Source organism: Centropristis striata, chromosome 3 (assembly GCF_030273125.1).
Source record: "Centropristis striata isolate RG_2023a ecotype Rhode Island chromosome 3, C.striata_1.0, whole genome shotgun sequence".
In the NCBI taxonomy this organism is placed as follows: domain Eukaryota; kingdom Metazoa; phylum Chordata; class Actinopteri; order Perciformes; family Serranidae; genus Centropristis; species Centropristis striata.
The window spans coordinates 43,540,095-43,684,273 of record NC_081519.1 but is presented as its reverse complement, the minus strand read 5'-3'; the positions used below and the strand labels follow the sequence as shown (position 1 = coordinate 43,684,273).

The 144,179-nt window shown below is 38.1% G+C and overlaps 8 protein-coding genes across 8 annotated transcripts; all 8 read right to left on the bottom strand.

Annotated features, from left to right (window-relative positions):
* Positions 1 to 2,987: 2,987 nt before the first annotated feature.
* On the bottom strand, positions 2,988 to 11,420 carry LOC131968435 (class I histocompatibility antigen, F10 alpha chain-like). The gene is made up of 6 exons (XM_059329312.1): positions 11,215 to 11,420; positions 8,087 to 8,353; positions 6,500 to 6,778; positions 5,688 to 5,990; positions 4,815 to 4,935; positions 2,988 to 4,420 (listed from the first exon to the last, which is right to left on the bottom strand). The coding sequence occupies exons 1-5, from the start codon at positions 11,270 to 11,272 to the stop codon at positions 4,820 to 4,822; spliced, it is 1,023 nt and encodes a 340-aa protein (XP_059185295.1). The 5' UTR covers positions 11,273 to 11,420; the 3' UTR covers positions 2,988 to 4,420; positions 4,815 to 4,819.
* A 9,009-nt stretch (positions 11,421 to 20,429) lies between these two features.
* Positions 20,430 to 36,599, bottom strand: LOC131968326 (class I histocompatibility antigen, F10 alpha chain-like). The gene is made up of 6 exons (XM_059329148.1): positions 36,452 to 36,599; positions 25,456 to 25,722; positions 23,877 to 24,155; positions 23,061 to 23,363; positions 22,100 to 22,220; positions 20,430 to 21,705 (listed from the first exon to the last, which is right to left on the bottom strand). Exons 1-5 carry the CDS (start codon positions 36,507 to 36,509, stop codon positions 22,105 to 22,107), a joined length of 1,023 nt encoding a protein of 340 aa, XP_059185131.1. The 5' UTR covers positions 36,510 to 36,599; the 3' UTR covers positions 20,430 to 21,705; positions 22,100 to 22,104.
* A 5,293-nt stretch (positions 36,600 to 41,892) lies between these two features.
* Positions 41,893 to 52,311, bottom strand: LOC131968317 (H-2 class I histocompatibility antigen, Q9 alpha chain-like). The gene is made up of 5 exons (XM_059329140.1): positions 52,062 to 52,311; positions 50,166 to 50,432; positions 46,733 to 47,008; positions 45,925 to 46,227; positions 41,893 to 43,718 (listed from the first exon to the last, which is right to left on the bottom strand). Exons 1-5 carry the CDS (start codon positions 52,117 to 52,119, stop codon positions 43,591 to 43,593), a joined length of 1,032 nt encoding a protein of 343 aa, XP_059185123.1. The 5' UTR covers positions 52,120 to 52,311; the 3' UTR covers positions 41,893 to 43,590.
* A 4,683-nt stretch (positions 52,312 to 56,994) lies between these two features.
* On the bottom strand, positions 56,995 to 65,304 carry LOC131968321 (class I histocompatibility antigen, F10 alpha chain-like). The gene is made up of 6 exons (XM_059329144.1): positions 65,099 to 65,304; positions 61,958 to 62,224; positions 60,363 to 60,641; positions 59,547 to 59,849; positions 58,674 to 58,794; positions 56,995 to 58,279 (listed from the first exon to the last, which is right to left on the bottom strand). Exons 1-5 carry the CDS (start codon positions 65,154 to 65,156, stop codon positions 58,679 to 58,681), a joined length of 1,023 nt encoding a protein of 340 aa, XP_059185127.1. The 5' UTR covers positions 65,157 to 65,304; the 3' UTR covers positions 56,995 to 58,279; positions 58,674 to 58,678.
* A 12,568-nt stretch (positions 65,305 to 77,872) lies between these two features.
* LOC131968320 (class I histocompatibility antigen, F10 alpha chain-like) lies at positions 77,873 to 94,228 on the bottom strand. Its single transcript, XM_059329143.1, has 6 exons — positions 94,081 to 94,228; positions 83,053 to 83,319; positions 81,474 to 81,752; positions 80,658 to 80,960; positions 79,697 to 79,817; positions 77,873 to 79,300 (listed from the first exon to the last, which is right to left on the bottom strand). The coding sequence occupies exons 1-5, from the start codon at positions 94,136 to 94,138 to the stop codon at positions 79,702 to 79,704; spliced, it is 1,023 nt and encodes a 340-aa protein (XP_059185126.1). The 5' UTR covers positions 94,139 to 94,228; the 3' UTR covers positions 77,873 to 79,300; positions 79,697 to 79,701.
* Positions 94,229 to 99,508: 5,280 nt separating this feature from the next.
* Positions 99,509 to 108,571, bottom strand: LOC131968318 (H-2 class I histocompatibility antigen, Q9 alpha chain-like). The gene is made up of 5 exons (XM_059329141.1): positions 108,296 to 108,571; positions 105,234 to 105,500; positions 103,161 to 103,439; positions 102,345 to 102,647; positions 99,509 to 101,511 (listed from the first exon to the last, which is right to left on the bottom strand). Exons 1-5 carry the CDS (start codon positions 108,351 to 108,353, stop codon positions 101,390 to 101,392), a joined length of 1,029 nt encoding a protein of 342 aa, XP_059185124.1. The 5' UTR covers positions 108,354 to 108,571; the 3' UTR covers positions 99,509 to 101,389.
* Positions 108,572 to 114,133: 5,562 nt separating this feature from the next.
* Positions 114,134 to 123,250, bottom strand: LOC131968319 (H-2 class I histocompatibility antigen, Q9 alpha chain-like). The gene is made up of 6 exons (XM_059329142.1): positions 122,774 to 123,250; positions 119,570 to 119,836; positions 117,586 to 117,864; positions 116,770 to 117,072; positions 115,814 to 115,934; positions 114,134 to 115,419 (listed from the first exon to the last, which is right to left on the bottom strand). The coding sequence occupies exons 1-5, from the start codon at positions 122,829 to 122,831 to the stop codon at positions 115,819 to 115,821; spliced, it is 1,023 nt and encodes a 340-aa protein (XP_059185125.1). The 5' UTR covers positions 122,832 to 123,250; the 3' UTR covers positions 114,134 to 115,419; positions 115,814 to 115,818.
* A 5,519-nt stretch (positions 123,251 to 128,769) lies between these two features.
* On the bottom strand, positions 128,770 to 140,054 carry LOC131968314 (H-2 class I histocompatibility antigen, Q9 alpha chain-like). Its single transcript, XM_059329136.1, has 6 exons — positions 139,017 to 140,054; positions 138,830 to 138,932; positions 136,953 to 137,219; positions 133,628 to 133,903; positions 132,812 to 133,114; positions 128,770 to 130,584 (listed from the first exon to the last, which is right to left on the bottom strand). Exons 1-6 carry the CDS (start codon positions 139,020 to 139,022, stop codon positions 130,457 to 130,459), a joined length of 1,083 nt encoding a protein of 360 aa, XP_059185119.1. The 5' UTR covers positions 139,023 to 140,054; the 3' UTR covers positions 128,770 to 130,456.
* Positions 140,055 to 144,179: the final 4,125 nt, after the last annotated feature.

Genomic DNA, 144,179 nt, shown 5'->3' with positions numbered 1-144,179 from the left:
TCAACAGAGACAGGTACCAAGCGAGACGGCTCACTGACATCTCAGTCCCTGTACCTGTCAGGTGAGTTCAGTTACTGCCACGCCCCTTTAGGAGACGAGCTGCAGGTCCAATGGGAGGAATAAAAGTGAGTGCAGATTATGATGTATAACAGGATTTTAAGTTTAATTTTGGAGTGAGAGATATGGAGGGAAAGCAAGTTAGAGAGAGTTTAGATAACCTGATATTCATGAACTTGACTAAAGACTCAAAAGGAAGTTGTAGTTGGAAAGACTGAGGAATGTTTCTCTGGCAGATTGTTTCACTGCAGTGACTTCTCTCACAGCTGACCCTGAATATTTATGGGGAGGCAGGAATTTTTGAAGGGTGGCAACATATGGCAGACATATATATACTGAATTTAATCAGTTATCACTGTTTGATGACAAATAGTATGTACACACTACAAAAGGGCACGGGCTGCCATTTACAAACTCATACAGAAAAACTTAATCTCATGCAATCAATGTCTTGCATTTGAGGTTTCATGTGAAACAGTTCATATTAGGAATACGTGACCATACAATGTGATCTCACTTAATAGGAGATAGAAGTATGGTAACACTACTGTAGGTGGGGCATTATCACAGGAAAGGCATTAAGGTAAGACACAGGTGTTGAGTGGCAGATATGTGAGAGGGGAAGCAAACAGTTTTTGACAAGAAGAAACTATCAAAAGAAAAACTTACCCATGAAGACCATTGAACTGAGCTGTACTAAGGTGAGCATCAATACACTGGAAATAAATGGGTCAAGGCACTCAAACACGGTTCTGAACAACGCTGTTATTGTTCACTCAGAACACACATTCTCCCAGTTTGTCACTCAGTCATTCAATTTGGGGCGGCTGTGGCTCCGTTGGTAGAGCTTACGTCCAGTAACCGGATGGTTGGTGGTTCGATCCCCGACCATGGCAGCCTAGATGTCGAAGTATCCCTGAGCAAGATACTGAACCCCACATTGCTCCTGATGCTGCGTTCATCGATGTGTGAATGAATTCCCAATGGTCGCAGGTGGCACCAGTGTGCCCTGGTAGCCTCGGCCACCAGTATGAATGTGTGTGAATGGGTTAATGAGTGTAGTGTGTAGTGTAAATAAATAAAAGCACAATATAAGTGCACCCCATTTCAGATCTGGTATGAGAACAGAAACCACTGTCTTTCATTGTAGCCTTTTTCCAGTTACGATAACCCTTGAATGAGGTGAAAACAGTCCTTGGAGCATCGGGGAGTGAAAAATGCCTACAAGCTAAACAGTAAGTCACATCTTTTGAGTGAGAGTATTCTAACCAGGGGTGAGATTTGTACCAGTCGCTGCTGAAGCTTCTCCTGGCTCCTCCCTGGAGGGTCTTAGGGAAACTCTCTCACACTGGCACCTCACACCTGGACTTGGATACGTCTAGAAGATGGAGAGGAGGAGAAATTTAAACTGCATTACATCTGAACTAATTATACAATATAATGAGTAGTAAAACATAATCAATTTGGAACTGTCATTGATAAGTTATAACCATCAGACTGTGTTCAACAGAGAGTATTTTTAGGTTAATTTGTTTAATTTTGGAATTTAATCTGAGCAATAGATCTAAAATACACTTCACAAAATATTAAAACTCTGTCCCCATCTCATCACACTTTCACACTGACAAGTTTCCACAATTACTCATATATAAGCAAACATGAATATTTATATTTATTTGAAGAAGTCTAAGCAATGTCTCTTAAATACAGCTTATAGCAAAACGTCCCTGGTCGCCTTGGCCTTGTATTCTTTCTCTGTCACTTTTCTGTTGCCCTTCTCTCTCTCCTTCCACCTCATCTTCATCTTCTCTCTCTCCTTCCACCTCATCTTTTCTCTCTCCTTCCACCTCATCTTCATCTTCTCTCTCCTTCCACCTCATCTTCATCTTTTCTCTCTCCTTCCACCTCATCTTCATCTTTTCTCTCCTTCCACCTCATCTTCATCTTCTCTCTCCTTCCACCTCATCTTCATCTTCTCTCTCCTTCCACCTCATCTTCTCCGTCTACCTTGCTCAGTTGTTCATTTTCTATTTCTTTCATCTTTCTCTTTGGTGAGAAAAAACTATGTATGCTACCTTTCCTCTTCATTTCTGTAAAATTCAAAGTAACTTTTAATCAATATTAGCGTTTGTAGCCTACTTTACACATAACTAACGTCAGACCTAGCTAACATTACATGTATAGTTAACGAAATAACTTTCTCCAACCAGATTTTTATCATCACAAAACCAGAATCACAACTATGCTAGCACTGTGCTTTCATTATAATTTAATTTCTTGATAGATAGTTAATCAGTTTTTACCTCTTTCCCGCCGTCTCTTCTCTCCTCGCGACTCCTGGCTCCCTCGCTTCGCGCCACTCAGTTTTCAAAGCAAATCAGTCTCAAGCCGGCCGCTCTGACGTTAACTCGTGCTGCATTCACTGCAGTCGGACATTGGAAACTCGCGCTGGTAAATGTCGAATCGGACGTAACTTTTCTTTTAATTCGTTGCTGCCAGCTGGGGTTGCAGCAGGGGGGGGCAAGGCTTTCTTTTATGCCTCCCTCTTACCTCAGAAAAATGAACAGCGACTCATTGGAGTGTCAGCGATTGAGACCATAGTGTTGTCCTGAAAAAAAATTCTGTAAAACTTTGAACCCCCAACAAACAAATAATGACTCTTAAATGTTGTCTTTTTCAGAAGTACAATACTCATTATATAAACCCTGATCATTACAAGTTGTAGTTAAATGGAGGCTGTTACACTCTAAACAGAAATGTTCTCAACAACACAAACACTATTTTTTGTCAATTTTTCAGCTTTATTTAATATCTTGATATTATATTGACACATGATAAAAGCTGACAATTAAAAATGAGCCATAAAAAGAAGTTTTGAGAGCACGAAGAAAAGTTATTTGATGGAAATTAAAACAAAACATTCTAGAAATCAGATGAAACATTTATTTTACAGCTTTATATATTATACACACCATATCTTTACATGATGATTTACACACTGGTGTACTTTTTAAGTGAAGAACAGAATCCAGTTCACCAAATAAAACTAAAGAAAAAGAGCTTCTTCTCCATAAAACCTTGTGAAACAGATCAGAGATCTTCTCCACAACATGACAGAGTTTAGAAGTGTTGTACGGGACATGACAGGACACACAGAGACACCAGCATCACACAACAACTTACACATGTTGTCCAGTGTTGTCACAGGGTTTCTGGATTTAACATGTTTAAGTGGAACATTATAAATATTAAAACCCTTGAGAAGCTCACCTTCCACTTCAGGCTTGTGTCTAATATTTATGCTCACCACCAGTTTGTGTTAAACCACATCTGCTGAATCTGTTAACCAGGAAAATGTCACTCATTTAAAAAGAGTTTGGACATTTGGGCTTTTCTTTGCATTATATTTTCGATTGCAAAAGAAGGATTTCTGAGAATTCAAAGCAAATGAAATGATTGTTCACTTCAGAATGAAACACAATGTCGTCCATGGTTCTCATATGTGAGAAATTCTGCAGAGGTCAAATCAAAAATGTTTCATAAATCTCATCAGGGAATCAGACATTTCACATAAACTTCATTTATATAACTTAACTTAAATAATGGAAGTGTGTTTACCCCCCCACCCATCCTTTGTAAATATTACACAGATTTTTGCACAATATTTTTTAATAATATTTATGACCACTGTTTTATAAACCATATCTGCTAAATGTCCCATAGTGCACTACAGACACAGTGCAAAATGTGTCCATAAACCTAAAGAGGAAATAGAAAATATACATATAAAAATCTGAATTATTTACCATAGAGGTTTGGAGAGTAAAATTCCACAAAGCCTCATATTTACAGCTTCATTTAGACCTCAAATATCCATGATTCATTAACTAGTGTGAACATTTTGTAAGCATTTAGCTAATATGCTTTTTAAACAAATTATTTCTTTTCATTTTTTTTTCAACACTGTTTCAGTGATTTGGTGTCACTGTTTTTCTTAAGGTTCATATTTGACTTTTTAATATTACACTTTATCTGATCTGCTGATGTGAAGGTTTCTGAAAGAATCTGTCTTTCTCTTCACACTTTTATTAAAATCTCAACTCTGTTATGGAAAATCTGTATAAAGTCAAATATTTTCTTCAAAGCTAGATTGTGTCACAAAAGCTGAATAAGAAACAATGACAGAAGGTTGTTTTACACAAAGTTGAAGGCGTCTTTGTTTAACAGCAGGTGTGAAAAGTTCATGTCTCCTGAAGCAGCCCACTTTGTGCAGGGTTGTATGTTTGGCCTTCAGGGTTGTCTTTTCCATAATTCAGTTTCTCAGAGAACTCAATGTTGTTTTCAGAAGATGACTTACAGTTGGCTGAAAAACAAAACACACACATGGTTTTAGTCGTCACAACTGCCAAATGCCAGAGTATCTTCTAACACCTTCTTCTCTGTGGACATGATCCCCTCTTCTATTCACTCACACTGACAAATTAATCTCTTCTACTTTCCTTTTTTTAACCAACTTAACTTCTCTAATAATCATTTCTTTCTCACGTCATCATACTAAAAATCATTTTAGGATCCAAAACCAGTTCCAGAGTGTAAACCTTCATGTTGACTCTTTTCCTCAGCACACAGCTCACTCTGACTCCTCTTGCAAAAAGGGTTTTATTAATCCTCTGTCCCTTGAACAAACAATAAACTAAAATACTCTCCACAACACAGTGGAAAAACATTGTGACTCCACTCTACCTGTGAGCTCCTACCTGCCTTAAAGCATCCCATTGCACCTTCTGTAAACTAAGAATCCAATCACAGCGAGGAGGAGGAGGACGAGAGGAAGAACGACTGCAGCAATGTTGATGCCGTTCTTGTCAGTGGGTTTCTCTGTTGAGCAGAAAACAACAAGAAATAGTCACAACCTGAACAGGTGAAGCAGGTCAGAAGAGAAGAACGTCAGTTTATCAGTTTTTTTTATTATTATCCTCGTCTATAACTTTGTTGTCTTTGTTTAGCTGCATGTCTGTGTTGGTTTCTGTCCCATATGTGGGTTTTTGACACAAACTCTGTTTTGAATGTTAACATCCTCGGCCAATAAACTTGGTTCTGACTAATTTACTGATAGATACGTTCTTTCATATATTTATTAAATTATTCCATTATTCAGCCTCTAAAACTGGCCAGTAGTTCAGTCAATACAGTGATTATTATATAGTATTCTCTCTGAACTGTGGATACAAATTAAAAGGTTGAAAAAATGTGTAGATTATATATATTTTTAATGTGATATGAAAACTAAAATTTTCAAAAAGTGATAAAAACCAAAAAAATAAAATAAATTGATGATAAATTATTTTTGTATTATTATTATTTTTTTTTTTATTTCAACTTAAGCTCAAGCAAACATTGGACAGGCAACACAAAACAAACTGTGGTAATAATTCCGGGTGCAGAAGTGGATAAATGTATTGGTTTAATACTTAAAGCAGAAGAGAGATTCAAGATTAACTTTAGTGTCATTCAAACTATTCACAGGACAAGTGAACAGCAGAACGATTTCTGATCTAAGTCTTAAAATTATATATAAAAAACTAGATAGAAGAAACTGTAAACAAAACAAAGACAGATAGAAGTCTCACCTCTGTTGGTCCTGATCTTTTCTTCTTCCAGTCTGGTGAAGATGTGCTCCTTCACACCAACCAGCTGAAACACACAGTCGTACCTGGTCCAGTCTTCAGGTTTGACTGATGAGAGGTCCAGGTCAACACTCATCTGGAAGGATCCATCGTGGTTGGGGAGGATCTCTCCGAGGTCCACGTCCTCATGAAGCTCCTCTCCATCTTTCCTCCAGAACATCATGGCTACGTCAGGGTAGAAACCTGTAGCGTGGCAGCTGACTGGAGAGGAGGGAGTCTTCTGGAGGAGAGACACTGAGGGAAGGTCTGCAGAGAGAAGAGAAACACAGTTTATAGGTTCTTTATTACTATCACTACCTTAATACACTATACAGTATGTATACAATGCAAATACATCTCATTAACTGATAAAAGAAAGCCCCTTTCATAGTGCCGTCCCACAAATGTCCCGCTATATTGCTGGAAAGATCTTTGCCTGCTTTTTGCCTTACGGCGTTCATATTGAGCCCGCGAAGGCAAAGTGATATTCTGCCCTTTCATAGTCTCTAACAGAGACAGAAGGGAAGAAACAGATGAAGAGAGGTGAGACAGATTAAAGAGTGCAGTGGACAGTGAGTGTGAGACAGACGAGTGGGGATAAATGTGTTGAGTCAGAGAAATAAAGAGACGAGAGAGAAAAAGAAATGTGTTTAAACTGAGACAGATTCAGCCTCTGTATGCTTTATATTTATTGTAATGTTACTTATGGTTGGAAACACAGAAGGCATATTAACATTGTCGTGGTCATTAAACTACATCAGGTCATGTGACTCTACCTTTTCTCAGCAGAGAGCTCCTCCCGAACTTCACAGACTTCTTCAGCCACTCAGGACAAATCTGGGTGTAGTAGTGCTTTAACTGAGCCATCATAGCTTTATTATTATCCCACTTGTGTTTGGTGATGACAGCCTGTTGTTGTGGAGCGACCCATGTCTCCGTCTTCAGGTCATATGATAAGAAGTCTTCTCCATCATAAGCATGCTGATTATAACCTTTGACCTCATCAGTCTCATCATCCCATTCACAGCCAATCATCCACTGGTAAATGTGGACACCTGAGAGACAGAGAGACAGAGACACTGCAGTAAACCAGAGTGAGATCACAGCCCAGTCATCTATCACCAGCTGATATCACATCTTTACCACAGAGACACACTGATCCACAGACACTCAGACACAGAATCTACACCTCCTGCTGTTATTGTCTCCATGACAACCACTTACAGCCAGCCATCATCTGGACAGTGTGGACGTCTTAGAGAGAGACAGAGAGGCAGAGACTGCTGGGAAACAGAGGGACATCCTAACACACTTCATATCCTCTTTTCTTTAACCACAGAGACACACTGTCTCCACTGAGACTATCACGACTATTATTCAATTAATCATTAATTGTTTACAATGTAAAATGTCAGAAAATTATGAAAAAGGACACTCAGAAGTCCTCAGAGCAAAAGGAGAAATCTTCTAATTGCTCTTTTATCAAACCAACACTGAACAGTATTGAACATAAAATGATATAAAACAGAGAAAAGTAGATCATGCTCATATTTGAGGAACTGGAACGAGAAACTTTTTGACATTTTTGCTGAAAAAAACACTTAAATGATTATTTGATTATCAAAATGTGTGAGTTCTGTTGATCATCAAAACAATTTATAGACTAATTGTTTCAGCACTATATACATATATTATGGCCTACACACACAGTGGTGAAGTGAAATAAACAAATATAATCTGTCCTTCTACAACATATAAAGGTATATTATGGGATGGACACACTGTGTATTAGTAGGTAGAGTGGAGCTGTTAAACTCTTTAAACCTCTGATCTGAATGAGACGTTCACTATGTCGTCCTGTCAGCAGCTTTATTAAAACAAACCGCTCCTCCTCTCATATGAGGACCCATCAGAAGCAGCCTGTGTCCCCTTTACAGTCCCGGCTCCACACTTTGAGAAACCAGGCAGTAATGTTCCTCTATCAGCTGTGTGTTGTTAAACTGTTGAGATCAACAGGTTCCTGCAGTAGAGTTATTATGGAGCGACTCTCTGTGGGCAGTTCAGTAGAGTTACTCTGATCTAATCTAGTGGAGATAAAGTGTTAATAATCTCTGCTGGTTATTATGGGATGGACACAAACACTGTATCCATGTAGTATAGCAGCATTCACTAGTCTCAGTGTCTGACTGGGTTTCAGTCAAGAAAAGCTGTCAAACACTTTCATCTGACAATGGGGTGTGTGTGTGTGTGTGTGTGTGTGTGTGTGTTCACAACATCTGTGTACTAAAATACAGGATGAAAATATAAAAAACAACACCACAATAAACAACATTTTATCAGTAGAAAGTGAAACAACAACAAACCTCCGGTTTGGTTGAAGCGCTGCTTGAAAACTTCCATGTTGACTTTGAAGGTCTGCTGGATACCAAATCGATTTTCAGTCAACCTCTGCCAGTACTGAGGATCATCTTCTGTGGCTCTGATCATCCACTCCGGTTTGGGTTCATATTTCCTGCTGTTACTATCATAATGCGCTACCTCAATCTCATCGATCAAACTAACAGTCACAAACTCTGGGAAGTTTGGGACTTGAGACGATCCAGTGTAGAAATTAATCATAGAGTGAGTCACTGTAAGAAAAAACAAGTCATTTCAGTTTTTATATCACAGTTTTAAAAAGAATGACAATGCATTTGAGACAACCCAATAATCTGTTTTACACTCTAATAAATACAAATTAATGTAAAATATATCATGTTACAGTCTAAGTTATTCTGTTTACACACATTAGTGAACAATATCAAATATTGTACCAACAAAGCAGGAAGTTGTTTGGCTTCAGCAGGAAAACAACGATACCAACTGACTTTTCAGATAAAAAATAAAAAATAAAAAACCTATGATTTTTTTTCACTGCATATGTGCACATATAATTTTATATTCAGCTTGTTCTTAGTTCATTAAGATACCAAACACTTAATTATTCTCCTTGTAGGTCTTTGGATACATTGGACTCCTGTTTTTCCCTGAATTATAATGGACTCTAGTGCAAAAACAGCAGCCCATGTAGTCTACCAAAAGATATATAGTGATAAGAAAAACTAACTGTTCAGCAAAACGGTTTGACCCAACATGACTTCACATTTGTGTTCAGGGAGAAGACTCCAACAGGAAAATAAACATTTCAGTCGCGGACACAGACGGAATTATAGCGACACACTTTATATAAGAAACGACCGTAAAACACTAATATCTTGTATAAGGAGCATTAAATATAGTTATGGACAAGAACCTTTAAGTTCAAAAGTCATGTTATGTTGTTTTTAAAATGTATTATTCTAAATGTGGCCTGGACTGTTGCGCGCGTGAAGCCCCCGACTGCAGGGTGCAATTCGGGGCGGAGCTCTACGGACGTTGAGGTGGGTGGAGTCAAACGGTGAGGTGGGCGGAGTCATTTGAGGTTCAGGGGTACTTGAGTTTTTTATCTCCGGTGCTCTCATCTTTTTCACTGCAAACATTTTGAAAGTAGTAGTTTGGAAGTAAGTAAGACGATAAATTAAAATGAACAACTAGCTAAATTACTGGACCACCCATGTGACCAATCATAAGCAAACACCAGTGATTACTGTAGCGGCCAATTGGAGTTCAATCAAGCGGCGCTGTCAGTAATCCCAACTGATTTAAAATTACTTACACATAGTAACGTTATTATATACAAATGTCAGCTTAGATGGTGAATGCTTATGTATCCATTTTTAAGTATCATGTCATTTATGTCTGCTTATTTTCTTTGACATATAGAGACACATCAGTGTTTTATTGGAGGGCGACCCAGTGGCCTCGGCCCCTCAACCAAACCCAGTGGCCCTGGACCAGGACCCTCAACCCCATCTAGTGGCCCTGGAGCAGGACCCTCAACCAAACCCAGTGGCCCTGGAGCAGGACCCTCAACCCCATCTAGTGGCCCTGGAGCAGGACCCTCAACCAAACCCAGTGGCCCTGGAGCAGGACCCTCAACCCCATCTAGTGGCCCCGACCCCGGCACCAGCCTGTCACCTGCACCCGGTGGCCCCAGCCCCGGACACTCAATCACACCCAGTGGTGGTTGGATGATGGATGAAGAGGAATTGTGGAACCCTTCCTGTTTTCATTTCAGTTGAAGACTGATTATGAGGCTTTCTGTGTGGAGGCAAATAATAGAAGAAACCTCAAGGTCTTTGCCTCTTTTGAGGAGCAGCAGTGAAGCCTTGTTGATCAGCTGGGATTTTTTTTACTGGTGTGTTATTTTGTGGAGTGAAGATTTTTTTTTGCTGTGATTTTTGGAATTTTTATGTTGTTTAATAGAGCTTTTTATTTGCTGTGATTTTTGAATTTATTGGTGTGTCATGTTGTTAAATAGAGGGGTTTTTGGCTGTGATTTTTAATTCAGTTATTTATGTTATTTTGTAAATACGTTAGCTTTGATTTTAATTGTGTTCAGTCCAATAAAGATGATGTTAAAGTCACCTCAGTCTTTGATCTCTTTAGTGGTATAACCTGATGTTCAAAGCACATTCACCTTGTCAGTGTGTCTGACAGAATTTTGTAGTTTGTAGTTTTGAAGCAAAATGTTATAAATGATACAGTATAATAGCATTATAAATCAGGATAGATAAAGTTATAACATTTATCAAAATAAATAACGACCCATATTTTACTAGAATTCACTAAAGGTAAAAAAATTTGAAATCAAAATTAGACGCAAACTAATTGGAAGCAAACTAATGAAAACGGGATTTAAAAAAAAAAGTTTTAATGCCGCTTTATACTTCCTTATTTGTCATTTCACATTTTTATTGACATCTTGTTATTGCACTATCCCTCTCTGCTGCTGTAAATCCAAATAATTCCCTGCTGTGGTATCCCTGTTATTACATTATCTAATAGTTTATTTAATCTTTGAGATTGATTGATTTTACTGACATTGAGTAAATCTAACAGACTCCATCACCACCTCAACGTTTGACTCCACCCTCCTCAAAGTTTGACTCCACCCACCTCAACGGACGTTAAGCTCCGCCCAGAATCGCACCCTGCAGTCAGGTGTAGTTGTTGCGCTGCAACGTCATGGTGCCATTTTAGCATTAACATGATCAGACCGTATCGGTCTTAATGGTCCTGATAATATAAAATAATGACACAAATAAAAGATATAAAAGTTGATGAAAACACACTTGTGCCCTTTTCAGGATTAGAGTATTGACTATCCCTCTTTACAAAAGTTCAACTAAAGTTTATAGGGATCATTCAATGAGGTGAACAGACAGGATTTACTGACGTCAACTTTAAGATGATGGGTTGTTACTTTTTAATATTTCTATAATATACACAGAAGTCTAGGAAATAAACATCAAAGACAATCTTAAAATGCTGAAACTCATAAATACAGTATAGAAAGACATGAAGCATTTTGTTTCTTTCACAATAAACCAACAAAACAATGTGAACTCACTTGGTGCAGCGCCATGCAGGGCTGTTCCCAGGAGAACCAGAGCAGCAAAGATCTGCATTGTGACCGTCTGAAGATTTACCAGAGTGAAGCTTTGTGTGTTTGTCTGAAGAGAGAAACAGAGATCATCCTTCCTGCTCCACAATCAGAGTTGAAATGAGGAGAAAACAAGAGGTGACGCTGAACAAACCTTCATCTGAGCCAATGGGAATTTATTCTGAGCATGACGTCACTTGTATCTAGGTAAAACAGGCTCACACGTGTTGTGAACAAAAGTGAAAGTATATGATGTTACTTCAGCCTGTGTAAGAGGACGGGGAGACACTCAACTTTGTTCACATATGAAAGGAGTTTTATTCTTTCTGCTGCTCACATCTTGTCAAAATGTTTTGCAGACTAATGAAATGTGCAGAAATGTTGTGTCAGGTCAGAGGTTACTGTCAGCTACAGACCAGACACTGAGCAGTTTGTGGGGATTCAGTAGTGTCTTATTGTTCTTTTGTTCTGTATGGCTGCCCTGGGATTTAAAACAGTCCTGATCAAAAATATCAACAACAAACAACAAATCCAAGTTTGGTTTCCTGGATGTTATAGTGAGTAAATGAGGTGAGGTGCTGCCCCCAGTGGTTCAAAGCTGCAGTTGATCTACAGACTGGCTTTATCTCTTATTTTAAACAGATATGTGAGCAGTCAAACCATCTGCTTATTAAATGAGATGGAGGGGAACATATTTATGGAAGCGCATTGCATTCACTGGATAAAAAAAAAATAGACACCTTTTCTCGTAATTACGAGATCCTCGTAAGATAAAGAAAAAGGAAACGTCTGTAAATCCTCTCTCAGTGGCAATGATGGCGCTATCGCAGTTAATCTGCTACTACTACCTTCTCGGTTTGAGGCACTGGGAAATACTGATGTTTCTTAAAAATGAGGATGGTATTAATATTAGTATGTCAACACTGCATGGCAACAGGCATCTCAAGTCGTTAGGACTGTTCAGACGTGAAGCCCAGTCTGACGTGCTGGATGTCGCTCTCTTTCTGCAGGAGCAGTTGAACCAACACGGGATGCTTCATGGATACAAATTCATGCATTTGAAATGCATCCAATCTGGTTTGGTAGTGACTCAGAGAACTGTACGGCACCTGTTAAAAATCCTAGATGCTCAAGGAGTACAGCTGAGGAAACGGAACCGTCTAAGAAGACGCCTGTACACAAATCCAGGCCCCAACTTATTATGGCATGTCGATTTGTACGACAAACTGAAACCTTATGGAATATGTATTAACGGTGCCGTTGATGGATTTTCGTGTGTGGTCATGTGGCTGCATGCTTACACAACAAATAGCAATCCCAGAGTTATCTCTGGTTACTTCAACCAGATTGGATGCATTTCAAATGCATGAATTTGTATCCATGAAGCATCCCGTGTTGGTTCAACTGCTCCTGCAGAAAGAGAGCGACATCCAGCACGTCAGACTGGGCTTATTAATTAATTAATAATTAATATTAATACCATCCTCATTTTTAAGAAACATCAGTATCTCCCAGTGTCTCAAACCGAGAAGGTAGAAGTAGCAGATTAACTGCGATAGCGCCATCATTGCCACTGAGAGAGGATTTACAGACGTTTCCTTTTTCTTTATCTTATGAGGATCTCGTAATTATGAGATCAGGATCTCTTTTTATCCAGTGAATGCAATGCGCTTCCGTACATATTAAATCCCCTCTGAAGTTCTTGTGAGTCTAATGAGCTGTTCTATGAAATATGTCAGTATGTTAAAGTGTTTAGTTTAGCTCCACTACAGGCCTGCACACTGGTGTTGGCACACATCAGGTCAACTATCAGGACAAACAATAGAAGAAAACACAAGGTGGTCTCCATGAAACAATATTTCACCTCATTGTTGGAGTTTGAAATGAAAATAAATAAAAGTGAAGCAGAAAGCGAGTCAGAGAGCTTCTTAAACACAAGCATCAGATCAGCTCAGCTCTGTCCTACAGAATAAATGCTCGGGAGCTGATTTGAAGCTGTGGATGCTGAAAACTGCTCAAACAACAGAAACTGAACACCTCTGTTGATGTTTGAACACATGATCCTGCTTTTCATTTTGCTTTGGTGCTTCATATAGCTTCTCTGTTTCCACCCTCTCTTACTGCTGTTGAAGCACTTTATAAAAAGTTATAGAATTTAATAAGGTTTAATAAGAAACTTAGATCTTTTGTTCTCACTATTCCAACTGAGACAATAATATTCATGATTATTACACAAACAAATCAATCTGTGTCACATCTTTTATCCAGACATTGTAGTATTTATATTATTTGTTACTTTGAGGCTTGAGCTCTGGTTGACCAAACCTCTTTCTGCTGATCAATACCTGAGTTTATCACCAGAACATCCAGTTACAAAAATCTTCAAGGAGTGTTTAACTGTCAGAAAAACAAGATTTTACAATCAGTAGAAACATTGTGAATATGTTGCATTCAGTGTTATTCAGTTACAAACAAATAGTCACATCAAGGCCAAGTAGAAGTTAAAATAAATAAATATAAAGACGTGTTTTAGCTGCGCAGGAACAAAATCAGAGCTGACTGGAAAAGTGAAGCAAAGATTAAAAAGGTGATGGTACCTGGAGATGCCACATGAGGAACTTCTTTATCTCTCAATAAAGGTGTGTCAACAGAGACAGGTACCAAGCGAGACGGCTCACTGACCTCTCAGTCCCTGTACCTGTCAGGTGAGTTCAGTTACTGCCACGCCCCTTTAGGAGACGAGCTGCAGGTCCAATGGGAGAAATAAAAGTGAGTGCAGATTATGATGTATAACAGGATTTTAAGTTTAATGTTGGAGTGAGGGATACGGAGGGAAAAGCAAGTTAGAGAGAGAGTTTAGATAAACTGATATTCATGAACCTGACTCTAAAGACTCAAAAGGAAGTTGTAGTTGGAAAGACTGAGGAATGTTTCTCTGGCAGATTGTTTCACTGCAGTGACTTCTCTCACAGCTGACGCTGAATATTTATGGGGAGGCAGGAATTTTTGAAGGGTGGCAACATATAGCAGACATATATATACTGAATTTAATCAGTTATCACTGTTTGATGACAAATAGTATGTACACACTACAAAAGGGCACGGGCTGCCATTTACAAACTCATACAGACAAACTTAATCTCATGCAATCAATGTCATGCATTTGAGGTTTCATGTGAAACAGTTCATATTAGGAATACGTGACCATACAATGTGATCTCACTTAATAGGAGATAGAAGTATGGTAACACTACTGTAGGTGGGGCATTATCACAGGAAAGGCATTAAGGTAAGACACAGGTGTTGAGTGGCAGATATGTGAGAGGGGAAGCAAACAGTTTTTGACAAGAAGAAACTATCAAAAGAAAAACTTACCCATGAAGACCACTGAACTGAGCTGTACTAAGGTGAGCATCAATACACTGGAAATAAATGGGTCAAGGCACTCAAACACGGTTCTGAACAACGCTGTTATTGTTCACTCAGAACACACATTCTCCCAGTTTGTCTCTCAGTCTTTTTACATGACCTTCAGATCTGGTATGAGAACAGAAACCACTGTCTTTCATTGTAGCCTTTTTCCAGTTACGATAACCCTTGAATGAGGTGAAAACAGTCCTTGGAGCATCGGGGAGTGAAAAATGCCGACAAGCAAAACAATAAGTTGCATCTTTTGAGTGAGAGTATTCTAACCAGGGGTGAGATTTGTACCAGTCGCTGCTGAAGCTTCTCCTGGCTCCTCCCTGGAGGGTCTTAGGGAAACTCTCTCACACTGGCACCTCACACCTGGACTTGGATACGTCTAGAAGATGGAGAGGAGGAGAAATTTAAACTGCATTACATCTGAACTAATTATACAATATAATGACTAGTAAAACATAATCAATTTGGAACTGTCATTGATAAGCTATAACCATCAGACTGTGTTCAACACACACTAACATTTTAGCCTGGGAGAGTATTTTTAGGTTATTTTTTTAATTTTGGAATTTAATCTGAGCAATAGATCTAAAATACACTTCACAAAATATTAAAACTCTGTCCCCATCTCACCACACTTTCACACTGACAAGTTTCCCCAATTACTCATATATAAGCAAACATGAATATTTATATTTATTTGAAGAAGTCTAAGCAATGTCTCTTAAATACAGCTTATAGCAAAACGTCCCTGGTCGCCTTGGCCTTGTATTCTTTCTCTGTCACTTTTCTGTTGCCCTTCTCTCTCTCCTTCCACCTCATCTTCGTCTTTTCTCTCTCCTTCCACCTCATCTTCATCTTTTCTCTCCTTCCACCTCATCTTCATCTTCTCTCTCTCCTTCCACCTCATCTTCTCCGTCTATCTTGCTGTTATTCATTTTCCATTTCTTTCATCTTTCTCTTTGGTGAGAAAAAACAACGTATGCTACCTTTCCTCTTCATTTCTGTAAGATTCAAAGTAACTTTTAATCAATATTAGCGTTTGTAGCCTACTTTACACAGGACTAAAGTCAGACCTAGCTAACATTACATGTATAGTTAATGAAATAACTTTCTCCAACCAGATTTTAATCATCACAAAACCAGAATCACAACTATGCTAGCACTGTGCTTTCATTATAATTTAATTTCTTGATAGATAGTTAATCAGTTTTTACCTTTTTCCCGCCGTCTCTTCTCTCCTCGCGACTCCTGGCTCCCTCGCTTCCCGCCACTCAGTTTTCAAAGCAAATTAGTCTCTTGCCGGCCGCTCTGACGTTAACTCGTGCTGCATTCACTGCAGTCGGACATTGGAAACTCGCGCTGGTAAATGTCGAATCGGACGTAACTTTTCTTTTAATTCGTTGCTGCCAGCTGGGGTTGCAGCAGGGGGGGGCAAGGCTTTCTTTTATGCCTCCCTCTTACCTCAGAAAAATGAACAGCGACTCATTGGAGTGTCTGTTAGTCCAACCAAACGCTGAACAAGACATTTTTAATTAACAAAATGTTCAAATAAACTGTCATTAAGTGAAAATACAGTTAAAGGGTCAAAGTTATGAGACCAAACTGTTAAATATAACTTTATTGCCACGTTGCCATGGATACGCAATTTTCTGCTTCTCTCTGATGACGGCTCGTCTTGTTAGTGACCTGTCAATCAAAGGTAGCCCCGCCCCAAATCACACGATTCTTTATCTTCTATTTTCTTCTAAATGGGGCCATTATTTACACTTTTAACATTGTTTTCGGATTTTCTAAATTCAGCCCTCCGAAAAGGCTTGACAGGAAGCACTCTGAAGCAATAACTCCTGTTATCCTTGGTCTTCCTTTATTTTATCACAAAATGACCACAGGTCATCAACCTGAAATGATTAAACCACATATAACAGGTTACATATAATAATATTAATGAAATTGTAACTTAAATAGCTATTTTTACTTTTTACAATAAACAAAACATTGACTCTGTTAAACTTTAGTCAACAAATCTCTTCTTATGAATAAAGTAATGAATTGCAGTAAACACAGCGGACCAAAAGCTTAAACACAGCTAACATTAGCAGCTAACATTAATAGCTAAATGCTAGCAAGACCTAGCTAAGCGCTACCCGGAATGCCAATGGAGTTAGCCCAGCATGCTAACGGGAGCTAGCGGCGCTAACCGTGAGCGCTAAATAACACTCTCATTTCATATCACATTCTCCAAACTGCCTAACAGTGTGGTAAACGGGTCAATGACGTGACGCCCAAATTTTTTGTCCGACTGTATTTTTTACAGTTAAAAAAAGGTTTACACTCGTAAAAAGAAACCACAGGTATACAGTACATCTCCCACATATAAACCTACTTTAACCTTTCAAAAACAGTTAGTTGTTGGCAATTTTTGTGCTCTTTAAAGTGTCAAAATATCATGTGGTGCGACTGTCCGGCCTTAATTTTTTTTTCGAAAACGTCTATAAAATTACCCTAAATCTGTTCAAATATATTTTCTTTCCCATTTGGCATGATTTTCAAAGTGTTTTTTCGTCCTGTACAAATTTTCAAGGCATTTGTAGTTATAGTTCCATTATAACATACAAGCAAACTTTGTCCGAGGATGTCCATTTTATGAAATATCATGTGGTGCGACCATCAAGAAATTACCACTTTGGGACGTTAACTTTGAAATCCAGACCAAGACAGGAAGTTGCATCATCCAACAGTTTGCCAAGAACCCTTGGAGACAGCAAGCAGGTTTGTTAATCTTTCTCAAATTTGATAAAACATATCGCTTTTAACGGTTGGTATGTAGTTGCCATATCTGGATGTCATGTGGTATGACCTCAAAAAAATTATGAATATTAAACTATTTCTACAAATATATATTTTGATTAGAAAATTTAAACTTGCCTTTTGTGTAAAGCTAGCTTGTTTTGTTAAGGATGCTAATTATTTGCCTGTAAATGTTGACTGAACATGAAAATATCATTTGGTGCGACCAGGTATCATGTGGTGCGACCATTATAGAGTGTTTTTGATAATAGATATATGTCCTAGATAGGCAGTTATTGTGCTTTTATATTTAATTTAAGACTAACATACAAAAAATACTTCATGTTAACATTTTTTGGAATAGTTTTTTGTACAATTTGAGTATTGTTTTCTCAGTATTTCAGAAATGAAATTTAACATTTAGTTTTTTGTACAATATCATGAGAAAAATGTAAAAAAGGATGGAGCATGCAATTTCACTGTGGTAATTATGTATGCATTAGTAATTTGTCATTTATTTACTGTTTTAATCTATTTTACCAGATGCCACTGTCAAGCAAAACAAAAACCGCTCGCCATAGGTAGCGTGTTAATGCTGACCCAGTGGCAAGAGAGGAGTACCTTGCTAGAAGAAAAGAAAGCTATCAGAGAAGAAAACAACAGGGAAAGATTCTATAAAGTCAGATGATCTGCCACAGAGAGAGAGAAAACTAAACAAAGAGAGAAATGGAGGGCTGCATCTTGTGCTTACAGAGAAAGGAATGAATGTCTGGGCTAAAAACTGCCTGCAGTTAACAATATACCCCCACTTTGACATATGCATTAAAATACCCAGAAGTAATGTTATGATTTTCAAGTTTGATGAAATCATTATGCATCATCACAAACTGTTTTAATAGAAGCACACATTTGTGGCTTTGTGAATGATTACATGATTTACTATAATACAAGGTTCTGATGAAAATAGTATGATAAACATAATTGACTCATTCTTTTGTCAAGTTACTGCAGTTACTGTATGTTTGATGGATTTATAAAAAAAATTAAAATGGTTATGAAGTCTTTGTTTAAAACACATCCAATTTTTGTGCACTTGTGTTTGAGATTGTTTTACTTTTAAAAATGTTATTAAAAAAACATTTCAGGACACCAAGGCAGTGTGGTGCACATTCAGATCTTTATTGTAAAATATGAAATGTTTGTTCAAAACACAGTGCGTTTATGTTTGAGATTTTTCATGTTTCTGAAAATGTAATTAAATTGTTTTATTTGTATTGTTATTATTGTAATTTCATTATTATCGGATGTAATTCTATGTTTTGTATTAAAAGTATTGTTTATTGACCTGTTTATTGACCTATATTTATTATATAATATCTTCATGTCATTTGGTGCGACCACTCATCATGTGGTGCGACCAATAAAAGCAGTAACTGTATTGAATTCAAAATTTAATATCTAGTTTCTGTAGCTGGAATATTAATCACTGATACAGTATACTTAGGTGACTGGTAGATTTTATTTTTTTAAATCAGTGTAATGAAATTTAGAAGAAATATAGTTGTGTCAGCACAATGAAGAACGGGATTGTAACATTATGGAACAAAAATATGAAATCATTATTGACAAAATATCAAAAGAAATTTAAATACTTGTTTCTTAACACTTTAAATTACTGAGAACTTGTAAAAAAAAAGTTAAGCACATTATGGAAAATAACTAATTTTAAGATAAATCACGGTCGCACCACATGACGTTTTTTAAGGCCATGGCCGATTCATATAGGTGAAAAAAACACTAAAAACGCTTCATTTCATTTTTTATTTTAATTTCTGTGTGCACAACATTCAGAATGTTTGAACAATTGCAATAGATATGCTATTTTTTTGTGTTTTAAATTTGGCCTGTTGAAAATCCTTATACGTCATTGACCCAAACATCAACAACACATCATATTTACCAGCTACACATTATTAGCAGGCTATTTCCCAGTTAGCTGCAGCTTCTGTCAAAACCTGGATGCAACTGCTGTGATCAATAACACTGGAAGCCACACGGACATTTCAAAATAAAACCAAGAGGTACAAAACCCTTAAATAAAGTATTCAGAGCTACAAATAGATACTGATGAAATAATAAAAGTCTTGACAAACATCAAATTGTTGAATTGTTGAAGCTTTTTTTTTACCAGTGATTGAGACCATAGTGTTGTCCTGAAAAAGAATTCTGTAAAACTTTGAACCCCAACAAACAACAAATAATAACTCTTAACTGTCTTTTTCAGAAGAACAATACTCATTATATAAACCCTGATCATTACAAGTTGTAGTTAAATGGAGGCTGTTACACTCTAAACAGAAATGTTCTCAACAACACAAACACACAAACACTATTTTTTGTCCATTTTTCAGCTTTATTTAATAGTGGGAGAGATACAGAGTGAAAGGGGGAGACTTGCAGGAAAAGACTCTGAGCCAGATTCAGACAAATAAATAAGAGTCATAAAAAGAAGCTTTGAAAGAAAATCAAACAAACAGTTTCCCACTTTAGGTTTCACAACTTTCAGTGTTCTATTTTACTAACGTGATAAAAACTGACTAATTAAAACGTGTGATAAACACAAGCTAAATTTAAGAAAAAAGGTTATCTGAAAGAAACTGAAATAAAGTTTACAAATCAACATTACACAATTAATTTTATCTTGATATTATATTGACACATGATAAAAGCTGACAATTAAAAATTAACCATAAAAAGAAGTTTTGAGAGCAATGAACGAAGAAAAGTTATTTGAACAAAATTAAAACAAAACATTCTAGAAATCAGATGAAACGTTTATTTTATAGCTTTATATATTATACACACCATATCTTTACATGATGATTTACACACTGGTGTACTTTTTTAAGTGAAGAACAGAATCCAGTTCACCAAATAAAACTAAAGAAAAAGAGCTTCTTCTCCATAAAACCTTGTGAAACAGATCAGAGATCTTCTCCACAACATGACAGAGTTTAGAAGTGTTGTACGGGACATGACAGGACACACAGAGACACCAGCATCACACAACAACTTACACATGTTGTCCAGTGTTGTCACAGGGTTTCTGGATTTAACATGTTTAAGTGGAACATTATAAATATTAAAACCCTTGAGAAGCTCACCTTCCACTTCAGGCTTGTGTCTAATATTTATGCTCACCACCAGTTTGTGTTAAACCACATCTGCTGAATCTGTTAACCAGGAAAATGTCACTCATTTAAAAAAAGTTTGGACATTTGGCCTTTTCTTTGCATTATATTTTCGATTGCAAAAGAAGGATTTCTGAGAATTCAAAGCAAATGAAATGATTGTTCACTTCAGAATGAAACAAAGTCGTCCATGGTTCTCATATGTGAGAAATTCTGCAGAGGTCAAATCAAAAATGTTTCATAAATCTCATCAGGGAATCAGACATTTCACATAAACTTCATTTATATAACTTAACTTAAATAATGGAAGTGTGTTTACCCCCCACCCATCCTTTGTTAATATTACACAGGTTTTTGCACAGTAGTTTTTTATAATATTTATGACCACTGTTTTATTAACCATATCTGCTAAATGTCCCATAGTGCACTACAGACACAGTGCAAAATGTGTCTATAAACCTAAAGAGGAAATAGAAAATATATATATATATAAATCTGAATTATTTACCATAGAGGTTTGGAGAGTAAAATTCCACAAAGCCTCATATTTACAGCTTCATTTAGACCTCAAATATCCATGATTCATTAACTAGTGTGAACATTTTGTAAGCATTTAGTTAATATGCTTTTTAAACAAATTATTTATTTGTAATCCTTTTCAACACTGTTTCAGTGATTTGGTGTCACTGTTTTTCTTAAGGTTCATATTTGACTTTTTAATATTACACTTTATCTGACCTGCCGATGTGAAGGTTTCTGAAAGAATCTGTGCCTTTCTCTTCACACTTTTATTAATATCTCAACTTTGTTATGGAAAATCTGTATAAAGTCAAATATGTTCTTCTTGTGTCACAAAAGCTGAATTAGAAACAATGACAGAAGGTTGTTTTACACAAAGTTGAAGGCGTCTTTGTTTAACAGCAGGTGTGAAAAGTTCATGTCTCCTGAAGCAGCCCACTTTGTGCAGGGTTGTGTGTTTGGCCTTCAGGGTTGTCTTTTCCAGAATTCAGTTTCTCAGAGAACTCAATGTTGTTTTCAGAAGATGACTTACAGTTGGCTGAAAAACAAAACACACACATGGTTTTAGTCGTCACAACTGCCAAATGCCAGAGTATCTTCTAACACCTTCTTCTCTGTGGACATGATCCCCTCTTCTATTCACTCACACTGACAAATTAATCTATTCTACCTTCCTTTTTTTAACCAACTTAACTTCTTTAATAATCACTTCTTTCTTAAGTCATCATACTAAAAATCATTTTAGGATCCAAAACCAGTTCCAGAGTGTAAACCTTTATGTTGACTCTTTTCCTCAGCACACAGCTCACTCTGACTCCTCTTGCAAAAAGGGTTTTATTAATCCTCTGAGCCTTGAACAAACAATAAACTAAAATACTCTCCACAACACAGTGGAAAAACATTGTGACTCCACTCTACCTGTGAGCTCCTACCTGCCTTAAAGCATCCCATTGCACCTTCTGTAAACGATGAATCCAATCACAGCGAGGAGGAGGAGGACGAGAGGAAGAACGACTGCAGCAATGATGATGACGTTCTTGTCAGTGGGTTTCTCTGTTGAGCAGAAAACAACAAGAAATAGTCACAACCTGAACAGGTGAAGCAGGTCAGAAGAGAAGAACGTCAGTTTGTCCACCAGAACACAATCCTGAATACATTGTTTGTTCTGCTATTGTTATTATTTATCCCTTCTTATCTGTATATAATTACTGTATCTATTTGTTGTTTGTTTATCCTCGTCTATAACTTTGTTGTCTTTGTTTAGCTGCATGTCTGTGTTGGTTTCTGTCCCATATGTGGGTTTTTGACACAAACTCGGTTTTGAATGTTAACACCCTCGACCAATAAACTTGGTTCTGACTAATTTACTGATAGATACGTTCTTTCATATATTTATTAAATTATTCCATTATTCAGCCTCTAAAACTGGCCAGTAGTTCAGTCAATACAGTGATTATTATATAGTATTCTCTCTGAACTGTGGATACAAATTAAAAGGTTAAAACAATGTGTAGATTATATATATTTTTAATGTGATTTGAAAACTTTAATTGACTTTCAAAAAGTGATATAAACCTAAAAAAAAAAAAAAAATTGATGATAAATTATTTTTGTATTATTATTCATATATTTTTTATTTCAACTTAAGTTTAAGCAAACATTGGACAGGCAACACAAAACAAACTGTGGTAATAATTCTGGGTGCAGAAGTGGGTAAATGTATTGGTTTAATACTTAAAGCAGAAGAGAGATTCAAGATTAACTTTAGTGTCATTCAAACTATTCACAGGACAAGTGAACAGCAGAACGATTTCTGATCTAAGTCTTAAAATTATATATAAAAAACTAGATAGAAGAAACTGTAAACAAAACAAAGACAGATAGAAGTCTCACCTCTGTTGGTCCTGATCTTTTCTTCTTCCAGTCTGGTGAAGATGTGCTCCTTCACACCAACCAGCTGAAACACACAGTCGTACCTGGTCCAGTCTTCAGGTTTGACTGATGAGAGGTCCAGGTCAACACTCATCTGGAAGGATCCATCGTGGTTGGGGAGGATCTCTCCGAGGTCCACGTCCTCATGAAGCTCCTCTCCATCTTTCCTCCAGAACATCATGGCTCCGTCAGGGTAGAAACCTGTAGCGTGGCAGCTGACTGGAGAGGAGGGAGTCTTCTGGAGGAGAGACACTGAGGGAAGGTCTGCAGAGAGAAGAGAAACACAGTTTATAGGTTCTTTATTACTATCACTACCTTAATACACTATATATACAGTATGTATACAATGCAAATACATCTCATTAATTGATAAAAGAAAGCCCCTTTCATTGTGCCGTCCCGCAAATGTCCCACTATATTGCTGGAAAGATCTTTGCCTGCTTTTCACCTTAAGGCATTCATATTGAACCCGCTAAGGAAAACTGATATTCTGCCCTTTCATAGTCTCTAACAGAGACTGAAGGGAAGAAACAGATGAAGAGAGGTGAGACAGATTAAAGAGTGCAGTGGACAGTGAGTGTGAGACAGACGAGTGGGGATAAATGTGTTGAGTCAGAGAAATAAAGAGACGAGAGAGAAAAAGAAATGTGTTTAAACTGAGATAGATTCAGCCTCTGTATGCTTTATATTTATTGTAATGTTACTTATGGTTGGAAACACAGAAGGCATATTAACATTGTCGTGGTCATTAAACTACATCAGGTCATGTGACTCTACCTTTTCTCAGCAGAGAGCTCCTCCCGAACTTCACAAACTTCTTCAGCCACTCAGGACAAATCTGGGTGTAGAAGTATTTGTACTCAGCCATCAGAGCTTTATTATTATCCAACTTGTGTTTGGTGAAGACAGCCTGTTGTTGTGGAGCGACCCATGTCTCTGTCGCCAGGTCCAATGATAAGAAGTCTTCTCCATCATAAGCATATTGACTATAACCTTTGACCTCATCAGTCTCATCATCCCATTCACAGCCAACCATCCACTGGACAATGTGGACACCTGAGAGACAGAGAGACAGAGACACTGCAGTAAACCAGAGTGAGATCACAGCCCAGTCATCTATCACCAGCTGATATCACATCTTTACCACAGAGACACACTGATCCACAGACACTCAGACACAGAATCTACACCTCCTGCTGTTATCGTCTCCATGACAACCACTTACAGCCAGCCATCATCTGGACAGTGTGGACGTCTTAGAGAGAGACAGAGAGGCAGAGACTGCTGGGAAACAGAGGGACATCCTAACACACTTCATATCCTCTTTTCTTTAACCACAGAGACACACTGTCTCCACTGAGACCACCACGACTATTATTCAATTAATCATTAATTGTTTTCACTGTAAAATGTCAGAAAATTATGGAAAAAGGACACTCAGAAGTCCTCAGAGCAAAAGGAGAAATCTTTTAATTGCTCTTTCATCAAACCAACACTGAACAGTATTTAACATAAAATGATATAAAACAGAGAAAAGTAGATCATGCTCATATTTTAGGAACTGGAACTAGAAACTTTTTGACATTTTTGCTGAAAAAAAGACTTAAATGATTATTTAATTATCAAAATGTGTGAGTTCTGTCGATCATCCAAACAGTTTATAGACTAATTGTTTCAGCACTATATACATATATTATGACCTACACACACTGTGGTGAAGTGAAATAAACAAATATAATCTGTCCTTCTACAACATATAAAGGTATATTATGGGATGGACACACTGTGTATTAGTAGGTAGAGTGGAGCTGTTAAACTCTTTAAACCTCTGATCTGAATGAGACGTTCACTATGTCGTCCTGTCAGCAGCTTTATTAAAACAAACCGCTCCTCCTCTCATATGAGGACCCATCAGAAGCAGCCTGTGTCCCCTTTACAGTCCCGGCTCCACACTTTGAGAAACCAGGCAGTAATGTTCCTCTATCAGCTGTGTGTTGTTAAACTGTTGAGATCAACAGGTTCCTGCAGTAGAGTTATTATGGAGCGACTCTCTGTGGGCAGTTCAGTAGAGTTACTCTGATCTAATCTAGTGGAGATAAAGTGTTAATAATCTCTGCTGGTTATTATGGGATGGACACAAACACTGTATCCATGTAGTATAGCAGCATTCACTAGTCTCAGTGTCTGACTGGGTTTCAGTCAAGAAAAGCTGCCTAACACTTTCATCTGACAATGGTGTGTGTGTGTGTGTGTGTGTGTGTGTGTTAACATCTGTGTACTAAAATACAGGATGAAAATATAAAAATATACAACACAATAAACAACATTTTATCAGTAGAAAGTGAAACAAACAAACCTCCAGTTTGGTTGAAGCGCTGCTTTGCAATTTCAATGTTGGCTTTGAAGGTCTGCTGCATATTAAATCTATTCTCAGTCCCCCTCTGCCAGATCTGAGGATCATCTTCTGTGGCTCTGATCATCCACTCCTGTTTGGGTTCTAATTTCCTGCTGTTACTATCATAGTGCTCTACCTCAACCTCATTAACCAAACCAACAGCCACAAACTCTGGGAAGTTTGGGAGTTGAGACGATGCAGTGTAGAAATTAATCATAGAGTGAGTCACTGTAAGAAAAAACAAGTCATCTCTTCAGTTTTTATATCACAGTTTTATAAATCACTTAACAATCTTATTTTCCTGCTCACAGATATTAATTAATTAATAGTTAATGTAAATATATCAGGCTACAGTCTAGGTTAATCTGTTTACACACATTACTGAACAATATCAAATATTGTAACAACTGAGCAGAAAGTTGTTTGGCTTCAGCAGGAAAACAACGATATCAACTGACTTTTCAGATAAAAAAATAAAAATAAAAAACCTATGATCTTTTTTTCACTGCATATGTGTGCATATACTTTTATATTCAGCTTGTTCTGAGTTCATAAAGATACCAAACACTTAATTATGGTCCTTGTAGCTCTTTGGACACACGGGACTCCTGTTTTTCCCTGAATTATAATGGACTCTAGTGCAAAAACAGCAGTCCCATGTAGTCGACCAAAAAGATATATAGTGATAAGAAAAACTAACTGTTCAGCAAAACGGTTTGACCCAACATGACTTCACATTTGTGTTCATGGAGAAGACTCCAACAGGAAAATAAACATTTCAGCGACACACTTTACATAACAAACGACCATGAAACACTTATATCTTGAAAAAGAGCACTAAATATAATTATGGACAATAACTGTTTAGTTTAAAAGTCATTTTATGTTGTTTTTTATTGATTTTTTTAAAATAAACATTTCAGTCGCGGCCACAGACGGGATAAAAGCGACACACTTTATATAAGAAACAACCGTAAAACACTAATATCTTGTATAAGGAGCATTAAATATAGTTATGGACAAGAACCTTTCAGTTCAAAAGTCATATTATGTTGTTTTTAAAATGTATTATTCTAAATGTGGCCTGGACTGTTGCGCGCGTGAAGACCCCGACTGCAGGGTGCAATTCGGGGCGGAGCTCTACGGGCGCTGAGGTGGGTGGAGTCAAACGTTGAGGTGGGTGGAGTCATTTGAGGTTCAGGGGTACTTGAGTTGTTTATCTCCGGTGCTCTCATCTTTTTCACGGCAAACATTTTGAAAGTAGTAGTTTGGAAGTAAGTAAGACGTTAAATTAAAATGAACAACTAGCTAAATTACTGGACCACCCATGTGACCAATCGTTAGCAAAACACCAGTGATTACTGTAGCGGCCAATTGGAGTTCAATCAAGCAGCGCTGTCTGTAATTCCAATTGATTTAAAATTAATTACACATAGTAACGTTATTATATACAAATGTCAGCTTAGATGGTGAATGCTTATGTATCCATTTTTAAGTATCATGTCATTTATGTCTGCTTATTTTCTTTGACATATAGAGACACATCAGTTGTAGTGGCAATTTTGTCCGAAAAAATAACAAAATTAAACTTAAAACAAACTTAATCAAAATACCACTGATGCACCATGAGCGTGTGGTGTACGCAGGCAAAGAAGGTGATGTCCATGCATGATTGATAGTTCCAAAGGTTTATTTTGTTCATTGCGAGCAAGCAAACAAAAGAACAAAGAAACATGGCTCCTGCTGCCTATCTTCGCGCTGGTAAAAAACCATAGGCCCACCCAGGTGCATGACGGCCCTCTGCCTACCTACCTACCTATATAACCTCAGGTGCCCACGGTGCCAACCCAAATTCCATAAAACCCACAATATAATATGTAAACTAAATATGCTAAACAATAATGATGATTAAACTAAACAATTAACTAGCAAAACAAAATATTATCAAAATAAACAAACATCTAAAATAATCAAACAATACTCATTGTTAATAATAAACTAAACAGACAACTAAATACTAACAAGAACTAAATAGCTCCAACACTCCGGCCCCTAATTGTGCATTATATCACAATTATAATTATCTTCAGAAAAGAAGAAAGAAAGGAGCTATTTCTGCAACATGAACTAATAATCAGAAATATTCCTTGTCATGCATTAACTTTGAATAAATTGTCTAAATTCTTGATGTATCTGCAACAAAAGGTTAGACAGAGAGAAAGAGAGAAATGTAGAGTTAGAGAAAGAGAGAGTCAGTCCATGATGTTGACTGCTGCTTCCAGAAGCAGACAGAGCTTTGTCACAGGCCTCTCCAGAATGCTGGTCCTGGTTTGAAGACGCACAGAGCGTACCAGTCCCTTTGCATCTGGTCTGACATCCAAAACTTTCCCCATCACCCACGATCCTCTTGGAGCTGTGGCGTCGGCAACAAGGACAATATCTCCAGGACTGAGGCTTCTTCTTGGCCGTGTCCATTTTTGTCTCTCTTGCATCATAGGCAGATACTCTGAAATCCACCTCTTCCAGAATAGTTCAGCCATGTATTGTATTTGCTTCCACCTTTTCCTGACATACAGATCACTGTGGTCAAACAATCCTGGTGGCATAATTGGCTTGCCCTTCAACATTAAAATGTGATTTGGTGTGAGGGCTTCAAGGTCACCTGCATCATCTGACACTTTTGTGATGGGTCGGTCATTCAATATTGCCTCCACCTCACAGAAAAGAGTCTGGAGCCCTTCATCATCCAGAGTTTGCTGCTTCACAACTGATGTGAGAACACTTTTAACTGAACGAATCAGTCGCTACCAGATACCACCATGATGAGAAGCTGCTGGTGTGTTGAAGTTCCATTTTATGCCATCCTGAACCAAAGCCCTTTGAATTTTGTCATGATTCAAAACAGTCAGATTTCTTTTTAGCTCTCGGCTGGCTCCAACGAAATTTGTGCCATTGTCAGACCTGATAGCTGAGACTGGACCACGTCTACAGATGAACCTCCGAACTGCATTTATACAAGAGTCTGTATCCAATGTATGTGCCACTTCTAAGTGCACAGCACGGCTGGTGAAACATGTGAACAGCACTCCGTATCTCTTGAGAAGACTTCTGCCTCTTTTAACATCAATGGGGCCAAAATAGTCAACTCCAACATTTGTAAAAGGAGCTTTGTCAGGCAGCACTCTCTCTTCAGGCAAGTCTGCCATCTTCTGTTCGACAAGCTTTCCTCTGTTGCGTCTGCAAACAACACAGTCCGATATGACCTTCCTGGCAGCAGAGTTTGCATTAATGATCCAGTACTTCTGCCGTAACCTGGACAGCATGTGATTTCTTCCTGCATGTCCTAGTTGATGGTGGATATGACGTAAGATTAATGTAGATACATGCATGTCTTTGGTCAAAATGACTGGATGTTTGGATTCTGATGGCAGTGCTGCTTTACTCAGTCGACCACCCACTCTGAGGATTTCATCATCCATTACTGGGTCCAGTTTGTACAATGGACTGTCTTTGGGAAGGTTTTTAAAGCTACCTTTGAGTGAGGCAATTTCAGCTTTGAACTTGTGTTTTTGAACATACAGAATGATTGACTGCTCTGCTTTAACCAGATCTTCAGGAGTCAGACTTTGACCTTTGAGCACGACTTTAAAGCTCTGAACTCTTCTTTCCACTTCATGTACTTGAATCTTCAGATGGTCCTTTTTCAGGCCTGCAGAAGCAAGAAACTTCTTTCTCCTCTGAACCAACATTATGAGAACGTCCCTGATCTTCAGAAACCAAGCCACAGATGTTTTCAACTTAGTCCAAGAAGAAAAGTAGCAGATAAGGTGACTGGTGGGATTTTCCACATCCTTGACAATAGTGTTCACCATCAAGTCCCTTTTGATCTCTGGGTCATCTACAGAAATCACATCAAGATCCACATTCATTTCAGGCCAATCCTCCTTTGTCTTGGAGAGAAACTCAGGTCCATTTATCCATCTTCTGCCTTTCAGAAAATCCTGAGTTTTCATTCCTCTTGAGGCCTCATCTGCGGGATTCTCCTTGGAACACACATATCTCCACTGATCAATATCTACTGCTTCTCTGATGACAGAAACTCTGTTGGCAACAAAAGTGTGAAATCTCTTAGTTTCATTAGAGATATATTTAAGGACTGTTGTGCTGTCCGTCCAGAAAACTGACTTCTCCAGCTTAAGCTGCAACTCCTTGTGCAGCACTTTATCCACTCGAACAGCCAGAACTGCTGCTGTGAGTTCCAGTCGTGGGATTGTAGTCTGCTTGAGGGGTGCAACTCTGGCCTTTCCAAAGAGAAAGGCAACATTAACTCTATGGTCTTTTTCCAGTCTTAAGTAAGACACAGTTCCATATCCAACTTGACTGGCATCTGAAAAATGGTGAAGCTGTGCTGTAACAGGGTCTCCAAAGTCTCTGGGCCTAATACAGCGTTCCACTTTGAACTCTGCCACCTTTTGGAGGTCCTCCAGCCAATTAGACCACTGTTTAGAGAAGGAAGGGGAGATGGCTTCATCCCACCCCAAGTTTCTTCTACAAAGCTCCTGTAACAACAGCTTGGCTGGCATAGTGAATGGGGCTAGAAATCCCAATGGGTCATAAAGTGAGCTGACCACTGACAGGATGCCTCTTCTGGTCTGTGGCTGTTCTCGCACTGAGGTCCTGAAGTTGAACTTATCAGCTTTAGTGCACCACTGAAGTCCTAATGCACGCTCCATTGGAAGTTGGTCTGTGTCCAAATCCAGCTCCTGCATTTCCTTTGCTCTCTTTTCCTCAGCAGTAAACTGCAACACTTTGCTGCTGTTGCTGGTCCACTTTGAAAGATGAAATCCTCCCTTGTGACAAAGAGCCGTCAAATCCTTGATCATTTGTATAGCTTCCTCCTCTGAAGCCATGGATTTCAGGCAATCATCCACATAAAAATGTTGTTTCACTGTATTCACCACTTCGAGAGGGAAATGCTGGGCATTATCTTCTGCTGTTCTCCTCAAAGCATAATTTGCACAACTTGGTGATGATACAGCTCCAAACAAGTGAACTTTCATGCGACATTCCATTGGAGACTGTGTAGTGTCGCCATCAGGCCACCAGAGGAAGCGAAGAAAGTCTGTGTGTCTTTTTGCAACATGGACTTGATGAAACATGGCTTTGATGTCGGCCATTACAGCAACAGGCTCCTGCCTAAATCGAATGAGGACTCCAATAAGAGAGTTGGTGAGATCGGGTCCCTGCAAGAGATGGCAGTTCAACGATGTCCCTTTATATGTTGATCCACAATCAAAAACAACTCTCAGCTTGCCTTTTCTTGGATGGTAAACTCCATGATGGGGGATATACCACACCTTTCCATCACTTTGTTTTAGTTGGTCAGCAGGCACCATCTCAGCATATCCTTGAGTTAACATGTCATTTACAGATGAAACATATTCCTCCTTAAATTGACTATTCTTGTCAAATTTTCTTTTCAAGCTCTGGAGGCGCTGTTCTGCAACACAGCGGTTGTTTGGCAAGATGGGATTGCTCTGTCTGAAAGGTAAGTCAATACAGTAATGGTCTCCGATTAATTCTGTTGAGCTACTCACAACATTCATGAACTTGATGTCTTCTCTGGACATTTCAATCTTCTCCTCTGATGATCTTTCGTTAAAGTCTTGGTTATACTGTTTAACCAGCATCTCTTGAAGGTGTTCAACAGAGATTCGGTTAGCTGTTACAGCAGGACAGCCACTCTTACTCCTACTGCTTCCGCCACGAAGTGGACCATTAATGACCCAACCGACCCTGGTTCTTGCTGCATAAGGTCCTTCATCCTGGCTGTTTATCAGCTCCCAAGGCTCCATTACTTTTGGGGCATCAGTTCCAATGAGAAGATCGACACCTGAATCAATGTTGTGGAGCTTTACATCCTTCAGATAAGACCACTGAACAAGATCCTCTTGTTGTGGGACGTTGAGTGAAGAGACAGGCATGGTTCTTTGAGTCAAAACATCAGGCAACTGAATGAAATCATCTGCATTCACACCAGACACTTCAAGACCTGACAGAATATGAGCAGTTACAGTCTTCTTTTGACCCATTGTTTTTAACAGAATACTTGTCCTTTCACCTCTCAGGTTCAATTTTCTTGCCAGGTACTCAGTACAGAATGTTCCTGAACTCCCTGGATCCAAAAAGGCATATGTCTGCACAGTTTTATTACTCCTCTTGTTCTTGACTTTAACTGCCACAATTGGAAAGATGGAATCATCTTCACAACCGGCCCCAATATGGCCGCAAGTTTGAGATGTTACACAGGAAACACTTGGAGAGCTCACAGTGGGTTGGGAGTGTTCGGAGGATGTGCCTCTATCCTGCCGCTCTATGTGGAGGACTCCCGGATGCTTTTGGTGACACACATTGCAATCCAAACGACTCCTGCAGTCTTTGCTTATGTGGCCTATTTTCAGGCAACCAAAACAAACTCCTTTTTCCTTGATGAAATTAATCTTATCTCGATGTAACTTCATTTTGAACTGAGAGCATTTATCCAACAAGTGACTTCTTTGTGAACAAAACAGACAGCTTGGAGTAGAAGAGGGCTTGATCTTATTTCCTCCATACTGAGATATGACTCCTTCCTCTACTGCAGTGACATTAGTAGCAAAACTGCTTTCCTTTTTCCTTTGCTTTAAATGACTTGTGGTGGATGCCTTGTAGTTGGTGGGTTGTGGGTCCTGAATGTTGCCAAAAAGGGGATCTGAGGCAATTTTGACTTGCTTTTCAATGAAAACAACCACATCATTAAACAATGCTCTCCGACCATTTCGCTCTTGCAGATCACAAGCAACAGTTCTCCATCTTTCCCTTAATTTGTAGGGGAGTTTCAAGATGATGCTCCTCATGTTAGAAGGTAAGTCCAATTCCTTCATGTGCAGCATTTGCTCTGTTAGATTTGAGCATCCACGAAGAAATAGGGAGAATGATTGTAATGCTTTAGTATCCTCACTTTTAACAGGCGTCCAGTTGAGAATCTTTTCCATGTATGCAGAAGCAATTTTGTATTCATTTCCAAAGTGCTCTGCTAGAAGACTTTTGGCTCTGTGGTATCCCAGGTCTGAAGGCAGATGTTGACAGCTGTGCACCAGATCTCTTGGCTGCCCCCTGGTGTACTGTTCAAGGAAGTGCAAACAGTCACTCCAATTATCTGTCTTCTCCTCCACTCCATTCTCAAAAGCTCTGATGAAAGACCTATATTGAAGTGGGTCTCCATCGAACACAGGGATATTTCTTGATGGAAGGACAGAGCTCAGATTTTGCTGGACCAACAGAGAAGCAATGTCATTTTGTCTTTGCATGATGTTCACAATGTCATTCTGATAGTTTTCAGTCACAGAGTGGGATTGAGGGTGCACCAGTCCTGCTTGATTTTCAATAACAGTTTGTTTTACTTGAACTGGAGCATCAGACTTCAACAGAATTCCACCCACGTGTTTGGGCCGAACAACTTGTGGTTGTGACATTGCATCAGGCACAGCATTAATATTAACCTTTTCCTCCATTGTGACAGGTACAAAGGCGTCAGCGTCAGGATTTAATGCATTTGCTCTTTGGCAGTTATTCCTTTCAAAATAAGAGTTCATGCCATCAGAACGTTTTGAGCCACACTGCGATGAATTTATTTCCAAGACATGAAGCTTTGCATTTGTTACAGCCAGCTCGGTTTCGAGTTCCAGTTGTTCCTTTTTTCTCCTCAATTTTTCCTCTTGAGCCTCTATTAAATGTTTCCTTTTTAATGCTGCTACACGTTCAATCAGAGCTGCTTTGTCGGCCTTGGCTTGAATGTGTGCAGAAGATGCAGAGGAGGTCCGAGATAGCTGGGAGCTTGTCCTTACAGAGCTCACTTTTACACTGGACACATTAGAAGCACTGTCTTCGGGGTTAATTTCATCTGCGACGCTTTGGTCATCGGGAGTGTCTTTATTTGGCTGCGCGTATGGATAGTCTCTCTCAGACAGCCAGGCTTTCACCCTCTCAGTGTAATCACAAAACTTCATCATTTTTTCCTTAAAGTGCGTACTTTGTCTTGTCGCTTCATCTTGTGGCAAAGGTAGACTCATAAAAGTTTCATGCGTTTCATTGGCGTCTTCATAACAATGGATAAACTTGGCGAGCTCAGAATTCACTGAAATCACATTTTCATTTGACTCCATCAGCGCACATATCTTTTCCACACATCGTTTAGCTTGTTTGCATTTTGCATTCCTTTTTTCTTGACACGTTTTCATATAGAAGCACAAGCCTTTAGAAGTGAGTTTAACGCTTCTTTTTGCTGACGGCGTTCCGACATCATTGGCCGTAACATCGGACATTTCCTCTTTTCTTCTAAACTGCTTGTTACACAGCAATCAAAATCCACAATCAAACAAATCGGCAGGTTAAAGGGACAAACAAGACTTGATGAGTGACGTTGCAGTCGGGGTTTCCTCTTCTTTAATGAATGAAGTCTCCGACAGTGGTGCGTAATGGTACTGCGCAATGTTTGCATGCGGCGATTCAGCGCCGTCCAACTTCTTAAACTTCATAAACTTGATTGTGAAACACTGATTTCCAAACTCCAGTCGTTTGGCTGTTTTCCAATACAGCAGTCGTATCACGTACCAGTTTCATGTGAGAAGGCTGAGTCTTTGTTGATCCGGCTGGAAGCCGCTTTCCCGCTGATGCTTATTCCAAAAGGCGATGAATAAAACAATCCATACAGTTCATCAATCCAATATCCAAGAAGATCCAACTTATCCAGTGACGAGGGATCCTTCCTTTGAGTCCAAGGGCTGGTTTTTTACTTTATGTAGTGGCAATTTTGTCCAAAAAAATAACAAAATTAAACTTAAAACAAACTTAATCAAAATACCACTGATGCACCATGAGCGTGTGGTGTACGCAGGCAAAGAAGGTGATGTCCATGCATGATTGATAGTTCCAAAGGTTTATTTTGTCCATTGCGAGCAAGCAAACAAAAGAACAAAGAAACATGGCTCCTGCTGCCTATCTTCGCGCTGGTAAAAAACCATAGGCCCACCCAGGTGCATGACGGCCCTCTGCCTACCTACCTACCTATATAACCTCAGGTGCCCACGGTGCCAACCCAAATTCCATAAAACCCACAATATAATATGTAAACTAAATATGCTAAACAATAATGATGATTAAACTAAACAATTAACTAGCAAAACAAAATATTATCAAAATAAACAAACATCTAAAATAATCAAACAATACTCATTGTTAATAATAAACTAAACAGACAACTAAATACTAACAAGAACTAAATAGCTCCAACATCAGTGTTTTATTGGAGGGCGACCCAGTGGCCTCGGCCCCTCAACCAAACCCAGTGGCCCTGGAGCAGGACCCTCAACCAAACCCAGTGGCCCTGGAGCAGGACCCTCAACCCCATCTAGTGGCCCCGACCCCGGCACCAGCCTGTCACCTGCACCCGGTGCCCCCAGCCCCGGACCCTCAATCACACCCAGTGGCGGTTGGATGATGGATGAAGAGGAGTTATGGAACCCTTCCTGTTTTCATTTCAGTTGAAGACTGATTATGAGGCTTTCTGTGTGGAGGCAAATAATAAATAATGAGGTTTCTTATAATAATAATAAGAAACCTCAAGGTCTTTGCCTCTTTTGAGGAGCAGCAGTGAAGCCTTGTTGATCAGCTGGGATTTTTTTTACTGGTGTGTTATTTTGTGGAGTGAAGATTTTTTTTTGCTGTGATTTTTGGAATTTTTATGTTGTTTAATAGAGCTTTTTATTTGCTGTGATTTTTGAATTTATTGGTGTGTCATGTTGGTGTGTCCAATAAAGATGATGTTAAAGTCACCTCAGTCTTTGATCTCTTTAGTGGTTTAACCTGATGTTCAAAGCACATTCACCTTGTCAGTGTGTCTGACAGAATTTTGTAGTTTGTAGTTTTGAAGCAAAATGTTATAAATGATACAGTATAATAGCATTATAAATCAGGATAGATAAAGTTATAACATTTATCAAAATAAATAACGACCCATATTTTACTAGAATTCACTAAAGGTAAAAAAAATTTGAAATCAAAATTAGACGCAAACTAATTGGAAGCAAACTAATGAAAACGGGATTTAAAAAAAAAAGTTTTAATGCTGCTTTATACTTCCTTATTTGTCATTTCACATTTTTACTGACATCTTGTTATTGCACTATCCCTCTCTGCTGCTGTAAATCCAAATAATTCCCTGCTGTGGTATCCCTGTTATTACATTATCTAATAGTTTATTTAATCTTGTTTTACATGTATTTCTGTTTAATTCTGATAACACGTAAATATGCTCCTTATTTGTTTATATGCAGCCAATAATAATAAAAGCAGAAATGTGCTTCACGGCTGTCATCAATAAGTGGTGCCATTGAGTAAATCTAACAGACTCCATCACCACCTCAACGTTTGACTCCACCCTCCTCAAAGTTTGACTCCACCCACCTCAACGGACGTTAAGCTCCGCCCAGAATTGCACCCTGCAGTCAGGTGTAGTTGTTGCGCTGCAACGTCATGGTGCCATTTTAGCATTAACATGATCAGACCGTATCGGTCTTAATGGTCCTGATAATATAAAATAATGACACAAATAAAAGATATAAAAGTTGATGAAAACACACTTGTGCCCTTTTCAGGATTAGAGTATTGACTATCCCTCTTTACAAAAGTTCAACTAAAGTTTATAGGGATCATTCAATGAGGTGAACAGACAGGATTTACTAACGTCAACTTTAAGATGATGGGTTGTTACTTTTTAATATTTCTATAATATACACAGAAGTCTAGGAAATAAACATCAAAGACAATCTTAAAATGCTGAAACTCATAAATACAGTATAGAAAAACATGAAGCATTTTGTTTCTTTCACAATAAACCAACAAAACAATGTGAACTCACTTGGTGCAGCGCCATGCAGGGCTGTTCCCAGGAGAACCAGAGCAGCAAAGATCTGCATTGTGACCGTCTGAAGATTTACCAGAGTGAAGCTTTGTGTGTTTGTCTGAAGAGAGAAACAGAGATCATCCTTCCTGCTCCACAATCAGAGTTGAAATGAGGATAAAACAAGAGGTGACGCTGAACAAACCTTCATCTGAGCCAATGGGAATTTATTCTGAGCATGACGTCACTTGTATCTAGGTAAAACAGGCTCACACGTGTTATGAACGAAAGTGAAAGTATATGATGTTACTTCAGCCTGTGTAAGAGGACGGGGAGACACTCAACTTTGTTCACATATTAAAGGAGTTTTATTCTTTCTGCTGCTCACATCTTGTCAAAATGTTTTGCAGACTAATGAAATGTGCAGAAATGTTGTGTCAGGTCAGAGGTTACTGTCAGCTACAGACCAGACACTGAGCAGTTTGTGGGGATTCAGTAGTGTCTTATTGTTCTTTAGTTCTGTAGGGCTGCCCTGGGATTTAAAACAGTCCTGATCAAAAATATCAACAACAAACAACAAATCCAAGTTTGGTTTCCTGGATGTTATAGTGAGTAAATGAGGTGAGGTGCTGCCCCCAGTGGTTCAAAGCTGCAGTTGATCTACAGACTGGCTTTATCTCTTATTTTAAACAGATATGTGAGCAGTTAAACCATCTGCTTATTAAATGAGATGGAGGGGAACATATTAAATCCCCTCTGAAGTTCTTATCTAATGAGCTGCTCTATGAAATATGTCAGTATGTTAAAGTGTTTAGTTTAGCTCCACTACAGGCCTGCACACTGGTGTTGGCACACATCAGGTCAACTATCAGGACAAACAATATGATAAAACACAAGGTGGTCTCCATGAAACAATATTTCACCTCATTGTTGGAGTTTGAAATGAAAAGAAATAAAAGTGAAGCAGAAAGCGAGTCAGAGAGCTTCTTAAACACAAGCATCAGATCAGCTCAGCTCTGTCCTACAGAATAAATGCTCCGGAGCTGATTTGAAGCTGTGGACGCTGAAAACTGCTCAAACAACAGAAACTGAACACCTCTGTTGATGTTTGAACACATGATCCTGCTTTTCATTTTGCTTTGGCGCTTCATATAGCTTCTCTGTTTCCACCCTCTCTTATTGCTGTTGAAGGACTTTATAAAAAGTTATAGAATTTAATAAGGTTTAATAAGAAACTTAGATCTTTTGTTCTCACTATTCCAACTGAGACAAAAATATTTATGATTATTACACAAACAAATCAATCTGTGTCACATCTTTTATCCAGACATTGTAGTATTTATATTATTTGTTACTTTGAGCTCTGGTTGAACAAACCTCTTTCTGCTGATCAATACCTGAGTTTATCACCAGAAGATCCAGTTATAAAAATCTTCAAGGAGTGTTTAACTGTCAGAAAAACAAGATTTTAAAATCAGTACAAACATTGTGAATATGGTGCATTCAGTGTTATTCAGTTACAAACAAATAGTCATATCAAGGCCAAGTGGAAGTTAAAATAAATAAATATAAAAGACGTGTTTTAGCTGCGCAGGAACAAAATCAGAGCTGACTGGAAAAGTGAAGCAAAGATTAAAAAGGTGATCGTACCTGGAGATGCCACATGAGGAACTTCTTTATCTCTCAATAAAGGTGTGTCAACAGAGACAGGTACCAAGCGAGACGGCTCACTGACCTCTCAGTCCCTGTACCTGTCAGGTGAGTTCAGTTACTGCCACGCCCCTTTAGGAGACGAGCTGCAGGTCCAATGGGAGGAATAAAAGTGAGTGCAGATTATGATGAATAACAGGATTTTAATTTTAATTTTGGAGTGAGAGATACGGAGGGAAAAGCAAGTTAGAGCGAGTTTAGATAAACTGATATTCATGAACCTGACTCTAAAGACTCAAAAGGAAGTTGTAGTTGGAAAGACTGAGGAATGTTTCTCTGGCAGATTGTTTCACTGCAGTGACTTCTCTCACAGCTGACCCTGAATATTTATGGGGAGGCAGGAGTTTTTGAAGGGTGGCAACATATGGCAGACATATATATACTGAATTTAATCAGTTATCACTGTTTGATGACAAATAGTATGTACACACTACAAAAGGGCACGGGCTGCCATTTACAAACTCATACAGACAAACTTAATCTCATGCAATCAATGTCTTGCATTTGAGGTTTCATGTGAAACAGTTCATATTAGGAATACGTGACCATACAATGTGATCTCACTTAATAGGAGATAGAAGTATGGTAACACTACTGTAGGTGGGGCATTATCACAGGAAAGGCATTAAGGTAAGACACAGGTGTTGAGTGGCAGATATGTGAGAGGGGAAGCAAACAGTTTTTGACAAGAAGAAACTATCAAAATAAAAACTTACCCATGAAGACCATTGAACTGAGCTGTACTAAGGTGAGCATCAATACACTGGAAATAAATGGGTCAAGGCACTCAAACACGGTTCTGGACAACGCTGTTATTGTTCACTCAGAACACACATTCTCCCAGTTTGTCCCTCAGTCTTTTTACATAACCTTCAGATCTGGTATGAGAACAGAAACCACTGTCTTTCATTGTAGCCTTTTTCCAGTTACGATAACCCTTGAATGAGGTGAAAACAGTCCTTGGAGCATCGGGGAGTGAAAAATGCCTACAAGCAAAACAGTAAGTCGCATCTTTTGAGTGAGAGTATTCTAACCAGGGGTGAGATTTGTACCAGTCGCTGCTGAAGCTTCTCCTGGCTCCTCCCTGGAGGGTCTTAGGGAAACTCTCTCACACTGGCACCTCACACCTGGACTTGGATACGTCTAGAAGATGGAGAGGAGGAAAAACTTAAACTGCATTACATCTGAACTAATTATACAATATAATGACTAGTAAAACATAATCAATTTGGAACTGTCATTGATAAGTTATAACCATCAGACTGTGTTTAACACACACTAACATTTTAGCCTGGGAGAGTATTTTAGGTTATTTTGTTTAATTTTGGAATTTAATCTGAGCAATAGATCTAAAATACACTTCACAAAATATTAAAACTCTGTCCCCATCTCATCACACTTTCACACTGACAAGTTTCCACAATTACTCATATAAGCAAACATGAATATTTATATTTATTTTAAGAAGTCTAAGCAATGTCTCTTAAATACAGCTTATAGCAAAACGTCCCTGGTCGCCTTGGCCTTGTATTCTTTCTCTGTCACTTTTCTGTTGCCCTTCTCTCTCTCCTTCCACCTCATCTTCATCTTCTCTCTCTCCTTCCACCTCATCTTCATCTCTCTCTCTCCTTCCACCTCATCTTCTCTCTCTCATCCACCTCATCTTCATCTTCTCTCTCCTTCCACCTCATCTTCATATTATCTCTCTCCTTCCACCTCATCTTCACTCTCTCATCCACCTCATCTTCATCTCTCTCTCTCCTTCCACCTCATCTTCTCTCTCTCATCCACCTCATCTTCATCTTTTCTCTCCTTCCACCTCATCTTCATCTTCTCTCTCCTTCCACCTCATCTTCATCTTCTCTCTCCTTCCACCTCATCTTCATCTTCTCTCTCCTTCCACCTCATCTTCATCTTTTCTCTCCTTCCACCTCATCTTCTCCGTCTACCTTGCTCAGTTGTTCATTTTCTATTTCTTTCATCTTTCTCTTTGGTGAGAAAAGACTACGTATGCTACCTTTCCTCTTCATTTCTATAAAATTCAAAGTAACTTTTAATCAATATTAGCGTTTGTAGCCTACTTTACACAGAACTAAGGTCAGACCTAGCTAACATTACATGTATAGTTAACGAAATAACTTTCTCCAACCAGATTTTTATCATCTCAAAACCAGAATCACAACTATGCTAGCACTGTGCTTTCATTATAATTTAATTTCTTGATAGATCGTTAATCAGTTTTTACCTCTTTCCCGCCGTCTCTTCTCTCCTCGCGACTCCTGGCTCCCTAGCTTCCCGCCACTCAGTTTTCAAAACAAATCAGTCTCTTGCCGGCCGCTCTGACGTTAACTCGTGCTGCATTCACTGCAGTCGGACATTGGAAACTCGCGCTGGTAAATGTCAAATCGGACGTAACTTTTCTTTTAATTCGTTGCTGCCAGCTGGGGTTGCAGCAGGGGGGGCAAGGCTTTCTTTTATGCCTCCCTCTTACCTCAGAAAAATGAACAGCGACTCATTGGAGTGTCTGTTAGTCCAACCAAACGCTGAACAAGACATTTTTAATTAACAAAATGTTCAAATAAACTGTCATTAAGTGAAAATACAGTTAAAGGGTCAAAGTTATGAGACCAAACTGTTAAATATAACTTTATTGACACGTTGCCATGGATACGCATTGTTCTGCTTCTCTCTGATGACGGCTCGTCTTGTTAGTGACCTGTCAATCAAAGGTAGCCCCGCCCCAAATCATACCATTCTTTATCCTCTATTTTCTTCTAAATGGGGCCATTATTTACACTTTTAACATTGTTTTCGGATTTTCTAAATTCAGCCCTCCGAAAAGGCTTGACAGGAAGCACTCTGAAGCAATAACTCCTGTTATCCTTGGTCTTCCTTTATTTTATCACAAAATGACCACAGGTCATAAACCTGAAATGATTAAACCACATATAACAGGTTACATATAATAATATTAATGAAATTGTAACTTAAATAGCTATTTTTACTTTTTTACAATAAACAAAACATTGACTCTTTTAAACTATAGTCAACAAATGTCTTCTTATGAATAAAGTAATGAATTGCAGTAAACACAGCGGACCAAAAGCTTAAACACAGCTAACATTAGCAGCTAACATTAATAGCTAAATGCTAGCAAGACCTAGCTACGCGCTAGCCCGGAATGCCAATGGAGTTAGCCCAGCATGCTAACGGGAGCTAGCGGCGCTAACCGTGAGCGCTAAATAACACTCTCATTTCATATCACATTCTCCAAACTGCCTAACAGTGTGGTAAACATCAACAACACATCATATTTACCAGCTACACATTATTAGCAGGCTATTTCCCAGTTAGCTGCAGCTTCTGTCAAAACCTGGATGCAACTGCTGTGATCAATAACACTGGAAGCCACACGGACATTTCAAAATAAAACCAAGAGGCACAAAACCCTTAAATAAAGTATTCAGAGCTACAAATAGATACTGATGAAATAATAAAAGTCTTGACAAACATCAAATTGTTGAAGATTTTTTTTTTACCAGTGATTGAGACCATAGTGTTGTCCTGAAAAAAATAAATTCAGTAAAACTTTGAACCCCAACAAACAACAAATAATAACTCTTAACTGTTGTCTTTTTCAGAAGAACAATACTCATTATATAAACCCTGATCATTACAAGTTGTAGTTAAATGGAGGCTGTTACACTCTAAACAGAAATGTTCTCAACAACACAAACACACAAACACTATTTTTTGTCCATTTTTCAGCTTTATTTAATAGTGGGAGAGATACAGAGTGAAAGGGGGAGACTTGCAGGAAAAGACTCTGAGCCGGATTCAAACAAATAAATAAGAGTCATAAAAAGAAGCTTTGAAAGAAAATCAAACAAACAGTTTCCCACTTTAGGTTTCACAACTTTCAGTGTTCTATTTTACTAACGTGATAAAAACTGACTAATTAAAACGTGTGATGAACACAAGCTAAATTTAAGAAAAAAGGTTATCTGGAAGAAATTGAAATAAAGTTTACAAATCAACATTACACAATTAATTTTATCTTGATATTATATTGACACATGATAAAAACTGACAATTAAAAATGAGCCATAAAAAGAAGTTTTGAGAGCAATGAACGAAGAAAAGTTATTTGAAGGAAATTAAAACAAAACATTCTAGAAATCCAGATGAAACATTTATTTTACAGCTTTATATATTATACACACCATATCTTTACATGATGATTTACACACTGGTGTACTTTTTAAGTGAAGAACAGAATCCAGTTCACCAAATAAAACTAAAGAAAAAGAGCTTCTTCTCCATAAAACCTTGTGAAACAGATCAGAGATCTTCTCCACAACATGACAGAGTTTAGAAGTGTTGTACGGGACATGACAGGACACACAGAGACACCAGCATCACACAACAACTTACACATGTTGTCCTGTGTTGTCACAGGGTTTCTGGATTTAACATGTTTAAGTGGAACATTATAAATATTAAAACCCTTGAGAAGCTCACCTTCCACTTCAGGCTTGTGTCTAATATTTATGCTCACCACCAGTTTGTGTTAAACCACATCTGCTGAATCTGTTAACCAGGAAAATGTCACTCATTTAAAAACAAGTTTGGACATTTGTTCCTTTTCTTTGAATTATATTTTCAATTGCAAAAGAAGGATTTCTGAGAATTCAAAGCAAATGAAATGATTGTTCACTTCAGAATGAAACACAAAGTCGTCCATGGTTCTCATATGTGAGAAATTCTGCAGAGGTCAAATCAAAAATGTTTCATAAATCTCATCAGGGAATCAGACATTTCACATAAACTTCATGTATAAAACTTAACTTAAATAATGGAAGTGTGTTTACCCCCCACCCATCCTTTGTTAATATTACAAAGATTTTTGCATAACATATTTTTATTAATATTTATGACCACTGTTTTATTAACCATATCTGCTAAATGTCCCATAGTGCACTACAGACACAGTGCAAAATGTGTCCATAAACCTAAAGAGAAAATAGAAAATAGATATAGATATAAAAATCTGAATTATTTACCATAGAGGTTTGGAGAGTAAAATTCCACAAAGCCTCATATTTACAGCTTCATTTAGACCTCAAATATCCATGATTCATTAACTAGTGTGAACATTTTGTAAGCATTTAGCTAATATGCCTTTTAAACAAATTATTTATTTTTAATCCTTTTCAACACTGTTTCTGTATTTGGTGTCACTGTTTTTCTTAAGGTTCATATTTGACTTTTTAATATTACACTTTATCTGACCTGCTGATGTGAAGGTTTCTGAAAGAATCTGTGTCTTTCTCTTCATACTTTTTAATCAAACTCTCAACTTTGTTATGGAAAATCTGTATGAAGTCAAATATGAACGGCACACACATTGTTTTAGTCGTCACAACTGCCAAATGCCAGAGTATCTTCTAACACCATCTTCCTCTTATTCTTCTTCTGTAAACTAAGAATCCAATCACAGCGAGGAGGAGGAGGAGGAGGACGAGAGGAACAACGACTGCAGGAATGTTGATGCCGTTCTTGTCAGTGGGTTTCTCTGTTGAGCAGAAAACAACAAGAAATAGTCACAACCTGAACAGGTGAAGCAGGTCAGAAGAGAAGAACGTCAGTTTGTCCACCAGAACACAATCCTGTATACATTGTTAGGGACATGGGGCAATCGCACCGAGCACTGGCCCCTACAGCAATAGCATAATTTCACCTAGAGACTCCATTTAAACTTTAAACAGTAGACACAAGTCTTGTGTATCGGTGTATTAATCCACGTTTCGATAGGTCATATAGTTTTTTATCAATCCCTGTTCAATGGCCATGATCATTTTTGGAGAAATTCTGAGATTATAATGGGTGTGTATTGCACGGAATGTTCGTGTCAGAGTGTGTGATGTCATCACCAGAGTGTGGCGGGAGAGAAAAAACTGTCAAAAAATAAATTTGAAAACTGCGCTCCAGGCCGCAAATTCCACTCTACAGAAATAATTTATACATAGAAACGTAAGAAAATTAGTCTTCTCACTCACAATTGTGAGGCTGTGGCTCAGTTGGTAGAGTTGGTTGGCCCCTAACCGAAGGGTTGGTGGTTCGACCGTCGCAGCCTACATGTCGAAGTATCCTTGAGCAAGATACTGAACCCCAAATTGCTCCCGATGCTGCGTTCATCGGTGTGTGAATGAATCCCAATGGTGGCAGGTGGGACCGTTTAGGGTAGCCTCTGCCACCAGTATGAATGTGTGTGTGAATGAGCACAGTCTGTAGTGTAAAGAGCTTTGAGTGGTCGCAAAGCGACTAGAAAAGCGCTATATAAGTGCAGGTCCATTTACCATTTACAATCCTCTGGTAAAGCTGTCAGAGTTATAGTTTGGGCGTAGGACGCACAGATGATCCACCAACACCACCAACAGCCTCATTGGCTCCCATATTTAAAACGCAGGAAGATTTTTGTAGAAAAGCATATTTAACAGTTTTTCAGATCGCTCTTACAAAGCTATTTCTTCAATTTTCTTCACAAAAAACATATGTAGACGTTCAGGAAGAACTCAGTTTTATTATGGTTTTGCCAAAAATGCTTTCTGTTCGAGGCCAGAAATTCCAGTCTGTCCATCTCTGGCTGCTGTCAGTTAATTCTGTTGATTGCTCTGCTCTGATTGGTCGACCCCAAAGCCTTTGATGTATCTCTCACAGAAAGAGAGAACCAGACAGACACACACGTAACTTTATATGATTACAGTAACACACACATGCGCGCACAGTCCTCCAGATACACATGTTTCTCACACACACACACACACACACACACACATTTTGAGGTTAAAGGTCATAGGTTGCTGTTTAAATAAATACTTGTAAAGGAATGCTTGTTGTAGGTGTGCTCCTTGTATATTATATAGTATCATAACATTACTAGTATTAATTGTTTGAAATCTCTGAAGAATCTCATCATAGTGTACACACACCGGCAGTAGCCCCCGTGGCCCTTTCAGAATTTATTTCCACCAATTTTATTTAGGAAATTTTCTAGTTTGTTCTACTATTGTTATTTTTTATCCCTTCTTATCTGTAAATAATTATTGTATCCATTTGTTGCTTGTTTATCCTTGTCTATAACTTTGTTGTCTTTGTTTATCTGCATGTCTGTGTTGGTTTCTGTCCCATATGTGGGTTTTTGACACAAACTCCATTTTGAATTTTAAGACCCTCGACCAATAAACTTGATTCTGACTAATTTACTGATAGATACGTTCTTTCAAATATTTATTAAATTATTCCATTATTCAGCCTCTAAAACTGGCCAGTAGTTCAGTCAATACAGTGATTATTATATAGTATTTTCTCTGAACTGTGGATACAAATTGTTAAAAAATGTGTAGATTATACTTATTATACTTATTTTTAATGTGATTTGAAAACTAAAATTGACTTTCTAAAAGTGATAAAAACCTAACAAAATTAATTGATAATAAATTATTATTATTTATATTTTTTTTATTTCAACTTAAGCTTAAGCAAACTTTGGACAGGCAACACAAAACAAACTGTGGTAATAATTCTGGGTGCAGAAGTGGGTAAATGTATTGGTTTAATACTTAAAGCAGAAGAGAGATTCAAGATTAACTTTAGTGTCATTCAAACTATTCACAGGACAAGTGAACAGCAGAACGATTTCTGATCCAAGTCTTAAAATTATATATAAAAAACTAGATAGAAGAAACTGTAAACAAAACAAAGCCAGATAGAAGTCTCACCTCTGTTGGTCCTGATCTTTTCTTCTTCCAGTCTGGTGAAGATGTGCTCCTTCACACCAACCCGCTGAAACACACAGTCGTACCTGGTCCAGTCTTCAGGTTTGACTGATGAGAGGTCCAGGTCAACACTCATCTGGAAGGATCCATCGTGGTTGGGGAGGATCTCTCCGAGGTCCACGTCCTCATGAAGCTCCTCTCCATCTTTCCTCCAGAACATCATGGCTCCGTCAGGGTAGAAACCTGTAGCGTGGCAGCTGACTGGAGAGGAGGGAGTCTTCTGGAGGAGAGACACTGAGGGAAGGTCTGCAGAGAGAAGAGAAACACAGTTTATAGGTTCTTTATTACTATCACTACCTTAATACACTATATATACAGTATGTATACAATGCAAATACATCTCATTAATTGATAAAAGAAAGCCCCTTTCATACTGCAAATGTCCCGCTATATTGCTGGAAAGATCTTTGCCTGCTTTTTGCCTTACGGCGTTCATATTGAGCCCGCGAAGGCAAAGTGATATTCTGCCCTTTCATAGTCTCTAACAGAGACAGAAGGGAAGAAACAGATGAAGAGAGGTGAGACAGATTAAAGAGTGCAGTGGACAGTGAGTGTGAGACAGACGAGTGGGGATAAATGTGTTGAGTCAGAGAAATAAAGAGACGAGAGAGAAAAAGAAATGTGTTTAAACTGAGACAGATTCAGCCTCTGTATGCTTTATATTTATTGTAATGTTACTTATGGTTGGAAACACAGAAGACATATTAACATTGTCGTGGTCATTAAACTACATCAGGTCATGTGACTCTACCTTTTCTCAGCAGAGAGCTCCTCCCCAAGTTCACAAGCTTCTTCAGCTCCGCAGGACAATACACGGTGTGGTAGTGTTTGTACCGATCCATCCAAGCTTTATTATTATCCCACTTGTGTTTGGTGATGACAGCCTGTTGTTTTGGAGCGACCCATGTCTCTGTCTCCAGGTCCAATGATAAGTCTTCTCCATCATAAGCATACTGTTCATAACCTTTGACCTCATCAGTCTCATCATCCCATTCACAGCCAATCATCCTCTGGAGTATGTGGACACCTGAGAGACAGAGAGACAGAGACACTGCAGTAAACCAGAGTGAGATCACAGCCCAGTCATCTATCACCAGCTGATATCACATCTTTACCACAGAGACACACTGATCCACAGACACTCACACACAGAATCTACACCTCCTGCTGTTATTGTCTCCATGACAACCACTTACAGCCAGCCATCATCTGGACAGTGTGGACGTCTTAGAGAGAGACAGAGAGGCAGAGACTGCTGGGAAACAGAGGGACATCCTAACACACTTCATATCCTCTTTTCTTTAACCACAGAGACACATTGGCCCTCATTTATCAAACGAGCGTACGTCAGAAAGTGAGCGTAAAGTGGGCGTAAGATGATTTCTACGCAAGCCTCGGCATTTATCAATTTGGACGTGAGCGGACGGTACGATCAGATCTCATGTCTGCTCTCAGCTCGTGTACGCGAATCTGAGTCAGCGTGAAGTGCACACGTCTGAGTCGGAGAATTGATCTTAGACTATTGTATCGATGCCTGGAGCTGATAAAACTCTGTGGTGTTTTGATTTTTAATAGTGACAAAGCAAAACATGTTTAGACTACATAATTTATCATTAAAACATTATCCATAAATAAATAAACCCTGCGATCGTGAAATTCTTTAAACAGAATACCAGCCGAGGACATTAAATGTTGTTGTCTTCTGCTGTTTACTGTTATTATCATTATTATTATTATTATTATTATCCAGCTCCGACACCGGAGCGTCAGCGTCTCCTCCACCAGCGGTGCTGCCCGAATAGAAACATTTCCAATCAGCGCTGCCACACGCTCCTCTGACTAGGACATCATTATTAGTAAATGTAAAGAGGTGAATAATATCTCTCCATCATAATAATAGCAATATTCGGATATTATATAGATTATTAGGCTTTATATAACGATGTAATTACTCAAACCTCGCCGGGAGTTTAATAGTCCGCTACTCTGCTGACAGCACCACTGATTTCCTTCTTTTTCACTTTTTATGCTGCCAAACAAAACCAGTTTGTTGTGTTGCAGCTGTTGGACGTCAGCGTTTCACTTTCTGCCTCTGAGAAATTCCTCTTCTTTTAGAATTAAAACTTACTTTAAAACATTGTTTACTTCCTTCAACCAAAAAGCTGAAAACTTCTAAGTCCGTGCTCCAAATGTAAAATAATCACTGGACTTGTTTGAGTTTATAACTATAAGTACTTTTATTTCATAAACCTCCGTCGCTGCGTATTTCTTTAATGTGTCTATATTGCCCCTATTGTTAATCGTAATGGTGCACTTTGCTAATAAAGCTGAGTTTAGAGGGTGAAAAAATCCTCTTTTTGGCCGTATTGCGTCCTTCGGTGTCGTAAACTCTGAAGGCGAGTCTTCTGAATCGGGTATATATTAGGGCGTGGTATTTAAATGACGCTCGTTTCGAGCCGCCACATTTATCAACAGCCGATCATTCTTACGCTGTGATTGGAGAGATACAATCGTTTGATAAATCACACGTGGACCCTGTCGCAAGACCAAATATACGCTTAGATCTGCGCTCGTTTCTACGCTCGCTTGATAAATGAGGGCCAGTGTCTCCACTGAGACCACCAGTTTGTCTCCACTGAGACACCAGTTTGTCTCCACTGAGACCACCAGTTTGTCTCCACTGAGACACCAGTTTGTCTCCACTGAGACACCAGTTTGTCTCCACTGAGACCACTAGTTTGTCTCCACTGAGACACCAGTTTGTCTCCACTGAGACCACTAGTTTGTCTCCACTGAGACACCAGTTTGTCTCCACTGAGACCACTAGTTTGTCTCCACTGAGACACCAGTTTGTCTCCACTGAGACCACCAGTTTGTCTCCACTGAGACACCAGTTTGTCTCCACTGCTGAAGGTGGTGTGGCTTCATGTGAGCTGCAGGAACAGACACACTGAGGTGGAGTCCTGATCATCAGACTCTGATTAAACCTGAACTGAACGTTACATTGAGACCCTGCAGCCAGTGGATCAGTCCAACAATATCCTCTTCTATAAGACTTAAATTATTATTTGATTGTCAAAATTTGTGTCGACTACTTTTCTGTCAATCAACTAATCAATTAATTGAGTGATTGTTTCAGCACTATTGATGTTATTATGGAACCGACCCACCATGGTCAAGTAAAGTTAATCTAATCTCATCTGTGGTTTTTCTAAATATTTGTGGCTCAAATTAATTACAGTTGTCATTGATTATGTAACGAAAAAAGGACACTCAGAAGTCCTCAGAGCAAAAGGAGAAATCTTCTAATTGCTCTTTCATCAAACCAAAACGGAACAGTATTTAACATAAAATGATATAAAACAGAGAAAAGTAGATCATGCTCATATTTGAGGAACTGGAACTAGAAACTTTTTGATATTTTTGCTGAAAAAAAGACTTAAATGATTATTTGATTATCAAAGCGTGTGAGTTCTGTTGATCATCCAAACAGTTTATAGACTAATTGTTTCAGCACTATATACATATATTATGACCTACACACACTGTGGTGAAGTGAAATAAACAAATATAATCTGTCCTTCTACAACATATAAAGGTATATTATGGGATGGACACACTGTGTATTAGTAGGTAGTGGAGCTGTTAAACTCTTTAAACCTCTGATCTGAATGAGACGTTCACTATGTCGTCCTGTCAGCAGCTTTATTAAAACAAACCGCTCCTCCTCTCATATGAAGACCCATCAGAAGCAGCCTGTGTCCCCTTTACAGTCCCGGCTCCACACTTTGAGAAACCAGGCAGTAATGTTCCTCTATCAGCTGTGTGTTGTTAAACTGTTGAGATCAACAGGTTCCTGCAGTAGAGTTATTATGGAGCGACTCTCTGTGGGCAGTTCAGTAGAGTTACTCTGATCTAATCTAGTGGAGATAAAGTGTTAATAATCTCTGCTGGTTATTATGGGATGGACACAAACACTGTATCCATGTAGTATAGCAGCATTCACTAGTCTCAGTGTCTGACTGGGTTTCAGTCAAGAAAAGCTGTCAAACACTTTCATCTGACAATGGGGTGTGTGTGTGTGTGTGTGTTAACGTCTGTGTACTAAAATACAGGATGAAAATATAAAAATATACAACACAATAAACAACATTTTATCAGTAGAAAGTGAAACATCAACAAACCTCCAGTTTGGTTGAAGCGCTGCTTTACAACTTCAATGTTGTTTTTGAAGACCTGCTGGTCACCAAATAGAATCTCAGTCTCCCTCTGCCAGTACTGAGGATCATCTTCTGTGACTCTGATCATCCACTCCTGTTTGGGTTCATATTTCCTGCTGTTACTATCATAATGCACTACCTCAATATCATTAACCAAACCAACAAACACAAACTCTGGGAAGTTTGGGACTTGAGACGATGCAGTGATGAAATTCATCATAGAGTGAGTCACTGTAAGAAAAAACAAGTCATCATTTCAGTTTTTATATCACAGTTTTATAAATCACTTAACAATCTTATTTTCCTGCTCACAGAAATTAATTAATTAATAGTTAATGTAAATATATAATGTTACAGTCTAAGTTATTCTGTTTACACACATTACTGAACAATATCAAATATTGTACCAACAAAGCAGGAAGTTGTTTGGCTTCAGCAGGAAAACAACGATACCAACTGACTTTTCAGATAAAAAAATAAAAATAAAAAACCTATGATTTTTTTTCACTGCATATGTGCACATATACTTTTATATTCAGCTTGTTCTGAGTTCAATAAAGATACCAAACACTTAATTATGCTCCTTGTAGGTCTTTGGACACATGGTACTCCTGTTTTTCCCTGAATTATAATGGACTCGAGTTCAAAAACAGCAGTCCATGTCGTCGACCAAAAATATATATAGTGATAAGAAAAACTAACTGTTCAGCAAAACGGTTTGACCCAACATGACTTCACATTTGTGTTCAGGGAGAAGACTCCAACAGGAAAATAAACATTTCAGTCGCGGACACAGACGGAATAATAGCGACACACTTTATATAAGAAACGACCGTAAAACACTAATATCTTGTATTAGAGCACTAAATGTAGTTATGGACAAGAACCGTTTAGTATAAAAGTCTTTTAATGTTGTTTTTAAAATTTATTTTTCTAAATGTGGCCTGGACTGTTGCGCGAGAGAAGCCCCCGACTGCAGGGTGCAATTTGGGCGGAGCTCTACGGAGGTTGAGGGTGGAGTCAAACATTGAGGTTGGCATAATGAAAATGGGAATGACAACAGCTTTTTTTTTTAAAGCTTTAATGCCGCTTTAAACTTCCTTATTTGTCATTTCACATTTTTACTGACATCTTGTTATTGCACTGTGCGCTGTGGTATCCCTGCTATTACATTATCTAATAGTTTGTCTAATGTTGTTATATATGTATTTCTGTTTAATTCCGATAACACATAAATATGCTCCTTATTTGTTTAAATGCAGCCAATAATAATAATAATAGAAGTGTACTTCATGGCTGTCATCAATAAGTGGTGCCACTGAGTAAATCTAACAGACTCCACCCACCTCAATGTTTGACTCCACCCACCTCAACGTTTGACTCCACCCACCTCAACGGACGTTAAGCTCCGCCCAGAATCGCACCCTGCAGTCAGGTGGAGTTGTTGCGCTGCAACGTCATGCTGCCATTTTAACATTAACATGATCAGACCGTATCGGTCTTAATGGTCCTGATAATATATAATAATAATATAATATAATAATGACACAAATAAAAGATATAAAAGTTGATGAAAACACACTTGTGCCCTTTTCAGGATTAAAGTATTGACTATCCCTCTTTACAAAAGTTCAACTAAAGTTTATAGGGATCATTCAATGAGGTGAACAGACAGGATTTACTGACGTCAACTTTAAGATGATGGGTTGTTACTTTTTAATATTTCTATAATATACACAGAAGTCCAGGAAATAAACATCAAAGACATTCATAAAACGCTGAAACTCATAAATACAGTGTAGAAAGACATGAAGCATTTTGTTTCTTTCACAATAAAGCAACAAAACAATGTGAACTCACTTGGTGCAGCGCCATGCAGGGCTGTTCCCAGGAGAACCAGAGCAGCAAAGATCTGCATTGTGACCGTCTGAAGATTTACCAGAGTGAAGCTTTGTGGGTTTGTCTGAAGAGAGAAACAGAGATCATCCTTCCTGCTCCACAATCAGAGTTGAAATGAGGAGAAAACAAGAGGTGACGCTGAACAAACCTTCATCTGAGCCAATGGGAATTTATTCTGAGCATGACGTCACTTGTATCTAGGTAAAACAGACTCAGACAGGTTATGAACGAAAGTGAAAGTATATGTGCGTCTCAATAAATGACAATATCATAGAAAAGACTATTTCCAGTAGTTCAAGTCAAACAGTCCCAACCAAGTATTGAGTCATATAGATGACAGACTTTTCAGAGGACAACATTTACACATTAAACAGACTTTTTATGTTGTTGTTTTTTTTGCAATATTCACATTTGAGACACTGAATTTCAGGTCTTCATTAAATGTAAGCCATAATCATTATAATAAGAATAAATTAAATAAATGAAGACATGAAATGGTTCATTCTGTGTATAATGGATCTATATAATGTGTTATTTCACCTTTTTGAATTGAACTACTGACATAAATAAACTTTCTATGATATTCTAATTCATTGAGATGCTCCTGTATATGATGTTACTTCAGCCTGTGTAAGAGGACGGGGAGACACTCAACTTTGTTCACATATGAAAGGAGTTTTATTCTTTCTGCTGCTCACATCTTGTCAACATGTTTTGCAGACTAATGAAATGTGCAGAAATGTTGTGTCAGGTCAGAGGTTACTGTCAGCTACAGACCAGACACTGAGCAGTTTGTGGGGATTCAGTAGTGTCTTATTGTTCTTTTGTTCTGTATGGCTGCCCTGGGATTTAAAACAGTCCTGATCAAAAATATCAACAACAAACAACAAATCCAAGTTTGGTTTCCTGGATGTTATAGTGAGTAAATGAGGTGAGGTGCTGCCCCCAGTGGTTCAAAGCTGCAGTTGATCTACAGACTGGCTTTATCTGTTATTTTAAACAGATATGTGAGCAGTCAAACCATCTGCTTATTAAATGAGATGGAGGGGAACATATTAAATCCCTCTGAAGTTCTTATCTAATGAGCTGTTCTATGAAATATGTCAGTATGTTAAAGTGTTTAGTTTAGCTCCACTACAGGCCTGAACACTGGTGTTGGCACACATCAGGTCAACTATCAGGACAAACAATATCATAAAACACAAGGTGGTCTCCATGAAACAATATTTCACCTCATTGTTGGAGTTTGGAATGAAAATAAATAAAAGTGAAGCAGAAAGCGAGTCAGAGAGCTTCTTAAACACAAGCATCAGATCAGCTCAGCTCTGTCCTACAGAATAAATGCTCCGGAGCTGATTTGAAGCTGTGGACGCTGAAAACTGCTCAAACAACAGAAACTGAACACCTCTGTTGATGTTTGAATACATGATCCTGCTTTTCATTTTGCTTTGGCGCTTCATATAGCTTCTCTGTTTCCACCCTCTCTTACTGCTGTTGAAGGACTTTATAAAAAGTTATAGAAGTTAATAAGGTTTAATAAGAAACTTAGATGTTTTGTTGTCACTATTCCAACTGAGACAAAAATGTTCATGATTATTACACAAACAAATCAATCTGTGTCACATCTTTTATCCAGACATTGTAGTATTTATATTATTTGTTACTTTGAGGTTTGAGCTCTGGTTGACCAAACCTCTTTCTGCTGATCAATACCTGAGTTTATCACCAGAAGATCCAGTTATAAAAATCTTCAAGGAGTGTTTAACTGTCAGAAAAACAAGATTATACAATCAGCACAAACATCGTGAATATGGTGCATTCAGTGTTATTCAGTTACAAACAAATAGTCATATCAAGGCCAAGTAGAAGTTAAAATAAATAAATATAAAGATGTGTTTTAGCTGCGCAGGAACAAAATCAGCACTGACTGGAAAAGTGAAGCAAAGAATTAAAAGGTGATGGTACCTGGAGATGCCACATGAGGAACTTCTTTATCTCTCAATAAAGGTGTGTCAACAGAGACAGGTACCAAGCGAGACGGCTCACTGACCTCTCAGTCCCTGTACCTGTCAGGTGAGTTCAGTTACTGCCACGCCCCTTTAGGAGACGAGCTGCAGGTCCAATGGGAGAAATAAAAGTGAGTGCAGATTATGATGTATAACAGGATTTTAAATTTAATCTTGGAGTGAGAGTTACGGAGGGAAAAGCAAGTTAGAGAGAGTTTAGATAAACTGATATTCATGAACCTGACTCTAAAGACTCAAAAGGAAGTTGTAGTTGGAAAGACTGAGGAATGTTTCTCTGGCAGATTGTTTCACTGCAGTGACTTCTCTCACAGCTGACCCTGAATATTTATGGGGAGGCAGGAATTTTTGAAAGGTGGCAACATATGGCAGACATATATATACTGAATTTAATCAGTTATCACTGTTTGATGACAAATAGTATGTACACACTACAAAAGGACACGGGCTGCCATTTACAAACTCATACAGACAAACTTAATCTCATGCAATCAATGTCTTGCATTTGAGGTTTCATGTGAAACAGTTCATATTAGGAATACGTGACCATACAATGTGATCTCACTTAATAGGAGATAGAAGTATGGTAACACTACTGTAGGTGGGGCATTATCACAGGAAAGGCATTAAGGTAAGACACAGGTGTTGAGTGGCAGATATGTGAGTGGGGAAGCAAACAGTTTTTGACAAGAAGAAACTATCAAAAGAAAAACTTACCCATGAAGACCATTGAACTGAGCTGTACTAAGGTGAGCATAAATACACAGGAAATAAATGGGTCAAGGCACTCAAACACGGTTCTGGACAACGCTGTTATTGTTCACTCAGAACACACATTCTCCCAGTTTGTCCCTCAGTCTTTTTACATAACCTTCAGATCTGGCATGAGAACAGAAACCACTGTCTTTCATTGTAGCCTTTTTCCAGTTACGATAACCCTTGAATGAGGTGAAAACAGTCCTTGGAGCATCAGGGAGTGAAAAATGCCTACAAGCAAAACAGTAAGTTGCATCTTTTGAGTGAGAGTATTCTAACCAGGGGTGAGATTTGTACCAGTCGCTGCTGAAGCTTCTCCTGGCTCCTCCCTGGAGGGTCTTAGGGAAACTCTCTCACACTGGCACCTCACACCTGGACTTGGATACGTCTAGAAGATGGAGAGGAGGAGAAATTTAAACTGCATTACATCTGAACTAATTATACAATATGATGACTAGTAAAACATAATCAATTTGGAACTGTCATTGATAAGTTATAACCATCAGACTGTGTTTAACACACACTAACATTTTAGCCTGGGAGAGTATTTTTAGCTTATTTTGTTTAATTTTGGAATTTAATCTGAGCAATAGATCTAAAATACACTTCACAAAATATTAAAACTCTGTCTCCATCTCATCACACTTTCACACTGACAAGTTTCCCCAATTACTCATATATAAGCAAACATGAATATTTATATTTATTTGAAGAAGTCTAAGCAATGTCTCTTAAATACAGCTGATAGCAAAACGTCCCTGGTCGCCTTGGCCTTGTATTCTTTCTCTGTCACTTTTCTGTTGCCCTTCTCTCTCTCCTTCCACCTCATCTTCATCTTTTCTCTCTCCTTCCACCTCATCTTCATCTTTTCTCTCTCCTTCCACCTCATCTTCATCTTCTCTCTCCTTCCACCTCATCTTCATCTTTTCTCTCTCCTTCCACCTCATCTTCATCTTTTCTCTCCTTCCACCTCATCTTCATCTTCTCTCTCCTTCCACCTCATCTTCATCTTCTCTCTCCTTCCACCTCATCTTCTCCGTCTACCTTGCTCAGTTGTTCATTTTCTATTTCTTTCATCTTTCTCTTTGGTGAGAAAAAACTATGTATGCTACCTTTCCTCTTCATTTCTGTAAAATTCAAAGTAACTTTTAATCAATATTAGCGTTTGTAGCCTACTTTACACATAACTAAGGTCAGACCTAGCTAACATTACATGTATAGTTAACGAAATAACTTTCTCCAACCAGATTTTTATCATCACAAAACCAGAATCACAACTATGCTAGCACTGTGCTTTCATTATAATTTAATTTCTTGATAGATAGTTAATCAGTTTTTACCTCTTTCCCGCCGTCTCTTCTCTCCTCGCGACTCCTGGCTCCCTCGCTTCGCGCCACTCAGTTTTCAAAGCAAATCAGTCTCTTGCCGGCCGCTCTGACGTTAACTCGTGCTGCATTCACTGCAGTCGGACATTGGAAACTCGCGCTGGTAAATGTCGAATCGGACGTAACTTTTCTTTTAATTCGTTGCTGCCAGCTGGGGTTGCAGCAGGGGGGGCAAGGCTTTCTTTTATGCCTCCCTCTTACCTCAGAAAAATGAACAGCGACTCATTGGAGTGTCAGCGATTGAGACCATAGTGTTGTCCTGAAAAAAAATTCTGTAAAACTTTGAACCCCCAACAAACAAATAATGACTCTTAAATGTTGTCTTTTTCAGAAGTACAATACTCATTATATAAACCCTGATCATTACAAGTTGTAGTTAAATGGAGGCTGTTACACTCTAAACAGAAATGTTCTCAACAACACAAACACTATTTTTTGTCAATTTTTCAGCTTTATTTAATATCTTGATATTATATTGACACATGATAAAAGCTGACAATTAAAAATGAGCCATAAAAAGAAGTTTTGAGAGCACGAAGAAAAGTTATTTGATGGAAATTAAAACAAAACATTCTAGAAATCAGATGAAACATTTATTTTACAGCTTTATATATTATACACACCATATCTTCACATGATGATTTACACACTGGTGTACTTTTTAAGTGAAGAACAGAATCCAGTTCACCAAATAAAACTAAAGAAAAAGAGCTTCTTCTCCATAAAACCTTGTGAAACAGATCAGAGATCTTCTCCACAACATGACAGAGTTTAGAAGTGTTGTACGGGACATGACAGGACACACAGAGACACCAGCATCACACAACAACTTACACATGTTGTCCAGTGTTGTCACAGGGTTTCTGGATTTAACATGTTTAAGTGGAACATTATAAATATTAAAACCCTTGAGAAGCTCACCTTCCACTTCAGGCTTGTGTCTAATATTTATGCTCACCACCAGTTTGTGTTAAACCACATCTGCTGAATCTGTTAACCAGGAAAATGTCACTCATTTAAAAAGAGTTTGGACATTTGGGCTTTTCTTTGCATTATATTTTCGATTGCAAAAGAAGGATTTCTGAGAATTCAAAGCAAATGAAATGATTGTTCACTTCAGAATGAAACACAATGTCGTCCATGGTTCTCATATGTGAGAAATTCTGCAGAGGTCAAATCAAAAATGTTTCATAAATCTCATCAGGGAATCAGACATTTCACATAAACTTCATTTATATAACTTAACTTAAATAATGGAAGTGTGTTTACCCCCCCACCCATCCTTTGTAAATATTACACAGATTTTTGCACAATATTTTTTAATAATATTTATGACCACTGTTTTATAAACCATATCTGCTAAATGTCCCATAGTGCACTACAGACACAGTGCAAAATGTGTCCATAAACCTAAAGAGGAAATAGAAAATATACATATAAAAATCTGAATTATTTACCATAGAGGTTTGGAGAGTAAAATTCCACAAAGCCTCATATTTACAGCTTCATTTAGACCTCAAATATCCATGATTCATTAACTAGTGTGAACATTTTGTAAGCATTTAGCTAATATGCTTTTTAAACAAATTATTTCTTTTCATTTTTTTTTCAACACTGTTTCAGTGATTTGGTGTCACTGTTTTTCTTAAGGTTCATATTTGACTTTTTAATATTACACTTTATCTGATCTGCTGATGTGAAGGTTTCTGAAAGAATCTGTCTTTCTCTTCACACTTTTATTAAAATCTCAACTCTGTTATGGAAAATCTGTATAAAGTCAAATATTTTCTTCAAAGCTAGATTGTGTCACAAAAGCTGAATAAGAAACAATGACAGAAGGTTGTTTTACACAAAGTTGAAGGCGTCTTTGTTTAACAGCAGGTGTGAAAAGTTCATGTCTCCTGAAGCAGCCCACTTTGTGCAGGGTTGTATGTTTGGCCTTCAGGGTTGTCTTTTCCATAATTCAGTTTCTCAGAGAACTCAGAGTTGTTTTCAGAAGATGACTTACAGTTGGCTGAAAAACAAAACACACACATGGTTTTAGTCGTCACAACTGCCAAATGCCAGAGTATCTTCTAACACCTTCTTCTCTGTGGACATGATCCCCTCTTCTATTCACTCACACTGACAAATTAATCTATTCTACTTTCCTTTTTTTAACCAACTTAACTTCTCTAATAATCATTTCTTTCTCACGTCATCATACTAAAAATCATTTTAGGATCCAAAACCAGTTCCAGAGTGTAAACCTTCATGTTGACTCTTTTCCTCAGCACACAGCTCACTCTGACTCCTCTTGCAAAAAGGGTTTTATTAATCCTCTGTCCCTTGAACAAACAATAAACTAAAATACTCTCCACAACACAGTGGAAAAACATTGTGACTCCACTCTACCTGTGAGCTCCTACCTGCCTTAAAGCATCCCATTGCACCTTCTGTAAACTAAGAATCCAATCACAGCGAGGAGGAGGAGGACGAGAGGAAGAACGACTGCAGCAATGTTGATGCCGTTCTTGTCAGTGGGTTTCTCTGTTGAGCAGAAAACAACAAGAAATAGTCACAACCTGAACAGGTGAAGCAGGTCAGAAGAGAAGAACGTCAGTTTATCAGTTTTTTTTATTATTATCCTCGTCTATAACTTTGTTGTCTTTGTTTAGCTGCATGTCTGTGTTGGTTTCTGTCCCATATGTGGGTTTTTGACACAAACTCTGTTTTGAATGTTAACATCCTCGGCCAATAAACTTGGTTCTGACTAATTTACTGATAGATACGTTCTTTCATATATTTATTAAATTATTCCATTATTCAGCCTCTAAAACTGGCCAGTAGTTCAGTCAATACAGTGATTATTATATAGTATTCTCTCTGAACTGTGGATACAAATTAAAAGGTTGAAAAAATGTGTAGATTATATATATTTTTAATGTGATATGAAAACTAAAATTTTCAAAAAGTGATAAAAACCAAAAAAATAAAATAAATTGATGATAAATTATTTTTGTATTATTATTATTTTTTTTTTTATTTCAACTTAAGCTCAAGCAAACATTGGACAGGCAACACAAAACAAACTGTGGTAATAATTCCGGGTGCAGAAGTGGATAAATGTATTGGTTTAATACTTAAAGCAGAAGAGAGATTCAAGATTAACTTTAGTGTCATTCAAACTATTCACAGGACAAGTGAACAGCAGAACGATTTCTGATCTAAGTCTTAAAATTATATATAAAAAACTAGATAGAAGAAACTGTAAACAAAACAAAGACAGATAGAAGTCTCACCTCTGTTGGTCCTGATCTTTTCTTCTTCCAGTCTGGTGAAGATGTGCTCCTTCACACCAACCAGCTGAAACACACAGTCGTACCTGGTCCAGTCTTCAGGTTTGACTGATGAGAGGTCCAGGTCAACACTCATCTGGAAGGATCCATCGTGGTTGGGGAGGATCTCTCCGAGGTCCACGTCCTCATGAAGCTCCTCTCCATCTTTCCTCCAGAACATCATGGCTACGTCAGGGTAGAAACCTGTAGCGTGGCAGCTGACTGGAGAGGAGGGAGTCTTCTGGAGGAGAGACACTGAGGGAAGGTCTGCAGAGAGAAGAGAAACACACTTTATAGGTTCTTTATTACTATCACTACCTTAATACACTATATATACAGTATGTATACAATGCAAATACATCTCATTAACTGATAAAAGAAAGCCCCTTTCATAGTGCCGTCCCACAAATGTCCCGCTATATTGCTGGAAAGATCTTTGCCTGCTTTTTGCCTTAGGGCGTTCATATTGAGCCCGCGAAGGCAAAGTGATATTCTGCCCTTTCATAGTCTCTAACAGAGACAGAAGGGAAGAAACAGATGAAGAGAGGTGAGACAGATTAAAGAGTGCAGTGGACAGTGAGTGTGAGACAGACGAGTGGGGATAAATGTGTTGAGTCAGAGAAATAAAGAGACGAGAGAGAAAAAGAAATGTGTTTAAACTGAGACAGATTCAGCCTCTGTATGCTTTATATTTATTGTAATGTTACTTATGGTTGGAAACACAGAAGGCATATTAACATTGTCGTGGTCATTAAACTACATCAGGTCATGTGACTCTACCTTTTCTCAGCAGAGAGCTCCTCCCGAACTTCACAGACTTCTTCAGCCACTCAGGACAAATCTGGGTGTAGTAGTGCTTTAACTGAGCCATCATAGCTTTATTATTATCCCACTTGTGTTTGGTGATGACAGCCTGTTGTTGTGGAGCGACCCATGTCTCCGTCTTCAGGTCATATGATAAGAAGTCTTCTCCATCATAAGCATGCTGATTATAACCTTTGACCTCATCAGTCTCATCATCCCATTCACAGCCAATCATCCACTGGTAAATGTGGACACCTGAGAGACAGAGAGACAGAGACACTGCAGTAAACCAGAGTGAGATCACAGCCCAGTCATCTATCACCAGCTGATATCACATCTTTACCACAGAGACACACTGATCCACAGACACTCAGACACAGAATCTACACCTCCTGCTGTTATTGTCTCCATGACAACCACTTACAGCCAGCCATCATCTGGACAGTGTGGACGTCTTAGAGAGAGACAGAGAGGCAGAGACTGCTGGGAAACAGAGGGACATCCTAACACACTTCATATCCTCTTTTCTTTAACCACAGAGACACACTGTCTCCACTGAGACCACCACGGCTATTATTCAATTAATCATTAATTGTTTACAATGTAAAATGTCAGAAAATTATGAAAAAGGACACTCAGAAGTCCTCAGAGCAAAAGGAGAAATCTTCTAATTGCTCTTTTATCAAACCAACACTGAACAGTATTGAACATAAAATGATATAAAACAGAGAAAAGTAGATCATGCTCATATTTGAGGAACTGGAACGAGAAACTTTTTGACATTTTTGCTGAAAAAAACACTTAAATGATTATTTGATTATCAAAATGTGTGAGTTCTGTTGATCATCAAAACAATTTATAGACTAATTGTTTCAGCACTATATACATATATTATGGCCTACACACACAGTGGTGAAGTGAAATAAACAAATATAATCTGTCCTTCTACAACATATAAAGGTATATTATGGGATGGACACACTGTGTATTAGTAGGTAGAGTGGAGCTGTTAAACTCTTTAAACCTCTGATCTGAATGAGACGTTCACTATGTCGTCCTGTCAGCAGCTTTATTAAAACAAACCGCTCCTCCTCTCATATGAGGACCCATCAGAAGCAGCCTGTGTCCCCTTTACAGTCCCGGCTCCACACTTTGAGAAACCAGGCAGTAATGTTCCTCTATCAGCTGTGTGTTGTTAAACTGTTGAGATCAACAGGTTCCTGCAGTAGAGTTATTATGGAGCGACTCTCTGTGGGCAGTTCAGTAGAGTTACTCTGATCTAATCTAGTGGAGATAAAGTGTTAATAATCTCTGCTGGTTATTATGGGATGGACACAAACACTGTATCCATGTAGTATAGCAGCATTCACTAGTCTCAGTGTCTGACTGGGTTTCAGTCAAGAAAAGCTGTCAAACACTTTCATCTGACAATGGGGTGTGTGTGTGTGTGTGTGTGTGTGTGTGTGTGTGTGTGTTCACAACATCTGTGTACTAAAATACAGGATGAAAATATAAAAAACAACACCACAATAAACAACATTTTATCAGTAGAAAGTGAAACAACAACAAACCTCCGGTTTGGTTGAAGCGCTGCTTGAAAACTTCCATGTTGACTTTGAAGGTCTGCTGGATACCAAATCGATTTTCAGTCAACCTCTGCCAGTACTGAGGATCATCTTCTGTGGCTCTGATCATCCACTCCGGTTTGGGTTCATATTTCCTGCTGTTACTATCATAATGCGCTACCTCAATCTCATCGATCAAACTAACAGTCACAAACTCTGGGAAGTTTGGGACTTGAGACGATCCAGTGTAGAAATTAATCATAGAGTGAGTCACTGTAAGAAAAAACAAGTCATTTCAGTTTTTATATCACAGTTTTAAAAAGAATGACAATGCATTTGAGACAACCCAATAATCTGTTTTACACTCTAATAAATACAAATTAATGTAAAATATATCATGTTACAGTCTAAGTTATTCTGTTTACACACATTAGTGAACAATATCAAATATTGTACCAACAAAGCAGGAAGTTGTTTGGCTTCAGCAGGAAAACAACGATACCAACTGACTTTTCAGATAAAAAATAAAAAATAAAAAACCTATGATTTTTTTTCACTGCATATGTGCACATATAATTTTATATTCAGCTTGTTCTTAGTTCATTAAGATACCAAACACTTAATTATTCTCCTTGTAGGTCTTTGGATACATTGGACTCCTGTTTTTCCCTGAATTATAATGGACTCTAGTGCAAAAACAGCAGCCCATGTAGTCTACCAAAAGATATATAGCGATAAGAAAAACTAACTGTTCAGCAAAACGGTTTGACCCAACATGACTTCACATTTGTGTTCAGGGAGAAGACTCCAACAGGAAAATAAACATTTCAGTCGCGGACACAGACGGAATTATAGCGACACACTTTATATAAGAAACGACCGTAAAACACTAATATCTTGTATAAGGAGCATTAAATATAGTTATGGACAAGAACCTTTAAGTTCAAAAGTCATGTTATGTTGTTTTTAAAATGTATTATTCTAAATGTGGCCTGGACTGTTGCGCGCGTGAAGCCCCCGACTGCAGGGTGCAATTCGGGGCGGAGCTCTACGGACGTTGAGGTGGGTGGAGTCAAACGGTGAGGTGGGCGGAGTCATTTGAGGTTCAGGGGTACTTGAGTTTTTTATCTCCGGTGCTCTCATCTTTTTCACTGCAAACATTTTGAAAGTAGTAGTTTGGAAGTAAGTAAGACGATAAATTAAAATGAACAACTAGCTAAATTACTGGACCACCCATGTGACCAATCATAAGCAAAACACCAGTGATTACTGTAGCGGCCAATTGGAGTTCAATCAAGCGGCGCTGTCCGTAGCGCTGTCAGTAATCCCAACTGATTTAAAATTACTTACACATAGTAACGTTATTATATACAAATGTCAGCTTAGATGGTGAATGCTTATGTATCCATTTTTAAGTATCATGTCATTTATGTCTGCTTATTTTCTTTGACATATAGAGACACATCAGTGTTTTATTGGAGGGCGACCCAGTGGCCTCGGCCCCTCAACCAAACCCAGTGGCCCTGGACCAGGACCCTCAACCCCATCTAGTGGCCCTGGAGCAGGACCCTCAACCAAACCCAGTGGCCCTGGAGCAGGACCCTCAACCCCATCTAGTGGCCCTGGAGCAGGACCCTCAACCAAACCCAGTGGCCCTGGAGCAGGACCCTCAACCCCATCTAGTGGCCCCGACCCCGGCACCAGCCTGTCACCTGCACCCGGTGGCCCCAGCCCCGGACACTCAATCACACCCAGTGGTGGTTGGATGATGGATGAAGAGGAATTGTGGAACCCTTCCTGTTTTCATTTCAGTTGAAGACTGATTATGAGGCTTTCTGTGTGGAGGCAAATAATAGAAGAAACCTCAAGGTCTTTGCCTCTTTTGAGGAGCAGCAGTGAAGCCTTGTTGATCAGCTGGGATTTTTTTTACTGGTGTGTTATTTTGTGGAGTGAAGATTTTTTTTTGCTGTGATTTTTGGAATTTTTATGTTGTTTAATAGAGCTTTTTATTTGCTGTGATTTTTGAATTTATTGGTGTGTCATGTTGTTAAATAGAGGGGTTTTTGGCTGTGATTTTTAATTCAGTTATTTATGTTATTTTGTAAATACGTTAGCTTTGATTTTAATTGTGTTCAGTCCAATAAAGATGATGTTAAAGTCACCTCAGTCTTTGATCTCTTTAGTGGTTTAACCTGATGTTCAAAGCACATTCACCTTGTCAGTGTGTCTGACAGAATTTTGTAGTTTGTAGTTTTGAAGCAAAATGTTATAAATGATACAGTATAATAGCATTATAAATCAGGATAGATAAAGTTATAACATTTATCAAAATAAATAACGACCCATATTTTACTAGAATTCACTAAAGGTAAAAAAATTTGAAATCAAAATTAGACGCAAACTAATTGGAAGCAAACTAATGAAAACGGGATTTAAAAAAAAAAGTTTTAATGCCGCTTTATACTTCCTTATTTGTCATTTCACATTTTTATTGACATCTTGTTATTGCACTATCCCTCTCTGCTGCTGTAAATCCAAATAATTCCCTGCTGTGGTATCCCTGTTATTACATTATCTAATAGTTTATTTAATCTTTGAGATTGATTGATTTTACTGACATTGAGTAAATCTAACAGACTCCATCACCACCTCAACGTTTGACTCCACCCTCCTCAAAGTTTGACTCCACCCACCTCAACGGACGTTAAGCTCCGCCCAGAATCGCACCCTGCAGTCAGGTGTAGTTGTTGCGCTGCAACGTCATGGTGCCATTTTAGCATTAACATGATCAGACCGTATCGGTCTTAATGGTCCTGATAATATAAAATAATGACACAAATAAAAGATATAAAAGTTGATGAAAACACACTTGTGCCCTTTTCAGGATTAGAGTATTGACTATCCCTCTTTACTAAAGTTCAACTAAAGTTTATAGGGATCATTCAATGAGGTGAACAGACAGGATTTACTGACGTCAACTTTAAGATGATGGGTTGTTACTTTTTAATATTTCTATAATATACACAGAAGTCTAGGAAATAAACATCAAAGACAATCTTAAAATGCTGAAACTCATAAATACAGTATAGAAAGACATGAAGCATTTTGTTTCTTTCACAATAAACCAACAAAACAATGTGAACTCACTTGGTGCAGCGCCATGCAGGGCTGTTCCCAGGAGAACCAGAGCAGCAAAGATCTGCATTGTGACCGTCTGAAGATTTACCAGAGTGAAGCTTTGTGTGTTTGTCTGAAGAGAGAAACAGAGATCATCCTTCCTGCTCCACAATCAGAGTTGAAATGAGGAGAAAACAAGAGGTGACGCTGAACAAACCTTCATCTGAGCCAATGGGAATTTATTCTGAGCATGACGTCACTTGTATCTAGGTAAAACAGGCTCACACGTGTTGTGAACAAAAGTGAAAGTATATGATGTTACTTCAGCCTGTGTAAGAGGACGGGGAGACACTCAACTTTGTTCACATATGAAAGGAGTTTTATTCTTTCTGCTGCTCACATCTTGTCAAAATGTTTTGCAGACTAATGAAATGTGCAGAAATGTTGTGTCAGGTCAGAGGTTACTGTCAGCTACAGACCAGACACTGAGCAGTTTGTGGGGATTCAGTAGTGTCTTATTGTTCTTTTGTTCTGTATGGCTGCCCTGGGATTTAAAACAGTCCTGATCAAAAATATCAACAACAAACAACAAATCCAAGTTTGGTTTCCTGGATGTTATAGTGAGTAAATGAGGTGAGGTGCTGCCCCCAGTGGTTCAAAGCTGCAGTTGATCTACAGACTGGCTTTATCTCTTATTTTAAACAGATATGTGAGCAGTCAAACCATCTGCTTATTAAATGAGATGGAGGGGAACATATTTATGGAAGCGCATTGCATTCACTGGATAAAAAAAAAATAGACACCTTTTCTCGTAATTACGAGATCCTCGTAAGATAAAGAAAAAGGAAACGTCTGTAAATCCTCTCTCAGTGGCAATGATGGCGCTATCGCAGTTAATCTGCTACTACTACCTTCTCGGTTTGAGGCACTGGGAAATACTGATGTTTCTTAAAAATGAGGATGGTATTAATATTAGTATGTCAACACTGCATGGCAACAGGCATCTCAAGTCGTTAGGACTGTTCAGACGTGAAGCCCAGTCTGACGTGCTGGATGTCGCTCTCTTTCTGCAGGAGCAGTTGAACCAACACGGGATGCTTCATGGATACAAATTCATGCATTTGAAATGCATCCAATCTGGTTTGGTAGTGACTCAGAGAACTGTACGGCACCTGTTAAAAATCCTAGATGCTCAAGGAGTACAGCTGAGGAAACGGAACCGTCTAAGAAGACGCCTGTACACAAATCCAGGCCCCAACTTATTATGGCATGTCGATTTGTACGACAAACTGAAACCTTATGGAATATGTATTAACGGTGCCGTTGATGGATTTTCGTGTGTGGTCATGTGGCTGCATGCTTACACAACAAATAGCAATCCCAGAGTTATCTCTGGTTACTTCAACCAGATTGGATGCATTTCAAATGCATGAATTTGTATCCATGAAGCATCCCGTGTTGGTTCAACTGCTCCTGCAGAAAGAGAGCGACATCCAGCACGTCAGACTGGGCTTATTAATTAATTAATAATTAATATTAATACCATCCTCATTTTTAAGAAACATCAGTATCTCCCAGTGTCTCAAACCGAGAAGGTAGAAGTAGCAGATTAACTGCGATAGCGCCATCATTGCCACTGAGAGAGGATTTACAGACGTTTCCTTTTTCTTTATCTTACGAGGATCTCGTAATTATGAGATCAGGATCTCTTTTTATCCAGTGAATGCAATGCGCTTCCGTACATATTAAATCCCCTCTGAAGTTCTTGTGAGTCTAATGAGCTGTTCTATGAAATATGTCAGTATGTTAAAGTGTTTAGTTTAGCTCCACTACAGGCCTGCACACTGGTGTTGGCACACATCAGGTCAACTATCAGGACAAACAATAGAAGAAAACACAAGGTGGTCTCCATGAAACAATATTTCACCTCATTGTTGGAGTTTGAAATGAAAATAAATAAAAGTGAAGCAGAAAGCGAGTCAGAGAGCTTCTTAAACACAAGCATCAGATCAGCTCAGCTCTGTCCTACAGAATAAATGCTCCGGAGCTGATTTGAAGCTGTGGATGCTGAAAACTGCTCAAACAACAGAAACTGAACACCTCTGTTGATGTTTGAACACATGATCCTGCTTTTCATTTTGCTTTGGTGCTTCATATAGCTTCTCTGTTTCCACCCTCTCTTACTGCTGTTGAAGCACTTTATAAAAAGTTATAGAATTTAATAAGGTTTAATAAGAAACTTAGATCTTTTGTTCTCACTATTCCAACTGAGACAATAATATTCATGATTATTACACAAACAAATCAATCTGTGTCACATCTTTTATCCAGACATTGTAGTATTTATATTATTTGTTACTTTGAGGCTTGAGCTCTGGTTGACCAAACCTCTTTCTGCTGATCAATACCTGAGTTTATCACCAGAACATCCAGTTACAAAAATCTTCAAGGAGTGTTTAACTGTCAGAAAAACAAGATTTTACAATTAGTGCAGACATCGTGAATATGGTGCATTCAGTGTTATTCAGTTACGAACAAATAGTCACATCAAGGCCAAGTAGAAGTTAAAATAAATAAATATAAAGACGTGTTTTAGCTGCGCAGGAACAAAATCAGAGCTGACTGGAAAAGTGAAGCAAAGATTAAAAAGGTGATGGTACCTGGAGATGCCACATGAGGAACTTCTTTATCTCTCAATAAAGGTGTGTCAACAGAGACAGGTACCAAGCGAGACGGCTCACTGACCTCTCAGTCCCTGTACCTGTCAGGTGAGTTCAGTTACTGCCACGCCCCTTTAGGAGACGAGCTGCAGGTCCAATGGGAGAAATAAAAGTGAGTGCAGATTATGATGTATAACAGGATTTTAAGTTTAATGTTGGAGTGAGGGATACGGAGGGAAAAGCAAGTTAGAGAGAGAGTTTAGATAAACTGATATTCATGAACCTGACTCTAAAGACTCAAAAGGAAGTTGTAGTTGGAAAGACTGAGGAATGTTTCTCTGGCAGATTGTTTCACTGCAGTGACTTCTCTCACAGCTGACGCTGAATATTTATGGGGAGGCAGGAATTTTTGAAGGGTGGCAACATATAGCAGACATATATATACTGAATTTAATCAGTTATCACTGTTTGATGACAAATAGTATGTACACACTACAAAAGGGCACGGGCTGCCATTTACAAACTCATACAGACAAACTTAATCTCATGCAATCAATGTCATGCATTTGAGGTTTCATGTGAAACAGTTCATATTAGGAATACGTGACCATACAATGTGATCTCACTTAATAGGAGATAGAAGTATGGTAACACTACTGTAGGTGGGGCATTATCACAGGAAAGGCATTAAGGTAAGACACAGGTGTTGAGTGGCAGATATGTGAGAGGGGAAGCAAACAGTTTTTGACAAGAAGAAACTATCAAAAGAAAAACTTACCCATGAAGACCACTGAACTGAGCTGTACTAAGGTGAGCATCAATACACTGGAAATAAATGGGTCAAGGCACTCAAACACGGTTCTGAACAACGCTGTTATTGTTCACTCAGAACACACATTCTCCCAGTTTGTCTCTCAGTCTTTTTACATGACCTTCAGATCTGGTATGAGAACAGAAACCACTGTCTTTCATTGTAGCCTTTTTCCAGTTACGATAACCCTTGAATGAGGTGAAAACAGTCCTTGGAGCATCGGGGAGTGAAAAATGCCGACAAGCAAAACAATAAGTTGCATCTTTTGAGTGAGAGTATTCTAACCAGGGGTGAGATTTGTACCAGTCGCTGCTGAAGCTTCTCCTGGCTCCTCCCTGGAGGGTCTTAGGGAAACTCTCTCACACTGGCACCTCACACCTGGACTTGGATACGTCTAGAAGATGGAGAGGAGGAGAAATTTAAACTGCATTACATCTGAACTAATTATACAATATAATGACCAGTAAAACATAATCTATTTGGAACTGTCATTGATAAGCTATAACCATCAGACTGTGTTCAACACACACTAACATTTTAGCCTGGGAGAGTATTTTTAGGTTATTTTTTTAATTTTGGAATTTAATCTGAGCAATAGATCTAAAATACACTTCACAAAATATTAAAACTCTGTCCCCATCTCACCACACTTTCACACTGACAAGTTTCCCCAATTACTCATATATAAGCAAACATGAATATTTATATTTATTTGAAGAAGTCTAAGCAATGTCTCTTAAATACAGCTTATAGCAAAACGCCCCTGGTCACCTTGGCCTTGTATTCTTTCTCTGTCACTTTTCTGTTGCCCTTCTCTCTCTCCTTCCACCTCATCTTCATCTTTTCTCTCTCCTTCCACCTCATCTTCATCTTTTCTCTCCTTCCACCTCATCTTCATCTTCTCTCTCTCCTTCCACCTCATCTTCTCCGTCTATCTTGCTGTTATTCATTTTCCATTTCTTTCATCTTTCTCTTTGGTGAGAAAAAACAACGTATGCTACCTTTCCTCTTCATTTCTGTAAGATTCAAAGTAACTTTTAATCAATATTAGCGTTTGTAGCCTACTTTACACATAACTAAGGTCAGACCTAGCTAACATTACATGTATAGTTAATGAAATAACTTTCTCCAACCAGATTTTAATCATCACAAAACCAGAATCACAACTATGCTAGCACTGTGCTTTCATTATAATTTAATTTCTTGATAGATAGTTAATCAGTTTTTACCTTTTTCCCGCCGTCTCTTCTCTCCTCGCGACTCCTGGCTCCCTCGCTTCCCGCCACTCAGTTTTCAAAGCAAATTAGTCTCTTGCCGGCCGCTCTGACGTTAACTCGTGCTGCATTCACTGCAGTCGGACATTGGAAACTCGCGCTGGTAAATGTCGAATCGGACGTAACTTTTCTTTTAATTCGTTGCTGCCAGCTGGGGTTGCAGCAGGGGGGGCAAGGCTTTCTTTTATGCCTCCCTCTTACCTCAGAAAAATGAACAGCGACTCATTGGAGTGTCTGTTAGTCCAACCAAACGCTGAACAAGACATTTTTAATTAACAAAATGTTCAAATAAACTGTCATTAAGTGAAAATACAGTTAAAGGGTCAAAGTTATGAGACCAAACTGTTAAATATAACTTTATTGCCACGTTGCCATGGATACGCAATTTTCTGCTTCTCTCTGATGACGGCTCGTCTTGTTAGTGACCTGTCAATCAAAGGTAGCCCCGCCCCAAATCATACGATTCTTTATCTTCTATTTTCTTCTAAATGGGGCCATTATTTACACTTTTAACATTGTTTTCGGATTTTCTCAATTCAGCCCTCCGAAAAGGCTTGACAGGAAGCACTCTGAAGCAATAACTCCTGTTATCCTTGGTCTTCCTTTATTTTATCACAAAATGACCACAGGTCATAAACCTGAAATGATTAAACCACATATAACAGGTTACACATAATAATATTAATGAAATTGTAACTTAAATAGCTATTTTTACTTTTTACAATAAACAAAACATTGACTCTTTTAAACTATAGTCAACAAATGTCTTCTTATGAATAAAGTAATGAATTGCAGTAAACACAGCGGACCAAAAGCTTAAACACAGCTAACATTAGCAGCTAACATTAATAGCTAAACGCTAGCGAGACCTAGCTAAGCGCTAGCCCGGAATGCCAATGGAGTTAGCCCAGCATGCTAACGGGAGCTAGCGGCGCTAACCGTGAGCACTAAATAACTCTCATTTCATATCACATTCTCCAAACTGCCTAACAGTGTGGTAAACATCAACAACACATCATATTTACCAGCTACACATTATTAGCAGGCTATTTCCCAGTTAGCTGCAGCTTCTGTCAAAACCTGGATGCAACTGCTGTGATCAATAACACTGGAAGCCACACGGACATTTCAAAATAAAACCAAGAGGCACAAAACCCTTAAATAAAGTATTCAGAGCTACAAATAGATACTGATGAAATAATAAAAGTCTTGACAAACATCAAATTGTTGAAGAAGATTTTTTACCAGTGATTGAGACCATAGTGTTGTCCTGAAAAAAAAAAACTCTGTAAAACTTTGAACCCCAACAAACAACAAATAATAACTCTTAACTGTTGTCTTTTTCAGAAGAACAATACTCATTATATAAACCCTGATCATTACAAGTTGTAGTTAAATGGAGGCTGTTACACTCTAAACAGAAATGTTCTCAACAACACAAACACACAAACACTATTTTTTGTCCATTTTCCAGCTTTATTTAATAGTGGGAGAGATACAGAGTGAAAGGGGGAGACTTGCAGGAAAAGACTCTGAGCCGGATTCAAACAAATAAATAAGAGTCATAAAAAGAAGCTTTGAAAGAAAATCAAACAAACAGTTTCCCACTTTAGGTTTCACAACTTTCAGTGTTCTATTTTACTAACGTGATAAAAAACTGACTAATTAAAACGTGTGATAAACACAAGCTTAAATTTAAGGAAAAAAACCTGAAAGAAATTGAAATAAAGTTTACAAATCGACATTACACAATTAATTTTTTTCTTGATATAATATTGACACATGACAAAAGCTGACAATTAAAAATGAACCGTAAAAAGAAGTTTTGAGAGCAATGAACGAAGAAAAGTTATTTGAAGGAAATTAAAACAAAACATTCTAGAAATTGTTAAAATAATTGATTATTTTCTATATTGGTATGTGATTTTATGCTTTATTTCTCTGTTCTCTGTCTCTGTTCTCTGTTCTGACGCAGGTCACTATCAAAGGTCAAACCTTGACTGTAATAAATATCTCTATGCATTTATATTAAGTCAGACAATATGATTTGATACATTGATTGTGTTTGTGTGTTAATATTGATGTAGAAAACTATGATTACTTTAATTACATATATTCCATTTGCTTAAACTAATTAAGATTCTATAATCACAAAAAATAGTATTGTCTGTCTTATATTTTTTAACCTTTAAAAGTACATGTAGAACTCTGAAGAATAGTTGTTATATTTCTGTAGAACATAATAAGGCAGTATGTTCGTCATAACAAGTTTGTTAGCAGGCCACAAGGCTTTGTTATGGGAAGCAGTGATTGTATTGCCCAGGTGGCCTGATGTGTGACGGTATGAAAGAAGACTGGCGAATCAGCGATCATGAAGGCGGGACTTCCTGGAAGAAATCAACCAGCATGTTTTGTAAACAATTGTAAGGTTATTTTAATGGGTTCCAGGGAGGGAGACGGGGTTCAGATTGCACGAACTGAAACACGTCTGTTTGTATTCAGGGACATGAGTTAATTTTGAACCCGGAGATCTCTGTAAAGTGCACATTTTTTGACGTATTGTAATAAAACTTTTGTTAAACTTAGAAACTTGGACGTCTCCAGCTCTTCATTTCCCCATCAAAGAATGCGCAGAAAAATGGTGAGGTTTTTTTCTGTTGGTGACAGATTTTTTCTGTCGGTGACAGATTATCAATTTTCAAGGTTTCCTCATGCAATTTTTCTAACAAATGGTGACCCCGACGTGATGGGGAGTGGAAGCTGGAGGACGTGAGTATTAAAATTAATTTTTTATATATGCTTGATCTGAAATTTAACCTGTAATTCTCTTTGGAAATAGATAACAGCCTGAATTATTGCTGATACCACTGACATCCAGACTTTGTTGACAACAGCAGGGTACCCTAAAAAAGGAAGGTGAGCACAAACCTTTTTAATAAAATCTGTGCAAATTGGCCTAATTGCAAAATTGAGTTGTTGTCAATAGAAAACAGATGTCATAGTTAGAAATACAATACGTCAAGAAGATTTATTGACTTATAAAAAATAACAAAAATAATAAAAAAATAAATAAAACAAATAAAACATTTTATTTTAATTAAAAATTAAAATAGAATAAAATAAAAATAGAAGAAAGAGGGGGCATACGACTGTCCAGCTCGAAGACAGGGGATAACGGTCCCGCTGTAAGGCCTTTTTGATGTAAAGGGGGACCGGGGTGTCTCGCCGAAAACAGGGATCCGCGGTTGGAGTCCGCTGTATAAACTGCAGAAAAGGTGGATTACGTGATTTTAATCCAGCCTGAAGACAGAGAATACGGTTCTCTGTGTTGATTTTAAAGGGGGATTTTCTTTTTAGAAAATCCGGCCAAAAATCAGGAGGCAAAGTGTCTCGCTGTATTTCTCCAATCAATATTCCAATCAAAATGTTTGAATTAAGACTGTTCTAATCAAGAAGTTTTATTAACATGTGTGTTTATATAATAATCAATCAGAGTGATTAATGAAGGATTGAAATGTATGGGCTGGGTCTTTTCTCATAGAGTGAATTTAAGGATTACACGTCTTGTGTGTCTACTCTGAGAAATGTCTGTGGGTATTGTGGGAGGTTTGTTTTAATAATTGATGACTCTGTCAAGATTGTATTTAAAACTGTGTGCGAACTGAGTTAACTCCAAGTGTCTGAGCGCAACATTTCTTTTAAATGTTGTAGAAGCTTCTCAGTCTGGTTCATAACACGGGGCAATGCGTCCAATACAATCTCTGACTCAGCATGGGTGGCAAAGTAATTTATCTGAACATATATATCATAGAAAAAAAGGTTCTGCATTTCATTCAGTGGAGTAAAAATTTGGAATGGGATGTGTGAAGAATTAAACACTTCAAAGTCAAATTTAAAGAGCATGTCTTCACTCAATATAGGGATGAAAATAGGTGTGTGAGATGAAAAGTGTGTGCTGCGTGGGTGTGTGTGTGGGGGATGGTATCTGGTGGTGTAGGTTAATAATGGTGATAATAAGTTTAAATACTACATTACTATGTGTTATACATACAAAAATATAGGTGGAAGTATCCACACACTGGTCAAGGCCAGTCACTACCCTGCTTGTACTTAAAATTTGGATATTTTTCTTTTAAAAATATACTAAGTCTTACTTTAAATTCCTTTTGCTGGAGATACATCTTTAATTTACTGTTAGTACAAATTTTAATGCAGTACGTGTAAAAAAAAAAAAAATTGTTTTTGTTTGTTTGTTTGGTTGTTTTTCCATTTAAATAAGGGTATGAATAATCCTTACACCACTGCTCAAAGTTTAAGAGACTGTTTCTGTCTTGACCTTCCCCCAGAAGTTGTTTTGAGCATGTCTGTGTGAGTGAAACGTTTTTGAGCGTGTCTGAGTGTGTGATTTCTGTAATGAATGTTGAAAGAGGGTGATAAGTTTTCACTACATATTTAAAAAGTACTATTCCAGATCTGTAATAAGTACAAAATAATTGGGACACCTGCACAATCTAATGAAATATTCATGTCCAGTAAAACAGCTTTGCCAGTTTCTATTTTGGTTAAAATTTTACCTGCTCAGTTTTTATTGTATTTTATTTTTACAAAGTCAAAGGTGATTGATTGACTTGTTCTGTAGTCACTTTGTTTTACTTAATATATTTGATAAAATGTATTCAATATAAATGTGTCCTTGATTTTGAGGCAGTTGTTTAAGTAACTTTAAATATAAAAATGTTTGAGAAGTATTCTACTTATTTTGATCATATTAAATATAATCTTTATGTGTATGTAATTCTAAATCAAGAGAATTTTGTCTGTTCCTAATTGACAGGCACTTCCTTGCGTGCAAACTGTTGCCTCATTTTTTATTGAGTAGCTATTGTTTTTTGTTTTAACAATGTACAGATATATAAAGTGTTCTTACATTTTTGAGTAAAATGATGTTCTTGTTTATGAAAAAACAAATAGACTTTACTTAATTTGGTTAAATAAATATAACTTAAACTTGGATGGAATTAAGTAAATGTTACTTAATATCTTCAGAACTGTTATGTTTTATGGAATGTAAAATTTACTTGATACTTGCAAGTGAGTGTTACTTGATATTGCAGCATTACATTTTACTGAAATCATTTGTGTGCAAATACTGACAATATATTTTTTAAGTAAATCTTTTGAGTTATTTTCAGTGTGGAGAGAGAAAAGAGAGAAGCAGGCAGAGAGACAGAGGCTCCAAGGTTGCCTGGTGTTCTCTCCTTCAGGCCTGATTGTTTTGTTTATGGAGACATAACATTTTTATTTTCAAATTAACAGTTACACTCACTTACCTATTCTAACTTTTATCTTTGGTTTATGTTTTTTTTGTTTTCCTTTATGAGTTGTGTTTTGGGTGGAGGAGTTTTTTTTCCTGCTCTGTGTGTGCGTAGTATAAGTGTAATTTACTGGTGTGCAGAATGTTACTGTAATGTAAACAAATGTTCCCCTGTGAGGCCAAGTGGCGTTACCCCTTTGGGTTTCGTCTTATTTTTTGTTTTACTAGTGCTGTGGTGGCTCTGGTTAGAGCATTTGTCTCGGGAGCACATCATGGTCAAGGGGAAGTGGCCAGTTCTGGTTGCTTCACCTCGCCATGAGTTTCAGTGTTTAAATACCCACCGCTGGTCATCCACATGAAGACTAGGGTTGAGATTAGCTAGATAGTAATGGTCAGGTAGTCAGCTAGAGGGGAGCATTGTTTACTGTCTAGGCCATAGTGTTTGGCTGGTTGTGTATTGATTTTTTGCACACACCCAAGTATGACAAGTGTTGATGAGTTATTTTTTATTTTTATTTTGTTCTTTATTTTTTATTTCTCCTTTCAGTGGAGCTTGTTGGCTTTCTGCACAAAAAAGCAGCTGTTAAAAATAGCACAACATTTTGGCCTTGACGTTGGTGACAAAATTATAAAAGACAGAGTGAAACTTGTCTTGAAAAATTAAAAAATAAAAGAGGGGGGATTTATCAGAAGTCCCGTCAGCATGTTTAAATTTTGTCCATTCATTATATTGCAAATATATATTTATATAGCAAATTGCAGCCGTTTTAAATGCAGTCTGTTTTTACCCCATTGGTCAAAGTTATGTTTTGGAACTGATATAGATTGTTAACGAAAGTTGCTCAACTTACTGTGTAAGTTGATGTGATATCTTGCTAAAAGATAGATGACAGGTGGTTGAAATCAAGTGAGTGTAATAGATGGAAAAGAGTACGTAGGGGAAGAGAGACAAAAAAGAAGGTATTAGTATGTGTTGACAAGAGAAGAAAAGATTGGGCAACTTGCTTGCTACGAACTGTATGTAATTAAAAAAATTTTTTTTTTGGATGTTTGAACTCACAATCTGCCTGAATTTATATTCTTGCCCCAACATTTCATGCAATTTATTCTCCGATACTGATTCAGTGTACTGAGATATTTTGTTACATTTTGGTTTCATTTCCACTGAGTGTGCTTCACTATTCTACAGTAAATGTTTTAAAGGACCAGCCACTGTGGGTGAAAGGGGGGTGCCCCTGGATTTACCACAGTTGGATCATGTGTCCTTTTGCTGTACATTAACTGCACTGGAAGCCTTCTGTCCACACAGGTCCAGGAGACATGACAGCTCCAGACAGAGAAAAGCTCGGGTAAGAGTGTAAGACTCTCCGAGAGTGTGTGTGTGGCTGAAGGTCATCAACAGGAAGTGGACAGAACCATGTTGGGCAAGTCCATATCAGGTTAAAAAAAGAGCTGTGAGAATCATACATTCATGAAAAAATCATATTCAAATAATCAATTATTTTTGACATTATATACTGCAAAACATTTTTGATAAATGGGTACAAAAAGATTGTTTTGGATGTGTTGTCCTGTGTTGCTCTGCTATCTCTCTTTATAGTGCTTCCTGTTGTGTCACCTGGAGCCGAGGGGGAGAGTGGACGGTGGTAATATTATTATATTATGTACAGAAATTGACATATTGATGACACAAGCATAGTGGTGTTGTGTGTTGTGTGTATTTCTCATATCTGTTCTGTCTGTGTTTTGCATCTCCATGGTAACCAAGGTAAATCCCTTTCCCCATATCAAATGACATTAATCCACTCTGAAATGCTTTGCTGCTCACTGATATTGCTACTATTCATAATTTTGTTTGAGTTGGCCTAATGAATGTTAGGCCAAAAGAGGGAATTGTTAAAATAATTGATTATTTTCTATATTGGTATGTGATTTTATGCTTTATTTCTCTGTTCTCTGTCTCTGTTCTCTGTTCTGACGCAGGTCACTATCAAAGGTCAAACCTTGACTGTAATAAATATCTCTATGCATTTATATTAAGTCAGACAATATGATTTGATACATTGATTGTGTTTGTGTGTTAATATTGATGTAGAAAACTATGATTACTTTAATTACATATATTCCATTTGCTTAAACTAATTAAGATTCTATAATCACAAAAAATAGTATTGTCTGTCTTATATTTTTTAACCTTTAAAAGTACATGTAGAACTCTGAAGAATAGTTGTTATATTTCTGTAGAACATAATAAGGCAGTATGTTCGTCATAACAAGTTTGTTAGCAGGCCACAAGGCTTTGTTATGGGAAGCAGTGATTGTATTGCCCAGGTGGCCTGATGTGTGACGGTATGAAAGAAGACTGGCGAATCAGCGATCATGAAGGCGGGACTTCCTGGAAGAAATCAACCAGCATGTTTTGTAAACAATTGTAAGGTTATTTTAATGGGTTCCAGGGAGGGAGACGGGGTTCAGATTGCACGAACTGAAACACGTCTGTTTGTATTCAGGGACATGAGTTAATTTTGAACCCGGAGATCTCTGTAAAGTGCACATTTTTTGACGTATTGTAATAAAACTTTTGTTAAACTTAGAAACTTGGACGTCTCCAGCTCTTCATTTCCCCATCAAAGAATGCGCAGAAAAATGGTGAGGTTTTTTTCTGTTGGTGACAGATTTTTTCTGTCGGTGACAGATTATCAATTTTCAAGGTTTCCTCATGCAATTTTTCTAACAAAATCCAGATGAAACATTTATTTTATAGCTTTATATATTATACACACCATATCTTTACATGATGATTTACACACTGGTGTACTTTTTAAGTGAAGAACAGAATCCAGTTCACCAAATAAAACTAAAGAAAAAGAGCTTCTTCTCCATAAAACCTTGTGAACCAGATCAGAGATCTTCTCCACAACATGACAGAGTTTAGAAGTGTTGTACGGGACATGACAGGACACACAGAGACACCAGCATCACACAACAACTTACACATGTTGTCCAGTGTTGTCACAGGGTTTCTGGATTTAACATGTTTAAGTGGAACATTATAAATATTAAAACCCTTGAGAAGCTCACCTTCCACTTCAGGCTTGTGTCTAATATTTATGCTCACCACCAGTTTGTGTTAAACCACATCTGCTGAATCTGTTAACCAGGAAAATGTCACTCATTTAAAAAGAGTTTAGACATTTGGCCTTTTCTTTGAATTATATTTTCGGTTGCAAAAGAAGGATTTCTGAGAATTCAAAGCAAATGAAATGATTGTTCACTTCAGAATGAAACACAAAGTCGTCCATGGTTCTCATATGTGAGAAATTCTGCAGAGGTCAAATCAAAAATGTTTCATAAATCTCATCAGGGAATCAGACATTTCACATAAACTTCATTTATATAACTTAACTTAAATAATGGAAGTGTGTTTACCCCCCACCCATCCTTTATTAATGTTACACAGATTTTTGCACAATATTATTTATTAATATTTATGACCACTGTTTTATTAACCATATCTGCTAAATGTCCCAAAGTGCACTACAGACACAGTGCAAAATGTGTCCATAAACCTAAAGAGAAAAAAGAAAATATATATATAAAAATCTGAATTATTTACCATAGAGGTTTGGAGTGTAAAATTCCACAAAGCCTCATATTTACAGCTTCATTTAGACCTCAAATATCCATGATTCATTAACTAGTGTGAACATTTTGCAAGCATTTAGCTAATATGCTTTTTAAACAAATTATTTATTTTTGATTTTTTTTCAACACTGTTTCAGTGATTTGGTGTCACTGTTTTTCTTAAGGTTCATATTTGACTTTTTAATATTACACTTTATCTGACCTGCCGATGTGAAGGTTTCTGAAAGAATCTGTGTCTTTCTCTTCACACTTTTATTAAAATCTCAACTTTGTTATGGAAAATCTGTATAAAGTCAAATATGTTCTTTAAAGCTAGATTGTGTCACAAAAGCTGAATAAGAAACAATGACAGAAGGTTGTTTTACACAAAGTTGAAGGCGTCTTTGTTTAACAGCAGGTGTGAAAAGTTCATGTCTCCTGAAGCAGCCCACTTTGTGCAGGGTTGTGTGTTTGGCCTTCAGGGTTGTCTTTTCCACAATTCAGTTTCTCAGAACTCAGAGTTGTTTTCAGAAGATGACTTACAGTTGGCTGAAAAACAAAACACACACATGGTTTTAGTCGTCACAACTGCCAAATGCCAGAGTATCTTCTAACACCATCTTCTCTGTGGACATGATCCCCTCTTCTATTCACTCACACTGACAAATTAATCTATTCTACCTTCCTTTTTTTAACCAACTTAACTTCTTTAATAATCACTTCTTTCTTAAGTCATCATACTAAAAATCATTTTAGGATCCAAAACCAGTTCCAGAGTGTAAACCTTTATGTTGACTCTTTTCCTCAGCACACAGCTCACTCTGACTCCTCTTGCAAAAAGGGTTTTATTAATCCTCTGAGCCTTGAACAAACAATAAACTAAAATACTCTCCACAACACAGTGGAAAAACATTGCAACTCCACTCTCTACCTGTGAGCTCCTACCTGCCTTAAAGCATCCCATTGCACCTTCTGTAAACGATGAATCCAATCACAGCGAGGAGGAGGAGGACGAGAGGAAGAACGACTGCAGGAATGTTGATGCCGTTCTTGTCAGTGGGTTTCTCTGTTGAGCAGAAAACAACAAGAAATAGTCACAACCTGAACAGGTGAAGCAGGTCAGAAGAGAAGAACGTCAGTTTGTCCACCAGAACACAATCCTGAATACATTGTTTGTTCTGCTATTGTTATTATTTATCCCTTCTTATCTGTATATAATTACTGTATCTATTTGTTGTTTGTTTATCCTCGTCTATAACTTTGTTGTCTTTGTTTAGCTGCATGTCTGTGTTGGTTTCTGTCCCATATGTGGGTTTTTGACACAAACTCGGTTTTGAATGTTAACACCCTCGACCAATAAACTTGGTTCTGACTAATTTACTGATAGATACGTTCTTTCATATATTTATTAAATTATTCCATTATTCAGCCTCTAAAACTGGCCAGTAGTTCAGTCAATACAGTGATTATTATATAGTATTCTCTCTGAACTGTGGATACAAATTAAAAGGTTAAAACAATGTGTAGATTATATATATTTTTAATGTGATTTGAAAACTTTAATTGACTTTCAAAAAGTGATATAAACCTAAAAAAAAAAAAAAAATTGATGATAAATTATTTTTGTATTATTATTCATATATTTTTTATTTCAACTTAAGTTTAAGCAAACATTGGACAGGCAACACAAAACAAACTGTGGTAATAATTCTGGGTGCAGAAGTGGGTAAATGTATTGGTTTAATACTTAAAGCAGAAGAGAGATTCAAGATTAACTTTAGTGTCATTCATACTATTCACAGGACAAGTGAACAGCAGAACGATTTCTGATGTAAGTCTTAAAATTATATATAAAAAACTAGATAGAAGAAACTGTAAACAAAACAAAGACAGATAGAAGTCTCACCTCTGTTGGTCCTGATCTTTTCTTCTTCCAGTCTGGTGAAGATGTGCTCCTTCACACCAACCAGCTGAAACACACAGTCGTACCTGGTCCAGTCTTCAGGTTTGACTGATGAGAGGTCCAGGTCAACACTCATCTGGAAGGATCCATCGTGGTTGGGGAGGATCTCTCCGAGGTCCACGTCCTCATGAAGCTCCTCTCCATCTTTCCTCCAGAACATCATGGCTCCGTCAGGGTAGAAACCTGTAGCGTGGCAGCTGACTGGAGAGGAGGGAGTCTTCTGGAGGAGAGACACTGAGGGAAGGTCTGCAGAGAGAAGAGAAACACAGTTTATAGGTTCTTTATTACTATCACTACCTTAATACACTATATATACAGTATGTATACAATGCAAATACATCTCATTAATTGATAAAAGAAAGCCCCTTTCATTGTGCCGTCCCGCAAATGTCCCACTATATTGCTGGAAAGATCTTTGCCTGCTTTTCACCTTAAGGCATTCATATTGAACCCGCTAAGGAAAACTGATATTCTGCCCTTTCATAGTCTCTAACAGAGACTGAAGGGAAGAAACAGATGAAGAGAGGTGAGACAGATTAAAGAGTGCAGTGGACAGTGAGTGTGAGACAGACGAGTGGGGATAAATGTGTTGAGTCAGAGAAATAAAGAGACGAGAGAGAAAAAGAAATGTGTTTAAACTGAGATAGATTCAGCCTCTGTATGCTTTATATTTATTGTAATGTTACTTATGGTTGGAAACACAGAAGGCATATTAACATTGTCGTGGTCATTAAACTACATCAGGTCATGTGACTCTACCTTTTCTCAGCAGAGAGCTCCTCCCGAACTTCACAAACTTCTTCAGCCACTCAGGACAAATCTGGGTGTAGAAGTATTTGTACTCAGCCATCAGAGCTTTATTATTATCCAACTTGTGTTTGGTGAAGACAGCCTGTTGTTGTGGAGCGACCCATGTCTCTGTCGCCAGGTCCAATGATAAGAAGTCTTCTCCATCATAAGCATATTGACTATAACCTTTGACCTCATCAGTCTCATCATCCCATTCACAGCCTTGCATCACCTGGAAAATGTGGACACCTGAGAGACAGAGAGACAGAGACACTGCAGTAAACCAGAGTGAGATCACAGCCCAGTCATCTATCACCAGCTGATATCACATCTTTACCACAGAGACACACTGATCCACAGACACTCAGACACAGAATCTACACCTCCTGCTGTTATCGTCTCCATGACAACCACTTACAGCCAGCCATCATCTGGACAGTGTGGACGTCTTAGAGAGAGACAGAGAGGCAGAGACTGCTGGGAAACAGAGGGACATCCTAACACACTTCATATCCTCTTTTCTTTAACCACAGAGACACACTGTCTCCACTGAGACTATCACGACTATTATTCAATTAATCATTAATTGTTTTCACTGTAAAATGTCAGAAAATTATGGAAAAAGGACACTCAGAAGTCCTCAGAGCAAAAGGAGAAATCTTTTAATTGCTCTTTCATCAAACCAACACTGAACAGTATTTAACATAAAATGATATAAAACAGAGAAAAGTAGATCATGCTCATATTTTAGGAACTGGAACTAGAAACTTTTTGACATTTTTGCTGAAAAAAAGACTTAAATGATTATTTAATTATCAAAATGTGTGAGTTCTGTCGATCATCCAAACAGTTTATAGACTAATTGTTTCAGCACTATATACATATATTATGACCTACACACACTGTGGTGAAGTGAAATAAACAAATATAATCTGTCCTTCTACAACATATAAAGGTATATTATGGGATGGACACACTGTGTATTAGTAGGTAGAGTGGAGCTGTTAAACTCTTTAAACCTCTGATCTGAATGAGACGTTCACTATGTCGTCCTGTCAGCAGCTTTATTAAAACAAACCGCTCCTCCTCTCATATGAGGACCCATCAGAAGCAGCCTGTGTCCCCTTTACAGTCCCGGCTCCACACTTTGAGAAACCAGGCAGTAATGTTCCTCTATCAGCTGTGTGTTGTTAAACTGTTGAGATCAACAGGTTCCTGCAGTAGAGTTATTATGGAGCGACTCTCTGTGGGCAGTTCAGTAGAGTTACTCTGATCTAATCTAGTGGAGATAAAGTGTTAATAATCTCTGCTGGTTATTATGGGATGGACACAAACACTGTATCCATGTAGTATAGCAGCATTCACTAGTCTCAGTGTCTGACTGGGTTTCAGTCAAGAAAAGCTGCCTAACACTTTCATCTGACAATGGTGTGTGTGTGTGTGTGTGTGTGTGTGTGTTAACATCTGTGTACTAAAATACAGGATGAAAATATAAAAATATACAACACAATAAACAACATTTTATCAGTAGAAAGTGAAACAAACAAACCTCCAGTTTGGTTGAAGCGCTGCTTTGCAATTTCAATGTTGGCTTTGAAGGTCTGCTGCATATTAAATCTATTCTCAGTCCCCCTCTGCCAGATCTGAGGATCATCTTCTGTGGCTCTGATCATCCACTCCTGTTTGGGTTCTAATTTCCTGCTGTTACTATCATAGTGCTCTACCTCAACCTCATTAACCAAACCAACAGCCACAAACTCTGGGAAGTTTGGGAGTTGAGACGATGCAGTGTAGAAATTAATCATAGAGTGAGTCACTGTAAGAAAAAACAAGTCATCTCTTCAGTTTTTATATCACAGTTTTATAAATCACTTAACAATCTTATTTTCCTGCTCACAGATATTAATTAATTAATAGTTAATGTAAATATATCAGGCTACAGTCTAGGTTAATCTGTTTACACACATTACTGAACAATATCAAATATTGTAACAACTGAGCAGAAAGTTGTTTGGCTTCAGCAGGAAAACAACGATATCAACTGACTTTTCAGATAAAAAAATAAAAATAAAAAACCTATGATCTTTTTTTCACTGCATATGTGTGCATATACTTTTATATTCAGCTTGTTCTGAGTTCATAAAGATACCAAACACTTAATTATGGTCCTTGTAGCTCTTTGGACACACGGGACTCCTGTTTTTCCCTGAATTATAATGGACTCTAGTGCAAAAACAGCAGTCCCATGTAGTCGACCAAAAAGATATATAGTGATAAGAAAAACTAACTGTTCAGCAAAACGGTTTGACCCAACATGACTTCACATTTGTGTTCATGGAGAAGACTCCAACAGGAAAATAAACATTTCAGCGACACACTTTACATAACAAACGACCATGAAACACTTATATCTTGAAAAAGAGCACTAAATATAATTATGGACAATAACTGTTTAGTTTAAAAGTCATTTTATGTTGTTTTTTATTGATTTTTTTAAAATAAACATTTCAGTCGCGGCCACAGACGGGATAAAAGCGACACACTTTATATAAGAAACAACCGTAAAACACTAATATCTTGTATAAGGAGCATTAAATATAGTTATGGACAAGAACCTTTCAGTTCAAAAGTCATATTATGTTGTTTTTAAAATGTATTATTCTAAATGTGGCCTGGACTGTTGCGCGCGTGAAGACCCCGACTGCAGGGTGCAATTCGGGGCGGAGCTCTACGGGCGCTGAGGTGGGTGGAGTCAAACGTTGAGGTGGGTGGAGTCATTTGAGGTTCAGGGGTACTTGAGTTGTTTATCTCCGGTGCTCTCATCTTTTTCACGGCAAACATTTTGAAAGTAGTAGTTTGGAAGTAAGTAAGACGTTAAATTAAAATGAACAACTAGCTAAATTACTGGACCACCCATGTGACCAATCGTTAGCAAAACACCAGTGATTACTGTAGCGGCCAATTGGAGTTCAATCAAGCAGCGCTGTCTGTAATTCCAATTGATTTAAAATTAATTACACATAGTAACGTTATTATATACAAATGTCAGCTTAGATGGTGAATGCTTATGTATCCATTTTTAAGTATCATGTCATTTATGTCTGCTTATTTTCTTTGACATATAGAGACACATCAGTTGTAGTGGCAATTTTGTCCGAAAAAATAACAAAATTAAACTTAAAACAAACTTAATCAAAATACCACTGATGCACCATGAGCGTGTGGTGTACGCAGGCAAAGAAGGTGATGTCCATGCATGATTGATAGTTCCAAAGGTTTATTTTGTTCATTGCGAGCAAGCAAACAAAAGAACAAAGAAACATGGCTCCTGCTGCCTATCTTCGCGCTGGTAAAAAACCATAGGCCCACCCAGGTGCATGACGGCCCTCTGCCTACCTACCTACCTATATAACCTCAGGTGCCCACGGTGCCAACCCAAATTCCATAAAACCCACAATATAATATGTAAACTAAATATGCTAAACAATAATGATGATTAAACTAAACAATTAACTAGCAAAACAAAATATTATCAAAATAAACAAACATCTAAAATAATCAAACAATACTCATTGTTAATAATAAACTAAACAGACAACTAAATACTAACAAGAACTAAATAGCTCCAACACTCCGGCCCCTAATTGTGCATTATATCACAATTATAATTATCTTCAGAAAAGAAGAAAGAAAGGAGCTATTTCTGCAACATGAACTAATAATCAGAAATATTCCTTGTCATGCATTAACTTTGAATAAATTGTCTAAATTCTTGATGTATCTGCAACAAAAGGTTAGACAGAGAGAAAGAGAGAAATGTAGAGTTAGAGAAAGAGAGAGTCAGTCCATGATGTTGACTGCTGCTTCCAGAAGCAGACAGAGCTTTGTCACAGGCCTCTCCAGAATGCTGGTCCTGGTTTGAAGACGCACAGAGCGTACCAGTCCCTTTGCATCTGGTCTGACATCCAAAACTTTCCCCATCACCCACGATCCTCTTGGAGCTGTGGCGTCGGCAACAAGGACAATATCTCCAGGACTGAGGCTTCTTCTTGGCCGTGTCCATTTTTGTCTCTCTTGCATCATAGGCAGATACTCTGAAATCCACCTCTTCCAGAATAGTTCAGCCATGTATTGTATTTGCTTCCACCTTTTCCTGACATACAGATCACTGTGGTCAAACAATCCTGGTGGCATAATTGGCTTGCCCTTCAACATTAAAATGTGATTTGGTGTGAGGGCTTCAAGGTCACCTGCATCATCTGACACTTTTGTGATGGGTCGGTCATTCAATATTGCCTCCACCTCACAGAAAAGAGTCTGGAGCCCTTCATCATCCAGAGTTTGCTGCTTCACAACTGATGTGAGAACACTTTTAACTGAACGAATCAGTCGCTACCAGATACCACCATGATGAGAAGCTGCTGGTGTGTTGAAGTTCCATTTTATGCCATCCTGAACCAAAGCCCTTTGAATTTTGTCATGATTCAAAACAGTCAGATTTCTTTTTAGCTCTCGGCTGGCTCCAACGAAATTTGTGCCATTGTCAGACCTGATAGCTGAGACTGGACCACGTCTACAGATGAACCTCCGAACTGCATTTATACAAGAGTCTGTATCCAATGTATGTGCCACTTCTAAGTGCACAGCACGGCTGGTGAAACATGTGAACAGCACTCCGTATCTCTTGAGAAGACTTCTGCCTCTTTTAACATCAATGGGGCCAAAATAGTCAACTCCAACATTTGTAAAAGGAGCTTTGTCAGGCAGCACTCTCTCTTCAGGCAAGTCTGCCATCTTCTGTTCGACAAGCTTTCCTCTGTTGCGTCTGCAAACAACACAGTCCGATATGACCTTCCTGGCAGCAGAGTTTGCATTAATGATCCAGTACTTCTGCCGTAACCTGGACAGCATGTGATTTCTTCCTGCATGTCCTAGTTGATGGTGGATATGACGTAAGATTAATGTAGATACATGCATGTCTTTGGTCAAAATGACTGGATGTTTGGATTCTGATGGCAGTGCTGCTTTACTCAGTCGACCACCCACTCTGAGGATTTCATCATCCATTACTGGGTCCAGTTTGTACAATGGACTGTCTTTGGGAAGGTTTTTAAAGCTACCTTTGAGTGAGGCAATTTCAGCTTTGAACTTGTGTTTTTGAACATACAGAATGATTGACTGCTCTGCTTTAACCAGATCTTCAGGAGTCAGACTTTGACCTTTGAGCACGACTTTAAAGCTCTGAACTCTTCTTTCCACTTCATGTACTTGAATCTTCAGATGGTCCTTTTTCAGGCCTGCAGAAGCAAGAAACTTCTTTCTCCTCTGAACCAACATTATGAGAACGTCCCTGATCTTCAGAAACCAAGCCACAGATGTTTTCAACTTAGTCCAAGAAGAAAAGTAGCAGATAAGGTGACTGGTGGGATTTTCCACATCCTTGACAATAGTGTTCACCATCAAGTCCCTTTTGATCTCTGGGTCATCTACAGAAATCACATCAAGATCCACATTCATTTCAGGCCAATCCTCCTTTGTCTTGGAGAGAAACTCAGGTCCATTTATCCATCTTCTGCCTTTCAGAAAATCCTGAGTTTTCATTCCTCTTGAGGCCTCATCTGCGGGATTCTCCTTGGAACACACATATCTCCACTGATCAATATCTACTGCTTCTCTGATGACAGAAACTCTGTTGGCAACAAAAGTGTGAAATCTCTTAGTTTCATTAGAGATATATTTAAGGACTGTTGTGCTGTCCGTCCAGAAAACTGACTTCTCCAGCTTAAGCTGCAACTCCTTGTGCAGCACTTTATCCACTCGAACAGCCAGAACTGCTGCTGTGAGTTCCAGTCGTGGGATTGTAGTCTGCTTGAGGGGTGCAACTCTGGCCTTTCCAAAGAGAAAGGCAACATTAACTCTATGGTCTTTTTCCAGTCTTAAGTAAGACACAGTTCCATATCCAACTTGACTGGCATCTGAAAAATGGTGAAGCTGTGCTGTAACAGGGTCTCCAAAGTCTCTGGGCCTAATACAGCGTTCCACTTTGAACTCTGCCACCTTTTGGAGGTCCTCCAGCCAATTAGACCACTGTTTAGAGAAGGAAGGGGAGATGGCTTCATCCCACCCCAAGTTTCTTCTACAAAGCTCCTGTAACAACAGCTTGGCTGGCATAGTGAATGGGGCTAGAAATCCCAATGGGTCATAAAGTGAGCTGACCACTGACAGGATGCCTCTTCTGGTCTGTGGCTGTTCTCGCACTGAGGTCCTGAAGTTGAACTTATCAGCTTTAGTGCACCACTGAAGTCCTAATGCACGCTCCATTGGAAGTTGGTCTGTGTCCAAATCCAGCTCCTGCATTTCCTTTGCTCTCTTTTCCTCAGCAGTAAACTGCAACACTTTGCTGCTGTTGCTGGTCCACTTTGAAAGATGAAATCCTCCCTTGTGACAAAGAGCCGTCAAATCCTTGATCATTTGTATAGCTTCCTCCTCTGAAGCCATGGATTTCAGGCAATCATCCACATAAAAATGTTGTTTCACTGTATTCACCACTTCGAGAGGGAAATGCTGGGCATTATCTTCTGCTGTTCTCCTCAAAGCATAATTTGCACAACTTGGTGATGATACAGCTCCAAACAAGTGAACTTTCATGCGACATTCCATTGGAGACTGTGTAGTGTCGCCATCAGGCCACCAGAGGAAGCGAAGAAAGTCTGTGTGTCTTTTTGCAACATGGACTTGATGAAACATGGCTTTGATGTCGGCCATTACAGCAACAGGCTCCTGCCTAAATCGAATGAGGACTCCAATAAGAGAGTTGGTGAGATCGGGTCCCTGCAAGAGATGGCAGTTCAACGATGTCCCTTTATATGTTGATCCACAATCAAAAACAACTCTCAGCTTGCCTTTTCTTGGATGGTAAACTCCATGATGGGGGATATACCACACCTTTCCATCACTTTGTTTTAGTTGGTCAGCAGGCACCATCTCAGCATATCCTTGAGTTAACATGTCATTTACAGATGAAACATATTCCTCCTTAAATTGACTATTCTTGTCAAATTTTCTTTTCAAGCTCTGGAGGCGCTGTTCTGCAACACAGCGGTTGTTTGGCAAGATGGGATTGCTCTGTCTGAAAGGTAAGTCAATACAGTAATGGTCTCCGATTAATTCTGTTGAGCTACTCACAACATTCATGAACTTGATGTCTTCTCTGGACATTTCAATCTTCTCCTCTGATGATCTTTCGTTAAAGTCTTGGTTATACTGTTTAACCAGCATCTCTTGAAGGTGTTCAACAGAGATTCGGTTAGCTGTTACAGCAGGACAGCCACTCTTACTCCTACTGCTTCCGCCACGAAGTGGACCATTAATGACCCAACCGACCCTGGTTCTTGCTGCATAAGGTCCTTCATCCTGGCTGTTTATCAGCTCCCAAGGCTCCATTACTTTTGGGGCATCAGTTCCAATGAGAAGATCGACACCTGAATCAATGTTGTGGAGCTTTACATCCTTCAGATAAGACCACTGAACAAGATCCTCTTGTTGTGGGACGTTGAGTGAAGAGACAGGCATGGTTCTTTGAGTCAAAACATCAGGCAACTGAATGAAATCATCTGCATTCACACCAGACACTTCAAGACCTGACAGAATATGAGCAGTTACAGTCTTCTTTTGACCCATTGTTTTTAACAGAATACTTGTCCTTTCACCTCTCAGGTTCAATTTTCTTGCCAGGTACTCAGTACAGAATGTTCCTGAACTCCCTGGATCCAAAAAGGCATATGTCTGCACAGTTTTATTACTCCTCTTGTTCTTGACTTTAACTGCCACAATTGGAAAGATGGAATCATCTTCACAACCGGCCCCAATATGGCCGCAAGTTTGAGATGTTACACAGGAAACACTTGGAGAGCTCACAGTGGGTTGGGAGTGTTCGGAGGATGTGCCTCTATCCTGCCGCTCTATGTGGAGGACTCCCGGATGCTTTTGGTGACACACATTGCAATCCAAACGACTCCTGCAGTCTTTGCTTATGTGGCCTATTTTCAGGCAACCAAAACAAACTCCTTTTTCCTTGATGAAATTAATCTTATCTCGATGTAACTTCATTTTGAACTGAGAGCATTTATCCAACAAGTGACTTCTTTGTGAACAAAACAGACAGCTTGGAGTAGAAGAGGGCTTGATCTTATTTCCTCCATACTGAGATATGACTCCTTCCTCTACTGCAGTGACATTAGTAGCAAAACTGCTTTCCTTTTTCCTTTGCTTTAAATGACTTGTGGTGGATGCCTTGTAGTTGGTGGGTTGTGGGTCCTGAATGTTGCCAAAAAGGGGATCTGAGGCAATTTTGACTTGCTTTTCAATGAAAACAACCACATCATTAAACAATGCTCTCCGACCATTTCGCTCTTGCAGATCACAAGCAACAGTTCTCCATCTTTCCCTTAATTTGTAGGGGAGTTTCAAGATGATGCTCCTCATGTTAGAAGGTAAGTCCAATTCCTTCATGTGCAGCATTTGCTCTGTTAGATTTGAGCATCCACGAAGAAATAGGGAGAATGATTGTAATGCTTTAGTATCCTCACTTTTAACAGGCGTCCAGTTGAGAATCTTTTCCATGTATGCAGAAGCAATTTTGTATTCATTTCCAAAGTGCTCTGCTAGAAGACTTTTGGCTCTGTGGTATCCCAGGTCTGAAGGCAGATGTTGACAGCTGTGCACCAGATCTCTTGGCTGCCCCCTGGTGTACTGTTCAAGGAAGTGCAAACAGTCACTCCAATTATCTGTCTTCTCCTCCACTCCATTCTCAAAAGCTCTGATGAAAGACCTATATTGAAGTGGGTCTCCATCGAACACAGGGATATTTCTTGATGGAAGGACAGAGCTCAGATTTTGCTGGACCAACAGAGAAGCAATGTCATTTTGTCTTTGCATGATGTTCACAATGTCATTCTGATAGTTTTCAGTCACAGAGTGGGATTGAGGGTGCACCAGTCCTGCTTGATTTTCAATAACAGTTTGTTTTACTTGAACTGGAGCATCAGACTTCAACAGAATTCCACCCACGTGTTTGGGCCGAACAACTTGTGGTTGTGACATTGCATCAGGCACAGCATTAATATTAACCTTTTCCTCCATTGTGACAGGTACAAAGGCGTCAGCGTCAGGATTTAATGCATTTGCTCTTTGGCAGTTATTCCTTTCAAAATAAGAGTTCATGCCATCAGAACGTTTTGAGCCACACTGCGATGAATTTATTTCCAAGACATGAAGCTTTGCATTTGTTACAGCCAGCTCGGTTTCGAGTTCCAGTTGTTCCTTTTTTCTCCTCAATTTTTCCTCTTGAGCCTCTATTAAATGTTTCCTTTTTAATGCTGCTACACGTTCAATCAGAGCTGCTTTGTCGGCCTTGGCTTGAATGCGTGCAGAAGATGCAGAGGAGGTCCGAGATAGCTGGGAGCTTGTCCTTACAGAGCTCACTTTTACACTGGACACATTAGAAGCACTGTCTTCGGGGTTAATTTCATCTGCGACGCTTTGGTCATCGGGAGTGTCTTTATTTGGCTGCGCGTATGGATAGTCTCTCTCAGACAGCCAGGCTTTCACCCTCTCAGTGTAATCACAAAACTTCATCATTTTTTCCTTAAAGTGCGTACTTTGTCTTGTCGCTTCATCTTGTGGCAAAGGTAGACTCATAAAAGTTTCATGCGTTTCATTGGCGTCTTCATAACAATGGATAAACTTGGCGAGCTCAGAATTCACTGAAATCACATTTTCATTTGACTCCATCAGCGCACATATCTTTTCCACACATCGTTTAGCTTGTTTGCATTTTGCATTCCTTTTTTCTTGACACGTTTTCATATAGAAGCACAAGCCTTTAGAAGTGAGTTTAACGCTTCTTTTTGCTGACGGCGTTCCGACATCATTGGCCGTAACATCGGACATTTCCTCTTTTCTTCTAAACTGCTTGTTACACAGCAATCAAAATCCACAATCAAACAAATCGGCAGGTTAAAGGGACAAACAAGACTTGATGAGTGACGTTGCAGTCGGGGTTTCCTCTTCTTTAATGAATGAAGTCTCCGACAGTGGTGCGTAATGGTACTGCGCAATGTTTGCATGCGGCGATTCAGCGCCGTCCAACTTCTTAAACTTCATAAACTTGATTGTGAAACACTGATTTCCAAACTCCAGTCGTTTGGCTGTTTTCCAATACAGCAGTCGTATCACGTACCAGTTTCATGTGAGAAGGCTGAGTCTTTGTTGATCCGGCTGGAAGCCGCTTTCCCGCTGATGCTTATTCCAAAAGGCGATGAATAAAACAATCCATACAGTTCATCAATCCAATATCCAAGAAGATCCAACTTATCCAGTGACGAGGGATCCTTCCTTTGAGTCCAAGGGCTGGTTTTTTACTTTATGTAGTGGCAATTTTGTCCAAAAAAATAACAAAATTAAACTTAAAACAAACTTAATCAAAATACCACTGATGCACCATGAGCGTGTGGTGTACGCAGGCAAAGAAGGTGATGTCCATGCATGATTGATAGTTCCAAAGGTTTATTTTGTCCATTGCGAGCAAGCAAACAAAAGAACAAAGAAACATGGCTCCTGCTGCCTATCTTCGCGCTGGTAAAAAACCATAGGCCCACCCAGGTGCATGACGGCCCTCTGCCTACCTACCTACCTATATAACCTCAGGTGCCCACGGTGCCAACCCAAATTCCATAAAACCCACAATATAATATGTAAACTAAATATGCTAAACAATAATGATGATTAAACTAAACAATTAACTAGCAAAACAAAATATTATCAAAATAAACAAACATCTAAAATAATCAAACAATACTCATTGTTAATAATAAACTAAACAGACAACTAAATACTAACAAGAACTAAATAGCTCCAACATCAGTGTTTTATTGGAGGGCGACCCAGTGGCCTCGGCCCCTCAACCAAACCCAGTGGCCCTGGAGCAGGAACCTCAACCAAACCCAGTGGCCCTGGAGCAGGACCCTCAACCAAACCCAGTGGCCCTGGAGCAGGACCCTCAACCCCATCTAGTGGCCCCGACCCCGGCACCAGCCTGTCACCTGCACCCGGTGCCCCCAGCCCCGGACACTCAATCACACCCAGTGGCGGTTGGATGATGGATGAAGAGGAGTTATGGAACCCTTCCTGTTTTCATTTCAGTTGAAGACTGATTATGAGGCTTTCTGTGTGGAGGCAAATAATAAATAATGAGGTTTCTTATAATAATAATAAGAAACCTCAAGGTCTTTGCCTCTTTTGAGGAGCAGCAGTGAAGCCTTGTTGATCAGCTGGGATTTTTTTTACTGGTGTGTTATTTTGTGGAGTGAAGATTTTTTTTTGCTGTGATTTTTGGAATTTTTATGTTGTTTAATAGAGCTTTTTATTTGCTGTGATTTTTGAATTTATTGGTGTGTCATGTTGGTGTGTCCAATAAAGATGATGTTAAAGTCACCTCAGTCTTTGATCTCTTTAGTGGTTTAACCTGATGTTCAAAGCACATTCACCTTGTCAGTGTGTCTGACAGAATTTTGTAGTTTGTAGTTTTGAAGCAAAATGTTATAAATGATACAGTATAATAGCATTATAAATCAGGATAGATAAAGTTATAACATTTATCAAAATAAATAACGACCCATATTTTACTAGAATTCACTAAAGGTAAAAAAATTTGAAATCAAAATTAGACGCAAACTAATTGGAAGCAAACTAATGAAAACGGGATTTAAAAAAAAAAGTTTTAATGCTGCTTTATACTTCCTTATTTGTCATTTCACATTTTTACTGACATCTTGTTATTGCACTATCCCTCTCTGCTGCTGTAAATCCAAATAATTCCCTGCTGTGGTATCCCTGTTATTACATTATCTAATAGTTTATTTAATCTTGTTTTACATGTATTTCTGTTTAATTCTGATAACACGTAAATATGCTCCTTATTTGTTTATATGCAGCCAATAATAATAAAAGCAGAAATGTGCTTCACGGCTGTCATCAATAAGTGGTGCCATTGAGTAAATCTAACAGACTCCATCACCACCTCAACGTTTGACTCCACCCTCCTCAAAGTTTGACTCCACCCACCTCAACGGACGTTAAGCTCCGCCCAGAATTGCACCCTGCAGTCAGGTGTAGTTGTTGCGCTGCAACGTCATGGTGCCATTTTAGCATTAACATGATCAGACCGTATCGGTCTTAATGGTCCTGATAATATAAAATAATGACACAAATAAAAGATATAAAAGTTGATGAAAACACACTTGTGCCCTTTTCAGGATTAGAGTATTGACTATCCCTCTTTACAAAAGTTCAACTAAAGTTTATAGGGATCATTCAATGAGGTGAACAGACAGGATTTACTAACGTCAACTTTAAGATGATGGGTTGTTACTTTTTAATATTTCTATAATATACACAGAAGTCTAGGAAATAAACATCAAAGACAATCTTAAAATGCTGAAACTCATAAATACAGTATAGAAAAACATGAAGCATTTTGTTTCTTTCACAATAAACCAACAAAACAATGTGAACTCACTTGGTGCAGCGCCATGCAGGGCTGTTCCCAGGAGAACCAGAGCAGCAAAGATCTGCATTGTGACCGTCTGAAGATTTACCAGAGTGAAGCTTTGTGTGTTTGTCTGAAGAGAGAAACAGAGATCATCCTTCCTGCTCCACAATCAGAGTTGAAATGAGGATAAAACAAGAGGTGACGCGGAACAAACCTTCATCTGAGCCAATGGGAATTTATTCTGAGCATGACGTCACTTGTATCTAGGTAAAACAGGCTCACACGTGTTATGAACGAAAGTGAAAGTATATGATGTTACTTCAGCCTGTGTAAGAGGACGGGGAGACACTCAACTTTGTTCACATATTAAAGGAGTTTTATTCTTTCTGCTGCTCACATCTTGTCAAAATGTTTTGCAGACTAATGAAATGTGCAGAAATGTTGTGTCAGGTCAGAGGTTACTGTCAGCTACAGACCAGACACTGAGCAGTTTGTGGGGATTCAGTAGTGTCTTATTGTTCTTTTGTTCTGTATGGCTGCCCTGGGATTTAAAACAGTCCTGATCAAAAATATCAACAACAAACAACAAATCCAAGTTTGGTTTCCTGGATGTTATAGTGAGTAAATGAGGTGAGGTGCTGCCCCCAGTGGTTCAAAGCTGCAGTTGATCTACAGACTGGCTTTATCTCTTATTTTAAACAGATATGTGAGCAGTTAAACCATCTGCTTATTAAATGAGATGGAGGGGAACATATTAAATCCCCTCTGAAGTTCTTATCTAATGAGCTGCTCTATGAAATATGTCAGTATGTTAAAGTGTTTAGTTTAGCTCCACTACAGGCCTGCACACTGGTGTTGGCACACATCAGGTCAACTATCAGGACAAACAATATGATAAAACACAAGGTGGTCTCCATGAAACAATATTTCACCTCATTGTTGGAGTTTGAAATGAAAAGAAATAAAAGTGAAGCAGAAAGCGAGTCAGAGAGCTTCTTAAACACAAGCATCAGATCAGCTCAGCTCTGTCCTACAGAATAAATGCTCCGGAGCTGATTTGAAGCTGTGGACGCTGAAAACTGCTCAAACAACAGAAACTGAACACCTCTGTTGATGTTTGAACACATGATCCTGCTTTTCATTTTGCTTTGGCGCTTCATATAGCTTCTCTGTTTCCACCCTCTCTTATTGCTGTTGAAGGACTTTATAAAAAGTTATAGAATTTAATAAGGTTTAATAAGAAACTTAGATCTTTTGTTCTCACTATTCCAACTGAGACAAAAATATTTATGATTATTACACAAACAAATCAATCTGTGTCACATCTTTTATCCAGACATTGTAGTATTTATATTATTTGTTACTTTGAGCTCTGGTTGAACAAACCTCTTTCTGCTGATCAATACCTGAGTTTATCACCAGAAGATCCAGTTATAAAAATCTTCAAGGAGTGTTTAACTGTCAGAAAAACAAGATTTTAAAATCAGTACAAACATTGTGAATATGGTGCATTCAGTGTTATTCAGTTACAAACAAATAGTCATATCAAGGCCAAGTGGAAGTTAAAATAAATAAATATAAAAGACGTGTTTTAGCTGCGCAGGAACAAAATCAGAGCTGACTGGAAAAGTGAAGCAAAGATTAAAAAGGTGATCGTACCTGGAGATGCCACATGAGGAACTTCTTTATCTCTCAATAAAGGTGTGTCAACAGAGACAGGTACCAAGCGAGACGGCTCACTGACCTCTCAGTCCCTGTACCTGTCAGGTGAGTTCAGTTACTGCCACGCCCCTTTAGGAGACGAGCTGCAGGTCCAATGGGAGGAATAAAAGTGAGTGCAGATTATGATGAATAACAGGATTTTAATTTTAATTTTGGAGTGAGAGATACGGAGGGAAAAGCAAGTTAGAGCGAGTTTAGATAAACTGATATTCATGAACCTGACTCTAAAGACTCAAAAGGAAGTTGTAGTTGGAAAGACTGAGGAATGTTTCTCTGGCAGATTGTTTCACTGCAGTGACTTCTCTCACAGCTGACCCTGAATATTTATGGGGAGGCAGGAGTTTTTGAAGGGTGGCAACATATGGCAGACATATATATACTGAATTTAATCAGTTATCACTGTTTGATGACAAATAGTATGTACACACTACAAAAGGGCACGGGCTGCCATTTACAAACTCATACAGACAAACTTAATCTCATGCAATCAATGTCTTGCATTTGAGGTTTCATGTGAAACAGTTCATATTAGGAATACGTGACCATACAATGTGATCTCACTTAATAGGAGATAGAAGTATGGTAACACTACTGTAGGTGGGGCATTATCACAGGAAAGGCATTAAGGTAAGACACAGGTGTTGAGTGGCAGATATGTGAGAGGGGAAGCAAACAGTTTTTGACAAGAAGAAACTATCAAAATAAAAACTTACCCATGAAGACCATTGAACTGAGCTGTACTAAGGTGAGCATCAATACACTGGAAATAAATGGGTCAAGGCACTCAAACACGGTTCTGGACAACGCTGTTATTGTTCACTCAGAACACACATTCTCCCAGTTTGTCCCTCAGTCTTTTTACATAACCTTCAGATCTGGTATGAGAACAGAAACCACTGTCTTTCATTGTAGCCTTTTTCCAGTTACGATAACCCTTGAATGAGGTGAAAACAGTCCTTGGAGCATCGGGGAGTGAAAAATGCCTACAAGCAAAACAGTAAGTCGCATCTTTTGAGTGAGAGTATTCTAACCAGGGGTGAGATTTGTACCAGTCGCTGCTGAAGCTTCTCCTGGCTCCTCCCTGGAGGGTCTTAGGGAAACTCTCTCACACTGGCACCTCACACCTGGACTTGGATACGTCTAGAAGATGGAGAGGAGGAAAAACTTAAACTGCATTACATCTGAACTAATTATACAATATAATGACTAGTAAAACATAATCAATTTGGAACTGTCATTGATAAGTTATAACCATCAGACTGTGTTTAACACACACTAACATTTTAGCCTGGGAGAGTATTTTAGGTTATTTTGTTTAATTTTGGAATTTAATCTGAGCAATAGATCTAAAATACACTTCACAAAATATTAAAATTCTGTCCCCATCTCATCACACTTTCACACTGACAAGTTTCCACAATTACTCATATAAGCAAACATGAATATTTATATTTATTTTAAGAAGTCTAAGCAATGTCTCTTAAATACAGCTTATAGCAAAACGTCCCTGGTCGCCTTGGCCTTGTATTCTTTCTCTGTCACTTTTCTGTTGCCCTTCTCTCTCTCCTTCCACCTCATCTTCATCTTCTCTCTCTCCTTCCACCTCATCTTCATCTCTCTCTCTCCTTCCACCTCATCTTCTCTCTCTCATCCACCTCATCTTCTCTCTCCTTCCACCTCATCTTCATATTATCTCTCTCCTTCCACCTCATCTTCACTCTCTCATCCACCTCATCTTCATCTCTCTCTCTCCTTCCACCTCATCTTCTCTCTCATCCACCTCATCTTCATCTTTTCTCTCCTTCCACCTCATCTTCATCTTCTCTCTCCTTCCACCTCATCTTCATTTTCTCTCTCCTTCCACCTCATCTTCATCTTCTCTCTCCTTCCACCTCATCTTCATCTTTTCTCTCCTTCCACCTCATCTTCTCCGTCTACCTTGCTCAGTTGTTCATTTTCTATTTCTTTCATCTTTCTCTTTGGTGAGAAAAGACTACGTATGCTACCTTTCCTCTTCATTTCTATAAAATTCAAAGTAACTTTTAATCAATATTTGCGTTTGTAGCCTAATTTACACAGAACTAAGGTCAGACCTAGCTAACATTACATGTATAGTTAACGAAATAACTTTCTCCAACCAGATTTTTATCATCTCAAAACCAGCATCACAACTATGCTAGCACTGTGCTTTCATTATAATTTAATTTCTTGATAGATCGTTAATCAGTTTTTACCTCTTTCCCGCCGTCTCTTCTCTCCTCGCGACTCCTGGCTCCCTAGCTTCCCGCCACTCAGTTTTCAAAACAAATCAGTCTCTTGCCGGCCGCTCTGACGTTAACTCGTGCTGCATTCACTGCAGTCGGACATTGGAAATTCGCGCTGGTAAATGTCAAATCGGACGTAACTTTTCTTTTAATTCGTTGCTGCCAGCTGGGGTTGCAGCAGGGGGGGCAAGGCTTTCTTTTATGCCTCCCTCTTACCTCAGAAAAATGAACAGCGACTCATTGGAGTGTCTGTTAGTCCAACCAAACGCTGAACAAGACATTTTTAATTAACAAAATGTTCAAATAAACTGTCATTAAGTGAAAATACAGTTAAAGGGTCAAAGTTATGAGACCAAACTGTTAAATATAACTTTATTGACACGTTGCCATGGATACGCATTGTTCTGCTTCTCTCTGATGACGGCTCGTCTTGTTAGTGACCTGTCAATCAAAGGTAGCCCCGCCCCAAATCATACCATTCTTTATCCTCTATTTTCTTCTAAATGGGGCCATTATTTACACTTTTAACATTGTTTTCGGATTTTCTAAATTCAGCCCTCCGAAAAGGCTTGACAGGAAGCACTCTGAAGCAATAACTCCTGTTATCCTTGGTCTTCCTTTATTTTATCACAAAATGACCACAGGTCATAAACCTGAAATGATTAAACCACATATAACAGGTTACATATAATAATATTAATGAAATTGTAACTTAAATAGCTATTTTTACTTTTTTACAATAAACAAAACATTGACTCTTTTAAACTATAGTCAATAAATGTCTTCTTATGAATAAAGTAATGAATTGCAGTAAACACAGCGGACCAAAAGCTTAAACACAGCTAACATTAGCAGCTAACATTAATAGCTAAATGCTAGCAAGACCTAGCTAAGCGCTAGCCCGGAATGCCAATGGAGTTAGCCCAGCATGCTAACGGGAGCTAGCGGCGCTAACCGTGAGCGCTAAATAACTCTCATTTCATATCACATTCTCCAAACTGCCTAACAGTGTGGTAAACATCAACAACACATCATATTTACCAGCTACACATTATTAGCAGGCTATTTCCCAGTTAGCTGCAGCTTCTGTCAAAACCTGGATGCAACTGCTGTGATCAATAACACTGGAAGCCACACGGACATTTCAAAATAAAACCAAGAGGCACAAAACCCTTAAATAAAGTATTCAGAGCTACAAATAGATACTGATGAAATAATAAAAGTCTTGACAAACATCAAATTGTTGAAGATTTTTTTTTTACCAGTGATTGAGACCATAGTGTTGTCCTGAAAAAAAAATCTGTAAAACTTTGAACCCCAACAAACAACAAATAATAACTCTTAACTGTTGTCTTTTTCAGAAGAACAATACTCATTATATAAACCCTGATCATTACAAGTTGTAGTTAAATGGAGGCTGTTACACTCTAAACAGAAATGTTCTCAACAACACAAACACACAAACACTATTTTTTGTCCATTTTTCAGCTTTATTTAATAGTGGGAGAGATACAGAGTGAAAGGGGGAGACTTGCAGGAAAAGACTCTGAGCCAGATTCAAACAAATAAATAAGAGTCATAAAAAGAAGCTTTGAAAGAAAATCAAACAAACAGTTTCCCACTTTAGGTTTCACAACTTTCAGTGTTCTATTTTACTAATGTGATAAAAACTGACTAATTAAAACGTCTGATAAACACAAGCTAAATTTAAGAAAAAAGGTTATCTGGAAGAAATTGAAATAAAGTTTACAAGTCAACATTACAATTAATTTTATCTTGATATTATATTGACACATGATAAAAGCTGACAATTAAAAATGAACCATAAAAAGAAGTTTTGAGAGCAATGAACGTAGAAAAGTTATTTGAAAGAAATGAAAACAAAACATTCTAGAAATCCAGATGAAACATTTATTTTACAGCTTTATATATTATACACACCATATCTTTACATGATGATTTACACACTGGTGTACTTTATAAGTGAAGAACAGAATCCAGTTCACCAAATAAAACTAAAGAAAAAGAGCTTCTTCTCCATAAAACCTTGTGAAACAGATCAGAGATCTTCTCCACAACATGACAGAGTTTAGAAGTGTTGTACGGGACATGACAGGACACACAGAGACACCAGCATCACACAACAACTTACACATGTTGTCCAGTGTTGTCACAGGGTTTCTGGATTTAACATGTTTAAGTGGAACATTATAAATATTAAAACCCTTGAGAAGCTCACCTTCCACTTCAGGCTTGTGTCTAATATTTATGCTCACCACCAGTTTGTGTTAAACCACATCTGCTGAATCTGTTAACCAGGAAAATGTCAATCATATAAAAAAAAGTTTGGACATTTGGCCTTTTCTTTGCATTATATTTTCGATTGCAAAAGAAGGATTTCTGAGAATTCAAAGCAAATGAAATGATTGTTCACTTCAGAATGAAACACAAAGTCGTCCATGGTTCTCATATGTGAGAAATTCTGCAGAGGTCAAATCAAAAATGTTTCATAAATCTCATCAGGGAATCAGACATTTCACATAAACTTCATTTATATAACTTAACTTAAATAATGGAAGTGTGTTTACCCCCCACCCATCCTTTGTTAATATTACACAGATTTTTACACAACATATTTTTAATAATATTTATGACCACTGTTTTATTAACCATATCTGCTAAATGTCCCATAGTGCACTACAGCCACAGTATAAAATGTGTCCATAAACCTAAAGAGAAAATAGAAAATATATATATAAAAATCTGAATTATTTACCATAGAGGTTTGGAGTGTAAAATTCCACAAAGCCTCATATTTACAGCTTCATTTAGACCTCAAATATCCATGATTCATTAACTAGTGTGAACATTTTGTAAGCATTTAGCTAATATGCTTTTTAAACAAATTATTTATTTTTGATTTTTTTCAACACTATTTCAGTGACTTGGTGTCACTGTTTTTCTTAAGGTTTATATTTGAGTTTTTAATATTACACATTATCTGACCTGCTGATGTGAAGGTTTCTGAAAGAATCTGTGTCTTTCTCTTCACACTTTTATTAAAATCTCAACTTTGTTATGGAAAATCTGTATAAAGTCAAATATGTTCTTTAAAGCTAGATTGTGTCACAAAAGCTGAATAAGAAACAATGACAGAAGGTTGTTTTACACAAAGTTGAAGGCGTCTTTGTTTAACAGCAGGTGTGAAAAGTTCATGTCTCCTGAAGCAGCCCACTTTGTGCAGGGTTGTGTGTTTGGCCTTCAGGGTTGTCTTTTCCATAATTCAGTTTCTAAGAGAACTGCACACACATTGTTTTAGTCGTCACAACTGCCAAATGCCAGAGTATCTTCTAACACCATCTTCCTGTTATTCTTCTTCTGTAAACTAAGAATCCAATCACAGCGAGGAGGAGGAGGACGAGAGGAAGAACGACTGCAGGAATGTTGATGCCGTTCTTGTCAGTGGGTTTCTCTGTTGAGCAGAAAACAACAAGAAATAGTCACAACCTGAACAGGTGAAGCAGGTCAGAAAAGAAGAACGTCAGTTTGTCCACCAGAACACAATCCTGTATACATTGTTTGTTCTGCTATTGTTATTATTTATCCCTTCTTATCTGTATATTATTACTGTATCTATTTGTTGTTTGTTCATTCTCGTCTATAACTTTGTTGTCTTTGTTTAGCTGCATGTCTGTGTTGGTTTCTGTCCCATATGTTGGTTTTTGACTCAAACTCCGTTTTGAATATTAACATCCTCGGCCAATAAACTTGATTCTGACTAATTTACTGATAGATACGTTCTTTCATATATTTATTAAATTATTCCATTATTCAGCCTCTAAAACTGGCCAGTAGTTCAGTCAATACAGAGATTATTATATAGTATTCTCTCTGAACTGTGGATACAAATTAAAAGGTTGAAAAAAATGTGTAGATTATATATATTTTTTTATGTGATTTGAAAAATGAGATTTTCAAAAAGTGATTAAAACCTAAAAAAAAAAAATGATGATAAATTATTTTTGTATTATTATTTATTTATTTTTTATTTCAACTTAAGCTCAAGCAAACATTGGACAGGCAACACAAAACAAACTGTGGTAATAATTCTGGGTGCAGAAGTGGGTAAATGTATTGGTTTAATACTTAAAGCAGAAGAGAGATTCAAGATTAACTTTAGTGTCATTCAAACTATTCACAGGACAAGTGAACAGCAGAACGATTTCTGATCTAAGTCCTAAAATTATATATAAAAAACTAGATAGAAGAAACTGTAAACAAAACAAAGCCAGATAGAAGTCTCACCTCTGTTGGTCCTGATCTTTTCTTCTTCCAGTCTGGTGAAGATGTGCTCCTTCACACCAACCAGCTGAAACACACAGTCGTACCTGGTCCAGTCTTCAGGTTTGACTGATGAGAGGTCCAGGTCAACACTCATCTGGAAGGATCCATCGTGGTTGGGGAGGATCTCTCCGAGGTCCACGTCCTCATGAAGCTCCTCTCCATCTTTCCTCCAGAACATCATGGCTCTGTCAGGGTAGAAACCTGTAGCGTGGCAGCTGACTGGAGAGGAGGGAGTCTTCTGGAGGAGAGACACTGAGGGAAGGTCTGCAGAGAGAAGAGAAACACACTTTATAGGTTCTTTATTACTATCACTACCTTAATACACTATATATACAGTATGTATACAATGCAAATACATCTCATTAATTGATAAAAGAAAGCCCCTTTCATAGTGCTGTCCTGCAAATGTCCCGCTATATTGCTGGAAAGATCTTTGCCTGCTTTTCGCCTTAAGGCATTCATAGTGATCCCGCGAAGGCAAAGTGATATTCTGCCCTTTCATAGTCTCTAACAGAGACTGAAGGGAAGAAACAGATGAAGAGAGGTGAGACAGATTAAAGAGTGCAGTGGACAGTGAGTGTGAGACAGACGAGTGGGGATAAATGTGTTGAGTCAGAGAAATAAAGAGACGAGAGAGAAAAAGAAATGTGTTTAAACTGAGACAGATTCAGCCTCTGTATGCTTTATATTTATTGTAATGTTACTTATGGTTGGAAACACAGAAGGCATATTAACATTGTCGTGGTCATTAAACTACATCAGGTCATGTGACTCTACCTTTTCTCAGCAGAGAGCTCCTCCCGAACTTCACTAACTTCTTCAGCTCCTCAGGACAAATCTGGGTGAAGTAGTGTTTGTACTGAGCCATCTTAGCTTTATTATTATCCCACTTGTGTTTGGTGATGACAGCCTGTTGTTGTGGAGCGACCCATGTCTCTGTCTCCAGGTCCAATGATAAGAAGTCTTCTCCATCATAAGCGTACTGATTATAACCTTTGACCTCATCAGTCTCATCATCCCATTCACAGCCATGCATCCACTGGTAAATGTGGACACCTGAGAGACAGAGAGACAGAGACACTGCAGTAAACCAGAGTGAGATCACAGCCCAGTCATCTATCACCAGCTGATATCACATCTTTACCACAGAGACACACTGATCCACAGACACTCAGACACAGAATCTACACCTCCTGCTGTTATTGTCTCCATGACAACCACTTACAACCAGCCATCATCTGGACAGTGTGGACGTCTTAGAGAGAGACAGAGAGGCAGAGACTGCTGGGAAACAGAGGGACATCCTAACACACTTCATATCCTCTTTTCTTTAACCACAGAGACACACTGTCTCCACTGAGACACCAGTTTGTCTCCACTGAGACCACCAGTTTGTCTCCACTGAGACACCAGTTTGTCTCCACTGAGACCACCAGTTTGTCTCCACTGAGACCACCAGTTTGTCTCCACTGAGACACCAGTTTGTCTCCACTGCTGAAGGTGGTGTGGCTTCATGTGAGCTGCAGGAACAGACACACTGAGGTGGAGTCCTGATCATCAGACTCTGATTAAACCTGGACTGAACGTTACATTGAGACCCTGCAGCCAGTGGATCAGTCCAACAATGTCCTCTTCATGAGAGGAACTACAAACTAGACTGTTTCTGTTTAATAAAAGACTTAAATGAGTATTTAATTGTCAAAATTTGTGTCGACTACTTTTTTGTCAATCAACTGATCAATTAATTGAGTGATTGTTTCAGCACTATAGATGTTATTTATGGAACAGATCCACCATGGTCAAGTAAAGTTAATCTAATCTCATCTGTAGTTTTTCTAAATATTTGGGGCTCGAATTAATTACTGTTGTCAATGATTATGTAATGACTATTTTTCAATTAATCATTAAATGTTTACAATGTAAAATGCCAGAAAGTTCTGAAAAAAGGACACTCAGAAGTCCTCAGAGCAAAAGGAGAAATCTTCGAATTTCTCTTTTTATCAAACCAACACTGAACGGTATTTAACATAAAATTATATAAAACAGAGAAAAGTAGATCATGCTCATATTTTTGCTGAATAAAAGACTTAAATGATTATTTGATTATCAAAATGTGTGAGTTCTGTTGATCATCCAAACAGTTTATAAACTAATTGTTTCAGCACTATATACATATATTATGGCCTACACACACTGTGGTGAAGTAAAATAAACAAATATAATCTGTCCTTCTACAACATATAAAGGTATATTATGGGATGGACACACTGTGTATTAGTAGGTAGAGTGGAGCTGTTAAACTCTTTAAACCTCTGATCTGAATGAGACGTTCACTATGTCGTCCTGTCAGCAGCTTTATTAAAACAAACCGCTCCTCCTCTCATATGAGGACCCATCAGAAGCAGCCTGTGTCCCCTTTACAGTCCCGGCTCCACACTTTGAGAAACCAGGCAGTAATGTTCCTCTATCAGCTGTGTGTTGTTAAACTGTTGAGATCAACAGGTTCCTGCAGTAGAGTTATTATGGAGCGACTCTCTGTGGGCAGTTCAGTAGAGTTACTCTGATCTAATCTAGTGGAGATAAAGTGTTAATAATCTCTGCTGGTTATTATGGGATGGACACAAACACTGTATCCATGTAGTATAGCAGCATTCACTAGTCTCAGTGTCTGACTGGGTTTCAGTCAAGAAAAGCTGCCAAACACTTTCATCTGACAATGGGGTGTGTGTGTGTGTGTGTGTGTGTGTGTGTGTGTGTTAACATCTGTGTACTAAAATACAGGATGAAAATATAAAAATATACAACACAATAAACAACATTTTATCAGTAGAAAGTGAAACATCAACAAACCTCCAGTTTGGTTGAAGCGCTGCTTTACAACTTCAATGTTGTTTTTGAAGACCTGCTGGTTATTAAATCGAATCTCAGTCTCCCTCTTCCAGAACTGAGGATCATCTTCTGTGGCTCTGATCATCCACTCCTGTTTGGGTTCTAATTTCCTGCTGTTACTATCATAGTGATCTGTCTCAATCTCATTAACCAAACCAACAAACACAAACTCTGGGAAGTTTGGGACTTGAGACGATCCAGTGTAGAAATTCATCATAGAGTGAGTCACTGTAAGAAAAAACAAGTCATCATTTCAGTTTTTATATCACAGTTTATAAATCACTTAACAATCTTATTTTCCTGCTCACAGAAATTAATTAATTAATAATTGATGTAAATATATCATGTTACAGTCTAAGTTATTGTGTTTACATACATTAGTGAACAATATCAAATATTGTAACAACAAAGCAGGAAAACAACAATATCAACTGACTTTTCAGATAAAAAAAATAAAAATAAAGAATCTATGATTTTTTTTCACTGAATATGTGCGCATATACTTTTATATTCAGCTTGTTCTGAGTTCATAAAGATACCAAACACTTAATTATGCTCCTTGTAGGTCTTTGGATACATTGGACTCCTGTTTTTCCCTGAATTATAATGGACTCTAGTGCAAAAACAGCAGTCCCATGTAGTCTACCAAAAAGATATATAGTGATAAGAAAAACTAACTGTTGAGCAAAACGGTTTGACCCAACATGACTTCACATTTATGTTCAGGGAGAAGACTCCAACAGGAAAATAAACATTTCAGTTGCGGCCACAGACGGGATAAGAGCGACACACTTTATATAAGAAACAATCATAAAACACTAATATCTTGTATAAGGAGCATTAAATATAGTTATGGACAAGAACCTTTAAGTTCAAAAGTCATATTATGTTGTTTTTAAAATGTATTATTCTAAATGTGGGCTGGACTGTTGCGCGCGAGAAGCCCCCGACTGCAGGGTGCAATTCGAGGCGGAGCTCTACGGACATTGAGGTGGGTGGAATCCAATGTTGAGGTGGGCGGAGTCAAACGTCGAGGTGGGTGGAGTCAAACGTTGAGGTGGGCGGGGTCAAACGTTGAGGTGGGTGGAGTCAAACGTTGAGGTGGGTGGAGTCATTTGAGGTTCAGGGGTACTTGAGTTGTTTATCTCCGGTGCTCTCATCCTTTTCACGGCAAACATTTTGAAAGTAGTAGTTTGGAAGTAAGTAAGACGTTAAATTAAAATGAACAACTAGCTAAATTACTGGACCACCCATCTGACCAATCATAAGCAAACACCAGTGATTACTGTAGCGGCCAATTGGAGTTCAATCAAGCGGCGCTGTCCGTAATCCCAATTGATTTAAAATTACTTACACATAGTAACGTTATTATATACAAATGTCAGCTTAGATGGTGAATGCTTATGTATCCATTTTTAAGTATCATGTCATTTATGTCTGCTTATTTTCTTTGACATATAGAGACACATCAGTGTTTTATTGGAGGGCGACCCAGTGGCCTCGGCCCCTCAACCAAACCCAGTGGCCCTGGACCAGGACCCTCAACCCCATCTAGTGGCCCCGACCCCGGCACCAGCCTGTCACCTGCACCCGGTGGCCCCAGCCCCGGACACCTCAATCACACCCAGTGGCGGTTGGATGATGGATGAAGAGGAATTGTGGAACCCTTCCTGTTTTCATTTCAGTTGAAGACTGACTATGAGGCTTTCTGTGTGGAGGCAAATAATAGAAGAAACCTCAAGGTCTTTGCCTCTTTTGAGGAGCAGCAGTGAAGCCTTGTTGATCAGCTGGGATTTATTTTACTGGTGTGTTATGTTGTGGAGTGAAGATTTTTTTTTGCTGTGATTTTTGGAATTTTTATGTTGTTCAATAGAGCTTTTTATTTGCTGTGATTTTTGAATTTATTGGTGTGTCATGTTGTTAAATAGAGGGGGTTTTGGCTGTGATTTTTAATTCAGTTATTTATGTTATTTTGTAAATATTATAATAACTATAATAATACAACTTAGTTAGCTTTGATCTTTGATCTCTTTAGTGGTATAACCTGATGTTCAAAGCACATTCACCTTGTCAGTGTGTCTGACAGAATTGTGTAGTTTGTAGTTTTGAAGTAAAATGTTACAAATGATACAGTATAATAGCATTATAAATCAGGATAGATAAAGTTATAACATTTATCAAAATAAATAACGACCCATATTTTACTAGACTTCACTAAAGGTAAAACATTTTGGAATCAAAATTAGACTTCAAAAGGAAGCAAACTAATGTCATTTCACATTTTTACTGACATCTTGTTATTGCACTATCCCTCTCTGCTGCTGTAAATCCATAGAATTCCCTGCTGTGGTATTCCTATTACATTATCTAATAGTTTATCTAATCTTGTTTTATATGTGTTTATGTTTAATTCTGATAACATGTAAATATGTTCCTTATTTGTTTATATGCGGCCAATAATAATAATAATATAAGTGTGCTTCACGGCTGTCATCAATAAGTGGTGCCGTTGAGTAAATCTAACAGACTCCATCACCACCTCAACGTTTGACTCCACCCACCTCAACGTTTGACTCCACCCACCTCATCGGACAATAAGCTCCGCCCAGAATCGCACCCTGCAGTCAGGTGTAGTTGTTGCGCACCATTTTAACATTAACATGATCAGACTGTATCGGTCTTAATGGTCCTGATAGTATAAAATAATGACACAAATAAAAGATATAAAAGTTCAGGAAAACACACTTGTGCCCTTTTCAGGATTAGAGTATTGACTATCCCTCTTTACAAAACTTCAACTAAAGTTTATAGGGATCATTCAATGAGGTGAACAGACAGGATTTACTAACGTCAACTTTAAGATGATGGGTTGTTACTTTTTAATATTTCTATAATGTACACAGAAGTCCAGGAAATAAACATCAAAGACAATCTTAAAACGCTGAAACTCATAAATACAGTATAGAAAGACATGAAGCATTTTGTTTCTTTCACAATAAACCAACAAAACAATGTGAACTCACTTGGTGCAGCGCCATGCAGGGCTGTTCCCAGGAGAACCAGAGCAGCAAAGATCTGCATTGTGACCGTCTGAAGATTTACCAGAGTGAAGCTTTGTGTGTTTGTCTGAAGAGAGAAACAGAGATCATCCTTCCTGCTCCACAATCAGAGTTGAAATGAGGATAAAACAAGAGGTGACGCTGAACAAACCTTCATCTGAGCCAATGGGAATTTATTCTGAGCATGACGTCACTTTTATCTAGGTAAAACAGGCTCAGACATGTTATGAACAGAAGTGAAAGTATATGTGCGTCTCAATAAATGACAATATCATAGAAAAGACTATTTCCAGTAGTTCAAGTCAAACAGTCCCAACCAAGTATTGAGTCATATAGATGACAGACTTTTCAGAGGACAACATTTACACATTAAACAGACTTTTTATGTTGTTTTTTTTTGCAATATTCACATTTGAGACACTGAATTTCAGGTCTTCATTAAATGTAAGCCATAATCATTATAATTAGAATAAATTAAATAAATGAAGACATGAAATGTTTCATTCTGTGTGTAATGGATCTATATAATGTGTTATTTCACCTTTTTGAATTGAATTACTGACATAAATAAACTTTCTATGATATTCTAATTTCTTGAGATGCTCCTGTATATGATGTTACTTCAGCCTGTGTAAGAGGACGGGGAGACACTCAACTTTGTTCACATATTAAAGGAGTTTTATTCTTTCTGTTGCTCACATCTTGTCAACATGTTTTGCAGACTAATGAAATGTGCAGAAATGTTGTGTCAGGTCAGAGGTTACTGTCAGCTACAGACCAGACACTGAGCAGTTTGTGGGGATTCAGTAGTGTCTTATTGTTCTTTTGTTCTGTATGGCTGCCCTGGGATTTAAAACAGTCCTGATCAAAAATATCAACAACAAACAACAAATCCAAGTTTGGTTTCCTGGATGTTATAGTGAGTAAATGAGGTGAGGTGCTGCCCCCAGTGGTTCAAAGCTGCAGTTGATCTACAGACTGGCTTTATCTCTTATTTTAAACAGATATGTGAGCAGTCAAACCATCTGCTTATTAAATGAGATGGAGGGGAACATATTAAATCCCCTCTGAAGTTCTTATCTAATGAGCTGCTCTATGAAATATGTAAGCATGTTAAAGTGTTTAGTTTAGCTCCACTACAGGCCTGCACACTGGTGTTGGCACACATCAGGTCAACTATCAGGACAAACAATAGAATAAAACACAAGGTGGTCTCCATGAAACAATATTTCACCTCATTGTTGGAGTTTGAAATGAAAAGAAATGAAAGTGAAGCAGAGAGCGAGTCAGAGAGCTTCTTAAACACAAGCATCAGATCAGCTCAGCTCTGTCCTACAGAATAAATGCTCCGGAGCTGATTTGAAGCTGTGGACGCTGAAAACTGCTCAAACAACAGAAACTGAACACCTCTGTTGATGTTTGAACACATGATCCTGCTTTTCATTTTGCTTTGGCGCTTCATATAGCTTCTCTGTTTCCACCCTCTCTTATTGCTGTTGAAGCACTTTATAAAAAGTTATAGAATTTAATAAGGTTTAATAAGAAACTTAGATCTTCTGTTCTCACTATTCCAAGACAACCTGAGACAATAATGTTCATGATTATTACACAAAACAATCAATCTGTGTCACATCTTTTATCCAGACATTGTAGTATTTATATTATTTGTTACTTTGAGCTCTGGTTGACCAAACCTCTTTCTGCTGATCAATACCTGAGTTTATCACCAGAAGATCCAGTCATAAAAATCTTCAAGGAGTGTTTAACTGTCAGAAAAACAAGATTATACAATTAGTACAAACATTGTGAATATGGTGCATTCAGTGTTATTCGGTTACAAACAAAAAGTCATATCAAGGCCAAGTCGAAGTTAAAATAAATAAATAAATATAAAGACGTGTTTTAGCTGCGCAGGAACAAAATCAGAGCTGACTGGAAAAGTGAAGCAAAGATTAAAAAGGTGATCGTACCTGGAGATGCCACATGAGGAACTTCTTTATCTCTCAATAAAGGTGTGTCAACAGAGACAGGTGCCAAGTGAGACGGCTCACTGACCTCTCAGTCCCTGTACCTGTCAGGTGAGTTCAGTTACTGCCACGCCCCTTTAGGAGACGAGCTGCAGGTCCAATGGGAGGAATAAAAGTGAGTGCAGATTATGATGTATAACAGGATTTTAAGTTTAATTTTGGAGTGAGAGATACGGAGGGAAAAGCAAGTTAGAGAGAGTTTAGATAAACTGATATTCATGAACCTGACTCTAAAGACTCAAAAGGAAGTTGTAGTTGGAAAGACTGAGGAATGTTTCTCTGGCAGATTGTTTCACTGCAGTGACTTCTCTCACAGCTGACCCTGAATATTTATGGGGAGGCAGGAATTTTTGAAGGGTGGCAACATATGGCAGACATATATATACTGAATTTAATCAGTTATCACTGTTTGATGACAAATAGTATGTACACACTACAAAAGGACACGGGCTGCCATTTACAAACTCATACAGACAAACTTAATCTCATGCAATCAATGTCTCGCATTTGAGGTTTCATGTGAAACAGTTCATATTAGGAATACGTGACCATACAATGTGATCTCACTTAATAGGAGATAGAAGTATGGTAACACTACTGTAGGTGGGGCATTATCACAGGAAAGGCATTAAGGTAAGACACAGGTGTTGAGTGGCAGATATGTGAGAGGGGAAGCAAACGGTTTTTGACAAGAAGAAACTATCAAAAGAAAAACTTACCCATGAAGACCATTGAACTGAGCTGTACTAAGGTGAGCATAAATACACTGGAAATAAATGGGTCAAGGCACTCAAACACGGTTCTGGACAACGCTGTTATTGTTCACTCAGAACACACATTCTCCCAGTTTGTCCCTCAGTCTTTTTACATAACCTTCAGATCTGGTATGAGAACAGAAACCGCTGTCTTTCATTGTAGCCTTTTTCCAGTTACGATAACCCTTGAATGAGGTGAAAACAGTCCTTGGAGCATCGGGGAGTGAAAAATGCCTACAAGCAAAACAGTAAGTCGCATCTTTTGAGTGAGAATATTCTAACCAGCGGTGAGATTTGTACCAGTCGCTGCTGAAGCTTCTCCTGGCTCCTCCCTGGAGGGTCTTAGGGAAACTCTCTCACACTGGCACCTCACACCTGGACTTGGATATGTCTAGAAGATGGAGAGGAGGAGAAATTTAAACTGCATTACATCTGAACTAATTATACAATATAATGACTAGTAAAACATAATCAATTTGGAACTGTCATTGATAAGTTATAACCATCAGACTGTGTTTAACACACACTAACATTTTAGCCTGGGAGAGTATTTTTAGGTTAATTTGTTTAATTTTGGAATTTAATCTGAGCAATAGATCTAAAATACACTTCACAAAATATTAAAACTCTGTCCCCATCTCATCACACTTTCACACTGACAAGTTTCCACAATTACTCATATATAAGCAAACATGAATATTTATATTTATTTGAAGAAGTCTAAGCAATGTCTCTTAAATACAGCTTATAGCAAAACGTCCCTGGTCGCCTTGGCCTTGTATTCTTTCTCTTTCACTTTTCTGTTGCCCTTCTCTCTCTCCTTCCACCTCATCTTCATCTTCTCTCTCCTTCCACCTCATCTTCATCTTTTCTCTCCTTCCACCTCATCTTCTCCGTCTACCTTGCTCAGTTGTTCATTTTCTATTTCTTTCATCTCTTTGGTGAGAAAAAACTACGTATGCTACCTTTCCTCTTCACTTCTGTAAAATTCAAAGTAACTTTTAATCAATATTAGCGTTTGTAGCCTACTTTACACAGAACTAAGGTCAGACCTAGCTAACATTACATGTATAGTTAACTAAATAACTTTCTTCAACCAGATTTTTATCATCACAAAACCAGAATCACAGCTATGCTAGCACTGTGCTTTCATTATAATTTAATTTCTTGATAGATAGTTAATCAGTTTTTACCTCTTTCCCGCCGTCTCTTCTCTCCTCGCGACTCCTGGCTCCCTCGCTTCGCGCCACTCAGTTTTCAAAACAAATCAGTCTCTTGCCGGCCGCTCTGACGTTAACTCGTGCTGCATTCACTGCAGTCGGACATTGGAAACTCGCGCTGGTAAATGTCAAATCGGACGTAACTTTTCTTTTAATTCGTTGCTGCCAGCTGGGGTTGCAGCAGGGGGGGCAAGGCTTTCTTTTATGCCTCCCTCTTACCTCAGAAAAATGAACAGGGATCTTCTATTTTCTTCTAAATGGGGCCATTATTTATACTTTTAACATTGTTTTCGGATTTTCTAAATTCAGCCCTCCGAAAAGGCTTGACAGGAAGCACTCTGAAGCAATAACTCCTGTTATCCTTGGTCTTCCTTTATTTTATCACAAAATGACCACAGGTCATAAACCTGAAATGATTAAACCACATATAACAGGTTACATTTAATAATATTAATGAAATTGTAACTTAAATAGCTATTTTTACTTTTTACAATAAACAAAACATTGACTCTTTTAAACTATAGTCAATAAATGTCTTCTTATGAATAAAGTAATGAATTGCAGTAAACACAGAGGACCAAAAGCTTAAACACAGCTAACATTAGCAGCAAACATTAATAGCTAAATGCTAGCAAGACCTAGCTAAGCGCTAACCCGGAATGCCAATGGAGTTAGCCCAGCATGCTAACGCGAGCTAACGGCGCTAACCGTGAGCGCTAAATAACTCTCATTTCATATCACATTCTCCAAACTGCCTAACAGTGTGGTAAACATCAACAACACATCATATTTACCAGCTACACATTATTAGCAGGCTATTTCCCAGTTAGCTGCAGCTTCTGTCAAAACCTGGATGCAACTGCTGTGATCAATAACACTGGAAGCCACACGGACATTTCAAAATAAAACCAAGAGGCACAAAACCCTTAAATAAAGTATTCAGAGCTACAAATAGATACTGATGAAATAATAAAAGTCTTGACAAACATCAAATTGTTGAAGATTTTTTTTTTACCAGTGATTGAGACCATAGTGTTGTCCTGAAAAATAAACTCTGTAAAACTTTGAACCCCAACAAACAACAAATAATAACTCTTAACTGTTGTCTTTTTCAGAAGAACAATCCTCATTATATAAACCCTGATCATTACAAGTTGTAGTTAAATGGAGGCTGTTACACTCTAAACAGAAATGTTCTCAACAACACAAACACACAAACACTATTTTTTGTCCATTTTCCAGCTTTATTTAATAGTGGGAGAGATACAGAGTGAAAGGGGGAGACTTGCAGGAAAAGACTCTGAGCCGGATTCAAACAAATAAATAAGAGTCATAAAAAGAAGTTTTGAAAGAAAATCAAACAAACAGTTTCCCACTTTAGGTTTCACAACTTTCAGTGTTCTATTTTACTAACGTGATAAAAACTGACTAATTAAAACGTCTGATAAACACAAGCTAAATTTAAGAAAAAAACCCTGAAAGAAATTGAAATAAAGTTTACTAATAGACATTACACAATTAATTTCATCTTTATATTATATTGACACATGATAAAAGCTGACAATTAAAAATGAGCCATAAAAAGAAGTTTTGAGAGCAATGAACGAAGAAAAGTTATTTGATGGTAATGAAAACAAAACATTCTAGAAATCCAGATGAAACATTTATTTTATAGCTTTATATATTATACACACCATATCTTTACATGATGATTTACACACTGGTGTACTTTTTAAGTGAAGAACAGAATCCAGTTCACCAAATAAAACTAAAGAAAAAGAGCTTCTTCTCCATAAAACCTTGTGAAACAGATCAGAGATCTTCTCCACAACATGACAGAGTTTAGAAGTGTTGTACGGGACATGACAGGACACACAGAGACACCAGCATCACACAACAACTTACACATGTTGTCCAGTGTTGTCACAGGGTTTCTGGATTTAACATGTTTAAGTGGAACATTATAAATATTAAAACCCTTGAGAAGCTCACCTTCCACTTCAGGCTTGTGTCTAATATTTATGCTCACCACCAGTTTGTGTTAAACCACATCTGCTGAATCTGTTAACCAGGAAAATGTCACTCATTTAAAAAGAGTTTGGACATTGGTCCTTTTCTTTGCATTATATTTTCGATTGCAAAAGAAGGATTTCTGAGAATTCAAAGCAAATGAAATGATTGTTCACTTCAGAATGAAACACAAAGTCGTCCATGGTTCTCATATGTGAGAAATTCTGCAGAGGTCAAATCAAAAATGTTTCATAAATCTCATCAGGGAATCAGACATTTCACATAAACTTCATTTATATAACTTAACTTAAATAATGGAAGTGTGTTTACCCCCCACCCATCCTTTATTAATATTACACAGATTTTTGCACAATGTATTTTTATTAATATTTATGACCACTGTTTTATTAACCATATCTGCTAAATGTCCCATAGTGCACTACAGACACAGTGCAAAATGTGTCCATAAACCGAAAGAGGAAATAGAAAAAATATATATATAAAAATCTGAATTATTTACCATAGAGGTTTGGAGAGTAAAATTCCACAAAGCCTCATATTTACAGCTTCATTTAGACCTCAAATATCCATGATTCATTAACTAGTGTGAACATTTTGTAAGCATTTAGCTAATATGCTTTTTAAACAAATTATTTATTTTAGATTTTTTTCAACACTATTTCAGTATTTGGTGTCACTGTTTTTCTTCAGGTTCAAACTTGACTTTTTAATATTACACTTTATCTGATCTGCTGATGTGAAGATTTCTGAAAGAATCTGTGTCTTTCTCTTCACACTTTTATTAAAATCTCAACTTTGTTATGGAAAATCTGTATAAAATCAAATATGTTCTTTAAAGCTAGATTGTGTCACAAAAGCTGAATAAGAAACAATGACAGAAGTTGTTTTACACAAAGTTGAAGGCGTCTTTGTTTAACAGCAGGTGTGAAAAGTTCATGTCTCCTGAAGCAGCCCACTTTGTGCAGGGTTGTGTGTTTGGCCTTCAGGGTTGTCTTTTCCACAATTCAGTTTCTCAGAGAACTCAGAGTTGTTTTCAGAAGATGACTTACAGTTGGCTGAAAAACAAAACACACACATGGTTTTAGTCGTCACAACTGCCAAATGCCAGAGTATCTTCTAACACCTTCTTCTCTGTGGACAGGATCCCCTCTTCTATTCACTCACACTGACAAATTAATCTATTCTGCCTTCCTCCTTTTAACCCACTTAACTTCTTTAATAATCACTTCTTTCTTATGTCATCATACTAAAAATCATTTTAGGATCCAAAACCAGTTCCAGAGTGTAAACCTTTATGTTGACTCTTTTCCTCAGCACACAGCTCACTCTGACTCCTCTTGCAAAAAGGGTTTTATTAATCCTCTGTCCGTTGAACAAACAATAAACTAAAATACTCTCCACAACACAGTGGAAAAATGTTGTGACTCCACTCTACCTGTGAGCTCCTACCTGCCTTAAAGCATCCCATTGCACCTTCTGTAAACGATGAATCCAATCACAGCGAGGAGGAGGAGGACGAGAGGAACAACGACTGCAGCAATGATGATGACGTTCTTGTCAGTGGGTTTCTCTGTGGAGCAGAAAACAACAAGAAATAGTCACAACCTGAACAGGTGAAGCAGGTCAGAAGAGAAGAACGTCAGTTTGTCCACCAGAACACAATCCTGAATACATTGTTTGTTCTGCTATTGTTGTTATTTATCCCTTCTTATCTGTATATAATTACTGTATCTATTTGTTGTTTGTTCATTCTCGTCTATAACTTTGTTGTCTTTGTTTAGCTGCATGTCTGTGTTGGTTTCTGTCCCATATGTGGGTTTTGACTCAAACTCTGTTTTGAATGTTAACATCCTCGGCCAATAAACTTGATTCTGACTAATTTACTGATAGATACGTTCTTTCATATATTTATTAAATTATTCCATTATTCAGCCTCTAAAACTGGCCAGTAGTTCAGTCAATACAGTGATTATTATATAGTATTCTCTCTGAACTGTGGATACAAATTAAAAGGTTGAAAAAATGTGTAGATTATATATATTTTTAATGTGATATGAAAACTAAAATTGACTTTCAAAAAGTGATAAAAACCTAAAAAAATAAATTGATGATACATTATTTTTGGATTATTATTCATGTATTTTTTTATTTGAACTTAAACTTAAGCAAACATTGGACAGGCAACACAAAACAAACTGTGGTAATAATTCTGGGTGCAGAAGTGGGTAAATGTATTGGTTTAATACTTAAAGCAGAAGAGAGATTCAAGATTAACTTTAGTGTCATTCAAACTATTCACAGGACAAGTGAACAGCAGAACGATTTCTGATCCAAGTCTTAAAATTATACATAATAAACTAGATAGAAGAAACTGTAAACAAAACAAAGACAGATAGAAGTCTCACCTCTGTTGGTCCTGATCTTTTCTTCTTCCAGTCTGGTGAAGATGTGCTCCTTCACACCAACCAGCTGAAACACACAGTCGTACCTGGTCCAGTCTTCAGGTTTGACTGATGAGAGGTCCAGGTCAACACTCATCTGGAAGGATCCATCGTGGTTGGGGAGGATCTCTCCGAGGTCCACGTCCTCATGAAGCTCCTCTCCATCTTTCCTCCAGAACATCATGGCTCCGTCAGGGTAGAAACCTGTAGCGTGGCAGCTGACTGGAGAGGAGGGAGTCTTCTGGAGGAGAGACACTGAGGGAAGGTCTGCAGAGAGAAGACAAACACACTTTATAGGTTCTTTATTACTATCACTACCTTAATACACTATATATACAGTATGTATACAATGCAAATACATCTCATTAATTGATAAAAGAAAGCCCCTTTCATAGTGCTGTCCCACAAATGTCCCGCTATATAGCCGGAAAGATCTTTGCCTACTTTTCGCCTTACGGTGTTCATATTGAACCTGCGAAGGCAAAGTGATATTCTGCCCTTTCATAGTCTCTAACAGAGACTGAAGGGAAGAAACAGATGAAGAGAGGTGAGACAGATTAAAGAGTGCAGTGGACAGAGAGTGTGAGACAGACGAGTGGGGATAAATGTGTTGAGTCAGAGAAATAAAGAGACAAGAGAGAAAAAGAAATGTGTTTAAACTGAGACAGATTCAGCCTCTGTATGCTTTATATTTATTGTAATGTTACTTATGGTTGGAAACACAGAAGACATATTAACATTGTCGTGGTCATTAAACTACATCAGGTCATGTGACTCTACCTTTTCTCAGCAGAGAGCTCCTCCCAAAGTTCACTAACTTCTTCAGCAACTCAGGACAATACTGGGTGTAGTCGTGCTTCTTCCGAGCCATCAGAACTTTGTCATTATCCCAGTTGTGTTTGGTGATGACAGCCTGTTGTTTTGAAGCGACCCATGTCTCCGTCTCCAGGTCCAATGATAAGAAGTCTTCTCCATCATAAGAGTACTGATCATAACCTTTGACCTCATTAGTCTCATCATCCCATTCACAGCCAACCATCCACTGGAAAATGTGGACACCTGAGAGACAGAGAGACAGAGACACTGCAGTAAACCAGAGTGAGATCACAGCCCAGTCATCTATCACCAGCTGATATCACATCTTTACCACAGAGACACACTGATCCACAGACACCCAGACACAGAATCTACACCTCCTGCTGTTATTGTCTCCATGACAACCACTTACAGCCAGCCATCATCTGGACAGTGTGGACGTCTTAGAGAGAGACAGAGAGGCAGAGACTGCTGGGAAACAGAGGGACATCCTAACACACTTCATATCCTTTTTTCTTTAACCACAGAGACACACTGTCTCCACGGAGACCACCAGTTTGTCTCCACTGAGACACCAGTTTGTCTCCACTGAGACACCAGTTTGTCTCCACTGCTGAAGGTGGTGTGGCTTCATGTGAGCTGCAGGAACAGACACACTGAGGTGGAGTCCTGATCATCAGACTCTGATTAAACCTGGACTGAACGTTACATTGAGACCCTGCAGCCAGTGGATCAGTCCAACAATGTCCTCTTCATGAGAGGAACTACAGACTAGACTGTTTCTGTTTAATAAAAGACTTAAATGAGTATTTAATTGTCAAAATTTGTGTCGACTACTTTTTTGTCAATCAACTAATCAATTAATTGAGTGATTGTTTCAGCACTATTGATGTTATTTATGGAACAGATCCACCATGGTCAAGTAAAGATAATCTAATCTCATCTGTAGTTTTTCTAAATATTTGTGGCTCAAATTAATTACTGTTGTCAATGATTATGTAATGACTATTTTTCAAGTAATCATTAAATGTTTACAATGTAAAATGCCAGAAAGTTCTGAAAAAAGGACACTCAGAAGTCCTCAGAGCAAAAGGAGAAATTTTCTAATTTCTCTTTTTATCAAACCAACACTGAACAGTATTTAACATAAAATTATATAAAACAGAGAAAAGTAGATCATGCTCATATTTTTGCTGAATAAAAGACCAAAATGATTATTTGATTATCAAAATGTGTGAGTTCTGTTGATCATCAATTTATAGACTAATTGTTTCAGCACTATATACATATATTATGGCCTACACACACAGTGGTGAAGTAAAATAAACAAATATAATCTGTCCTTCTACAACATATAAAGGTATATTATGGGATGGACACACTGTGTATTAGTAGGTAGAGTGGAGCTGTTAAACTCTTTAAACCTCTGATCTGAATGAGACGTTCACTATGTCGTCCTGTCAGCAGCTTTATTAAAACAAACCGCTCCTCCTCTCATATGAAGACCCATCAGAAGCAGCCTGTGTCCCCTTTACAGTCCCGGCTCCACACTTTGAGAAACCAGGCAGTAATGTTCCTCTATCAGCTGTGTGTTGTTAAACTGTTGAGATCAACAGGTTCCTGCAGTAGAGTTATTATGGAGCGACTCTCTGTGGGCAGTTCAGTAGAGTTACTCTGATCTAATCTAGTGGAGATAAAGTGTTAATAATCTCTGCTGGTTATTATGGGATGGACACAAACACTGTATCCATGTAGTATAGCAGCATTCACTAGTCTCAGTGTCTGACTGGGTTTCAGTCAAGAAAAGCTGTCAAACACTTTCATCTGACAATGGGGTGTGTGTGTGTGTGTGTGTTAACATCTGTGTACTAAAATACAGGATGAAAATATAAAAATATACAACACAATAAACAACATTTTATCAGTAGAAAGTGAAACATCAACAAACCTCCAGTTTGGTTGAAGCGCTGCTTTGCAACTTCAATGTTGTTTTTGAAGAGCTGCTGGTGACCAAATTGTCTCTCAGTCTCCCTCTGCCAGTACTGAGGATCATCTTCTGTGGCTCTGATCACCCACTCCTGTTTGGGTTCTGATTTCCTGCTGTTACTATCATAGTGATCTGTCTCAATATCATTAACCAAACCAACAATCACAAACTCTGGGAAGTTTGGGACTTGAGACGATGCAGTGTAGAAATCTATCATAGAGTGAGTCACTGCAAGAAAAAACAAGTCATCATTTCAGTTTTTATATCACAGTTTTATAAATCACTTAACAATCTTATTTTCTTGCTCACAGAATCAAAAAGAATGACAACAGATTTGAGACATCCTAATAATCTGTTTTAAACACAAATTAATTAATCAATTAATGTAAAACATATCATGTTACAGTCTAAGTTATTCTGTTTACACACATTACTGAACAATATCAAATATTTTACCAACAAATCAGGAAGTTGTTTGGCTTCAGAAGGAAAACAACAATATCAACTGACTTTTCAGATAAAAAATAAAAATGAAAAACCTTTTTTCCACTGCATATGTGCATTTCAGTCGCGGGCACAGACGGGATAATAATGACACACTTTATATAAGAAACGATCGTAAACACATATCTTGTATCAGAGCACTAAATATAATTATGGACAAGAACCTTAGTTTAAAAGTCTTTTTAGGTTGTTTTTTAATTTATTTTTCTAAATGTGGCCTGGACTGTTGCGTGCGAGAAGCCCCAGACTGCAGGGTGCAATTCGGGGCGGAGCTCTACGGACGTTGAGGTGGGCGGAGTCAATCGTTGAGGTGGGTGGAGTCAAACGTTGAGGTGGGTGGAGTCATTTGAGGTTCAGGGGTACTTGAGTCGTTTAGCTCCGGTGCTCTCACCTTTTCGCAGTACACATTTTATCAACCATGGAAGTAAGTAAGACTGTCTTTGTGCAGAATTGACTTTGTAACATTCACATTGTACAGTGTATAACGTTAAATAAAAATGAACAACTTGCTAAATTACTGGACCACCCATGTGACCAATCATCATCAAAACACCAGTGATTACTGTAGCGGCCAATTGGAGCTCGATCAAGCAGCGCTGTCCATAATCCAAACTGATTTAAAATTAATTACACACAGTAACATTATTACCGTACTTTCCGCACTATAAGGCGCACCGGAGTATAAGCCGCAGCAGCTAAATTGAATGATGTGTACATATATAAGCCGCACTGGACTATAAGCCGCAGGTGTTTTAATGTTTAATTACCATATGTAAGGGTTCGTGCACAGAGGGGATTGTTGGGAAAGAGATGGCTGCTTGAGGAAGCTTCTTTTACAGCCAGATTGACTGTCTTTAACTTAAAAGCTGCATCATATGCATTTCTACGTTTGTTTTCCACAATGACGGTTTGTGCATGAAAACTTCCTTTGCACAAACTATCTCGCTCTCGTTCTGTCTCTCGTACCACTCTCGGTTTCACTTTTACTTTTGCGCGCTACCTGTTTCACTCTTTTCCGGCGCCCTGCCAGATTGGCTCGGGGTCCTTCGTCTGCCACTGATTACGGCACGGCGACTCCGACAAACTAAGTAACTTTTGACATAAATACACACAGACAAGTGAAAAATAGCTTAAAAGTATATGAAGGACCCCGAGCCGATCTGTCAGCCCAGCCGATCTGGTACGTACACCTGCCTCCAGCTTTTCCTGCTGGAGCCCGCCGCTCCTCGCGGACCGGTCATATAGCCCATAGGGTTAAAGTTGGTGGACTGTAACCTGTAAAATCCATATTTTTATGAGGTAACCTAGTGGCTGTTAGCTGTAAAAATCCATAGATTAGCCGCACCGTTGTATAAGCCGCAGAATCGAAAAATGGGGAAAAAGGCGCGGCTTATAGTCCGAAAATTACGGTATATACAAATATCAGCTTAGATGGTGAATGCTTATGTATCCATTTTTAAGTATCATGTCATTTATGTCTGCTTATTTTCTTTGACATATAGAGACAGTAGTGTGTTATGTTGTTTAACAGAGGTTTTTATTTCCTGTGATTTTTAATTCAGTTGTTTGTTTGTTTTTTTATAAATATGTTAGCTTTGATTTTTAATTGTGTTCAGTTCAATAAAGATGATGTTAAAGTCATGTTCAAAGCACATTCACCTTGTCAGTGTGTCTGACAGATTTTTTTTAGTACAAGTAAAATATTACATATTATATTATTATACTGATACAGTATAAAGATAAAGTTATTACATTTATCAAAATACACAATGACCCATATTTTACTAGCATTCACTAAAGGAAAAAAAAACTCGACAATAGACTTCAATAGGATGCAAACTATTTTGGCATCATGAAAATGGTAATAACAACAGCTTTTTTTAAGTTTAAATGCCGCTTTAAACTTCCTTATTTGTCATTTCACATTTTTACTGACATCTTGTTATTGCACTATGTGCATCACATGCTGTGGTATCCCTGCTATTACATTATCTAATTTTGTTTTATATGTATTTCTGTTTAATCCTGATAACTAACCACGTAAATATGCTCCTTATTTGTTTATATGCAGCCAATAATAATAATAACAGAAATGTGCTTCACGGCTGTCATCAATAAGTGGTGCCGTTGAGTAAATCTAACAGACTCCACCCACCTCAACGTTTGACTCCACCCACCTCAACGTTTGACTCCAACCACCTCAACGTTTGACTCCACCCACCTCAACGGACGCTAAGCTCCGCCCTGGATTGCACCCTGCAGTCAGGTGTAATTGTTGCGCACCATTTTAACATTAACATGATCAGACCGTATCGGTCTTAATGGTCCTGATAATATAAAATAATGACACAAATAAAAGATATAAAAGTTGATGAAAACACACTTGTGCCCTTTTCAGGATTAGAGTATTGACTATCCCTCTTTACTAAAGTTCAACTAAAGTTTATAGGGATCATTCAATGAGGTGAACAGACAGGATTTACTAACGTCAACTTTAAGATGATGGGTTGTTACTTTTTAATATTTCTATAATATACACAGAAGTCCAGGAAATAAACATCAAAGACAATCTTAAAACGCTGAAACTCATAAATACAGTATAGAAAGACATGAAGCATTTTGTTTCTTTCACAATAAACCAACAAAACAATGTGAACTCACTTGGTGCAGCGCCATGCAGGGCTGTTCCCAGGAGAACCAGAGCAGCAAAGATCTGCATTGTGACCGTCTGAAGATTTACCAGAGTGAAGCTTTGTGTGTTTGTCTGAAGAGAGAAACAGAGATCATCCTTCCTGCTCGACGATCAGAGTTGAAATGAGAAAACCTTCAACTGAGCCAATGGGAATTTATTCTGGGCATGACGTCACTTGTATCTAGGTAAAACAGGCTCAAACATGTTATGAACGAAAGTGAAAGTATATGATGTTACTTCAGCCTGTGTAAGAGGACGGGGAGACACTCAACTTTGTTCACATATGAAAGGAGTTTTATTCTTTCTGCTGCTCACATCTTGTCAAAATGTTTTGCAGACTAATGAAATGTGCAGAAATGTTGTGTCAGGTCAGAGGTTACTGTCAGCTACAGACCAGACACTGAGCAGTTTGTGGGGATTCAGTAGTGTCTTATTGTTCTTTTGTTCTGTATGGCTGCCCTGGGATTTAAAACAGTCCTGATCAATAATATCAACAACAAACAACAAATCCAAGTTTGGTTTCCTGGATGTTATAGTGAGTAAATGGGGTGAGGTGCTGCCCCCAGTGGTTCAAAGCTGCAGTTGATCTACAGACTGGCTTTATCTCTTATTTTACAGTTTTTCTCAGTCACTTTGGTGCATTTCTCACATCAATATTAACATTTGCACAACAGTTAGTTCAACCTCCACAACATTTAGTCATTTAGTCATCATAGTAGCAGTTTCTCCTTACAACACATTATAAATGTTTTTGGACATTCATCAAGTGCTTTCATACAACTCTCTGCTGCTTTATAACTTTATTATTTGCTTATGTCACATCAGTCAAAATTAACTATACTAGTGAATGCTGGATAGTCATTCCATATAAAACTAATAGTCCTCATTTCATTGCTTGAGTCATTACATACAAAAATGTTGAACTAGTTGTCAAAATCTGTCAAGCAAGTTTTTTTTTTACGTTTTTAACTCTTTATTTTTACTGAAAATGTTTCCAGAATTGATTAATTTCTCTGAGGTGAAGCTCAGCTTCCACTGATGAGACTGATGAAGGGCTGTGTGAAGCATTAGTTGAACCAATGATAAGCCACTTCTCTACAATCACTCAGAGCTGAATCCATAAACCATAAACACTTTACAACATATATGAACCATCAGGACATAGTGAGGACCATTTCTACAACACTGTGACTCTGGACTGTTACATCTCTACTCAAAGGGACGTCATCTTTGTTGTAAATAAGGCTGTTTGTTCCTTTTGCACAATGCTGTAAACAAATAAGAATTGAAAAGAGCATATGCAGCAAAATATGAATCATACATATTCCGTGTGTTGTATTTAGTTACCTCACTAAATACAGTAATGTGTAACTTTACTGTAGTTTTCAAATGGCTGTGTAAATAGTATAAAGTCTGTCTGGAGCATTTTCAGGTAGCGTCACCAAGATCTGACTTTTTTGCATTGAAACATTTCCAGAGTAAACTAAACATAATGAAAACATGACAGAGACATTTGACTATCTGGTTCATAAACATGGTGTCAGGACTTAGATAGATAGATTTGCAGTTTGTACTAGTTGTTTTGAGAAATGTATTAACTGTTGAGCAAATGTAAATAGTGACATGAGAAAAACTGTAAACACAAGCATCAGATCAGCTCAGCTCTGTCCTACAGAATAAATGCTCCGGAGCTGATTTGAAGCTGTGGACGCTGAAAACTGCTCAAACAACAGAAACTGAACACCTCTGTTGATGTTGAACACATGATCCTGCTTTTCATTTTGCTTTGGTGCTTCATATAGCTTCTCTGTTTCCACCCTCTCTTATTGCTGTTGGAGCACTTTATAAAAAGTTATAGAATTTAATAAGGTTTAATAGGAAACTTAAATCTTTTGTTCTCACTATTCCAACTGAGACAATAATGTTCATGATTATTACACAAACAAATCAATCAGTCACATCTTTTATCCAGACATTGCAGTATTTATATTATTTGTTACTTTGAGGCTTGAGCTCTGGTTGACCAAACCTCTTTCTGCTGATCAATACCTGAGTTTATCACCAGAAGATCCAGTTATAAAAATCTTCAAGGAGTGTTTAACTGTCAGAAAAAACAAGATTATTAAATCAGTACAAACATCGTGAATATGGTGCATTCAGTGTTATTCAGTTACAAACAAATAGTCATATCAAGGCCAAGTAGAAGTTAAAATAAATAAATATAAAGACGTGTTTTAGCTGCACAGGAACAAAATCAGAGCTGACTGGAAAAGTGAAGCAAAGATTAAAAAGGTGATCGTACCTGGAGATGCCACATGAGGAACTTCTTTATCTCTCAATAAAGGTGTGTCAACAGAGACAGGTACCAAGCGAGACGGCTCACTGACCTCTCAGTCCCTGTACCTGTCAGGTGAGTTCAGTTACTGCCACGCCCCTTTAGGAGACGAGCTGCAGGTCCAATGGGAGGAATAAAAGTGAGTGCAGATTATGATGTATAACAGAATTTTAAGTTTAATTTTAGAGTGAGAGATACGGAGGGAAAAGCAAGTTAGACAGAGTTTAGATAAACTGATATTCATGAACCTGACTCTAAAGACTCAAAAGGAAGTTGTAGTTGGAAAGACTGAGGAATGTTTCTCTGGCAGATTGTTTCACTGCAGTGACTTCTCTCACAGCTGACCCATTTCAGAGTTATGTTGCTCTCTAGTGGTGACATAAGGAAACACACTCAAGATTCAAGTCATAGACTATAAATAATGGACGTAGTCAGGGGCGGATCTAGAAAAATATTTATGGGGTGGCAAGGGGGAGGCAGGAGTTTTTGAAGGGTGGCAACATATGGCAGACATATATATACTGAATTTAATCAGTTATCACTGTTTGATGACAAATAGTATGTACACACTACAAAAGGGCACGGGCTGCCATTTACAAACTCATACAGACAAACTTAATCTCATGCAATCAATGTCTTGCATTTGAGGTTTCATGTGAAACAGTTCATATTAGGAATACGTGACCATACAATGTGATCTCACTTAATAAGAGATAGAAGTATGGTAACACTACTGTAGGTGGGGCATTATCACAGGAAAGGCATTAAGGTAAGACACAGGTGTTGAGTGGCAGATATGTGAGAGGGGAAGCAAACAGTTTTTGACAAGAAGAAACTATCAAAAGAAAAACTTACCCATGAAGACCATTGAACTGAGCTGTACTAAGGTGAGCATAAATACACTGGAAATAAATGGGTCAAGGCACTCAAACACGGTTCTGGACAACGCTGTTATTGTTCACTCAGAACACACATTCTCCCAGTTTGTCTCTCAGTCTTTTTACATGACCTTCAGATCTGGCATGAGAACAGAAACCACTGTCTTTCATTGTAGCCTTTTTCCAGTTACGATAACCCTTGAATGAGGTGAAAACAGTCCTTGGAGCATCGGGGAGTGAAAAATGCCTACAAGCAAAACAGTAAGTTGCATCTTTTGAGTGAGAGTATTCTAACCAGGGGTGAGATTTGTACCAGTCGCTGCTGAAGCTTCTCCTGGCTCCTCCCTGGAGGGTCTTAGGGAAACTCTCTCACACTGGCACCTCACACCTGGACTTGGATATGTCTAGAAGATGGAGAGGAGGAGAAATTTAAACTGCATTACATCTGAACTAATTATACAATATAATGACTAGTAAAACATAATCTAATCTGAACTGTCATTGATAAGTTATAACCATCAGACTGTGTTTAACACACACTAACATTTTAGCCTGGGAGAGTATTTTTAGGTTAATTTGTTTAATTTTGGAATTTAATCTGAGCAATAGATCTAAAATACACTTCACAAAATATTAAAACTCTGTCCCCATCTCATCACACTTTCACACTGACAAGTTTCCACAATTACTCATATATAAGCAAACATGAATATTTATATTTATTTGAAGAAGTCTAAGCAATGTCTCTTAAATACAGCTTATAGCAAAACGTCCCTGGTCGCCTTGGCCTTGTATTCTTTCTCTGTCACTTTTCTGTTGCCCTTCTCTCTCTCCTTCCACCTCATCTTCATCTTTTCTCTCCTTCCACCTCATCTTCATCTTTTCTCTCCTTCCACCTCATCTTCATCTTCTCTCTCCTTCCACCTCATCTTCATCTTTTCTCTCCTTCCACCTCATCTTCTCCGTCTACCTTGCTCAGTTGTTCATTTTCTATTTCTTTCATCTCTTTGGTGAGAAAAAACTACGTATGCTACCTTTCCTCTTCACTTCTGTAAAATTCAAAGTAACTTTTAATCAATATTAGCGTTTGTAGCCTACTTTACACAGAACTAACGTCAGACCTAGCTAACATTACATGTATAGTTAACTAAATAACTTTCTTCAACCAGATTTTTATCATCACAAAACCAGAATTACAACTATGCTAGCACTGTGCTTTCATTATAATCTAATTTCTTGATAGATAGTTAATCAGTTTTTACCTCTTTCCCGCCGTCTCTTCTCTCCTCGCGACTCCTGGCTCCCTCGCTTCGCGCCACTCAGTTTTCAAAACAAATCAGTCTCTTGCCGGCCGCTCTGACGTAAACTCGTGCTGCATTCACTGCAGTCGGACATTGGAAACTCGCGCTGGTAAATGTCAAATCGGACGTAACTTTTCTTTTAATTCGTTGCTGCCAGCTGGGGTTGCAGCAGGGGGGGCAAGGCTTTCTTTTATGCCTCCCTCTTACCTCAGAAAAATGAACAGCGACTCATTGGAGAGTCTGTTAGTCCAACCAAACGCTGAACAAGATGTTTTTAATGAACAAAATGTTCAAATAAACTGTCATTAAGTGAAAATACAGTTAAAGGGTCAAAGTTATGAGACCAAACTGTTAAATATAACTTTATTGCCACGTTACCATGGATACGCATTGTTCTGCTTCTCTCTGATGACGGCTCGTCTTGTTAGTGACCTGTCAATCAAAGGTAGCCCCGCCCCAAATCATACGATTCTTCATCTTCTATTTTCTTCTAAATGGGGCCATTATTTATACTTTCAACATTGTTTTCGGATTTTCTAAATTCAGCCCTCCGAAAAGGCTTGACAGGAAGCACTCTGAAGCAATAACTCCTGTTATCCTTGGTCTTCCTTTATTATATCACAAAATGACCACAGGTCCTAAACCTGAAATGATTAAACCACATATAACAGGTTACATATAATAATATTAATGAAATTGTAACTTAAATAGCTATTTTTACTTTTTACAATAAACAAAACATTGACTCTTTTAAACTATAGTCAATAAATGTCTTCTTATGAATAAAGTAATGAATTGCAGTAAACACAGCGGACCAAAAGCTTAAACACAGCTAACATTAATAGCTAAATGCTAGCAAGACCTAGCTAAGCGCTAACCCGGAATGCCAATGGAGTTAGCCCAGCATGCTAACGGGAGCTAGCGGCGCTAACCGTGAGCGCTAAATAACTCTCATTTCATATCACATTCTCCAAACTGCCTAACAGTGTGGTAAACATCAACAACACATCATATTTACCAGCTACACATTATTAGCAGGCTATTTCCCAGTTAGCTGCAGCTTCTGTCAAAACCTGGATGCAACTGCTGTGATCAATAACACTGGAAGCCACACGGACATTTCAAAATAAAACCAAGAGGTACAAAACCCTTAAATAAAGTATTCAGAGCTACAAATAGATACTGATGAAATAATAAAAGTCTTGACAAACATCAAATTGTTGAATTGTTGAAGATGTTTTACCAGTGATTGAGACCATAGTGTTGTCCTGAAAAAAAAAATCTGTAAAACTTTGAACCCCAACAAACAACAAATAATAACTCTTAACTGTTGTCTTTTTCAGAAGAACAATACTCATTATATAAACCCTGATCATTACAAGTTGTAGTTAAATGGAGGCTGTTACACTCTAAACAGAAATGTTCTCAACAACACAAACACACAAACACTATTTTTTGTCCATTTTTCAGCTTTATTTAATAGTGGGAGAGATACAGAGTGAAAGGGGGAGACTTGCAGGAAAAGACTCTGAGCCGGATTCAAACAAATAAATAAGAGTCATAAAAAGAAGCTTTGAAAGAAAATCAAACAAACAGTTTCCCACTTTAGGTTTCACAACTTTCAGTGTTCTATTTTACTAACGTGATAAAAACTGACTAATTAAAACGTCTGATAAACACAAGCTAAATTTAAGAAAAAAACCCTGAAAGAAATTGAAATAAAGTTTACTAATAGACATTACACAATTAATCTTATCTTGATATTATATTGACACATGATAAAAGCTGACAATTAAAAATGAGCCATAAAAAGAAGTTTTCAGAGCAATGAACGAAGAAAAGTTATTTGAAGGAAATTAAAACAAAACATTCTAGAAATCCAGATGAAACATTTATTTTATAGCTTTATATATTATACACACCATATCTTTACATGATGATTTACACACCGGTGTACTTTTTAAGTGAAGAACAGAATCCAGTTCACCAAATAAAACTAAAGAAAAAGAGCTTCTTCTCCATAAAACCTTGTGAAACAGATCAGAGATCTTCTCCACAACATGACAGAGTTTAGAAGTGTTGTACGGGACATGACAGGACACACAGAGACACCAGCATCACACAACAACTTACACATGTTGTCCAGTGTTGTCACAGGGTTTCTGGATTTAACATGTTTAAGTGGAACATTATAAATATTAAAACCCTTGAGAAGCTCACCTCCCACTTCAGGCTTGTGTCTAATATTTATGCTCACCACCAGTTTGTGTTAAACCACATCTGCTGAATCTGTTAACCAGGAAAATGTCACTCATTTAAAAACAGTTTGGACATTTGGCCTTTTCTTTGCATTATATTTTCGATTGCAAAAGAAGGATTTCTGAGAATTCAAAGCAAATGAAATGATTGTTCACTTCAGAATGAAACACAAAGTCGTCCATCGTTCTCATATGTGAGAAATTCTGCAGAGGTCAAATCAAAAATGTTTCATAAATCTCATCAGGGAATCAGACATTTCACATAAACTTCATTTATATAACTTAACTTAAATAATGGAAGTGTGTTTACCCCCCACCCATCCTTTGTTAATATTACACAGATTTTCGCACAATGTATATTTATTATTATTTATGACCACTGTTTTATTAAACATATCTGCTAAATGTGCCATAGTGCACTACAGACACAGTGCAAAATGTGTCCATAAACCTAAAGAGAAAATAGAAAATATATATATAAAAATCTGATTTATTTACCATAGAGGTTTGGAGAGTGAAATTCCACAAAGCCTCATATTTACAGCTTCATTTAGACCTCAAATATCCATGATTCATTAACTAGTGTGAACATTTTGTAAGCATTTAGCTAATATGCTTTTTAAACAAATTATTTATTTGTAATCCTTTTCAACACTGTTTCTGTATTTGGTGTCACTGTTTTTCTTCAGGTTCATATTTGACTTTTTAATATTACACTTTATCTGACCTCCCGATGTGAAAGTTTCTGAAATAATTTGTGCCTTTCTCTTCACACTTTTATTAAAATCTCAACTTTGTTATGGAAAATCTGTATGAAGTCAAATATGAACGGCACACACATTGTTTTAGTCGTCACAAATGCCAAATGCCAGAGTATCTTCTAACACCATCTTCCTGTTATTCTTCTTCTGTAAACTAAGAATCCAATCAAAGCGAGGAGGAGGAGGAGGACGACGAGAGGAAGAACGACTGCAGGAATGTTGATGCCGTTCTTGTCAGTGGGTTTCTCTGTTGAGCAGAAAACAACAAGAAATAGTCACAACCTGAACAGGTGAAGCAGGTCAGAAGAGAAGAACGTCAGTTTGTCCACTAGAACACAATCCTGTATACATTGTTAGGGCCACGGGGCAATCACACCGAGCACTGGCCCCTACAGCAATAGCATAATTTCACCTAGAGACTCCATTTAAACTTTAAACAGTAGACACAAGTCTTGTGTATCGGTGTATTAATCCACATTTCGATTGGTTATATAGTTTTTTATCAATCCCTGTTCAATGACCATGATCATTTTTGGAGAAATTCTGAGATTATAATGGGTGTGTATTGCACGGAATGTTCGTGTCACAGTGTGTGACATCATCGCCAGAGTGTAGAGGGAGAGAAGAAACTGTCAAAAAATAAATTTTAAAACTGCGCTCCAGGCCGCAAATTCCACTCTACAGAAATAATTTATACACAGAAACGTAGGAAAATTAGTCTTCTCACTCACAATTGTGAGGCTGTGGCTCAGTTGGTAGAGTTGGTTGGCCCCCAACCGAAGGGTTGGTGGTTCGACCGTCGCAGCCTACATGTTGAAGTATCCTTGAGCAAGATACTGAACCCCAAATTGCTCCCGATGCTGCGTTCATCGGTGTGTGAATGAATTCCCAATGGTGGCAGGTGGGACCGTTTAGGGTAGCCTCTGCCACCAGTATGAATGTGTGTGTGAATGAGCACAGTCTGTAGTGTAAAGAGCTTTGAGTGGTCGCAAAGCGACTAGAAAAGCGATACATAAGTGCAGGTCCATTTACCATTTACAATCCTCTGGTAAAGCTGTCAGAGTTATAGTTTGGGCGTAGGACGCACAGATGATCCACCAACACCACCAACAGCCTCATTGGCTCCCATATTAAAAACGCAGGAAGATTTCTGAATAAAAGCATATTTAACAGTTTTTCAGATCGCTCTTACAAAGCTATTTCTTCAATTTTCTTCACAAAAAACATATCTAGACGTTCAGGAAGAACTCAGTTTTATTATGGTTTTGCCAAAAATGCTTTCTGTTCGAGGCCAGAAATTCCAGTCCGTCCATCTCTGGCTGCTGTCACTGTTCCGGAACATTTTACAGCGGCATTTAATTCTGTTGATTGCTCTGCTCTGATTGGTCGACCCCAAAGCCTTTGATGTATCTCTCACAGAAAGAGAGAACCAGACAGACACACATGTAACTTTATATAATTACAGTTACACACACATGCGCGCACAGTCCACCAGATACACATGTTTCTCACACACACACACACACACACATTTTGAGGTTAAAGGTCATAGGTTGCTGTATAAATAAATACTTGAAAAGGAATGCTTGTTGTAGGTGTGCTCCTTGTATATTATATAGTATCATAACATTACTAGTATTAATTGTTTGAAATCTCTGAAGAATCTCATCATAGTGTACACACACCGGCAGTAGCCCCCGTGGCCCTTTCAGAATTTATTTCCACCAATTTTATTTAGGAAATTTTCTAGTTTGTTCTACTATTGTTATTTTTTATCCCTTCTTATCTGTAAATAATTATTGTATCCATTTGTTGTTTGTTTATCCTTGTCTATAACTTTGTTGTCTTTGTTTAGCTGCATGTCTGTGTTGGTTTCTGTCCCATATGTGGGTTTTTGACACAAACTCCATTTTGAATTTTAAGACCCTCGACCAATAAACTTGATTCTGACTAATTTACTGATAGATACGTTCTTTCAAATATTTATTAAATTATTCCATTATTCAGCCTCTAAAACTGGCCAGTAGTTCAGTCAATACAGTGATTATTATATAGTATTCTCTCTGAACTGTGGATACAAATTGTTAAAAAATGTGTAGATTATACTTATTATACTTATTTTTAATGTGATTTGAAAACTAAAATTGACTTTCTAAAAGTGATAAAAACCTAACAAAATTAATTGATAATAAATTATTATTATTTATATTTTTTTTATTTCAACTTAAGCTTAAGCAAACTTTGGACAGGCAACACAAAACAAACTGTGGTAATAATTCTGGGTGCAGAAGTGGGTAAATGTATTGGTTTAATACTTAAAGCAGAAGAGAGATTCAAGATTAACTTTAGTGTCATTCAAACTATTCACAGGACAAGTGAACAGCAGAACGATTTCTGATCCAAGTCTTAAAATTATATATAAAAAACTAGATAGAAGAAACTGTAAACAAAACAAAGACAGATAGAAGTCTCACCTCTGTTGGTCCTGATCTTTTCTTCTTCCAGTCTGGTGAAGATGTGCTCCTTCACACCAACCAGCTGAAACACACAGTCGTACCTGGTCCAGTCTTCAGGTTTGACTGATGAGAGGTCCAGGTCAACACTCATCTGGAAGGATCCATCGTGGTTGGGGAGGATCTCTCCGAGGTCCACGTCCTCATGAAGCTCCTCTCCATCTTTCCTCCAGAACATCATGGCTCCGTCAGGGTAGAAACCTGTAGCGTGGCAGCTGACTGGAGAGGAGGGAGTCTTCTGGAGGAGAGACACTGAGGGAAGGTCTGCAGAGAGAAGAGAAACACAGTTTAAAGGTTCTTTATTACTATCACTACCTTAATACACTATATATACAGTATGTATACAATGCAAATACATCTCATTAATTGATAAAAGAAAGCCCCTTTCATAGTGCCGTCCCGCAAATGTCCCGCTATATTGCTGGAAAGATCTTTGCCTGCTTTTTGCCTTACGGCGTTCATATTGAGCCCGCGAAGGCAAAGTGATATTCTGCCCTTTCATAGTCTCTAACAGAGACAGAAGGGAAGAAACAGATGAAGAGAGGTGAGACAGATTAAAGAGTGCAGTGGACAGTGAGTGTGAGACAGACGAGTGGGGATAAATGTGTTGAGTCAGAGAAATAAAGAGACGAGAGAGAAATAGAAATGTGTTTAAACTGAGACAGATTCAGCCTCTGTATGCTTTATATTTATTGTAATGTTACTTATGGTTGGAAACACAGAAGACATATTAACATTGTCGTGGTCATTAAACTACATCAGGTCATGTGACTCTACCTTTTCTCAGCAGAGAGCTCCTCCCCAAGTTCACAAGCTTCTTCAGCTCCTCAGGACAATACACGGTGTGGTAGTGTTTGTACCGATCCATCCAAGCTTTATTATTATCCAACTTGTGTTTGGTGATGACAGCCTGTTGTTTTGGAGCGACCCATGTCTCTGTCTCCAGGTCCAATGATAAGTCTTCTCCATCATAAGCATACTGTTCATAACCTTTGACCTCATCAGTCTCATCATCCCATTCACAGCCAATCATCCTCTGGAGTATGTGGACACCTGAGAGACAGAGAGACAGAGACACTGCAGTAAACCAGAGTGAGATCACAGCCCAGTCATCTATCACCAGCTGATATCACATCTTTACCACAGAGACACACTGATCCACAGACACTCAGACACAGAATCTACACCTCCTGCTGTTATTGTCTCCATGACAACCACTTACAGCCAGCCATCATCTGGACAGTGTGGACGTCTTAGAGAGAGACAGAGAGGCAGAGACTGCTGGGAAACAGAGGGACATCCTAACACTCTTCATATCCTCTTTTCTTTAACCACAGAGACACACTGGCCCTCATTTATCAAACGAGCGTACGTCAGAAAGTGAGCGTAAAGTGGGCGTAAGATGATTTCTACGCAAGCCTCGGCATTTATCAATTTGGACGTGAGCAGACGGTACGATCAGATCTCATGTCTGCTCTCAGCTCGTGTACGCAAATCTGAGTCAGCGTGAAGCGCACACGTCTGAGTCGGAGAATTGATCTTAGACTATTGTATCGATGCCTGGAGCTGATAAAACTCTGTGGTGTTTTGATTTTTAATAGTGACAAAGCAAAACATGTTTAGATTACATAATTTATCATTAAAACATCATCCATAAATAAATAAACCCTGCGATCGTGAAATTCTTTAAACAGAATACCAGCCGAGGACATTAAATGTTGTTGTCTTCTGCTGTTTCCTGTTATTATTATTATTATTATTATTATTATTATCCAGCTCCGACACCGGAGCGTCAGCGTCTCTTTTACCATCGGTGCTGCCCGAATAGAAACATTTCCAATCAGCGCTGCCACACGCTCCTCTGACTAGGACATCATTATTAGTAAATGTAAAGAGGAGAATAATATCTCTCCATCATAATAATAGCAATATTCGGATATTATATAGATTATTAGGCTTTATATAACGATGTAATTACTCAAACCTCGCCGGGAGTTTAATAGTCCGCTACTCTGCTGACAGCACCACTGATTTCCTTCTTTTTCACTTTTTATGCTGCCAAACAAAACCAGTTTGTTGTGTTGCAGCTGTTGGACGTCAGCGTTTCACTTTCTGCCTCTGAGAAATTCCTCTTCTTTTAGAATTAAAACTTACTTTAAAACATTGTTTACTTCCTTCAACCAAAAAGCTGAAAACTTCTAAGTCCGTGCTCCAAATGTAAAATAATCACTGGACTTGTTTGAGTTTATAACTATAAGTACTTTTATTTCATAAACCTCCGTCGCTGCGTATTTCTTTAATATGTCTATATTGCCCCTATTGTTAATCGTAATGGTGCACTTTGCTAATAAAGCTGAGTTTAGAGGGTGAAAAAATCCTCTTTTTGGCCGCATTGCGTCCTTCGGTGTCGTAAACTCTGAAGGCGAGTCTTCTAAATCGGGTATATATTAGGGCGTGGTATTTAAATGACGCTCGTTTCGAGCCGCCACATTTATCAACAGCCGATCATTCTTACGCTGTGATTGGAGAGATACGATCGTTTGATAAATCACACGTGGACCCTGTCGCAAGACCAAATATACGCTCAGATCTGCGCTCGTTTCTACGCTCGCTTGATAAATGAGGGCCAGTGTCTCCACTGAGACCACCAGTTTGTCTCCACTGAGACACCAGTTTGTCTCCACTGAGACCACCAGTTTGTCTCCACTGAGACACCAGTTTGTCTCCACTGAGACCACCAGTTTGTCTCCACTGAGACCACTAGTTTGTCTCCACTGAGACACCAGTTTGTCTCCACTGAGACACCAGTTTGTCTCCACTGCTGAAGGTGGTGTGGCTTCATGTGAGCTGCAGGAACAGACACACTGAGGTGGAGTCCTGATCATCAGACTCTGATTAAACCTGAACTGAACGTTACATTGAGACCCTGCAGCCAGTGGATCAGTCCAACAATGTCCTCTTCTATAAGACTTTAATGATTATTTGATTGTCAAAATTTGTGTCGACTACTTTTCTGTCAATCAACTAATCAATTAATTGAGTGATTGTTTCAGCACTATTGATGTTATTATGGAACAGATCCACTGGTCAAGTAAAGATAATCTAATCTCATCTGTGGTTTTTCTAAATATTTGTGGCTCAAATTAATTACAGTTGTCATTGATTATGTAACGAAAAAAGGACACTCAGAAGTCCTCAGAGCAAAAGGAGAAATCTTTTAATTGCTCTTTCATCAAACCAACACGGAACAGTATTTAACATAAAATGATATAAAACAGAGAAAAGTAGATCATGCTCATATTTGAGGAACTGGAACTAGAAACTTTTTGACATTTTTGCTGAAAAAAAGACTTAAATGATTATTTGATTATCAAAATGTGTGAGTTCTGTTGATCATCCAAACAGTTTATAGACTAATTGTTTCAGCACTATATACATATATTATGACCTACACACACTGTGGTGAAGTGAAATAAACAAATATAATCTGTCCTTCTACAACATATAAAGGTATATTATGGGATGGACACACTGTGTATTAGTAGGTAGAGTGGAGCTGTTAAACTCTTTAAACCACTGATCTGAATGAGACGTTCACTATGTCGTCCTGTCAGCAGCTTTATTAAAACAAACCGCTCCTCCTCTCATATGAGGACCCATCAGAAGCAGCCTGTGTCCCCTTTACAGTCCCGGCTCCACACTTTGAGAAACCAGGCAGTAATGTTCCTCTATCAGCTGTGTGTTGTTAAACTGTTGAGATCAACAGGTTCCTGCAGTAGAGTTATTATGGAGCGACTCTCTGTGGGCAGTTCAGTAGAGTTACTCTGATCTAATCTAGTGGAGATAAAGTGTTAATAATCTCTGCTGGTTATTATGGGATGGACACAAACACTGTATCCATGTAGTATAGCAGCATTCACTAGTCTCAGTGTCTGACTGGGTTTCAGTCAAGAAAAGCTGTCAAACACTTTCATCTGACAATGGGGTGTGTGTGTGTGTGTGTGTGTGTTAACATCTGTGTACTAAAATACAGGATGAAAATATAAAAATATACAACACAATAAACAACATTTTATCAGTAGAAAGTGAAACATCAACAAACCTCCAGTTTGGTTGAAGCGCTGCTTTAAAACTTCAATGTTGTTTTTGAAGAGCTGCTGGTCACCAAATAGAATCTCAGTCTCCCTCTGCCAGTACTGAGGATCATCTCCTGTGACTCTGATCATCCACTCCTGTTTGGGTTCATATTTCCTGCTGTTACTATCATAATGCACTACCTCAATCTCATTAACCAAACCAACAAACACAAACTCTGGGAAGTTTGGGACTTGAGACGATGCAGTGATGAAATTCATCATAGAGTGAGTCACTGTAAGAAAAAACAAGTCATCATTTCAGTTTTTATATAACAGTTTTATAAATCACTTAACAATCTTATTTTCCTGCTCACAGAAATTAATTAATTAATAGTTAATGTAAATATATAATGTTACAGTCTAAGTTATTCTGTTTACACACATTAGTGAACAATATCAAATATTGTACCAACAAAGCAGGAAATTGTTTGGCTTCAGCAGGAAAACAACGATACCAACTGACTTTTCAGATAAAAAAATAAAAATAAAAAACCTATGATTTTTTTTCACTGCATATGTGCACATATACTTTTATATTCAGCTTGTTCTGAGTTCAATAAAGATACCAAACACTTAATTATGCTCCTTGTAGGTCTTTGGACACATGGTACTCCTGTTTTTCCCTGAATTATAATGGACTCGAGTTCAAAAACAGCAGTCCATGTAGTCTACCAAAAATATATATAGTGATAAGAAAAACTAACTGTTCAGCAAAACGGTTTGACCCAACATGACTTCACATCAGTGTTCAGGGAGAAGACTCCAACAGGAAAATAAACATTTCAGTCGCGGACACAGACGGAATAATAGCGACACACTTTATATAAGAAACGACCGTAAAACACTAATATCTTGTATTAGAGCACTAAATGTAGTTATGGACAAGAACCGTTTAGTATAAGTCTTTTAATGTTGTTTTTAAAATTTATTTTTCGAAATGTGGCCTGGACTGTTGCGCGAGAGAAGCCCCCGACTGCAGGGTGCAATTTGGGCGGAGCTCTACGGAGGTTGAGGGTGGAGTCAAACGTTGAGGTTGGCATTATGAAAATGGGAATGACAACAGCTTTTTTTTTTAAAGCCTTAATGCCGCTTTAAACTTCCTTATTTGTTATATCACATTTTTACTGACATCTTGTTATTGCACTGTGCGCTGTGGTATCCCTGCTATTACATTATCTAATAGTTTATCTAATCTTGTTATATATGTATTTCTGTTTAATTCCGATAACACATAAATATGCTCCTTATTTGTTTAAATGCAGCCAATAATAATAATAATAGAAGTGTACTTCATGGCTGTCATCAATAAGTGGTGCCACTGAGTAAATCTAACAGACTCCACCCACCTTAATGTTTGACTCCACCCACCTCAACGTTTGACTCCACCCACCTCAACAGACGTTAAGCTCCGCCCAGAATCGCACCCTGAAGTCAGGTGTAGTTGTTGCGCTGTACGTCATGCTGCCATTTTAACATTAACATGATCAGACCGTATCGGTCTTAATGGTCCTGATAATATAAAATAATGACACAAATAAAAGATATAAAAGTTGATGAAAACACACTTGTGCCCTTTTCAGGATTAGAGTATTGACTATCCCTCTTTACAAAAGTTCAACTAAAGTTTATAGGGATCATTCAATGAGGTGAACAGACAGGATTTACTAACGTCAACTTTAAGATGATGGGTTGTTACTTTTTAATATTTCTATAATATACACAGAAGTCCAGGAAATAAACATCAAAGACAATCTTAAAACGCTGAAACTCATAAATACAGTATAGAAAGACATGAAGCATTTTGTTTCTTGGACAATAAACCAACAAAACAATGTGAACTCACTTGGTGCAGCGCCATGCAGGGCTGTTCCCAGGAGAACCAGAGCAGCAAAGATCTGCATTGTGACCGTCTGAAGATTTACCAGAGTGAAGCTTTGTGTGTTTGTCTGAAGAGAGAAACAGAGATCATCCTTCCTGCTCCACAATCAGAGTTGAAACGAGGAGAAAACAAGAGGTGACGCTGAACAAACCTTCATCTGAGCCAATGGGAATTTATTCTGAGCATGACGTCACTTGTATCTAGGTCAAACAGGCTCAGACAGGTTATGAACGAAAGTGAAAGTATATGTGCGTCTCAATAAATGACAATATCATAGAAAAGACTATTTCCAGTAGTTCAAGTCAAACAGTCCCAACCAAGTATTGAGTCATATAGATGACAGACTTTTCAGAGGACAACATTTACACATTAAACAGACTTTTTATGTTGTTGTTTTTTTTGCAATATTCACATTTGAGACACTGAATTTCAGGTCTTCATTAAATGTAAGCCATAATCATTATAATAAGAATAAATTAAATAAATGAAGACATGAAATGGTTCATTCTGTGTATAATGGATCTATATAATGTGTTATTTCACCTTTTTGAATTGAACTACTGACATAAATAAACTTTCTATGATATTCTAATTCATTGAGATGCTCCTGTATATGATGTTACTTCAGCCTGTGTAAGAGGACGGGGAGACACTCAACTTTGTTCACATATGAAAGGAGTTTTATTCTTTCTGCTGCTCACATCTTGTCAACATGTTTTGCAGACTAATGAAATGTGCAGAAATGTTGTGTCAGGTCAGAGGTTACTGTCAGCTACAGACCAGACACTGAGCAGTTTGTGGGGATTCAGTAGTGTCTTATTGTTCTTTTGTTCTGTATGGCTGCCCTGGGATTTAAAACAGTCCTGATCAAAAATATCAACAACAAACAACAAATCCAAGTTTGGTTTCCTGGATGTTATAGTGAGTAAATGAGGTGAGGTGCTGCCCCCAGTGGTTCAAAGCTGCAGTTGATCTACAGACTGGCTTTATCTGTTATTTTAAACAGATATGTGAGCAGTCAAACCATCTGCTTATTAAATGAGATGGAGGGGAACATATTAAATCCCCTCTGAAGTTCTTATCTAATGAGCTGTTCTATGAAATATGTCAGCATGTTAAAGTGTTTAGTTTAGCTCCACTACAGGCTGCACACTGGTGTTGGCACACATCAGGTCAACTATCAGGACAAACAATATCATAAAACACAAGGTGGTCTCCATGAAACAATATTTCACCTCATTGTTGGAGTTTGGAATGAAAATAAATAAAAGTGAAGCAGAAAGCGAGTCAGAGAGCTTCTTAAACACAAGCATCAGATCAGCTCAGCTCTGTCCTACAGAATAAATGCTCCGGAGCTGATTTGAAGCTGTGGACGCTGAAAACTGCTCAAACAACAGAAACTGAACACCTCTGATGATTATTACACAAACAAATCAATCTGTGTCACATCTTTTATCCAGACATTGTAGTATTTATATTATTTGTTACTTTGAGGTTTGAGCTCTGGTTGACCAAACCTCTTTCTGCTGATCAATACCTGAGTTTATCACCAGAAGATCCAGTTATAAAAATCTTCAAGGAGTGTTTAACTGTCAGAAAAACAAGATTATACAATCAGCACAAACATCGTGAATATGGTGCATTCAGTGTTATTCAGTTACAAACAAATAGTCATATCAAGGCCAAGTAGAAGTTAAAATAAATAAATATAAAGACGTGTTTTAGCTGCGCAGGAACAAAATCAGCACTGACTGGAAAAGTGAAGCAAAGAATTAAAAGGTGATGGTACCTGGAGATGCCACATGAGGAACTTCTTTATCTCTCAATAAAGGTGTGTCAACAGAGACAGGTACCAAGCGAGACGGCTCACTGACCTCTCAGTCCCTGTACCTGTCAGGTGAGTTCAGTTACTGCCACGCCCCTTTAGGAGACGAGCTGCAGGTCCAATGGGAGGAATAAAAGTGAGTGCAGATTATGATGTATAACAGGATTTTAAGTTTAATCTTGGAGTGAGAGATACGGAGGGAAAAGCAAGTTAGAGAGAGTTTAGATAAACTGATATTCATGAACCTGACTCTAAAGACTCAAAAGGAAGTTGTAGTTGGAAAGACTGAGGAATGTTTCTCTGGCAGATTGTTTCACTGCAGTGACTTCTCTCACAGCTGACCCTGAATATTTATGGGGAGGCAGGAATTTTTGAAAGGTGGCAACATATGGCAGACATATATATACTGAATTTAATCAGTTATCACTGTTTGATGACAAATAGTATGTACACACTACAAAAGGACACGGGCTGCCATTTACAAACTCATACAGACAAACTTAATCTCATGCAATCAATGTGTTGCATTTGAGGTTTCATGTGAAACAGTTCATATTAGGAATACGTGACCATACAATGTGATCTCACTTAATAGGAGATAGAAGTATGGTAACACTACTGTAGGTGGGGCATTATCACAGGAAAGACATTAAGGTAAGACACAGGTGTTGAGTGGCAGATATGTGAGAGGGGAAGCAAACAGTTTTTGACAAGAAGAAACTATCAAAAGAAAAACTTACCCATGAAGACCATTGAACTGAGCTGTACTAAGGTGAGCATCAATACACTGGAAATAAATGGGTCAAGGCACTCAAACACGGTTCTGGACAACGCTGTTATTGTTCCCTCAGAACACACATTCTCCCAGTTTGTCCCTCAGTCTTTTTACATAACCTTCAGATCTGGTATGAGAACAGAAACCACTGTCTTTCATTGTAGCCTTTTTCCAGTTACGATAACCCTTGAATGAGGTGAAAACAGTCCTTGGAGCATCGGGGAGTGAAAAATGCCTACAAGCAAAACAATAAGTTGCATCTTTTGAGTGAGAGTATTCTAACCAGGGGTGAGATTTGTACCAGTCGCTGCTGAAGCTTCTCCTGGCTCCTCCCTGGAGGGTCTTAGGGAAACTCTCTCACACTGGCACCTCACACCTGGACTTGGATACGTCTAGAAGATGGAGAGGAGGAGAAACTTAAACTGCATTACATCTGAACTAATTATACAATATAATGACTAGTAAAACATAATCAATTTGGAACTGTCATTGATAAGCTATAACCATCAGACTGTGTTTAACACACACTAACATTTTAGCCTGGGAGAGTATTTTTAGGTTAATTTGTTTAATTTTGGAATTTAATCTGAGAAACAGATCTAAAATACTCTTCACAAAATATTAAAACTATGTCTCCATCTCATCACACTTTCACACTGACAAGTTTCCACAATTACTGATATATAAGCAAACATGAATATTTATATTTATTTGAAGAAGTCTAAGCAATGTCTCTTAAATACAGCTTATAGCAAAACGTCCCTGGTCGCCTTGGCCTTGTATTCTTTCTCTGTCACTTTTCTGTTGCCCTTCTCTCTCTCCTTCCACCTCATCTTCATCTTCTCTCTCTCCTTCCACCTCATCTTCATCTTTTCTCTCCTTCCACCTCATCTTCATCTTTTCTCTCCTTCCACCTCATCTTCATCTTTTCTCTCCTTCCACCTCATCTTCATCTTTTCTCTCCTTCCACCTCATCTTCATCTTTTCTCTCCTTCCACCTCATCTTCATCTTTTCTCTCCTTCCACCTCATCTTCATCTTTTCTCTCCTTCCACCTCATCTTCTCCGTCTACATTGCTGTTGTTCATTTTCTATTTCTTTCATCTTTCTCTTTGGTGAGAAAAAACTACGTATACTACCTTTCCTCTTCATTTCTGTAAAATTCAAAGTAACTTTTAATCAATATTAGCGTTTGTAGCCTACTTTACACATAACTAAGGTCAGACCTAGCTAACATTACATGTATAGTTAACGAAATAACTTTCTCCAACCAGATTTTTATCATCTCAAAACCAGAATCACAACTATGCTAGCACTGTGCTTTCATTATAATTTAATTTCTTGATAGATAGTTAATCAGTTTTTACCTCTTTCCCGCCGTCTCTTCTCTCCTCGCGACTCCTGGCTCCCTCGCTTCGCGCCACTCAGTTTTCAAAACAAATCAGTCTCTTGCCGGCCGCTCTGACGTTAACTCGTGCTGCATTCACTGCAGTCGGACATTGGAAACTCGCGCTGGTAAATGTCAAATCGGACGTAACTTTTCTTTAATTCGTTGCTGCCAGCTGGGGTTGCAGCAGGGGGGGCAAGGCTTTCTTTTATGCCTCCCTCTTACCTCAGAAAAATGAACAGGGACTCATTGGAGTGTCTGTTAGTCCAACCAAACGCTGAACAAGACATTTTTAATTAACAAAATGTTCAAATAAACTGTCATTAAGTGAAAATACAGTTAAAGGGTCAAAGTTATGAGACCAAACTGTTAAATATAACTTTATTGCCACGTTGCCATGGATACGCATTGTTCTGCTTCTCTCTGATGAGGGCTCGTCTTGTTAGTGACCTGTCAATCAAAGGTAGCCCCGCCCCAAATCATACGATTCTTTATCTTCTATTTTCTTCTAAATGGGGCCATTATTTATACTTTTAACATTGTTTTCGGATTTTCTAAATTCAGCCCTCCGAAAAGGCTTGACAGGAAGCACTCTGAAGCAATAACTCCTGTTATCCTTGGTCTTCCTTTATTTTATCACAAAATGACCACAGGTCATAAACCTGAAATGATTAAACCACATATAACAGGTTACATATGATAATATTAATGAAATTGTAACTTAAATAGCTATTTTTACTTTTTACAATAAACAAAACATTGACTCTTTTAAACTATAGTCAACAAATGTCTTCTTATGAATAAAGTAATGAATTGCAGTAAACACAGCGGACCAAAAGCTTAAACACAGCTAACATTAGCAGCTAACATTAATAGCTAAATGCTAGCAAGACCTAGCTAAGCGCTAGCTCGGAATGCCAATTGAGTTAGCCCAGCATGCTAACGGGAGCTAGCGGCGCTAACCGTGAGCGCTAAATAACTCTCATTTCATATCACATTCTCCAAACTGCCTAACAGTGTGGTAAACATCAACAACACATCATATTTACCAGCTACACATTATTAGCAGGCTATTTCCCAGTTAGCTGCAGCTTCTGTCAAAACCTGGATGCAACTGCTGTGATCAATAACACTGGAAGCCACACGGACATTTCAAAATAAAACCAAGAGGTACAAAACCCTTAAATAAAGTATTCAGAGCTACAAATAGATACTGATGAAATAATAAAAGTCTTGACAAACATCAAATTGTTGAATTGTTTAAGATTTTTTTACCAGTGATTGAGACCATAGTGTTGTCCTGAAAAATAAACTGTAAAAACAACAAA

What these genes read in the sequence shown, in the direction of transcription:
- LOC131968435 (XM_059329312.1), bottom strand. Translation starts at nt 11,272, where the DNA reads ATGCAGATCTTTGCTGCTCTGGTTCTCCTGGGAACAGCCCTGCATGGC. An exon ending in GCGCTTCAACCAAACCGGAG is followed by an intron (nt 6,779 to 8,086) that starts GTTTGTTGTTGT and finishes TCTGTCTCTCAG; the next exon opens with GTGTCCACATTTACCAGTGG. An exon ending in AAAGATCAGGACCAACAGAG is followed by an intron (nt 4,936 to 5,687) that starts GTGAGACTTCTA and finishes TCTGCTCAACAG; the next exon opens with AGAAACCCACTGACAAGAAC.
- LOC131968320 (XM_059329143.1), bottom strand. Translation starts at nt 94,138, where the DNA reads ATGCAGATCTTTGCTGCTCTGGTTCTCCTGGGAACAGCCCTGCATGGC. An exon ending in GCGCTTCAACCAAACTGGAG is followed by an intron (nt 81,753 to 83,052) that starts GTTTGTTTGTTT and finishes TCTGTCTCTCAG; the next exon opens with GTGTCCACATTTTCCAGGTG. An exon ending in GAGCTCTCTGCTGAGAAAAG is followed by an intron (nt 80,961 to 81,473) that starts GTAGAGTCACAT and finishes TTCTCTCTGCAG; the next exon opens with ACCTTCCCTCAGTGTCTCTC.
- LOC131968326 (XM_059329148.1), bottom strand. Translation starts at nt 36,509, where the DNA reads ATGCAGATCTTTGCTGCTCTGGTTCTCCTGGGAACAGCCCTGCATGGC. An exon ending in CCTGCATGGCGCTGCACCAA is followed by an intron (nt 25,723 to 36,451) that starts GTGAGTTCACAT and finishes TTTTTCTTACAG; the next exon opens with TGACTCACTCTATGATTAAT. An exon ending in AAAGATCAGGACCAACAGAG is followed by an intron (nt 22,221 to 23,060) that starts GTGAGACTTCTA and finishes TCTGCTCAACAG; the next exon opens with AGAAACCCACTGACAAGAAC.
- LOC131968317 (XM_059329140.1), bottom strand. Translation starts at nt 52,119, where the DNA reads ATGCAGATCTTTGCTGCTCTGGTTCTCCTGGGAACAGCCCTGCATGGC. An exon ending in GCGCTTCAACCAAACTGGAG is followed by an intron (nt 47,009 to 50,165) that starts GTTTGTTGATGT and finishes TCTGTCTCTCAG; the next exon opens with GTGTCCACATACTCCAGAGG. An exon ending in AAAGATCAGGACCAACAGAG is followed by an intron (nt 43,719 to 45,924) that starts GTGAGACTTCTA and finishes TCTGCTCAACAG; the next exon opens with AGAAACCCACTGACAAGAAC.
- LOC131968321 (XM_059329144.1), bottom strand. Translation starts at nt 65,156, where the DNA reads ATGCAGATCTTTGCTGCTCTGGTTCTCCTGGGAACAGCCCTGCATGGC. An exon ending in CCTGCATGGCGCTGCACCAA is followed by an intron (nt 62,225 to 65,098) that starts GTGAGTTCACAT and finishes TTTTTCTTACAG; the next exon opens with TGACTCACTCTATGATTAAT. An exon ending in GAGCTCTCTGCTGAGAAAAG is followed by an intron (nt 59,850 to 60,362) that starts GTAGAGTCACAT and finishes TTCTCTCTGCAG; the next exon opens with ACCTTCCCTCAGTGTCTCTC.
- LOC131968314 (XM_059329136.1), bottom strand. An exon ending in CCTGCATGGCGCTGCACCAA is followed by an intron (nt 137,220 to 138,829) that starts GTGAGTTCACAT and finishes TTTTTCTTACAG; the next exon opens with TGACTCACTCTATGATGAAT. An exon ending in GCGCTTCAACCAAACTGGAG is followed by an intron (nt 133,904 to 136,952) that starts GTTTGTTGATGT and finishes TCTGTCTCTCAG; the next exon opens with GTGTCCACATACTCCAGAGG.
- LOC131968318 (XM_059329141.1), bottom strand. Translation starts at nt 108,353, where the DNA reads ATGCAGATCTTTGCTGCTCTGGTTCTCCTGGGAACAGCCCTGCATGGC. An exon ending in CCTGCATGGCGCTGCACCAA is followed by an intron (nt 105,501 to 108,295) that starts GTGAGTTCACAT and finishes TTTTTCTTACAG; the next exon opens with TGACTCACTCTATGATGAAT. An exon ending in GAGCTCTCTGCTGAGAAAAG is followed by an intron (nt 102,648 to 103,160) that starts GTAGAGTCACAT and finishes TTCTCTCTGCAG; the next exon opens with ACCTTCCCTCAGTGTCTCTC.
- LOC131968319 (XM_059329142.1), bottom strand. Translation starts at nt 122,831, where the DNA reads ATGCAGATCTTTGCTGCTCTGGTTCTCCTGGGAACAGCCCTGCATGGC. An exon ending in CCTGCATGGCGCTGCACCAA is followed by an intron (nt 119,837 to 122,773) that starts GTGAGTTCACAT and finishes TTTTTCTTGCAG; the next exon opens with TGACTCACTCTATGATAGAT. An exon ending in GAGCTCTCTGCTGAGAAAAG is followed by an intron (nt 117,073 to 117,585) that starts GTAGAGTCACAT and finishes TTCTCTCTGCAG; the next exon opens with ACCTTCCCTCAGTGTCTCTC.